This window comes from Excalfactoria chinensis, chromosome 5, assembly GCF_039878825.1.
Source record: "Excalfactoria chinensis isolate bCotChi1 chromosome 5, bCotChi1.hap2, whole genome shotgun sequence".
NCBI classification, from domain to species: Eukaryota; Metazoa; Chordata; class Aves; order Galliformes; family Phasianidae; genus Excalfactoria; species Excalfactoria chinensis.
This window is the reverse complement of record NC_092829.1, coordinates 55,887,665-56,007,028: the sequence shown is the minus strand read 5'-3', so window position 1 is coordinate 56,007,028 and position 119,364 is coordinate 55,887,665. Positions and strand designations below refer to the sequence as shown.

Here is a 119,364-nt window from a genome sequence, read left to right as displayed (position 1 = left end):
TAGCTTTTGGCAAGGAAAAAAAGTGTTCAAGGCAAGTATTCAGATTGTACAAAAACAGACAGGAATCTGTTTCTCTAAGCACACAAAGGTTACTCAGCAGGAATAGTTTTGTTCCCACTGTTTCTCTGCTATTGTATACTTTGTTGTGTGCAGCTGCTGTAATTATATTTAAACCTCTCTGTGTTATGTATGCTAATGTAATTTTCTGTACTGTGTTTGAATCATCCATAATTCACTTCTGCTTTTCTAAGGGAAAGCCTTATGCCTATGGGGCCAGAACATAAAGTTGGTTTCCCAATATGACAGATGAGTGCCCAGCCCAGTAGATTAGGGTAAGTTCTCTTATCCTTGACCCTGTCACCAACAAGTCTACAAAGTGAAACCATTTGAAGATCAAGAGGTTCCCTGGGGTAGGAGAAATTCATAAGCAATAGCTCTACCTCACCATTTCAGGTGATCTGGCATTTGTCCTTTATCAGGCTGATATCTCGATACCGAGCAACTGTAAGAGATTCTTTGCACTTTTGTCTCAAAGCTTGCTGAGGAACAGAGATGGACAAGTCCACTGATGGAATCTCTTGGCCTTGCTCTAGCTGTATGTGCTTGCTGCCTAAGGCCAGCCACGCTGCTGCTGCTCTCCCCCTGCAGAGAGCATCAGACCATCAGAACAGTGTGCAATGGGATCCTGCTGGGTCCTGGTGGTGGCTATCCCTGCTTTATGCAATTCTTGCTTCTCTGCTATCTTTCCTATTGCCTGCTTTCCCTTGCCCATCACCCTAATTTATAATAGTATGCAGCCTCCCCTTCCCCATCTCCCTAATTGATAAGGATCTGCAATAAACTAGTCAGACTGACATTTGAACCACTGTTTCTTAATCTCATGTCAGGTATACATATATCAAAGAACCTCTTCTGTCTCCTATATATTGAAGTGAGATGGCAACTCAACTACGTCATAGTAATTTTATTCTTTGTTTTGACCACAATAAGAAAAATCACATTCTTTTTCTTTTTCCTTTTGAGAGCTGGAAGATTCTCAGGAAGTTTCTTTCTAAAAGCCTCACCTTCAAATGATTAACATCTGTTTATGAAAATCAATGTTAGATTGAATAGATATGGCTGCTGTATCATGTCTGAGATCAAACAAAGCCAGCAGGTGACTATGAATCTCTAAATCCTAAAACAGACAAAAAACACTGCATTGTGTCACCTAAGTGAGAGCTTTGCATACCTTCATAGCAGAACTCTGTTGAGTCTGCCAGCAGAGGTATTCCATGGGATGCTGCAGTGCTATTCCAGCAATTACATGCTGTCATATCACTGTGAAAGAAAGAGACAAAGCAGGAATGCTTCTTGAAAGAACGTTCAACAATGAAGCAAAAGAAGAACACGCTCCTTCACATTAAACCCAATCAAAATATCATGTACAGGATCCTAGCTGCAGATAACTAAACACAGCAAATTGAATGATCATATTATGACAGATTTCATCCATGGATACCATGCAGCAAGAAGCATCCTGAAACCAAGGAGCAGCGTGTAAGATCAGCCTCGCTGAGAGAAATGATTGATTGCAAGCAAAGAAGGAAAACATAAAACTAAATAGCTTTTCTGGGGACCGCACTCTTCTCTGTGCTTTTTAAACCTGCAAAAAAGCCCCTGGGAATTTAAGATGCTAATTTCAAAGAAATGAAAATTATTTCTAACATGCCATTATAAAATGCAGTTCCATTCGCTCTGCCTCTAATGCCTAAAGACTTTCTCAGTTCTGTTTGTTTTCTGGTTGATTCTCCTCATCTAAGAAAGAGATACACTGCTATCTGAAAATGAATGCTTTTGATGGGCTTATTTCACTTTTTCAATTACATTATTACTGCAATAGAAGTCTTGAGCCAGTAAGTTTAATGCAAGCTCTCTCTAATGACAGACAAACTAAGCATTTAAGGATTAGGTCCGAAGAATTACATCATCAGTAACTTCAAACGTGAACATTTATTCATTGTGAATAGGACTAAGGCTTCCAAATTAACTGCGCTGGGTGGGAATAAAGTGTCAGGAAAAGATGTAAAATATCAGATGCTTGCAGACTAAGAGACAAGATCAGAGGTGATATAAACTGGTTGGTTGCTGCTCCACAGGGATAACACCAAACAATAGAAGCTGAGAGCATCTAAGCCTTGAATCACAAATCTCTTTCAGAGAGCAGGAAACCTACTTTGCTAGGCAGGAAAGGAGATTGTGCAGGAAAAGCAGAAGGCCAACCATGGAAGCTGCAGAAATCCTATACTGCTTCTACACCCTTATTTCCTTCTCAAGGGAAAATGTTATGTCTGAGATATTCTGAGTTGGCTGGGAAGAGAACAGTGAACAAAACCTGAGCATATGAGGATAGGCTGATTAAAGAAGGAATGAAAGAATGAGGGGGTATCAGGAGCAGGTGGAAAGAGAAGGGATACAGATGTGGGTAAGAGGAGACAGGTAGTACCCAAGGGATGGGGAGAACAGAGGTAGGGAATAAGAGACTCTGGGAAGTTTAGTTACAAGCCAGAGGAATATGTATTGAAAAATAAAATAAAAGATAATTGAAAAAACAAACAAACAAACAACTTTCACTGAGAAAAAGCCCTGTACAAGTGATGCAGCAGTACATCTTGAAGAATTATGATTCAGATTGCACATAATTTTCACTCTGCATAGATGTGACATAAAAAGAAGAAGAAAATGAGAGCTGCAAAGGGTGAAAGAAAGGGGAAGGGAGGGATCTTGTTTTCTGGGGGCGTAATGTTTTCTATTTACAGAGGAAAACATTCTCATTCTGAACAATTAAGGAAAATCAATAACATGTACTCATTAACAAGAATACTTCAGTATAACCCTTGTATATGGTACCATACTATTTGATGGGGAATTACAAATTGGATGTTAGCTTAGCTCTTTTATAGACGGACACTTTGTATACAAGTAAGAAAATACATTTCTTTTAAAGTAACACAGTTATTGCGGGCCTGTACACGACTTCAGCTTGGATTCGTGCTTTTCCAGAGTTACCCATCTAGAGTTTGCATATTTGTCTTGCTTTGTGATTTGTTTTGCCTGTTATTTTCCTTCTCCCTATCCATCTGTTGTATGCATATACTTAATGATCCCCAACTATTGATGAGTATATGTGGCATGTAAGAATCATCAAGGGCAGTCTGGAAGTGAAGTTACTATAGGGCAGAGCTGACTAGGCAGCATCAAAGCTGTGAATTCATCTTTGTGAATTAGCACAAGTGAAAAAATGAGCACGGGAATAGATTTTTTTTCTTTCTTTTGTTTTGTTTTCACTCGGAATCCACTAAATTGTATGTGAACTGGTTCAGGTTTTAGGGTAACCTACATAGGTATGAGCTGGAAGAGAATGATGACCTAAGAGAACTTAGTAGGACTGAAGAACTAAACTCTCATTAGGTTACTCTGCCAGGAGTTAAATGCAACACTATTACAGAGCATAACGCTAAAGAAATTGCGAATCCACTACCTCCTTGCAACTCCTGCTGGTTACTTTGCTTTTTGAAACAGCAAAATGGGGCTCCAGCCAAGCCATTTGTTTGGATTTGGCACAGATTTATTTACGCCCCACTGATCCAACTGATTCCACTGGCAAATTGATAGTAGCTTGAAACATATCATGGGGGAATTATTTGTTGCACACAGCTGAGTTCTGCTGGCCAGGTTCACAACAGGTGTAATAAACCTGAGGAAAATCTATCACATTTTCCATATAACTCATGCAGGACCCTATTTCCTGATGTACCCCCTTACTGCTAGCTGGGTAACTTCTGAGATGCTCGGTATAAAAACATAGAGCAATGCCCCCGCTGTTCACGATTTTATCACTCACACTGCAATTGATAGATGATCACTGAACTGTTTATATGAAATATAATGATCAGTAGCGACAAAGGGAACTGTTCGGGAATAGCAGTGGATTACACTGCATGTCTTAGCACTGACTGAGGCCACTTTTTCGTTCCAATTAAAATCTGTGGTGAAACGGTCAGTGTTAGGAATCCACACAGGGAAAATATTAAATCTCATCTCTCAAGTGGTGATTTCATTCAGTGTACCACATAATCATGCAAGGCAGCATTGCTATGTTCCAGAGTTCCTTATGAGAGAAAAGCAATAGAAAGTATAGCAGCATTTTGTGCCCCAGCACATCTGGCTTTCAGACAGAGGCTATATGCTGCTGTGATACATAATGATGAAAACTATTCTCTAATTCAATGGATAACAGTGGTGTGTAGAATCACGTGGTCCAACAAGAGTTGTTCTAATAAATACGGGTCTATGGGCCACAAGGAAGGAACTTCGAAATTATATTAGAGAATTAAAAATGAAGGAGGCAATATATGAGAAGAAAAAGATCCCTCCTTGGTAAAGCTTTCCCCTGTGAATCTGAGATCTTCTAATACATGTAAGCAACCTTTTTCGTGTCCCTTATAACACCTTTCTATCATGCCAATCCTCCCATCACCAGTCACCACAGACAGCCACAAGGAAGAAAATGAATATGTTGATGGGAAATACATGAAATGAGCTTCTTAAAACATTAGAGAAATGCTCTTGAAGCAGCATGGTGTGCTGACTCTATTGAAGGCTGAATAAGTTTCAGGAAAGAACTGTAAAAGTTGTTGGTCTTTGGAATAGGCAGTTCTCTTGTATGAATTTAAACATGAATCTTGGAGCATTTAGATAGAAAAACGTTGTTATCCATTAGCATTTCTAAAGGGCTATGGTGTGAAATACTGAATGATAAGTGGTCAGAAGTAACTTTCAAAAATAGTATGGCTGTTCTTATGTGCAAAGAGTAAGAGAAATGCTCTGCTTGTTTCAGTGTTCATTTAAGTATAACAGGGAGAATGTGAGGAGGATATCAATTTCACAAGCAAGGATGAAGGAATGCAGCTTAATAACATCCTCACCTTGTGAAAATACAAAGAAAATGAAGGGAAGAGCTGCTTCAGACTGTGGCTAATGATCGATAGCGTAGCAATTACTTACTGGTTTTAAAACTATCGTTCTGTTTCAGTACTCAGGATTTCAGACTCAGAAAAATTAAATCCCATCAGAAATCACAGGCATACTACTACAAGTCCAATTTCTTAAGAAACTCAAGAATTTTAACAGTGTATCACATCCTGTTCTGAGCTCCTCAATTCAAGAAAGACAAGGAGAGTGCCCAGCAGAGAGCCACAGAGACGATGAGGGGCCTAGAGTACTCTAATTACAAAGAAAAGCTGAGCTCAGGGACTGTTAGCCTGGAGAAGACTAAGAGGGGATCTCGGCAATGTTTATTACTTGCTAAATTGTGAGAGCCAATTGGATGAGACCAGTCTCTTCAATGGTACTTCAAAACAGGACTAGGGGCAATGGGAACACAGGAATCACAGAATCACAGAATTATAGGGGTTGGAAGGGACCTCTATAGATCATCGAGTCCAACCCCCCTGCCAAAGCAGGCTCCCTATACCACGTCGCACAGGTAGGCGTCCAGGCGTGTCTTGAATATCTCCAGAGAAGGAGACTCCACCACCTCCCTGGGCAGCCTGTTCCAGTGCTCCGTCACCCTCACCGTAAAGAAGTTCTTGCGCACATTCGTGCGGAACTTCCTATGCTGGAGTTTCAGCCCGTTGCCCCTAGTCCTGTCCCCACGCACTACTGAAAAGAGACCAGCCTCGCCACTATAGCTCCCACACCCCAGGTATTTATAAACCTGGATCAAGTCCCCTCTCAGCCTTCTTTTCTCAAGGCTAAACAGACCCAGTTCCCTAAGTCTCTCCTCGTAGGGGAGATGGTCCAGGCCCTTCACCATCTTTGTGGCCCTCCGCTGGACTCTTTCCAAGAGATCCCTGTCTTTTTTGTACTGGGGAGCCCAGAACTGGACACAGTATTCCAGATGAGGCCTCACCAGGGCAGAGAAGAGGGGGAGGATCACCTCCCTTGACCTGCTGGCTATGCTCTTTTTAATGCACCCCAGAATGCCATTGGCCTTTTTGGCTACAAGGGCACACTGCTGGCTCATGGCCAACCTGTCATCCACCAGGACGCCCAGGTCCCAGGAAGGTCTGTGCAGACATGAGGAAATACTTCTTAGCTTTAAAGGTGACAGAGCACTGGAACCAGCTGCCTGGAGAGCTTGTGGACTCTCCCTTTTTGGAGATATTAAAAACCCACCTGGATACTTTCTTACTCTAGGGAATCTGCTTTAGTGTTGGAGCTGGACTAGACTATCTTCAGAGGTCCCACGCAATCCCTACCGTTCTATTACTCTGTTATTCTGTGTAACTGAAGCCCATTCAATTAATTTAACATGGTTTTAGTGAATGTCAAGCAAAAATGGCGCATCACTTGTGATGTTTTATACTAGTTCAGTTCTCAATCACACTCAGTTTAAATCAGCAAAACATACTATTTTTCTGAGATGCTAAATATTTGAAGTACCAGAGTTTAAGTACCAGATCACACGTGTAGCACTTTCAGTCCTTAACTCTACAATACAGAGGGCTATCAATAAACATTTGCATGTTTATGTGTTAAGGCTGATGAGACAGTGGCTTTTTGTCCAAATGTTTTCCATTGATTCAGATAAAGTAAATGAGTACTATGAAAAGAGAAAAGTACTCTTCAGAGCCTTTTGGACAGCAAGGCTGAATTACAAGTTGGGAAGCAATATACCTAGGGCAGCAGGGTCATCCTAAGGATAAATCCAGAGTTTTCAAGCATTTGGCATACTATCAACACTCAAAAAGATCTAACTTAAAGAGAATCATCCCAAAGTATGTATTTGTTGCTCATTAATAGGAGAGGTAATTAGATTAACAATCAGGGAAAATCTTCACAAATAGGATAGTAAAACTCAAGGATTTCAGAAATGACCCGATCAGTGATAACTGGATAAGTAACTCCCAGATTATCTCCTTGCCTCTTTTCATGTTTAAACAGAAGTATGAAGCAGTAGAACTAATAAGAACAAGAAATCACAAATGAGACTCAAATTGAGTACCTGCACAGTTATTCAATTTCTTTTACACTTTAGATGTCCTACTTGAAGCCAGAGGTAAACAGCATAAGAAATTAAACTGTTGGCCCTGGTAGGCTTCTTTAAGCCAGACTCGGTAGAGTAGTGTCTTATATTTTGCGGGCTTTCCTCTGTTCCACTGAGATGCAAAATATGCTCTGCAGCATATATTTATGAAATACTGACTTTCAGATACATTTTTCTACTTCACTTGGTCTCTTTGCTTTCTGCCAAATCCTTCCAATTGCATCTGATGTGGCTGAAGGTGCCTGTGTGTTTCCACTCCTGCTGCTCCCAGATGCTTATCAGGTTCACGGAGTGCACATAACTAATCTATGTGCTCAGCATGCGCTGTGGCTGGGAAGGACTGGAAGGACTGTGTGGGGCACCCCCCTCACAACCCTCCAGTAGGGTTCCCCTGGATGGGGAGATAAGCACTGCATTTTTTCCAACAGGATTTGGTGTGAGGACCTGCTAGAGCCTGGGGGAAGGCTGAAAACATTTCATTATCTGGTTACTGTATCTTCACAGTTTTTCCTTGCAGCTGTGAGAGATAAGTACAAAACAAATTGGAAAGGGAGCAGCAAACAAGAACTATAAGCTCACTGCTCAGTTTTATTAGGATTAATAACTAGTCTGTATTAAGCCATTCCAGATCAAGGTTGATATCATACTACTGTTTAATTTCCTTCTTACAAGAAACAGCCCCATCCAGCCTGACTTACTGTTGCTACATCCATCAGGGTACAGGCCAGCACAAACATCAACATCCAACCAGCAGCACCTCTAAACATCCAGCTGGGTTGTGAGACAGCATCAGCCAGTGCCCAGCCCTAAGAATCTGGGAAAACCTGAGTGTTTGGGCAGGGCAGAAGCAACTCAGTCACCTTCCTTTCTGTCTGTAACCATCACAGTTTTCCCTACCACAGACAGCCCTACACACCCTCATTTTGCTTTTTTCCCTCTCCTATCTTTTCTGTCTCCACAGAAAACTACATTTTGCTTTCTTCTCTGGCCTGTCTTCACTCATTTCTGCATATAACTGTTTTTGTTTGTTTTTTTTTTTTTTTCCTGCAGCCCTGGAACTAGACCACCACTAGGAAACAGGCCATTGCAGCTTCTATTATATGCTCTTGAAGGGGAAGAAAATGGGAACGCTGGCAAAGAACAGGAAACTGCTACGATGCATGCAGTTGTAAAGGATGGAAATCATCAGCCAAGGGATTGGAGATAGACCATGGAGCGCTCTTAAGGAGACAGGCTAAAAAGAGAATCCACAGCTTGATCATTTGATGTCAGAGAAGCCCACATCAGAAGATGCTTCCATTGTTTGAGTTGTTTTTAGGGAGCCACGTGTGTGCGCTACGTGGATGAAAGCTTGGAAAACTTGCTATAAGTCTATCAATTATGCAGAATTGAGCAATAATTTATAACAGCAAATGTAAAACAATTGCTTAAAACTCAAGCTTTGGATACAGTTGTTACTCACAGAGAATTTTATAAACAAAAAAGCACGTTAATTCAGTACAGTCCATAGGATTAGACACTCGTATCATTATTTCTATTATTCTCACCAGCTTAGTAGCTATGAATAACTTGCACAAAATAAGTTGTGCTTCATTATCTTGCCTTATTAATAAACATATTAAAGTATTTCCACTTTTCTAGAAATCCTTACAAAGCTGCTCATCTCTTCATACAATATCGAAAATCTTTACAATAAAGTATGTAACCAAGGAGAACTAAAAGTACACATATACAGGAGAAGAAAGTCATTAAAAGCTGTGTTCAAAAGTTTGTTTGACTACACTTTATCTCATACAAAACTGCGTTTTGTTCTGTTGAATCATAGAGTCATAGAATGGCCTGGGTTGAAAAGGACCAGAGATCATCTAGGTTCAACCCTCCTGCCATGTGCAGGGTTACCAACCACCAGACCAGGCTGCCAAGAGCCACATCCAGCCTGGCCTTCAATGCCTCCAGGGATGGGGCATCCACAGCCTCCTTGGGCAACCTGTTTTGGTGTGTCACCACCCTCTGAGTGAAAAACTTCCTCCTAACATCCAACCTAAACCTCCCCTGTCTCAATTTAAAACCATTTTCCCTTGTCCTATCACTATCCACCCTCATAAACAGCCATTGCCCCTCCTGTTTATACGCTCCCTTCAAGTACTGGAAGGCCACAATGAGGTCTCCCCTTTTTTAATGCAGCCCAGAACAGTTGGCCTTCCGGGCTGCAAGCACGCACTGCTGGTTCATGTCCAGCTTTTCAGCCCCCGTTACCTCCACATCCTTCACTGCTGGGCTGCTCTCAAGGACATCTTCCCCCAGTTCATATATATACCTGGGATTGCCCCAACCCAAGTGTAGCACCATGCATGTGGCCTTACTGAATCTCCTTAAGTCTTCATGGCCCCACTTCTCCAGCCTGTCCAGATCTCTCTGGATGGCTTCTCTTCCTTCCAGTGTATCAACTGCACTGCTCAGCTTGATGTCATCTGTAAACTTGCTGAGGGTGCACTCGATGCCATTATCTGTCACTGACGAAGATGCTGAAGAGCACCAGTCCCAAGACTGGCCCCTGATGAACATCATTTGTGACTGGCCTCCACCCTGACACTGAACCATTGATCACAGCCCTTCAGCTGCATCCAGCCAACCAACTCTTAATCCACCAAATAGTCCACCCTTCATCTCCATACCTCTCTAATCCTCTAGAGAAGGATGTGGTGAGAGACCATGTCAAAGGCTTTGCAGAAGTCCTGGTAGATGACATCTACTGCCCTACCCCATCCACCAAAGCCATCACTCCATCATATAAGGTCACCAGATCAGTCAGGCAAGATTTGCCTCTTCTGGCTGTCTTGAATCACCTCTTTGTCTCATATGTGCCTTAGCATAGCTTTTAGGAAGACCTGCTCCGTGATCTTCCCAGGCACACAGGCGAGGCTTATTTTCCTTTCTCCCTTTCTTAGGAATAGGAATAATACTTCACTTATTCCAGTCACCAGGGACTTCACCAGACAGCCATGGTTTTTCAAATACGATGGAGAGCAACTCTGCAACCACACCAGCCACCTGTTTCAGAACCCCAGGATGGATTTTATGCAGCCCCATGGACTACATTCAATTACATGAGGAAGGCTCAGACTCTTTCCACTGTTACAGGGACCACTCTCCACACCCTCACACAGAGGCTCATGGACCTGGCAGACATGGGAAGCCTGTGAAGACTGAGGCAAAGTGCTCACTGAGTACTTCAGCTTTTTCTATGTCTGAGGAAGCCAGCTCCCTGCTATCTTTCATCAGAGGGAAACACTCTCCTTGTAGTTCTATAGTACATTTATAAATCCATCCTGCTTTACTGTCTAAACTGATTAATGCACACTGAACTGAACTGAGTTTCCAAATGATTTTGCTAAAGCTACTTAGCTCTCTGCAACAGTCCAGTGCTCTGCTTTCATACACCAGCCTTATTTATTCAAAAAGAAGGAAAAAAAAAAAGTGCATATATAATTTGACTTCATTTTAGCCATGGCATAATGAACAGATACAAAATAAATAAGAAAAGTATCATGAGGCGTCAGCCTATCTAATTACACAGGAGAAATCACTACTACCACAGGAGGGCACTAAACTCTGAGAAACTATGGAACAAGAAGAGAGAAAATGGATGAGAAAGAACACTGGTATTCATTAAAATGGTGCAGCTTCTTATCTTAATGCTGTTATTTAAGGGCCCGAAATGATGAAATAGCCTCACTCATCCCTACTGCATTCAATATTATTCTTAATACTATTATTTTTGAGAACATAACTATCAGTGCAGAACCCATATGAATTAAATACTATCTTCACTCATACTATTTAGGAGCAGTTCAGCAAAACCAGTGGAATTGTATTCATTGAGAATTGACAAGTGTGAAGAATCATGCCTCAGATGTAGTTAATGAGTAGACTTCTTAGACATTAAGGTAACTTTATAACGTCTCCAGTAGCATGAGAGATGGGTTCCCTCTACTCCTCAGTAAATTGCAATATAGCTTTCCTCTTGTGGTGTCCTTGGGTTATTTTAAAGAGTTTCATGTTATTTGTAAACTGGGGAATCTAATTATTGGAGTGCAACTGCAAAATTGCACATTAAAATATGTATTTTTATGTGGAAATGGGGTAGAGGCTTCTGTTAAGATGACAGCACACAGGTTTCTGTTAAGATTACCTTGACCACCCACAGCTCTTTTGAAACTTGTCTCTATAGTTAGAAGAATACAAGCATATAATTGTAATTATAGAGTCAATAGCCAAAGAGTAACTAAGAAAAGACTCACCAACTCTGAGGCTTTCAATCAAGATGGATACTCACCAATACTGAGGCTCACCACAAAAACTCCACACTAGAGCAATCTCCAGAGAGAAATGCTACTTTAGTGGTGGTCAGCCCCTAAACGGGAACTAGGAGAGATGAAGTCAAGCTCCACCCCTCCAGGAGCACAGCTGAATTATCTTCACCTGTGCTCCCACAGCTGACTTGTTGCTTGCCTCAGATGGTTAATCAGAGGTTCAGGCTGTGATCAACAGTTACACTGCCCTAGACAGTTGCACAGTGGGCACAGAGTGAGTGCTGTGTCACACTTCCCTCCTCCTGGAGCAGTCAGTACCCAGCTGAGATGTGGCTGGGCTTAGCTGGGACCACACCCATGTCGTTTCCTTGCACTGGGGTAGAGCAAAAAAAAGTTAATTTTAGCACTACTGTTGCGCAGTAGTGGGAGCTCAAGCCAAAAAAAAAAGGCAGACCACAGTATGCAAAAGCATCTGTTTGTTTAGGTATCAGAGGTACCATTCTTACCTGCACCACCTACTACATACAGCTGACAAAAAAATGCAGTAGCAACATACTTTTGCATACCATGTACAACTTCCTTTGAGAACAGCTAACATTCTGCCATCTCATACCAGAGCTGCTGACAGCATCCTCTTATCATTACCATTTCCTGATGTTTTTTTGGGCTGCCCGGCAAGATGCAAATAGAACCATGCCGTCCTCTTGTCCAAATTCAAATGTCTGTTCCTTCCGTAAGCACATTTCCTGGGCTCCTGGAGTGCGTGGCATTCGTGCAGCACCCTTAAAAGCTGTACAAGAAGAGAGTCAAATGTCAAACAGGCAGACTGAAAAGCAGAGATAGTTGAGGAAGGCTGAACTAAGTCTTCAGAAAGCTAAAAGCTCCCATGGGTTTTTCTCTGACCAGTGCCTTTCTTTACTGTGCCAACTGTAATAAGAGAGTGCATTAACAGGAGAGTTCATGGTGCTTCTTCCAGTAGGTCACAGAGACTGGGAAGGAGACACCCTGCTTTCCTTTTCTACTGTATGCATTTCAAACTCACACTTGCTTATTTCATCTGTTCCAAAATTTATGCTCGCAGTCTGACGTGAAAACTCACTCAAACTCTAAACATCAATAAAACTTTTCTAAGCAAATCAATACGATGTACAATACACGTATTTTTTCAGCAGCAGAAAGTTGCTACACCCTCTGTGATTGTGATGGTGATGCTGCCATGCACAGTGTATGGAATCCTGAAAGCATGTGCAATCTGGGTCTCACGGTGGTAAAACCAAAAGCTGTATGTATTATATTCATTCCCGGTGGGTAGAAAAGAGTCAACAAAAGTTTGCAAAGCATCTAACTGATATGCAGAAAGAGCTCTATTTTCCATACGATTTAAGACTTGAGGCCATACATTCTAATATGCTTTGGTGTCAAAAACTGAGTCAGTCCTCTCACAGGACATTCAAAAGCAAGGAGCCCAGAGTGTGAGCTGTGTTTCTGAGCAGGCCATGGAGTACCTTTCTGAGACGCTGGGAGCAGAGATACCTTTAAAACCTGGTTCTCCTGTGCCCACAGCTCTCTGCATTTCTGAAAATACGAAGGCTTCTAAACCAGTTCCATGCTTTTGAAAAAGCCTTTACAAGGGCTAAGTGTAAGATTCTGTAAGGGCTGCAAATCATCTGCTCTCATTTAACATAGATAGTTAAGGATTACGTTTTGCTGCTGAGTATTTTAAGTGTAACCACTGCCAGTGATTTCTGCTGATGCTCACTAACGTACGCAGTCTTCTAGTATTTTTACTTTTTGTTTTATATATACACCATTAGAAACACTGTTTGAACTCCAGACAACCAAGCATTCCTGTATTTTTTTGTTCTTCCCAGTTGATGTTAAAGGACTAAAATCATCATGAATAGTGTGGTTCCCCATTTCTTTATTTTGGCAGTACCTATTGCTTGCAATGAGTCAGAGAACTGAAAAGCCAGAGGAAGATAAAAAAAGGGTCAGTCAGCTAAACAGTTTGTCCTCACTCATTGCATATATAGCTTTATGATCATCAGTGGAAACACAGGGAGAGAGAGAAAAGCATTGTGCCTTCTGAAGGAAGAACGATCCTGCATCACTTATGCATGGTCTGAAACCAAGTAAGACAATGGCTCTTTAAACTCAGAATAGACAAGAAACCTAAATGCTGGGTATTGCGTGTACCTCCTGCGTGCCTGACACAGACACAAGGTCTTCCATAGCTCAGATGTCTGTCCCTGACATGAGCTACTGTGTAGTTAACACAAATTTGGTGCTCCCAGAAACCATGCACTTGTCCAATTACAGAGACCTGCAAAGCATCCCTGGAGCACTCACAAAGGCTTGGATACTGACAGCTTCACTGCTGCACGTGCTGGGTGGAGTGTGCCATTAACAGGCACAAACCAGCAATAGCCACCAACAGACTTGTTTGCTAAACACAGCGTTCTAATTTCATCTGCTGTGGGGCATAACAGCATTTCTCCTGTACTTAAAGTTTCAATAAAATTAAAGCCTTGGAAAATACAGTCTTTGAGTTGAACATTGTGAGTTGTCCAAATGCTCCTGGCAGCACCCCTTTGTGGTGTGCTTTGTACCCACACTCTGCATAGAATCATAGAACGGCCTGGGTTGAAAAGGACCACAATGATCATCCAGTATGCTTAGTGCAGGGTTGCCAACCAGCAGACCAGGCTGCCCAGAGCCACATCCAGCCTGGCCTTCAATGCCTCCAGGGATGGGGCATCCACAGCCTCCTTTGGGCAACCTGTTCCAGTGCATCACCAACCCGAGTGAAAAAATTCCTCCTAACATCACAACTAATCACCCCTGTCTCAGTTTAAAACCATTCCCCCTTATTCTATCACTATCCACCCTCATAAACAGGTGTTCCCCCTCCTGTTTATATGCTCCCTTCAACTACTGGAAGACCGCAATGGGGTCTCCCCAGAGCCTTCTCCAAGCTAAACAAGCCCAGTTCTCTCAACCTTTATCATAGGAGAGATGCTGTCCAGGTCCCTGAGGATGTATTCTTTTCCTTCAATCTTGAGATCAAAAGCCAAACCGAGCATCACAGACATTGGAGAGCCACCAGATGTATTTTTAGGCCTTGCTCCCATCTAAAAATATACTTAAGTAATACATTTCAGCAATGTCACAAAGGCCTAACACTGTACGGAGAGCAGAGCACAGACAGCTGTCGTAACTGAGTGGTTTGACTTGCCTAACTTGATGAGCTTTGCAATTAAGAAATCCTGCCCTGAAACTGCTTGCCAATTGCTCAAGGAACACAGCTCTGCACTGGTTTGTTGCACAACAAAACTGTTACCCAAGTCAGGTAAATCTTTTTGTACAGAAAACTAATCTGAAGGAAGGCCTCAAGATCTGCCCTGGAGTGAAACAAATGCACTGCGCCAACAGAAAGCACACCTGATGACTGAAGAGATGAGAAAATGGAGGTGATACCCTGAGGGATGCAGGTGGGAGTTGGCGGGGGGAGGAGGAGGTATCTCTGTACCCAAATGATACAGAAAAGCCTTCTCACAACCCACGTTGTGAGTTTTTTAGTCGTGTCTTTATTCTTCCTGAAAAAAATAAAATAAAAAACAAAAAGGAAAAAAGACAAACCAAAAACAGCACTGCCAATGGATACTCTGCCCGGGCACCGCCCCAGCCAAAATGTCCGCCCTCTGAGTGCAGTCCCGCGTCGGGCCGCCACAGCGGGAGGAGCAGCCTCCCACCGCTACCATAGCGGCCGTGGGAGGGAAGAAAGGCGAAAGGAAGCGGCGGTACTAAAGCGAGCTCCCCAGGGGGAGCCCAGGCTTTCCCCGCTCCGCCCCGCGGCACTGCGCATGCATCACCACCCCTGACTCACCCCGTTGGGCTGCGGGAGGCGGACGAGCTGGGTGCGGGGCGAGGGAGGCGGTGGGGACTGCCACCATGAACCGCCTGGGCAAGAAAGCGAACGAGACGCTGATTGAGATGGCCCTGTCGGCCGACGGTAGGCGAGGGGCCTCGTGGAGGGGCTGGGGCTGATCAGAGGCGCGGCGGCGGTACCGGCACCGTGAGGGGCCCGAGAGAGGAGGGGGCTTCGGTACGGTGCCGTTGCGGCCCCACCGCCGCTCCTCCGTCAGCCGGCACGGGGTGTGTGGGCTGAAGCGCTCGGAGGGGATGTGAGGATGTGGGTGTCGGCTGCGCCCTGGGCGGGGGTTGGGTGTGAGATGGTACTCTGCCGTGAAAAGTATGGTGGGAGCCAGAAGTAAAGACCCCCTTGGCACGGAACAACCACCACCCCGTGTGTTGTTGCTCGGTCTTGGGAGCTGTTTCTTCCTCACAGTCTCCATGACATCACTTCTTTTTGGGCAAGCATGTTTTGAACGCCTCCAATAACAGTGTGGTTTCCAAAACCCTCGACAGAGTTGTTTCAGAAAGCAGTGCCTGTGGGTGCTATCCAACAGGAGCTGCGGGCACCCAGGGGCAGCCAAGTGGGAGCTCCCCATTTGCCATCTCTGGCATTACGGCATGCAGGGCGCTTCCCAAGCTCTAAGGGGAGCCCTGAGTCACGGCCCAGCCTGCTGACCACCAGCATGGAGCTGGGATTGCTGTGGGCTGCTACTCTGAGCCAGCCTGCTTTCAATGAGCTGGAGACGGGAACGTGTTTAGTCAATATGTGGTAACCACGCAGGGAGTGATGCTGGAAGCCAGGTATGTAAACTTAGTTCCACAGTGCTCTGTTTTCCCACGAGTGCTGTGTGTTGGGCTTTTTTTTTTTTTAAGTCTTAAACCTCGAACTTAAAAAGTTGGGAGGGGTTTCAGTGGGTGAGGATGATATAGCAGCAGTACATTGGCACATAACTGTGCACAGTCATGCACCAAGTTGATTCACTTTTTAGTCAAGCGCTTTGCTAAAACAAATGAAGAACTTAATATGGGCTAAAGGGAGTGGACTTTTAGAAGCTTGCTAATGTCTTATTTAAGAAAAAAAAAAAAAAGAAAATTCTGGATTTACAGTAAATCTTTTCTGCCCTACCAGCTGTGGTCTGCAAAAGTTAGCAATATGCATCTGTTACCACTGAGACTAATCCAAGATCTAATCGTATGCTTTGTACTCCTAAGGTAACCTCCTAAAGAGGCTTCCAGCCACAGAGGTCAGATGTGCCATCACATAGTACTGTCTGTGTGGGAGTTAATAAGAAAAAGGCAGAAGGAGAAGGAAATGCTGCATTTTTGCCTTAAAGACACGTTCATATCTCAATGGTACACATATATTTAATTCTGGTTTGCTATTACATTTCATTCAAGTTTTCTTGAATGCTGAAAAGCAAGTTATGTGAGTGAAAAGCTACCTACCAGCAGCAGGAAGTTGAGCGTGCACTCTGTGTTTGGAGCTCGTGTGCTGAACCTTCTTCTGCAGAGGAAGTTATCTCGCTTCCTGATGAATGAGACCAGTGTGAGGTAATGACTTCCCGCTTTGAAGTGTGTCATTTTTTGCTTTTCATTCAAGATGTGTGTCATCTACCTGAATATTAAAGGAAAAAAAAAGTGAACTTGTAAAATTCCGATGTAAGTATCAAAAGAAGAAGACATGGTATGTTGTTAGGAATGTTTCTTTGTGCTGTCTTTCAGCATTATATTTTCTGCTTAAGTTTGCAATGCTATGGCTTCTATGGACCTTCTGGAAGCTGGCAGTGGGCTCTGGACTGTGTTTTGAGATGCAGGTGAATGCAGCTTAAGTGCATGGAACGCATAAGGAGAGCCTAAATCCAACTTGTGCTCTGCAAGGCAGAAAGAGGTTATTCACATTCCCCTTTGGTAGTAAGGAACTGGACTGATACCATGGCTCATCTTTCTAAGAGGTACCTGACTGCTCTGTTGTACTAGTCCCCAAAGTAAGGCAGAAATACACCAGGAGAGGCTGATGGTGTGACTTCCAAACAGCACTTGCCCTGACTGATAATAACGTGTTGCTGTTCAGGGCCAGTTACTGCTGTTGTTTAAGAGAGTGTTACTTACTTAATTGAAATTAATTCGTACTCATGGTATAAAATGAAAATACAGGTCTGTGTTCAAAACTGCAGCTGTCTATAATTACTGAGGGAATAATAATTTTTGATCTGTTTGTAGGAACTCTTGAGTGGATTATCACCCACAGGACTAAAGTGGAGGGTTAACCAACACAAAAACTCTCTTAAAGTATAGAAATCAAAGCTCCAGTGCATTCAGGCATAATTCAGCATAGAAGAGGCAAGTGAGAAGACATGCCATTAGCTTCATCAAGCAATATATAGTTCCTGAATGGTATTTCTTTACTGGCAGAAATATCACTGCCAGGCACAGTTTAAATACATGTTGGGTATCCAACAGGTGAGCTCTGTTTAAACAGGAAACTCCTAGTTTTGTGATAAACTTTTTCTGCAGCTCAGTGGCTGGCAAAGTGGAGCGGTGCCATAGGAAGGGCGAAGCGCTCTCACCTGCCTTATTTATCCCTTGGCAGTTATTGGGATGTTCTGGACACTCTTCTGAGGGATGGCAAATACAGCTGAATTCAGTGAAGTGCAGGAGAATTGACCTGTTTCTCCTATCTCTGATGAATGCTGTTTAGCTTCCATGCAGCTTCACTTATAAGTAGAATGCTGAGTTACTTTGCTTTCCAAGCAGTTTGTCTGATGCTAGCCGGTGCCTATTAAGAATTGAAAGCTGAACTAAAATGTGGGCTTTTGCTGTTTGTAATTTGAAAAAGTTCAGTAGTAATACTTTATTGATAATAGTATCAAAAACTAGAAGGGCACCTTAACATCTCCATGCAAGTGATCAGTAATTACTAGGACACAAAGGAAAAAGGATAAGATGCAACAATTGTGCTGAAAATGCACTTTTAAAGTTACTGCTGGCAGACAGTAAAAAATATTTCTTTATGTGTAGTGTCTAGTTAATGAGTTAATACAGGTAAGAACAGCAAGTCCCCTACCATAAATGTATAGTTTAAAAAGTATGGGTACTGTCATCTGGTGTGCAACTGTTGCTGTGTTTTCCTTACATTATGTGGCAAGGTGGTGATGCAGTGATAAGATAGTCTGCTATTTTTTTATTGTTACTTAGGGGCTGAACTGAGGAGCCAGGTGGTTGTCAGGATGTACTTGGCTGTTTAGCAGCACCAGTATTTTGGATTAGCTTTTGACATGTGGAGATTCAAGAAAGGGTCTTTGTGACCTCCTGACTGGGATGCCTCTTGCGGTCATAATACAGTAAGAGGTTTTGAGATGTTAGCTAAAGCAAGCTGAACGAGTCGGGAGTTGTTTGTGAAGATGAATTCTTGGAATGGTGGGGTTGACTCTAGGTTGGGCCATAGTTACTTGGGATTATACTGTAGGCATGTTTGTATCTTCTTGATGAACCTCCTGCAAGAACTTTGGGCTGCTAGATGTGCATTGTTGGTTGCTGTAGCTTGGTGCCTGCCAAGTGAAGGTGTGCTGGCAGCTGAGTTGGCTGCAGCTGCTGAGATGGCCCAAGGTAAGGCAGGCTGTGTGAATCAGCGTGGAGATACATGCCCTGCACAGCTGTGGTGGTGTGTTGTAAGCAGTAATTACCTTTCTTAATGTAACCTAATGCAATTCTTAATTTACCCATCTGAGCAGGGTGAGGGATATGACATCAACATCTATGTTCAAGTATATTTCTCATGAAGAGCTGAGAAAAGAGCTCAACTCCGTACCAAAGTCAATTCAATATTGTGGTAATCCAGTGAAGGATTTCTGAATCTATTTATATGTGTTCAGAATACACCCAAGGGTGAACTTGGATCACTTATACTGCACTGGGATAGAACAGGAACACTGTAGGGCTGCCTTCAGACTGTCTCTCTTCAGCCCCTGCTTTGTCAGTAGTTTATGCTACCAGAGAATTTTATTTTAATTGGAACTGATGTGCAAGGAATGAGGAAAGGAATTTCCTTAGATCCCATTTGCATAGTTGTAATCTGGTGTTCTCAACAAATCACGTAGCTTATTGGGTTATGGGATTTCGATTCTCTTTGGCGAGGGGGGGAGTAAATACAGCAGTGTGATACAGTTCTGTACATTATGGAAAAAGAAACAATTATGAATAGATGAGCATCTATTGAGAGTATCTTAGGGTAAGGTACTGTTTTATAACCTGAAATTTCCTGTGATCCCGTGTCTCACTTAGCAGGCTCCCAAAGGTAAATGTGAAATCAGAGGCCTTCAGCAAGACAGCAGAATGCCAGCAAGCATTGAGGGTAGGGCTCGTGGTTCACATGGCTGGTCTTTAATTTTCTACACCCATCCAAAATTAGAAAAGGCCCCGTGGTTTGTTATTCAGAGGGGTTTTCTTAAGTATCAGGTCGGAGTTTGGAGAGTCTCTTTTTGCCCATTTACAATGTACTGGAAATATACCACGCTGACAAGTAATGATAAGCAGATGTATTTCACAGACCATCAAAAAGTTGGATGTCTGTGCTATTCTGGTCCTGCTAATCAGCTGGTTTCTACATCAGAAACCATAAGTGATGGGAGCTGTGGTCTTCCACCCTGCTTATTTTCATGATTGGTAGGGGATGTTTCTGTGGGTCTTCTGTATGACTTCCATGTCTACTGTATCTTGTTTGAGTGATCTGAATAGAAAGCATTGTGTTGCAAACTCATACCCTATTGTGTTTGTATGCTAATTAATAAGCTTTAATGAGCTTCTAAAAGTCCACTCCCTTTAGCCCATATTAAGTTCTCTATCTGTTTTAGCATGGTGCTTGATTTAATAAGAGAAAGCAAAGCAAAATTCTCAGTGGTGCATGTCATTGAAGTATGACCAGAAGGGTATTGAAGCAGAGTATGGGGACACGAAGGAAGTAAGAATTACAGGTGAAACTCGGTGTACATCTGAAATTAAGTATGGCAAGCAGCTGAGGAATATGGTCAGTGGACAGAAAATGGATGATGTAGTTGTTCACAGTGCTTTTTACCTTCTTAGTAAAGGTACAAGTCAGATACGTTCCTTGTGGTTTTTGCTGCTCCTCTCCCTTCTCTGATTTTCCCTGCTGTTTTCTCATACAGTCTGTAGATTTCTCATGCTAGGGTGTAATGTGTGTCTGTGGAATGAATAGTACTTGGGGACCTTTGCTGCTTATGAGAACTGCTGCAGAGGCTGAAATAAGTCAGAGATTGTGTTGCTGCCATATTACATTTCAGTGCAATCCATGAATGAATATCCGTGAGATTTTAAATGGGCCTGTAGGAAAGCAAGCCCGTACTTAACACTTTTTAAGTGCTTGTAATTCTCTTGAGCTGCCATAGCACAGTTGCCCGTTCTTCCTCTGTACTGGAGTGCGATCAGCATGCACCTGGCATTTCCATATATGTGCATAGCTATTGCTTGAGCTGCTTGTCTGCTTCTGCAGTCAGTGCTGATGAAAAATGGCCTTTGGCGTATAAATAGTCTAAATGCAAACAAACACTGCCATAGTCCTTCACAAGCTGCCAGGTCAAATGCAGGCTGCTCTTCTACCACCCTGCTCTTTTGAGGCTTATTTGCCATCTTGGTCCTTCTTGCTTACACACCTAAATCTTACACATGTAAAAATACCTCACTGTATCCAGCTTCTTTGGTCTGGGCTTTCCTCTTTTTTAATTGCATTTGAAACCTGTTAATTGGTTGACACGTGCCATTCTGCAGAATGATGGTACCTGGGAGGTATAAATGCCGTGTTCTGCGCTCCCAGCACATTTAATGCAGTGTGGTAGTAGTTATTGCCTTAACCACATACAAATGTCATTCAAGTTCTGTGTTACAACACTATGCTTGTGGTTTTCACTAAAAACAGATGTATGCAAGTCTAATATATTAAGCTTGGTGCTTTCTAATCAAGATGGGAGGTCCTAATGGGTTTTAGAAAAGGAAGGCAGGTAGGAGTAAACTCTGAGTTCTAATTGAGAATACCCATTTATTATACTAGGTTAGCACTACAGACTGAATTTCCTCCAAACTACTAGATTTTGTTAATTAGATTTTTCTCCTGTATTTTTGTCTATTAAAAATACTCGGTGTTTTTTTTCTTTTACTACCTATGTGTTGATAAACACCTGTTCTGCGGAATTTCCCATTTAATAATTAATCACATCATGGCTGTGAAGTAAATAACAATTGAAGGTGGTTTGTGTTTGTTTGTTTTATAAGGGAATCAAAAAGTTCTTTTCCTATATACCTAGTATATTATCTTGGATTTGTAGGTGAATTAACTGCTTAGGAATAGCTTTAAATTTTCAGGAGCAGCTCTTGAGTGTGTATAAACCACTTCAAGCATAACCTTGAGATGGAATCTTTGGTTCAGGAGTGCAGCTGTTGCTCTTCAGATGATACCAGGTGAAGTAATTAACGCTTATTGAACTTGCTGGTGAGCTAGCAATCTGGGTAGGTCCCAGTTTCCCTATGCAATGTTATCCAGCTTGTTAATCTGGCTGTGCCATGGCTCCTTCCAGGGAGCCCAGGGGGCTGAGGTGCAGCAAGTCTTGCTTTATTGCAGGGCAGGGATGTGGCTTGTGTGAACTGGGAGCGGTTGGTCAATATACTTGGAAGCTCACTTGAGTAATTTTAAAGCCGTGTTTTTCTGAGATATGGAAGCACATAAAATAGTCATTGTGTGGAATGAGTGACCTTATTCTGGAGCAGTATTTCTTCAGTATTCATTTTTGTTAGTGACTCATTGCTGAATCAGGCTTCCTGAGTAGAAATCTGTCAGAATAGGTCCCAACTGGCAAGTTGAACAGTGATTGCATGCTGATCTTTTGGGAGCACAGTACACAATACTGTAAATCATGTATTGATTTAGCAATGAGTAGTCATGTTCTTAAACTGATTCTTCCCCTCAGAAAGACAGGTTGTTGAATAATGGAGGAGTTCACTGAGATGGTATCTATAAGACGTCAGGAATAAAATTTTCTGTGACTCCTTGGTAAGGGTGAATATTAGGAACTGTGTTCATAGCACAGAGTAGCTGCCTCATTTAAGTTTGTTAGTTTTAGTTCACCTGGAGCATCAAGACTTAGGAGCGTGCATAGGTGTGAACTGAGGTGTCAAGACGTTTGCAGAACGGAGCGATGGGTCTCAAAGTCCCTTTTACCTGCTAGTTTTTGCCGAGTAAGAAAGTTGCTATTCACATGTCTAGAACTGGGTTCTGCTTCACCCTGGGATCACCCAGCTCCATTTTGGTGCTCATCCTTGGGCACTGCTGAGCTGTGCTGCTTGACTTGTCTCACCTATCAAGTGGCCACAGGAGGCCGTGATCTCTAATAGTGCCATTACTTGTTTTGTGACAACACTGAAGAAACTGACTTGCATTATGAGATTTTTATAGGTTAACTTCTCAAAACAAACAATTTGGTTTGCACTGTGTTGTTTTCTTGCAAGTTATTTTAATTCTTGACTACGCTGCTAATACAGATTAATGAGTATTTTTCCACTTCCTGCCATATTGTTGTATGAAGGGTAGGTCAGTCATCCATGTGGCTTTCCGTCCATTTATCTCATTTTCAATGTCTCTATGTATTGCTTCCTTCTGTAAACTGCAGCTAGTGTAGTGTCTTTCAGAATCTGTAATCTTGGTAGTGCTTAGGACATCAAGGGTTTTTGGTCCTTCAACATGAAATGCGTAGATAAGTTTTGAAGGACAACTTGCTGAGCATTTTAAAGGTCTCCATTTAACCAAATGGGTTCAAAAGTGGAATTGCAGTACTTTCATTTCCTTATCTTAAAACACCAGTTTTGCCATTTAGGAAAAAAAGGAAATGATTTGGGCACTGTAAGCAAATTTAGACTATTGTAGAATAACTTGCCAGTTCAGTGCACAAGAAGACATTCTTTGTGCTTGCTATGGAAATAAACAGTACTTCTACTAAGTCAGTCTTATTTGTGGGGTAAGCTACGTAACTTCTGACAGGCTGTATCAGTCACATTTATGTTCTGCAGTCTTCAGTCCTGGATGTTAATTTCTGTGAACTGTTTTGGATTACTGTTGTTTGTCTAGGTCTGTAATTGAAACAGAAGTGAACTGTAATTCTTCAGGATGACCCATTGGAAGTTTATAAGTAGATTGCCTTGCAGTTGGGTACGGTTTAGGACAGTGTATGTTAATGATAGTGGAAATTAAAATTACAGGTCATGGAAAACTTGTTCTTTTCCAGTAATGCACAGCTCCCAGGGCATGTGTTTAAGACATTAGAAATAGCTGTGCATGGAGCTGTAAGGCTATTGGAGACCATTCTTTTAGGCCTATGAATGGTTTCATACCTTCTTATAGTAGTGTTGAAGAACAAAGTGGTTCCCTTACAGATGATGGTTTCATCAGTGTATCATTGCATTCCAGTTTAGATATAAGAACGCAATTTCTTGAAGTGTTTTCAAGATATTTTCCTGGCTAGTGGAAACTACTCTTGTCCTCTGTGCCGCTGGTATGGGAAAGCAAAAGCTCAGTTTATGTTGCTGAATGAAGGGAGTAAAAGATGAATGCTGAGGGTTCAGGAGAAGCCTGCTCTGTGCCTTCTGCCTAGTCTGTTGTTCCTACTGCAGGCTCATCTTTTTAGTTATTGAGGCTTATTAAAGCTGTTAGAAGTGGATTTGACTTGAGACTTTTGGTTTTAACTGAAGCATTTTTTCCTTTTAAAGATGACGATGCAGTTCTCACCAAGTTCAAGCCGTTGTGGTCAGAAGGTATCATACGAACCAGCATTATGCCTTCCTCCCTTCTGTGTATGTCCTCTATTGTTACTCTCATTATTTCATTATTCTTTATTGCTGTAGTTTTTAATTCTAGAAATTCTTTATAAAGAACTGACCAGGCATCTCCATTCATGGTATCTGATGCGGTTCTGGGTTGTGGCTTCTTTACACTTAGGTGACGTGGACATGCATTTTCTTGTCTTGCTGCTTAGGAACTTGCTTATGTGTTTGTCAAGGAGCGAACATTTAATAATGTAGTATTTATCAGCTACTTTAGGTTCTGCGTTCTCTTTCTGCCTTTTTGTGTGCTGCAACAGCCTTAACTCAGTTTTATTTCTCTGGATTAGGAATACTAAGAGGATTTCTTCTCACAATTTGTGTAAGTTATTAGCTGAGCTAATAACCAAATAAAAGCATTAAATAGCATTAAATAGCATTAAAAACTCTTAATTGCGCTTATTTCTTGGATTAAGTTTTCCCATCAACAGAATTCATAATCCAGAAAAAACAACCATCTAGGCTGTTGTAGGCTATGGAGTTGGTTCAAGTCATCTCAGCAGCGCAGGTCACTGCTCCACGGCTGAGGTGCCTGGCTGCTTCTGCCATGAAGAGCTGTGTGATGTTGGGGCTTTTTGCTTCTGGGTATGATTCCTTCAACCAAAGTTGCAGTAGCCAACTGCTTCCCAGTGTGATGGGCAAAGCAGGCAGTGGGGTGATGTTGGTACTCCCCTTCTTTTTGGCTGTCCTATGCAGTGACCTGGCTGGCTTGTGCTGAGAGCCAGTCCTGTATCATGGTAGATCCTCTCTCCAGGAACATTCTTGCAGAAAATGTATCTAAAAGAAATTATTCAGAATGTTTTGATAGTTGCTGCTTTTAGTAAAGACTTCTAGGTGCTTCTGATGTTTTTTTTTCCCATTTTTGTGCTGCTTGTTTCTCTTGTTTGAATGTCTGTGTGGCTGGGGAGGTGACTTGGGTTCTGTTCTGTTCTGAAGCTGTTGCGTTAAATGTTTTCTGTTGTTGGTGTTCTGTCTTAGGGTGTAGCATTTATAATGTAATTGGGTGGGAAAAGTGAACTTAAGTTAGTTACTTCCAAGTAACACACAAACTTTTTATAAATGACCTGACACCAATTTTTGGTTCTTATATGATAGAATCATTGAACTATTAAGGTTGGAAAAGACCAATAAGATCCCCAAGTCCAACACCAGCCTACCCTACCATGCCTACTGACCACGTCCCTCAGTGCCACATCTCCACAGCTCTGGAACAGCCCCAGGGATGGTGGCTCACCCACCTCCCTGGGCAGCTGTGCCACTACATCACTGCTCTTTCTGAGAAGAAATTGTTCCTGCAACAGTTTCTTATATTGAAGTATTTTTGGGTTTCTGTATCATAATCTACCATTGCCCAGTTTCTCCTCACAGCGATTAAAACTGAGGAAGACCATTGTTTGTAATCAAGCTTAGATAGAGCTTGAGAGCATCTGACTGGACAGGCTCATAAAAAGAAAAAAGAGGAAAAATGTTAGGTTTATGTTGTTGGTATGAGTTAAACTAACTGTAGTTGTTGGAAAGTGCACCAGTCTAAGCTGTGATGCTCTGTCTTGCCTGAGCTATACCCACTGATGCTTCCTTACTGTCTTGACAGAGGGAGGAGCGTGATAATTCCCCTGCTGCAATGAAGAGGCTCTGGGTTGTGATGAGCTGTATACAAAGCTGTTTACCCTTTTTCATTGGTGCTGGAGTTATTTAGATATCTGATCTAAGACGCTGGTCTGTCTGCCTGATAAGCAGGGACAAGGTTGTTTGCACAATCTTAGAGCAAAAGCCCACCTTAAGGGCTCAGAATTGCTCTCCTGAGGAATCTGCTGACAGAGCAGGTTCAGATCCACAGATCCAGCCAATCTCTTACAGTGATTTAAAAGTATTCAGTGTAATTTCCCTCATTGTGTTAATATTTAAGTGGTAATCTCCTTGGCAGACCAACTGTATTTGTGGGAAAGTCAACTTAAGATAATATTCTTGATTCTGCTATCCTATCTCCGTTATGTGGGCTTCTGTAATTGTGATGCTATATGCCATCAATCCCAATTTAATAGTTAACACACAACCACCAGAATAATTGAACTTTGATTACCAAAGCAGCAAAGGTCTGGGCGTTGGACCCTCATTAGATGGTAATTTATAGGACATTTGAGGCAAGGCATAATTTTATCTTCTCAAATACAAGATGCTGATGGGTTTTGTTTGTCACTGTTAGCAATGTTTGTGTGACTACAAGTTAGTACATGCTGAATGTGATGTCTCATGGTGTTTTCTCCCTTCAAAGAACCCTTTGTGTAGATTTCATGTAGCTAAATGGTTTTTCTAGATGTTGCTTTTGCCTCCTCATAGTTCCGTGCCTTCTGGTTTTACTTCACTTTCAAATACAAAGTTATTTTTAAAGGCCTGCACTTATACAGCTCTCTCAACATTCTTTAGGGGAAGAAAGCAACGGACCTTTATGTGAAACCATTTCAACTTCAGGATCTGAGGTCCCAATTGGCTCTGAGGTAAGGTACAGCACAGACAGAATTAACATACTGCTAGTAGACTGAGAGAGAAACAGTGTCGTGAAAGAGAAAATGACTTTTGATGAAGAACACTGCTATTAGATTCTCATATGTATATCTTTAGCCATGCAAATGTTTTTTTCTTCCTATAGTGTTTTGAAGGAGCAAAGCTATGAAAGTAATGCTGCTACTCACTGAGGAACTTCACAACACAATAGCTGTAACAGTAGTGAAAAATGGTTTGGGGCTTTACAGCGCTTTCAGTATCGGTCTTCAAAGAAGAATCACATGGTTGCTTCAGTGTTAATGGGAAAAACATCATACTCCTCCACAAAGGCAATATTTGGTTTTATGCTGTGTCACACTACTATGGAATCAACGTACTCTTCCAATCCTATGCTTTAGGTATTTTTAACAGCTCTTTATGAGAAAGCCAAAAGGAGGCGAGTTGTAAGAATACAAGGGAGAGCCCTTGCAAGATGTGCATACTGAAACGCATCACTCACCATTTACTCACTTGTCTCAGTGCCTCAACACTTAATACAGTGTACACAGTAAATAAATAGAGGTACATGGATGCTGTTCAGTTAAGAAAGAAATGAAAAAGAATTTTGAAGTATTTCCTGAAATGGATGTTTTAATTTCTGTTGTCTAATTTCTTATTTGTTATGGTACGTTTAGATAAGAATAGCAGTAGCTACTTTGCTGAACTACAGTCTTAAGTTGCCTATTAGCCCTTATCAGAAATGATATCGTGAAATTGAGAACTGGCAAAGTGTATTTCTACTACGTTTCCAAAGTACCTTTCCTCATCTGCCTTCTGGAGGTAAATTTAAAGCTGACCCTGTGAAGGCAGAGCACCATGTCCTTATTAGATTACACAGATTTGTTTTGCCAGCACATGCACCATATCACTCACGTCTTATGAATCTACCTTGTTTCATCTGTTATTACATTCACTCTGCTTCCTCCCCATCTATCGTATGAGTCCCATAGTAAACATCATCTCCAGGAAAAATGTTGTTGAACAGACATAGCGAATACTTCACTGAACCCAGGCAGACATGATCTCAAATTACAGTGTATGAATCATTGCATCCTGATAGGCAGCAGAGTCTGAAGCTGTTTCCAAGCTCCTTTTGAGTGCCTGCATTTAGATGAAGACGGCCCATTTCACCAAGACCCGAAAGAACTCATTTTCATGTGGGAAAGTGCAGGAGACATGGGAGAAAGGTTGTGTGATGGATTTAATGTTTGGGGATGTGGGATTTGGACTTATTTTGGTGTGTTCTAATGTTACAGAAAAGGAGGCTTTCATCTTCAGCTTTTTCTTGTCTGGGAGGCAGCCTGCTTGTGAAAAACATACCTGGCTTTCCTTGAAGATATTCTGCATGGTTGATTCATGCTGTATTTTCTCTTTTTTTCCCCTCCTACGTATATGTGTTCCTTACCTAGTAATTCTTCTTCATTTGTTCTTATGAATCGTGAAGAAATGTCATACTAACATGTCCATAGTTGACTTACTTTCTCTAACAGGGACGGGTTATTTGGCTATGGGTTGTTTTTTCAGGCCACCTGGTCATCTGACACTTGTTACATTTAAATCAATACTTTGTATCCTATGCTCTACTTTGTATCCTTTAACACAGTCATTCATCAGATTTTTGCTTTCTATACATAAACTTGGCATAAAGTTACAAAGTTGTTTCTAATCTTCTTGCCCAGTGCTGCAATCAGCCATGACAGCCTTAGTTTGTAATGATTAATGTCCTTTATATCCAGGTGAAGTTTTCCCATGAATCGATTCCAACAGTAACATAGCCTTCATTTTATCTATTATTTTTTTTCACATAATACCAATTCTTTATCCTGATATGTCTTCACAGCTTCAGATTCTTCTTTATAAACTTTCCCTCATTTCTTTGCTAGCTTGCCTTTGTCATCCTTAATGCATCCCTGTAGCAGTTGAGTAGGGCCATCAATCCTGGCATGTGAGAAAACCTACTGTCTCTCTTTCTGCAAAGACCCGTTTGAACTCTGCTCAGCCTGCTCTGTTGTTTTGGCAGCCACTATGTTTTAAACAGAAATGGAATTCATTCATAAAAAGATTAGCAGAAGAGAGTTACATGAATTTCCATCAGGTCACAATTACAGTGTGCTTGTAATGTCTTTTTTTTTTCTCTTCCCCTCCAAACTAAGGATAATGTCATACTTCTACTTAGCAGCAGTAGAACTAAGGTCTCCTGAGGAGATGAACTCAGATGAAGTCTAGAACTAAAAAAACAATCAAATCTGCAGTCAGCAATGCTTGTTGTTCTTCCTTATGCTTTTACATTTGTGCTCTAATCTACTACTACTTTTCTAGCCCCCTCCCTCATCTGCTTCTTATTAGTCTTCTTATTTCTTATCTTGGTTCCCAGGGCCAAAAGAAACAAAGGGCACTTAAAGTTCGATGGACTTGGATATTAGAAACTTTACAGCATGAATCATTTCTAGATGCTTTGCCATGGGTGGAGGCAAGGAGATCTTTTCAGCAGATAGCAGACAGAAAGAGGGGAAAAAATGGACATGTTAGGAATGTCTTCAGATAGGTGCTGCAAAGGAATCTGTTTCCAGTTATGTCTTTCTGAAATCAATTCACAGGCAGCCACTCCCACTAGGGATAGACAACTGTCCTAATTCAGTCTTGAAGTAGAATCTACTAAATTAGCCTTTACAGAGTTCCTGTTTCAAGAAATATATGAATGAGTCTGAAAGGTTTCAGGCAAATGGGAAAATGAATGAAATAAAAACTGAGAATGTTTTCCCTCTACTTAATGCTTGTGCGGTGAGAGAAGAAAAAATATACCATGAGTCCATTCTGTTTGATAGCATGTTTTGTAGGAGATGAAAACACCAACTCATTTCTAGTTTATTTACGTATGTAAGAAGGATATATGGAGGAATATGTTAGACTTAGGAAGAAAGATTTTCAAGTATGAAGGACAAGGTGAGCACTGCTACCTCCAGTGTCAAAGTGTTAGATTTTGGCTTTTATTTGAAGGAGTTGGGTTATTTGAGTGTTTCTGAAAGTGCTATTTAGTGCTTGTTCTGGAGATGATACTCTATAAAGATAAAAGCCCTGCTGTGCAGTACTCGGACTTCAGCATGTAGTGGAAAAAGTGGTTTCTCTCTACAGGAATTTGAAGGTACAAAAAAAGGTAAGCTGACTATCAGCAACTCTGAAACATCTAGCTCCCATGACTTATTAATTTCAGACAGTTGTACCGAGAGTGAAATAAGTTCCCCAGATTAGTAGGAAAGTAGTTCACCAAATGTCTAGGGGTGTACAAAGGACTAGACTTTGCCTGGTGTGTGCTCTCATTTCACAGCATACTCTTTTCACTAGATATATTTGAGCTCTAACTTTGAGTAAAGCTGTGTGAGCAGCTCTTCAAGGATGGTTAAAGCCCATGTTGACATCTTATCATGGCTGAGAAGGCAAGCTGTGAGTGGAAGCAGGACAGAAAGGAGAGGTGGAAGAAGAGCTGATGGATGGCTTCTGCCATGGGTGTGGGCAAGTAGGAGCCTCAGGACATCAGTGACGGGCAAGGCTGTGTGCCTCCACTGGTCTCCAGTTTGTACAGTACATGGTTGATATTTGTAGGACGTAGCTGAAGAAAACTTTCCAATTAAGTATCTCAGTGTGCATTGCTCCATAAATCATAGGATCGATATGGTTGCATGAAACCTCAAAGATCATCTGGTCCAACCCATCCCCACCGTGCCTACTAACCATGTTCCTCAGTGCCACATCTCCATGTTTCTTGAAAACCTGTAGGGGTGGTTTCTCCACCAGGATACTGCTGTCTTTCTTGACTACCTGGGCATACTAGTGGCTCACGTTCAGCTGGGTTTTTCCAGTAGCATCAGTAACATGAGGGTTAGATTTGTAAATCCTGTTCAGACTGTCTTAAGATAGAAGAACAACAGAACCATTGTTTTGGCACTGCTTCTCATGTGAACTTTTTTGCTTAGATGAGCAAATGCTTAGGGATGGTATCATTAATAAAGAATGGAAAAAGGTGTATTCACATTAGTTCAACGTGAACAGGATCAAAAGTAGTGTTTGTTTCACAGAATGACATGAATAGACCCTGTGTTGTTTCTCTCAAGTAAAGTTTTAGTTGAAAATAAAAATGAAGAAGTCGGTGAACGTGTAATCTCTGTAGGCTAGGGACCCAGTTACCTGGGGAAGTAGAGTTTTGCTTCAGCTTTGTCTATCTGAACTGAAATTCAACCATCACTCAGAATAACTCTCTAGTGACTTAAACCAGAAGCTACGCTGTTTCTCCTCAAATAGGTTTTTTCTTTTTGAAGCATCCTTTGCATCACTGCTAACAATGTTATGTTTTTCCCATGATGCCCCTGGCAGGGTCTAAACAGCACTGAGACTACTTTACTCATCCCCGATCATCAAGTGGTAAGCAGTAAGCAACATTCATGCTTCTTTGCATGAATTCGTGTGACGTCTTCTGTTACCATATGCTGAAAAGTCCCTCACTAAAAAATTTTCCAGTTTCGAGGAAGCCATCCTTGCAGAAAATGGCTTTCCTTAGCATGTAAAAATGGATGTGGCTTTTGAGTCTATTGGCCTCACGACCACATCATGTGATGGCTTAATTGACGAATTCAAGGTAATCGAAAGGGTTCAAATGGTGGGAAAATTGTCAAAATTGAGAACTGCTGGTGAAGAAAACTGGAAAGTTTGCTTTTTATTTGTTATTCTTTTGGGTTGATGGGATGTAGGGCATTCTGACTATGGTGTGATTAACTTGGGATCCCTTTTTATCATAACATGCAGGATTCTGAATCAGCATGATACTTTAACATGTTTTAATTACTACACGTTGGTAGTAATTAATAATGTTAGAAAACAATCTCCGTCATTTTACGGAGGGGGGAAAAAGCATAAAAACTCGTTCAACGTAAGAAGAAGTACATGCTGAAGTGTATTCAAATTGCTTGCTTACATGGGGCTCTGGTGTCTTCCATTAACACATACGCTCTGTTAGCATACTTTTTAGTTTTCTTTGTTCTGTTCCTGCTCAGTAGTTTCTTTCATCCAGAGAGGGTTTTTTTTCCTGCACATTCAACTTTGTAGCGTGAACATCCTGAGTGTCTTAAATTGCTTTGAAATGCATGTTTTCAAGCTTTTGTGTGTTTGGAATTGAAACACGAGTGTTGAGAAAGATGCAGAAGTAGCTCCCACAGGGATGTGGGGCTTCTCTTTGTTTCTTACGATGGCAAAGGTTATAGCTTCTGATGCAGCTTTGTGCTTTGCATGAAGCATAACTGGAAATGGGGCTGCAGAGAGTTGTAAATGCACTCTCTGGAAGTGGGTAAGTGCTTCAGTTACCCAGGTTGCTCAAAGAAAGAATACTGAAGTGAACCTCATGCAAAGTGGTCTCTGGTGTAACAGTGGCTGAGTTTAGTGTGCATGAACTATGGAGGAGTTCGCTTTTTCCTCGCACTGTGTATTTGCAATTGTTGTGTAAATGCATTTACATTGGCTTCTTGCTTTTCAAAATTGCATTTCATTGAGTGATTACATTTGACTCAGCAGAACTCCAGTCAGCACATCACCTGTCAATGTGTCTCGTTCCATGAAGATGGGAAGTACACACACATTGCATTCAAATTTGCAATCAGGGAGAGGGTGTTCATTCTGTTTTTAAGCTGCTGGGTTTTTCTTGCTCTTTCACATCTGGAGGTTTTTCTTGCACCGTGGTTCATTTTTCAACCCCTTATTTTGTTGGGTTTTTTATGTTCTGTTGTGGTGTTGTTTGGTTGCTTCTCTGCAATGGATTGTTACTGTATAAGTAGATTAATTGCTTTATAATGTAGTCATTCTGGTTTGTTGCTGTGTGTACAATAACTGATTGGTGCATGACTATCTGAAGTACACAGTAGACAAATATTTGGTTTATAAACTGTCTTGCAAGCAAATAAAATGAAATACTGCATTTTTTTCCTTGTGATCTCAGGAAGTTTTCCTACCTGATGATGTAGGACTGTGGTTATGCAATTCTTAGATGTGCTGATGGGGATGCTGTTACTGATGCAATTTAGCATTACTCATAGCTAGGGATTCTTCATTGTAGTATAACTGCTGTAGATAATATTGAGATTCTGCATCTTGGATTAGTGCTCGTTACCACTTAATTACTGAAATGACAGCTCTAAATGGTCTTTGAGATACACAGACTAGAAGGCAATGAAGGACACTGACCTCTGAACCTCCAAGTAAGTCCCAGTGCTGCAGAGAGGGACTTTGTGACACGTGAAGCTCTGGAGGGAGGAAGAGCTGTTTTTGGGAGCTGTATTACATAGCACGGGCCTCTGAGGAAGCTCAAGTTTTCTGTTTTACTCTGAAAAGCATTGCTCTAGGCAGTTTTTCTGTTTGTCAAGTCCAGACATGGAGAGGGCTGAAACACTGAGTAGCAAGGTGTGTTTGGAGGAAACTTCATTACATAATAGAAAGTTGTCCCTAGCAGCATGTAACAACTTGACTTTGTTGTTTTGTGAGTAACCAGAAATAGAAATCCCTCTGAATCAAGAGAAAATAAACAGGACTGAATCATCTGTGCCTGGTATAACGGCACCTGAAGAATAGACTTGCTTTTCCGCTGCTGTAATGGAGCACTGAGGAAATGCAGACTGCATTAAGGAATGCTGGATGCCTGTCCAGGTGAGTCAGGCTAAGGAAACGTTTACTACAGCTTTGTGTCAGTCAGCTTCAGCCCAGAGCTGTTTCTCTGAGGCACTTTATTAAGGCTCCCAGTGGTTGCCAGCACTTCCAGCCGCCTGCTCTCCCCTGCTCTTAGTGGTGACCGTCTTGTTTGCTTTGGACGTGGCAGAGTGTATCTGAACCCCTGTGGGAGGAGGCGGCCTGACCTGCTCCTGGAGTGCTTGGAGAGTGGTTAGCATGTGAGGAAGTTTGAAGGGAGCTCAGTTTAGAGTACGACCGCCAGCTGGCATTTACACCCTTCATCTAAATCTGTTGGGGCAGGAGTCATTGTGCTATTTGACAGCTTCACTTTGTGTTGAGCTGAGATTTGTTTAAGTAAGGTTGTGTGCTCTGACCCCAGGCAGGTGTCTAGGCAAGCTAACAATCACAAGATCAAGCATGATGATTGGTATAGTTCATATGTGCCCGGTTAGATGAAAATTTAGCCAGGATGTTAATGTGTTCAGCTCATCTGCCTGGATTCTATTAAGTCATTTCACTTTTAGAGAGATGGTGAGGCTGGGAAAATTGAGAAATGACTTCAGGATAATGAGTAGTCCTTGTAAATCTGCTTTATTCATCTTCTGGAAGCACTGGTGCATGCTGAACACTGTCACATTGCTTCGTGGAGTTGTGCGGTGACTTGGGTTAGAGACGAGCACTGGAGGTCTCCTCCTTAAGGCCAGACTATCTTCAGATATGGATAAGGTTAGAACCATAGAATGGCTTGGGTTGGAACAGACTATAAAGGTATGTAGCTCCAACCCCCAGCCATGGTTGCTCAGTCAGTCAAGCTGTGGATCCAACAGATGGAGATGATGCAGTCTGTTTGGGCAACCTGTTGGACCCGTTTCTGCTCAGCCACTCCCTCAAATCCAGCAGGAATTATCCTTGTTGCAACCTGTGGCTTTCAGCATACTTTCACCATGGCTTGTCTCCATGTCCTCTGTAATCCCTCACTGGGTATCATTTAGTTATTTAGAAGCTTCTGTTTGCAGTCTGTCAGTATTGTGCTGGGAAGTTTTAATTTGGTTACTTGTATTACAGGAGAAGCCCATCCAAGACCATCTGCTATGATGCGAGGTATAATTTAATAACTGTGGCTTATCCATGATGAGTTATTTCGAATGCAGTTCTAAGATCTGTGAAGAAGTAAAATGTAATCGATAGCTTTGTACAGTTCACAAACACAGCCGATGCAAGTGATCACCATTTTAGGCCCATAAGCGCACATTTAGGTGCAGAACAGCATGAATATGCAAGACCCATCTTGTTCTTCCTGAGAAATTCAAATGTAGCACATTGGGAAGGAATAATGTATGGGTTTTGTGAGTACACCTGTCATTATTCGTGATGAATAAATTTATGCACAGGAGAGAGCTGAGAAGTGTTCTTTGCAAAGTGGATCCACGAGTGACTATTGCATCTTCTTAAACTGCTGCTTGAGACTGTTAGTGACTGAGCAGGATCTTGACACCTCATGGAGAACAAGCAGACTTGGATGGCACTGAAGATAAAATAGTACTTCAGTTGTGTGGAATGATCTAGTTGTAACTATGCTACACAAAGAATTTTGGACACTCATTTGGCAAGAGTTTTTTTTGAAGTTGTCATTATATTTGTGTATATGATACCACTCTCTGAAGTTGTAGAGTGCAATGAGATCTCCCCTGAGCCTCCTCCAGGCTGAACAATCCCAGCTCCCTCAGCTGCTCCTCATAAGACTCGTGCTCCAGACCCCTCACTGGTTTCATTGCCCTTCTCTGAACACACTCCAAGGCCTCCATGCTTTTCTCGTAGTGAGGAACCCAAAACTGAACACCTCCTTCTGGCCACGCTATTTCTAATGCAGGCCAGGATGCCATTGGCCTTCTTAGCCACCTGGGCACACTGTCAGCTTGTGTTCAGCTGAGCACTGACCAACACCCCCAGGTCCCTTTCCTCTTTACAGTCATCCAGCCACTCAGCCTCAAGCCTATAGCACTGCATGGGGCTATTGTGGCCAAAGTGCAGGACCCAGCACTTGGCCTTGTTGAGCTTCATCTCATTCACCTCAGGCCAGCAATCCAGCTTATCTAGAGCCCTCTAAAGGGCCTCCTTACCCTCAGACAGATTGATACCACACCTTTTTAGACTGGTGGTTGAGGTATCCTGGTTCTTAGGTTAATTCCTGAGATTAGATGTTGCTAGAGTGCAGCTCAGGGTTCAGCTAACTGTAACACTGAATAATTACAGTACTGTTAATACTGTGTAGATTTCAGTGTGGTTTTATGTATTAATCAGGTTAACACTTAACAGTTGCAAATTATGCAGGTTGTTTGTTTTGTTTTGTTTTTTTACAAACAGAAGTGTAAGAGCTGAACAAAAGAGAGAATCCTGTTCCCTTCCTCTTGTTGGACTCCATGATTATTGATTCAGATGTCTGAATTTTATCTGATTGCGTGCTATGTTTGCAAGCACCAATGTAGGTGGTGAAGGGGCATAAAGATGTACAGCATGATGGAAACACAGGGATTGCATTTATTTTTCAAACTTGAGCATATTTGAATGTAATCATGTTTCCTGAAATACGTGGGCACTATGCTCATAGCCTTTTCAGCTCTGGGATGACGTGGCTGCTATTTTCCTTTTACATTTCAGCTGACCCTACATAACATGTGTAATGGTACCATACACGCTCCATTCATTACCTAGTGTTTGTTTCTGATTTCATGTTGTCATCTTTGCATTACATTCAAAGGAGCCTTTCTGCTGTTCTTCTAAACTACACCGAAGTATCCAAATAATGGTAATTAGTGTTCTCAGAGCTGATTGAAAACCCAGGTTTATTATCAGAATGCCAGGACACTTTTCCCTTTAATAAAAAGCACAGTCATGCTGTTTGTGGATGGTCATTGCTTTTGCTGATATTTTTTGGCTTTGTTAAGCACTGCTCACTGACACCAAGAGTGGGGTGCTGCTGGAAGCATCTCCCTTTGGGACTCAGAGAGGGATGGCACGCTAACTAACTACTTGTCGGTTATTCCAGCAGAGTGGAAGGAGATATAATCTGTTCCTGAAGCGACGACTGAGGGTAAAACAGTGATGAATGCTATTGCAAGTGCCTTGGATGGCTGCAGTAATAACATGCTTCACTGTGTGGTGTCTTCTGTTAACTGGGAGTAAGGTTCACCATTGCAAATATTTTGTGCTTTTGCAGAGCCTTTTTTCACATGCATCTCTGTACGGGATAAGGAGAGAGATGTATCCCTCTGAGTTACTCTGTTTTGTTCCTGCTCTACTAAAATGAAAACCCACCTAGGTTCTGTCTAACTGCATGCCAATGTCTCAATTTGGTCATTAAATAAAAATAACCAAAGCAAACCAATTTCCTTAGCAAGGAATTAAATTTAGACCTGAGTTTATCTACTATAGAGAACTCCTTGCCATATGAACCGGGAGTCCTTTAGGCAATTTGGTAGACCTGGATGTTGATGCAGTAGTAAATAATATTACCTAATATTAACTTTGATAATGGGAGGAGGTAATTGTCTTACTTTTATGAACATGAATTGTTCTAGCCTATTAGTGGATAAGATCAATTGTATTGTATATGCTGATAAATGAAAACATGAGCCTCAATAGTACAATCAGTATTAATTTCCCTCTTGTATTAATGTGTTTTCCTTATTTTTATATGTATACATGTTTGGGTTTTTTTAGCCTTTTTCTTCAGGGAAGTAAATATACAATTTTGAGATACTACCACTGATGATAATATTCGTGTGCCAGTTTGTACATGATCATTCCTGAGACATACTTCTCTGTGGTGACTGGCCTTAGTGACTCTTGTTGCATAGGAAGGGATGTATGAGTTTTACTCCTTGCTGCCTGCTTCAAGTTGATGAGCTGTGTCCTCCAATGCTTTGGTGCGGAGTGGTGTTCCTACTAACTGCAGAAAAACTCTTACTGCTTGTCCTGATCATTTGTGACACATTCTAAAAAGCGTGTAAGAAGAAATGATAGCATTGTTCACAGGCACTGCTACACTAGCATGTATTATATTTAATCTTTATATACCAGTTGTTTACACCTGATGTTTGTGGTGATAGTCAGTTAATGTGCAAATGATTGCAGCTGCATATAAGCCTTGTTAAAACTTGCCTTCAGCTATGAAGAAACTGAAAAACCGTGGCAGCTTTAAGGAAACTGCTCTGCCTTCTGTTATTTTAGAGCATCAGAAATACTTGATTCTTAATCATGTGCCCATATCTTCCGCAGATCGATAAAAGGCATGAAAGCAAAGATTCAATATTCTTCAGGGATGGTGTCAGGAGGATTGATTTTGTTCTCTCCTATGTGGATGATCTTAATAAAGAATGGGAAAAGAAGTTGGTAAGTTTGCTTTTTTGTGGTCTCATCAATTATCTATAGTAACCTGAATATCAATTGCTAAGCCTTTCAAATCACCGCGCTCAGCTGGAACTGAACTTTGTAAAAAGATCTCTTAAATGTGTAAAATGCCATTCCATGTACAGAAATCTGTGTAATGTTGTGTGCTAAGAATCAATCGTATTGGATTTTGTGGGACTTCATTTACTGAATTGATCACTTAACTGTTTGAGTCGTTCAATATATTATACAGTCAGTTTAATGCCAAATGACTTTTGCTTTCTTCTTTTAATAATCTTAGAAGTAGGTGAGGCCTTACTGAGCCTATATCTGTATAGTGTTAATGAAGGAATTTTCTTCTAAATAAGGTATTATCCAAGTTACTTGTAGCAAGAATGTATATTCTTTTATATAAATGGGTAGTGTTTTGATTTGTCATCCTTATCTTCATTTAGCAGAAAGAGAGCTAGGTTAGAATCCATGCAAGAATCAATGCAATTCTCCTTTTAAGGCTTGTTTAGGACTTTTTTGTTACCCAACAAGTGCAGCATCTCCTCTCTGAGCTTTTGCTTAGATTTGATTTGCCCTCTATATGTATGTTCTCACTGTTCTAGTAAAATACTCAATGTGACTTTGGTACGGAACCTCCTATGGAACAAAGTACGCTATAACTGGAACAAGCAAGCAGGGGCTCCCTCTAAAATGTCAACTGGCGATCATCCTTGGGCTTCCCAGCAAGATCTAATCACCTGAATGGCAGTATTTCCTGTGGCACTGTAGGTTCTTATAAAGGCATTCTTTATCAAACCTACCTTGCTTCTTTGTCAGGCCATAATCCTAGCTAGATTCCTTTCTCTACCATAAAGTAAAATGCATCTTTAAAAGAATGAAGAGAAGACCAGTCAGCATATAAAGGGGAAATATATATCAGTGTAAAATAAGTGAAATCAACCCTTAAAACAAACCTTCTCCATTAGTCATGTTCAAATAGCATGAGGGAAGAAGTGAGGACTCTATGGGTAATGCCTAAAGCTGGAAGGAAAATGAACCAGTTGCTCAGTCTAGTTACTCATTCTTGTTGCAGCATTTTCTTTCTTATTGCTCGTTAGCAGGTGGCAGGAATCTTAGCCAATGTGTCATTATTTACTGAAGGATTCACATGGAAAGGAAGAAAACCAAACACATGAAAACTAGCAGCTAGTGTTACAGTTCCTCTTTGAGGTAAAGATGCATTTGATAGGAAGAAGCCTCTGTCTTGTGAAATTGCAGAACAACATCAAGCTTTGTGGGATTTCATTCTGTTTGTCTCTTGCCACAAGAGTTGGCAACTCCTTAAAAGAAGGCCTGTGGTTTGTATCTGTGCAGGTCAGCTATGCACATGTCCCTGGTAGGGCATATCAGCTTTCACATGGTCCTTGGGAATCTGTGGAGAAAATAAATGTACCCTAGGGAGGTTGTGATGCGGAGGGACTTGGCTTCTTCTCCCAGGCAACAAACAGGACCTGAGGAAATGGCTGCAAGTTGTACCAGAAGAGGTTTAGATTGGACATAAGAAGGAACTTTTTCTCTCAGAGAGTGGTCAGGCACTGGAATGGCTGCTCGGGAAGGTGGTGGAGTCACCATCCCTGGCAGTGTTCAAGAAGCATCTGGATGAGGAGGTAGGAGATCTGGTTTAGTGGTTTGCTGTAGGTGTGGTAAAGGGGGGACAGTTGGACTGGATGATCTTGTAGGTCCTTTCCAACCTTGTGATTCTATGATTCTATATTTATGTCCAGCAAAGACCTTTATACAATGAACATGCCATTAAAAGAATGCAGACTTTTGTTCTCAGGTGTACTGTGCTGTCATTGTTTAAATATTGATGTAGCACAGGTTGTGGAATTTGGTTGAGATTCTGTGCTGGCAATGGCACACTTTCTCTTACTGCAGCAAAGCGATGCATCAGAATGCAACAGCTAAGAATACAAGTGTTCATCAGAAGGGTCTGAAACAGAACCTTTTGTCAGAACTGTTTTTCTCTTTCCTTGTCTCAAGGAAACAGCTTTATTCTGCATTTCTAAGAGGGGGGTGAATTATTCCTTTGTGTGTTTCAACATGGCCCTGGTACAGATGCAAGTTCATCTTCCCCCTTAGTTTCCTGCAGAACAAACACCATTGCATCTCTGGTGTTTTCAGAAACTGTCCAGCTTGAAATCTATTTTGAATTTGCCTTAAAGCATCTAACAGAGTCAGAAGTATTTTTATCAATATATGCAGTGTATGGGAATGTGGGAAAAATAAGTAACATTCCAAAAACTCATCTAACCAATGATTCATGTAGGAATCACGTAGGCATGATGGTTATTTGTAAGGTTGGTGCTCCCTGCCTGACAGAAAGGGAAAAGTGAAGAGAGTGAGGGAGGCAAGGGTTTGATTAAGGAACATGTTGGAAAACTTAATGGTTTTATTCTACTGTCGACAAGGAACAGATCTGTAATAAATTTTTCTATGCACCTTGGGTAGCTAATCATACAGTGCTGCATCTGCATTGGGTATTTTAGTGCAGTTGGACTTTGGCTCTTGCCTTGTTAATCTTATCAGGACAGTTTGTTGAGCTCAGGCATGTACGAGGTCAGATTACCTGCCCAAGCCCATGGGCTAGCCACTGCAGTGCTTGGAGAGGTGCGTGCTAGGTAGCTCTCTACCCTATGTGGGCCACAGTTGTCTCAGAAAATAGGGTTTCTGTCTTTTACGGGTGAGACATTTAAGAACTGTGCTTAAACCAAATGTGAGGAAGGGGATTGGCCCGCCATCACTGTCAGTCCCACAGGGCTGTTTGTATCCGTCTGGAATAGCAGGGCAGGATTTGTGGAAGCCCAAATGTGTGCCCCAAAAGTGAAACTTTATATGGCTAAGGTAGTGAACATGAGATTGTTATATGTATATATTAAAACACACACACACAAAAAAACATGGCACTGAGACAAGGGCACTTTTAGTCCAGTTTAAGCCTCTGCTAACAATAAGAGGAAATAGAGTGTTTGGCTAGAAAGGAGGGGAATGTTTTGTTTTGTTTGTTTTTCCAACTGATTGATTTCCTTTGAAAGATGGTTGTTTCAGGTGGCTGGGGAGTACATTCACAAGTGTTTCAGGGAAGGTGGCACATGAGAAGAGAGCAAGGTGGTAAAATTCCTATCAAGGCATTTCAATTTATCCTACTTAGTCTACAGTAAGAGAAGGAAAGTCAGACAGGGCTGTGTCCTTTAGCTCTGCCAGTGATTAAGCTGCACAGATTAAGGAGGAGCTGAGTGAGAGCATCTCTGGTGGCAGAGGCCCTGAGCTGGCTCACTTGGATCTCCTCTAGGGTTTGCCAAGGAAAGAACACAGGCAGTGTGCTTTGTTGGGGGAAAATGACATCCAGAACAGTGCATCTCTTTGGATATGAAGCTCACCCTATTTGCTAAGTTATCTATTGTCTAATTTAATGACTAAATATATTTGGCAAAGTGAGAGGTTAGAGATAAGGTAGAGCCTTGCGAGTAACATATTAAATGTATCAACGCGTATTAGCATACATCTGAGAGCTGTTCTTCTGTCTGCTTTCACAGATGAGAGTACTTTATGCAAACTCAAATGTAAATAGGGCAGCCTACTCCTCACAGAAACAGTAACACAGAATTGTCTGGAAACTGTGTAGGCTTTTTTTTCCCCTTCATCATGTGTGTGTTTAAAATCATCACGTAAGGCTGCGGTAGAGAACTCATGACCCATCATTGCAAGTTTTAGCAAGAAATCAACTGGTTGTCCATCTGGTGCTTTCTAATGAGGCCAGGGCTCGATATTTAGTGTAGCTTGTGGTTATTCTGGCACTTCTTCAGGAGATTTTATGCAATTAAAGGGAAATTAATTCAGTCTCTCCATAGGAGCATAAACTGCGAAGAAGGAGAGGAGGAAAAATGTTCTTGCCTGAAGACACTGCCTCCAATTACTGGCAAAAGTACAGGGCTCAAGCAGGATACCTCCATGCCTGTCTCATACTGCCACAGGCACGGCTACTTATCTCTGCCTGAAGTCCATGCTGACTTGACACAGGCAAAGCAGATCTGGGCTCCCACACAATGATTTAGTAGTCTTATCTAGCTGTATAGCTAAGCTGTTTTATGAAACATGTGGAATTGTCTGCAGTTTGTACCTGAACATTTACATCAGGCAGGGTTATTAAACTGGGGACACTGTAAACATTAACAGATAATGTTAACCCTAACCTGAATGCTTCCAAAATTTTCCTTATTATCTAGTTTTTCCACTTGCACCAACTCAGAAATGCTCAAGACTTGGCTTGCTTGGCCTCTTAACAGGACAGCACGGCGTACAAGCCTGTTCCTAGCCAGTGGGTTAGGAGTCATTGTGAGGCCAGCAAATAAAACGTGTTTATTTCTCTTCAGGAAAGAAGAAAAGAATTTGAGAGCAATCTGCAGAAGGCCGGTTTGGAACTAGAAACAGAAGACAAGAAGGTAGGAGAAGGAGAAAAAGCAACTTGAGAAAAGCTAGTATTAAACAAATAGACCTGCAGATAAGTACTTAGCATGTAGCACTTCATTGCCTTGTTATGTCTAGCTATATTTGTCAAGTGGAATTATTTTTTCCAGGCATGTTCCTAAGGATTGTGCAAAGAAAGTCATTATGTTTCAGGAAGAAGTGATTGTTTTTGAATTCATAACAAAAAGAAATCGGTTCCAAACTAGCTTAAAACCACGTGTAGGGGAAGTTAGGCTCACAGCTAGATGTAATCTCACCAGTTAGCAACATAGCTGGGACACAGTGAATAGATTAACATCTGCTCACTGGGAGTGGCAGTTTCAATGAGGACAGACTGCAGGACGTTAGATCGGTGTCACTGTTTGGGTTTTAAGTTTGAAAAGCAAAAGATGCTGATTCTACAGTCAGTATGTTTTTAGATTTTTCTTTCTGCCAAGAGACGGAGTGAGGCAAAATAACCTGTGATGAAATCCAGGCTCTACGGCCTTGGATGGAGATAGATGGAGCAATATGTTATATTATCCGATGGCTGCTTTCTTCTATGTGCACATATGTGATGTGCTGCAAGGACACATGTAACACCTCACAATGAGATTATTCCTTATCATAGCTGCAGGGCTGTAATGGATGTTGCAGCTCTTGATAGTGTTGATCTGCTTTGCTGTATAAGAAGGGAGCTGCAGGGGAGCTGGACTGCCAAGTGGGAGCGCTGCACAGTGAACCCTCACATTTCCAATGCCCTCAGCATGCAGTGAGCGTGATTGGGGCTCGCAGTGCAAGGTGAATGTAGTCTGAAAAGCATTTAGTGGTGCTAAGATTATCTGCAGTAACAGTCAGCCATTCACATAACCTATTCAATGCTTAAAACTTAAAAGTCTGAAAAAAAGGAAGCTTTTGAAACTGTAAAAAGAAATAAGCAGCCTGTAACAACTGCGCTGATAAATCTTGCAGTCAAACGCAGTAATTCTGATGTCAGCTTTAACTTCTGTGGGACAGGAATCTGAAGATGGCAAAATTTACTTTGTGAAGATTCATGCCCCGTGGGAGGTTCTGATCACATATGCGGAAGTGCTGAACATTAAAGTTCCCATCAAGGAAAATGACATTCCCTCAATGGTGGAGAACCCCCTGGACTGCATGCTTACGCCATTCAGGCTGCCTGAGAAAGTGATGCACCCAGAGCCGGATTATTTCACTGCACCATTCAGCAAGGACAAGCAGGAGCTGTACCTCATTAACGATGAAAACACTTTCTTCTCGCCGTCTATGAGAAACAGAATAGTACGTATGCGACTTCTGCCCACTGTCATTTACATGTTAATTTACACTCACTGTAGGAATATATGTTCACGGAAGGAGAATGGAACCTGTTGTGCATGTGGATAAATACGAGGAAGGCTACATGTCTGCACAGCTTTCTTAGAATGCTGAATTAATGTATTTAAGGGTGGCTCTCCTGTACTTCTTCAGGCAGGTCATGCAGGGAAGGGCCTTCCAAAGAACTACTTTTTCCTTCACATGTTACTCTTGCAGATTACACACAATGCACATCCATTAGAATTCTGTTAAGTGGCCTTAAATAAGCAGGAAAGGACTGAAATTCATGTCTTTGAATCTCAGGTTAATTATATACTTACACGTTGTCCGTATGGAACAGAAGAAGGGAAGAAGAAGTTTGGGATTAAAAGACTGCTGAATAATGGCACCTATTCAGCTGCTTACCCTCTCCACGATGTAAGTATTTTAGCATTCCGTTCTCTCAAGTATTTGTCAATGTTTTTATCTTTCACCTACTGTGACATTGCTGTTTGCAGCAGAAATGAGAATGTGCCCAGACCCTTTCAGTTAGTCCCAGTAATTGATTCTGTTTTGCAGTACATAAGAAATACCTGCCAGTCTTATTGCTGGCCTTGTATGTTTTGAGAGGTTTCTTCCCACTGATGAGTTTCTGGGGTCTACTTTAAAAAGTCAGTCACGTAATTTCTAGGAAATTTATTCCATAGTATATTCCTGTAATATTTATGATACAGATTATGTGGTAATATGTTAGAAAGAGAAATGTAAGTTTATAGGGAGGCGGTGTAGCTGATGAGACTCTAGGCTGTACTGCTGCCAGAAAGTACCTCCTACTGTTGGCAGCACCAAAAAACAGTAAGGAGCAGTGCAGTGAATATCTTTTTTATACGTGATGAACGTTAATAATTAGTGTCAGAACTTCATTTTGCATATCTTTTCAACTTCAATAAACCGCAGCACTGAGTACATGCCAGTGCAATGACAAGGGGCAGTGTAATGGCAGGGGGCAGCTCTGACTTAGATTCTTTGGCTATACAGTTCTCAGAGAAATGCTTTCAGCTGTGGGATTTATAATGAGAGGCTGCTTCTGAGCTACAGAGGAAAGGATTTAAGTTGGGAGTTAAATGGTGTTTAGAATATGCATATATGAAGAAGTTTGTACTTAAAGTGCTGAAGGAGAACGTGGTTGAGTGAATAGCAAGTTATTTTAATTGCCCATTAAGACATGTGTGTCATTATTAATGCTCACTTCTTTCAATTTAGTGTTTGAGTCTGTCGATGAGCTGTTTTGCCTTTCCTCTAATTTGCTCACAGTGCCAGTACTGGAAAAAGGCAAGTGATCCAAACTGTGACAACGAGAGATACACGCTGTACATGGAGTGGGCCCGTTTCTTGCGGTTCTACAAAGAGCAGCCTTTGGATCTCATCAGGTAAAATACTGTCTCCTTGATATTGCAGTGAAAGCCAGTCAAATATGATATGCTTAAAAGATTTGTATCTTTTCTTGCTGGGATATTTTTTATTGGATGAAGACCTGGTGAGAATCAGACAGAGAATCAGAGGGCCTTGAGTCCTTGGAGAACATAGTACACATTTTAACTAGCAACTGGGAAAATGTTGTTCTGCAAATAAAGCCTTATCCAGTCTAGCCAGCACTCCTGGGATTGATAGATGTGAACGCATGTAAAGAATATCTTTCATTTCATAATCAGTATCTGCCACAGTTCTTAAAGAATGATTGGATATTTTCAAAATGTTGATGAAATCATTTTCTGCAGCTTGAGTCATTACTCAGTGTTAAACCTGAAGTTAAGCTAACCTTACCCAAGATTTCTTTTTTTCAGCTCATATCAGCTTAAGAACGACTTCATTACTGAATTCATGGGTTGCGGCTGCCCTTCTGCTACACAACCAGTTCTATTTTTGTGTTAACTACCTTTACATTCCAACTGTGTGATCAGAACCATTGTGCCCATTCATGTGCCTCTATAGAGAATTTAAAAGTATATATGTTCATTTACATTATCCTCTGGGGAAGAGAATAATTGAAGCTGGAGCTCTTGGGGAAGGATGCAGGAGTGGGGAAAGGGGTTCAAAAGAGGCTGTGTGTTTTATTCATTCCAATTGTTTCATTGATTTGTTGGGTTTTTTGTTTGTTTTTGTACACAGGAAGTACTATGGTGAAAAGATTGGAATCTATTTTGCCTGGCTAGGATTTTACACTGAGATGCTATTCCTTGCTGCAGTCGTTGGAGTAATCTGTTTTCTTTATGGCTTGTTTACAATGGATGAAAATATGAGCAGGTGAGTATAATGTTAAAGATCTCCTGAGCTTGCAATGGTAAAAGCTAAGTAAAGCGAGACCATTGTTCATGTAGAAAGACAGGTAACGAGCTTTTAAACTCAGCAATTTTGTTTTTCACCTACCTACATTGACTTAAATGGTGGTGAACAGTCAAAGGAAAACTGGTAACTGTTAGAACCATAGAATGGCCAGAGTTAAAATAATCATCTAGTTTCAACCCCCTGCTATGTGCAGGGTCTCCAACCAGCAAACCAGGCTGCCCAGAGCCACATCCAGTCTGGCCTTGAATGCCTCCAGGGATGGAGCATCCACAGCCTCCTTGGGCAACCTGTGCCAGTGTGTCACCACCCACTATGAAAAGGTGCCTTTGAGATGCTCAGCAAAAGGTGCAGGTCTCCAGCTACACTGGGATGAGACAGCAGCTCCTACAGAAAGCACACCAAAATCTAAGCAAAAGCAAGCCCTTCTGCCTCTTCCAGGAGCTGGAAACATGAAACTCAACTTGTAGGTGAAAAGCAGTATTTTATTGCCATTTGGCAACGGCTTCTAATATCAGAGTACCTACAATACATAAGGGCTAAAGAATACCACTGACATGTCTCAAAACTGTTTGTTTCAAGTGTATATCATTGCATTACGCTTTTGTATTTTAATCTGTCTCATGGAGTATCTGTTGACCTTTTTATGTAGGTCATCGTTTTTGTTGACTGCTAGAGGCACGGGCGCAGTACAGGTCAGCAGTGTTCTGCCATCAGAGATGACTTGATTATGTCAGAAACCAGAGTTTTCTTTCTAAACAAACTTACTGGTTTCTTCAAGGATCCCAAGTTTTACTGTATTCAGGATCTGGGGTGAGGCAGAAAAGAGGGGGTTGAGCTTTAGTTTTTCTAAGGAGTCTTTGATAAAACGTTAAGTTTAAACTGCAAAAGACAGCAAATCAGAACTCGGGAACTAGCTTTTTGCCTACGTTTATCTCTACACAAAATACAATTGCTGTCATCTGTTCTATTTCTGTCACTGTGAGACTTGCACTACGTTACGTTCCGAATTCACTGGGGAATAGTGCTATATATGTTCAGTTTTCTCTGGAGAGGAGAGGTATTCACAGGATTATAAAAATCACTCACTCGCTTGTTAAATTTAAGTAGCAAATCATACTGTAGATGGCACATTGAATTCATACTTCTTCTTTTGGAAAAGCTGTTGTGGATATCTTACTAACCTGAGACAAAAACATGTGGCTTGTATCTCACGTTAGAGCAGTTCAGTACAGCTCCTTTCAGACTTTTGTTTTATCCCTATTAAAAAACAGAAGGCCCAAGCCAGGGGAATAGCTAGTTTACCTCCCTGTAGCAGCAGCTTTTTCTTGGCTTGCCCTTGGCTTCTCTGTTAAGCTGCAGATGTTGAGCTTTGAACAAAAGAAGCTTCCAACATCTTTGCTTTTGAGGAAATACAGTTCATGTAGCAGCTCTTCAGATGCTATAAAAACATATACTGTACAATGTTTCTGTTCTCAGCAAAGAGATCTGTGATCCTGCAATTGGAGGAGAGATCATCATGTGTCCTCTTTGTGACCGAGAGTGTGAATACTGGAGACTAAACACCACCTGTCAGTCCTCAGAGGTCAGTACCTGCTTCTTCAGCCCTTTCTCATGTTTGTTCACACTGAAAACTGGCTTGTTACTGAATGTCTTCTCTGTATTCTGTCGCAGTATTCCCATTTGTTTGACAACGTGGCAACTCTTTTTTTTGCCATTTTCATGGGCATATGGGGTGAGTATCTTTGCTAATAAGTTTGAGGTCAAGCAGTAGAGAAATCTTGAACAAACTGCTGAGAGAGGTGTGAAGAAAGGGGGTAGATGTCTCTAGTATCCTGCCTCCAGTGCAAAAGTGATTATTAACAGCATTGTTAGGATGAAAATCACTTGGGTTCTGTTCCAATGAAGTTTATAGATTACAGTGAGGTTTAGATGATGTGGAAATAGATGCATTTTCTGAGTCTGCCTGTAAGCAATAACTGAAACCAGCTCAGACTAAGATTAGATCATTTTGCACATAAGTCCTTTTCCTGAAGTCTGTACATCCTTACAGACGCAGGATATCAAGGTTGTTATTTCTCATTCCCTAAATTCCATGTCTGCTGGGCGGAACACTATATGAGCTATAACTAAGTCTTCAATTTGGTTACAAATCTTCCATTAACAGACACAGATCTGTGCTCTAATGCATTTGTAATCGAAGGGTCTAGATTTCTCAAAAAAATGATTTTAAATGAGGTGATTTTGTATCGCTGTTCTCCTAAACTTGCTGTGGTTTTAAGCTCTAGCCTTTGAGTAACATAGATTACTCATACAGGAGATACCAGGGAAAGACTTTAGAACTGCAAAAGATAAGCCTTTCTGTGGCTGTATAAGCTATGAAGTCTCTCTACCTCAAATAAGAGCAATCAGATGACCAAAGGTTTACATTTTAAATTAGTTTACAGAAGGCTTTTAAAACATTATATGATAATATAATTTTATAGCTGTTAACATATGAAAGGAGTTCCTTCTAATCTCTCTCTCTCTCTATATATATATAATGTTATTAAACAACAAACTTAAAGCTAAGCTCCCTTTTCACCACACAAAGCATCGGATGTCCCCTACCTCTAGAATAACCATCATATCAAATAACCATCCAAAAGCAACAAAAGTCCTTGAATGTAATCTTTGTAAACAGCTCTGCTTACTTGTAACAGTCGTTCACGTGTTACATGGTTATACACAAGCAATTAATTGAATTATCACAAGGGGTTTTTTTTTGCTAATTCTGTATTATTATTTGTATGTGAGAAGGAATGATAGCTGTAATTGAGCATGGCTGTTCTAAGCATGCCAATAGCCATTTCCTGTCTTGGCATTTCTCATTTCATCCTCTTAGTTAAATTAACTAATAAATGTACTTAATCTGTGTTTAAGTCTTAGCTTTGAAATTCAAAAGGTAGCCAATAAAAATAGATGAGTCATATTGTGAGAGAAAATAGCAGCCTGGAGGACAGGAGCCAGTACAGAAACAAGCTTAATTGGTTCAGAAGGTTGTTCACTTCCCTGTTTTAACACATTCAACAGTCACGCTTTTCTTGGAGTTCTGGAAGAGGAGGCAAGCAAGGTTGAAATACGAGTGGGATTTGGTTGATTTTGAAGAGGAACAGCAACAACTCCAGCTGAGGCCAGAGTATGAGGCCAAATGTACACAAAAGAAGAAGAATCCTGTAACTCAGGTAACATACAGACTGGGTGGACATAAATGCACATTCAGTTGTATGCTGCAAGATAGTTTGATAGTGTGTGAGTTCTGTGTCTAATCACTAGGTCAAGATCCATGCAACACTGTGCAGCTGTAATTATACAAAGGTAAAGTAGATGGGTAGCCAGAGGTTATATAGAAAAGACTCATGGTTGAAATGATCATCAGTGTTAAGGCTTACTGTAGAAACTCCACACAGGAGCAATCTCCAGAAAGAGACGCTCCCTTAGTGGTGGTCAGCCCTTAAATGAGATCTAGGAAAGGTGGAGTCAAGCTCCACCCCTTCCAGGAGCACAACTGAATTACCTTCACCTGTGCTCCCACAACTGACCCATCACTTGCTTCATATGGTTAATCAGAGGTTCAGGCTGTGATCAACAGTTTCCTATACAGACATGTATGGATTGTATGTTTCCCATACAGACACGCATGTTTTCACCTAAAGACAGACTGGTGCGACCAGCTGTGGTTTTGCCTCAGATATAGGAACACATTGCTGGGGAACACGAGATAAAAGTTGCTGAAGACCACGCTATGAAATCTAATAGAAATATAATTAACCATGCTTTTTGACTATGCTGAATAGTCTGAATACCTACTAGAAGTTAATCATCTTCATTTACATTTAATTTAGGTAGGAATTATTTCACACATTTAAGGCTTAGATAGTAGCATTCCAGTACAACATCCATCACCTTAATTTGAAGTGTATTTAAATAAGTCTTCCTTATTCTGGAATTGTGTATAAATAACTTACTTTCCCTAGTTATGAGTACAATAAGGTAACAGTCTTCAGAATAAAACAACAGAACTTAGCCAGAACTTGGGAGACATCATTGTTACGTCAACAGTAGCCTTGTTTTTCAGGTGTGTTTTCATTGTTATTAGGAAATACACACGCTAAATCTATTTCTTGTGAGGTTTTTCTGTCTCTCCTTTCCCCTCCACACACTCAGCATTAACATTCTTGCTGTCACACCAGCACCTTGCATACTGCATTCATACAGAGACCTTTGAAGACAGGAGCTATGACTTTGAGCCTAGTTCTGTCAAGGTATTGCTTTCTGCATGCTCAGGAAAAGAGTTTGAAGCAAATGATAATTTTTGCCAAGCTAGTTAAGCTCTTTGCAAACAGGTGCCTATGTGTTGTAGTAGGCACTACATGTAACTATGTGCTACTTTGCCTGCTTGTATACACTTCAGTTCAAAACCTCCACTTTCTTCCATAGCTGTGCAGTAGCAAAAACCAGGGAACAACTGTGGTTCTGCTGCCATGGAAAGAGAGAGGAGATCAGAAGTAGTTCATGGCTCTGGTGTGCTCTGAGGTCCTGTGCTGTGTGAGGGAAGTAGTGGCCTGGCTTGTGGGGAGCGTTTATCTACAGTGTGGATCAGAACCTGTGGTCTGGTGAAACAAAGCACCTGCAGCCGTCATATATGGCACGGGTTAATGTAGCTGTCTGAGGGAAAAGGCTGTTCTCTCTACATCCATGCAGCATTCATAAGTCAGGCAACTTATTTGGAATTCATTCAAGAGAGAGAAATTGGACCTTGATATGATTTTATCTGTGACCAAGATACTGCACTGTCTGCGCTTTATAACTATGCATTAAAATTTGCCATAAAAATTCAATGACTGCATAATCCTTTATTTTATGACACATAAATTTATTACCTTGGTGGATTTTCAGATGCTTTTGTGCGTCTGGGCTTAGCAGTGATCCTTATCAATTCCCAGTTACAGCAAACCGAGCAGGTAGGCCACACTGTAGTATAATTTCACTATATTAGATTATGTGCAATACTGAGCAGTGGCTTCAAATTAATTCTGCAGACTGGGTAAGATGATATAGATACAGGTCACTGAGCTTCTTGCATCTCAAGGCTAGCTTTGCTTCAGCTACAAAACCATTTCTTCATCATTCCTGGCCATGATGCCAAGTACTATGTGCGCTGAAATAGAAATTAGCCAACTTCAGGCTTTAATCAACACCTCATTTGCTATTAAAATAGCATTGGCATCATCCTCACAGTGCTAAACAATTTAACTAGAACATAAGTGAAGTCTGCTTTTACTGATTATAGCAGAATCATTATTTACATAAATAATGAAGCCTTTCAGTCATTGCACCACATTATTGCCAGTATTTTGCTCCCAGGTAGAAAACGGCTAAAGTCTCCTAGAACGTGAGACATTCGTTCCCTTGTACAGAATATAGATGTTATTTATGAATAGGTATAAAAATGTTACGAGCCTATGTAAAGTCACCAGATCATAGAATCACAGAATGGCTTGTGTTGGAAGGGACCCCAAGGGTCATCGATAGATATCACCCTGATATCAATTGTTGTATCTTTTCTGGTTTTATAGTTCCATTAATAGATCCTCTGTTACCATTAAAGAACTCGTAATCATTGGAGATGGGAGTATTGATAACGGTGCTGGTTGGCTCAGTATATAGTCACTGATGGTGTGCTTAATATTGTGCTGGCCTGTAGTGACCAGGGTTTCTTTGTCCAAGAGCAGTAGAAATATGCCACAGTGGCCTGGCCTGAAGATGTTATCAAGTTCAGATTGCTTGCTACTAAATTGTTTTCCATTGGCATTCATTTCTAAATGAGCATTTCTTAATACATGCAATGTGGTATTTTAGGAATTAGAATTGGTTGAGAAAGAGAGACCTTTACACCAACATGGAAAGCTGTTCTTGTGCTATGTGGGAATACTCTTTTGGGTAAGATCTATCTGCCTGATGCTGCGGCAGAGATGGGCAACTAATGAATGTAGCCATTTCTTCAATTCCAGAATTGAAGGAGTGGGGGAAAATGCTTTCTGGCTGTGTGGAAAAACATGGTACATCCAAGTCAGTGATTGGATTGGGATATCTTGACATCAATTCCCTAAAATTCAGTCCAGTTCTGAACTCAACACTCTACGACAGCTCACCTAGCATTACTATAATGGTTCTGTCTTCTTCCTGCAATGGAGATGGCTGGTCTTTTTCCTTCAATTACTGGTTGATGTTTTGCAAAGGTTTAACCATTATTTCCAGGTACCATCTTCACTCTTAGAATTGCTATGGCCACTTCTATCCTGATGTTTTTTATTGTTATTTTTCTGCACATCCACAATCCTATCCTGTCTACTCCTTTAGAGAGAGAGTGGTTCTGAGCAGTTTGCCTCGGATGTGGTTACTTTCACACAGCTGTTGAGTGCTCTGTTTGCTGCTTGAAGTTACAATAAGATGATAGGTTTGTGAACTGTGCTGTGCTTGCTTGACTGTTTCAGGAAATGGAGCCTTATTTGCCTCTAACAAGCCAGGCTGTGCGGTTCTGCATCTCAGGAACTACAGTGTTGTTCTGGGTGAGCATCTCTTTTTGAATCATCATGTTAACATCTATCACAGCTGCAGATCACCACTAATTATAGTATTAACAAGTACTAGTGTGGTAGCTCGGTACCTGTTACTGTCCTGCTGATTTCCTGCTGTCATGCAAAATGCATTTCAATTCAGAGTGCAAATAGACTGGAAATCCATCAATAGCTAGTAATTTGAAGAGATCATACAGCGTAAGAGGCAACTTCTCTGACTTACATGCTACACTGAAAAAATTGTGCAGCAAAGGTACATAAACTAAGTATTATTATTCAGTACTGCAAAGTATAGAAATATCTGTAGAGTGAATTTCAGGGTGGGCAATATAATCTAACTTGTCTTACCCATTTCCATTCCTGAATCTGTATCCTTCTGCACAATTCAACTTGTCTTTTGTTAACAAAGTAATTTGAGTGGCCTTAATGTATCCAGTATAACAAATTATTTGTGTACTTGTACTTTGTATTTCGGTGCTGCTGAACTCATAAAGAATTGATGTATAAAGCATGATGCTGACCTCATTTCAAAAGGTGCACGTGTTATAGCTATACTGAGCTGTGTGTCTGATATTCTCTCCTTTCCTTAGGTGTCTCTGATCATAGCTAGCATGATAGCTGTGATCGTCTATCGCCTTGCAGTTTATGCTGCCTTCGCAAGCCTCATGGAAAACACTCAGAGTCTGCAGCCCATCAGTGGATTACTGACCCCTCAGCTGGCAACTTCAGTCACAGCCTCTTGCCTCAATTTTGTCATCATCATGATACTGAATTTCATATATGAGAAAATAGCTATCTGGATCACCGATATGGGTAAGCAGCGTAAATGAAGACAGAACTTAGAAGGAATGGCTGGAGGTAGAAGCAATCTAAAATAGAGCTAAACATTTTCCCTGCATTTCAGTAGTCATTGAAAGCTCCTTTCTCATAGTGCTGCGTTTGCATGTACTAAAACTAGCCTGACAGAGTCAGTCACAGTTCTGAACGTAATTAGAATAGTTAAAAATCATTATGCATTGATTTTTTAGGAAGCCTAAAATTATTAGGTGATTGTAATTCGTACAGCTGTCATAAAAGCAGTTGGGTGATGAGTTTTGCATTTTGAGGTTTTACAAATAGAAACAAGAACTGGAAGGTGTATGGTACAGAAGCTTAATGGCATGTTGCCTTCGTTTTGATTAATTCTATGAGTTCTTGTGTCAGATGTGCGTTGAATACCTCACTTGACTAAATTAGACCAAGAAAAGACAGAACAAGCAATAAATGTCGGTTTTTCTTTCTCAAAAGTCATGAACTACGATCACGAAGGCTCAGTTATGTTATTTTGCTGCTTAGAAGTGTGGGGCATTAATTTCTTAAGAGCCAGCAGTGCCTGTGGTTGTCAGTTAAGAGAGAAAGGGAATTCATTTACTTCTGTGGGACTGCTGCCCTCCCATGGCAGCCCTATGAAATGCAGCTAGCATAGGCTTAGCAGTGTGGTTTAGCATCTGTTCTAGCTCCCTGCACTCCTATATTCTTCAAAAAGTGCTGAGCCAAATCTTACTTTTGGATAAACGTTGTATCCCTGAAAGTACTCAGATGTGAAATGACTTTAGCGTAGGGCTGATGAGGTCAACATATTTTCCACATCCTGAAGAGGAACTTGAATTTTTGTGGTAAAAAAAGAAGGTAAAGGTGATGAAAATGTGATTATGGAGATAGGCAAACTTTAAGCAAAGGCTTAGTGATGTCAATTGCCACAAAGATCAGGTTGGAAAAGACCTTCGAAGTCATCAAGTCCAGCCATTAGCCCCTGCTCTGGAGTTCTATCACTGCACCATGTCCGTTAGTGCTCCATGTCCACACATCTTTGAAGTACTTCCAAAGATGGGGACTCTCCCACTTCCCCACACAGCCTGTATCCTACCCCATTCTTCCTCACTCTGAATTTCTCATTTGAGAGACACTGGGCCTGTCCGATTTCAGCTGATGTCAATTTAAGCTGCGTGTATGCAGAACATTGCAAAAATAGCACTGCAGCAAAGCAAAAATGTTGCTTACTCTGCCCATTGTCAACATTAGAATTATCGTACTCCAGAAGACTCCAGAAGACATTAGTTGCTGGTTGAGATGTGCTATTTCTAAGATAAGAGATTTGGAGGTAAAACAAACAATATTAGATACTACGAAGAAGGCTATAAACATTTCAAGAATGAATTCCATTTGCTTGCCTACTTAGAACAGTGCCTTGTAAATTAAGAGCAGGGTGCCTCAGAACAGGAGCTCCAACTGCTGAAGTGAATTTGGAGGGTATTTTTGATTTTGTGTTCATTTCCTTTGGGATGGAAGGGCATTGTGGGCAATGAGTATTTATGGAAACTGAATCCTCTCAAGAGAATGAAGGAAAATCAAGTTACTGTTTTCTCATTTCACAGAGATTCCCAGAACTCACATGGAATATGAGAACAGGCTCACGATGAAAATGTTTCTGTTCCAGTTTGTCAACTACTACTCATCCTGCTTCTATGTGGCCTTCTTCAAAGGAAAATTTGTGGGTTACCCAGGTGCATACACGTACATGTTTAATCGCTGGCGAAATGAAGAGGTAGGATTTCTTGATAAAGGTGGAATTGATTATAAAGTAATTAAACTCTTCATCCCTTTTGGTCTTTGGAGTTAGAAATATCCAGCTGCAAGTCTGGTCTGCAGTGAGAGGAACCTCGGGTTGGAGGATTCCAAGTACTTTTCCTGTTGTTGGTAGTCAGGGAAAACCTGGCAGTGGAAAGTTGTGACTCTCAGCCATACGGGTGAGAAATCTGAGTGCTATTCCTGGCCCCACTTCTCCTGAAATATCAGTGGATCTCACTGTATGTTTTAAAAGTAAACCTCTACATTGAGGAAAGCTAAGAGAAATGGAAATGGCTGCTGGTTTTTGTGTGTCCCTGTTAACTTATAGCTGGATTTTCAAAGAAATTATCTAGTAAGAGGCACCTCTGTAAGGCCTTGCTTCTTTCATGCATCATTGCTAATTATGCTGTCTGTATGGAGATGAAACACGGTGTTTAATGAAGAGTTACGTGGAACTCAATAGTAAAGGAAGATCTGCAGGCAAAGTACAAAGAAATAATACAGTGTGGTTAGTGATAGAGCATCTCTTAATGCAACTTGACTACTAATCTCTTAAGAAGGCCACAAGAAAGAGCTGAAATATTGAAGATAGTGTTCTTAGCAAACAACAGAGACTGAATACTGGCAGTTATTTAAATGTCTGCAATGTGGGGAAATGAACATAAAAATGCAGATGCTTGCTAGGTCAGGGTTGGCCTGGTGCTCAGAGCTGCTCAGGCACCATAGATTCCCCTGGCTGGGGCAATGGGGCTCCTGCTGCACCCAGATCCTGCTGCTCCCTCCTCACAGTGGCCAGTCTGAAGCACCTCTGAGTGACTCTTTCTTTCATTATGATCGTTATGTTTGAGCACGTGCTTTATCAAGCACGCTGAGCATTTAATGCCTTTCTAGAATAGCCTTGCTGAAAACTGTATCTTAGCTGGCAGGCCAGGTGAGAATTAATTATCATCCTAAGAGATTTTAAGATCTTTTCTTCTCTCCTTTCTTTAATTTATGCAACGGTAGAATGTATTTTACCTGGGTAATGTCCATTATTCATGTCCGTTAATCCCCCAATCTGTCTCTGTCAGTGTGATCCTGCAGGCTGCTTGATTGAATTGACGACACAGCTCACCATAGTCATGGCTGGCAAACAGATCTGGGGAAATATCCAAGAGGCCATTGTACCGTAAGTTCTCTTACACTGATTCCTGTGTTGTAAGGAAAGGAGTGGTAGCAAACGTTGGCATGTGATGAAGCTAAGTACAGTGTGTGCAAATTAACTGCATAGGAATCAGTTTGGGATTTTTTGCTTCTCTTTGTGAAAGGTATGTTTGTAAAAGCACGTTGAAACAAGGGGCTCGCTTAGAGAAAGGAATGCTTAGTCTGCTTTTCTCATTCTGAACTTTTCCTTTCTAAATGCAGCTGGATTTGTAACTGGTGGGGACGCCGCAAAGCCAGAAGTAATCCAGAGAACTTGTATAGTCGCTGGGAGCAGGACCATGATCTGCAGACGTTTGGAGCTCTGGGCCTTTTCTATGAATATCTGGAAATGGGTAAGTTTTAACAGTACAGATTTGGAATGAGGATAAGGAACTTTGCACTGACCCAAGAAGACTGTATCTCAACTTATTGCACCACTTTAATCTAGTAAACAGGAAAGGGTTCTTAGGTCTAAAGGATTAAATAGGTAAGCCCAATTCTAAATAAATGAAAAGGTGCATCTTTGAATGGGAGGGATACCATAGAAACAGTAAACATTGTTTCCCTCATTCAAAAGCTGAGCATTTTTCTCATTGCAACCAGCTGTCTCAATCCGTATCCCATTCTTGTTTCCAAGCTGATGTCAGTGGAAATTCAAAGCGGTGGATCTGCTGTGAGGGTGTGTGCTGCAGATGTGAGATCTGTGAACCAGATCAGAGGGAATCCATTTCGTTTTAGGTGTGCACTGAACCCAGCGCACCGGCAGGGGGAGCACGAGTAACAAAGAGTTTTTCCAGAGGTTCTGCAAACAGGATGTGCATATGAAATTTGTTTACAAAATCTGGGCGTGTTGGTGCATTGGGATTTATTGCTATCTGCTGCTTCAACCAGACAAGAGGTTCAGTTTCATTTCTTGTCTTTAAAATAAAGCGGCAGTATCGGATCTGCAATGAGGACTGTCACGTTTGGCAAGAGATGTTTCATTTTAGTGATGGAGAAGTACAGCCCAATGGAAGTTTGCTGTCTGTCTGCAGGTGGCATGTTACACTTTCCTAGGGACAGATTTTGACAGTTTTCTGTCTTTTGCTTGCAGTCATTCAGTTTGGATTCATTACTCTCTTTGTGGCATCCTTTCCCCTGGCTCCTCTTCTTGCTCTGATGAATAATATCCTGGAGATTCGAGTAGACTCCTGGAAGTTAACCACTCAGTACAGAAGACCCGTGGCTGCAAAAGCACATAGCATAGGAGTGTGGCAAGAAATCCTGAATGGAATGGCCATCTTGTCTGTTGTCACTAATGTAAGTAAGCTAACCGTGCCAAACCAACCCTTCTGCTCTTTTATGGGCTCAGAATGTGCAGATTTAAAAGCCAACTAATGCTTTATCTCTTTCATTGACACCATTCACTTTACCACATTATCCTATGGAGATATGGCCCATCTGAGTCTTCTGTGTTGTCCACGTGCTGATATGTGGAGCTCTCAATCCATATTTCGTTGGACTGTAGTCTTTCCTTCACACATCTTCTTATTCTGTCATTTTGAAATTGCAGAAGCCAGTCTGAGCCTTAGCGTGGTGGCTGAGTACTTTTTATACACTGAAAACACAATGGTATATCAGTATTTCATATTAGGTATAATGTAAAGCAGGCTGCTGATCAAGAATTGCTTCTTTTTAATGCAGAATACTCAGCAGTATCTGAGTATCTGACTACTCGCAGCTATTGCCAAGATAGTAAGATACTTGAGCATTTCAAGTATCTCAGGTTTATAGACAAAGTGTGCCAGAATTCACAGTTGACTTCTTAAATACAGCTGGAGAGAAAGGCTCTCCTTTTTTTCATCAAATAACTTGGCTGGTTTCCTCACTGAATTCACATTCAGCCTTATTCACATGAATTCAGACCTGCATTTCCATTTTCATCAAGTGTGGTCATCGCTGTTAGAGGATGCTATTGCTTTGGGGTGGGAAGCTACCAGGAATCTGTCCTGTATTGCATACAGTAGATGATATTTCTTAAATGAGAAGAAAGGGAAGAATGATTTTTGAAGTCAGAGTGCTCCTCCAGAGAAAAGGATTGTCTGCCTCTTAAAAGAGCTGTTCGAATGATTTGTTCACCAAGTGTTTTAAATCAGCTGGTCCTTACAGCAGAGGATAAAGGCAGGATCTTTTCCAAGATGATTGTGCTTACCCCTATTTAGTGGACTCTGGATTATGTAACCTTATGCAGTACCAGAAACCCTTTATGGGATCCCCTCACAAATTTTCTTGCTTAGTTTCTTTTCCCTATTTTGTTTTCAGGCTTTTATTGTTGCCTTCACATCGGATATGATTCCTCGTTTAGTTTATTACTACGCTTATTCTGAAAGCGAAGACTCACCGATGTCTGGATACATAAACAATAGTTTGTCAGTGTTTGAAATCTCAGATTTTCCTGAGAGAAACAAGCCTAAGCAGAACCCAGAAGGTTTTGAACAATGCAGGTTGGTGTTGGTATGATAATAAATGTTTTGTGCCTTTGTATAGAACATAAAAAAGCCAGGATGGTTTTTATGTTATGTAGCTTGCTAGAAATTCTGAAATGTATGTCCCTAAAGTTGCAACTTTGGCCAATATTTTTTAAAGGATTCCGGGCCTTGGTGACCATGGATGTACAATAAAGGAGCAGTTTAGACTTCAAAGGTGGAAATGAGATATGGCCTTTAAAGTGAAAGTATTAGAGGCTTCTAGAAGAACAAGAGAAGTTTAGAGAAGTCCTTGGTAAAAGAGTAGCGTTTATATTTGTTTTAGTGAAGGAAAAAAAAAAAAAGCAAAAATCAAGCTGGAGCTTTGTGATGCTTTTGCTTTAAAGCCCCAGGTATCCGTCCTACTTATACATGTGAGTGCAGAACACCTGATCGAGAATGTGTTTCCATTAAGCCCCGCATCTGTTCAGTACACAATCTGTCAACATCTGTTGCATTCACTCTATATTTGTCAGTTATTGCCTGGTAAGTTCTATCATTCCCGTATTATTTGATTATTGCCTGGAAGAGAAAAGTAAGCTGTATCTAAAATTCCTCTTCTCACACATCCTCGTTTATAAGCTGGTGCTGCGAGTGGGAATGTTTAAACAAACATAAGATTGAAACAAATTGCAAGGCAACCTTTTCCTGCGAAAGGAAACAGAGCGTTTAAATCAAGATGAAAAGGTTCCTTAAGTGACAGATGTATGTGCTTGTAAGCGTCACTGAGCTTGTAGTCTGTCTCAGGCTGAATGTGACATTTCACCTTCACATTTGTCTATTCAACAGGTACAGAGACTATCGGTACCCTCCAGATCATGAGAAGAAATATTTACACACAATGCAGTTTTGGCACATTCTTGCTGCAAAGCTGGCATTTATAATTATTATGGAGGTACGTTCCCTGTGTTTATTCCCCACTGATGTTAGCATCTGATATATTTTCTAGGTAGTTCCTGATGTTACAGAAAAACAGAATTGTTGAGAGTATAAAGTGGCCTTTTCCCTAAGTAATACCAGATACCCATGTCCTAAATGGGTACTCCAAGTCTAGCTTGTAACCTCAGGAAGTTAAATTGCAGAGTACCAACAGTGAAAACAACTGATGAGGAGACTGCAAGGATTGATCTGTATTCAAAACCCTGGAAGTGTTTTGTGTTGATGTGTATTGGTTAAAAAATAGCTAAGTCAGTAACTTGGATAACTCGCACTGCAGCGTTAAGTCTGTGTTTCCTACTGTGTTCTGTTGAAGAACAAAAGGAGAAGTGGTTTATTTTATGTCACACTTCTACCTTCAGATCATTTCCTCTGGCTTCCTTATTTTTATTTATCTATTTACTTTGCAGCACGTTGTATTCATCGTCAAATTCTTTGTAGCATGGATGATTCCTGATGTACCTGCAGATGTTAAAGCCAAGATAAAACGTGAAAAGTACTTGACACAGAAAATCCTACATGAGTATGAACTTGAAAAACTGAAGGAGAGACTATGCCATGGTGATAAACGAGCTACAGAAAAGGAGTTCATTGCCACAGAAGGGAGGATGGAGTTATCCAGAGCAATGTAGCTGAAGAAACAACTATGTGGGATTCGGCTCATTTTAGCTTCTTTATTTGCTCAGTATGCATCATCTTGAAGGCTGTAGGACAGCTTCAACCCTTTGCTTTCGGTCCAAAGATTTTAGACTTTTCTTTGAGAGTCATACTGAGCATTTTAGGTTTAGTGGAAACTATTTAAAGACATGACTTTGGCACCGTTCTCTATGTATGCATCACTTCAAATAATTAATGTAATCTTACAATCCTATAATTTGGATCCCCAGTACAAGGAATGTTAGCGAAAAGGACTCACAAGGTATCATACACTCATTATCACCGAGCCCTTACCCTGTATCCCAGCTGAATGAGGAAGATATCCCAGAGGACTTCTGCTGTGCAAATGCCGAGCATTACCTTACGATGTGAAGCACTGAAAGCAGAAAGCACTGCTGATAGAAGAGCTGGGTTAGGTTTTGGGGCGTTTTTCTATCTACTGTGTCTTCTGAAATGTTTCTTCTTAGCTTATAACGTCTGTACTCTTTTTAGAAGGAATAGGTTTTTAAAGATTGATACCAGTTTAATTCCGTTTGGAATTATTTTAAGGCACAGAATTCAGTTAATACATACTAATGAAGGAAGAATACCCACTGTAATTTATTTTCATTAAGTTACACCTGCCATAGAGTTTGCTCTTTAAATGCACATACTGTGGAATCATTGAATTAATTTCCTAAAGAATGTATATGATTTGGAGAGATAACAGCTAATTTATTTCTCCATTGTAAAACTTGCCATTGGAAGAATGCACTTGACGTAAGTTTTAGGCCAAGTTGCTCCTTTGGTTGGATTCTTCCCATCTTTGCCAATTGAGGCCTTAAAATCATACTGTGTGCTGTGGAGTGTGACTTCAGAGCACAGCAGGTTAGGAGTTGGACTGCCACGTTAATTGATCAAACCATGTGCTTGTATAGAGAGTAGGATTCACATTCAGATGATTTTAGGAATGCCAACTACTCCATGTTTACATTGTTACAGTCCTTATACATAGGAGCCTTTCTATTATCATGTTTTCTTTTTAATCTTCAAGAAGGTATTTCTTTTGTTCTGTCACGGGGCCTTTCTGGTTATAGAGTGTGTAAGTAGATAAGTAACTACTTGTGTAAAGTAGCTACCAGCTGTTTACAGATGTGCCCTTGTTTTATATTTTTAAGCAGTTATGCATTTTTTTAATGATTTTGGTGTATATTTAAAACATATCGACACTTGCACACTTAGTGCCTTGTTTATCTGCATTTGGCAAAAGATGTGAAAACAATGTGGAAATGAGCGTTTCCAAAGTGTGCTTGCAGGCATCATGATACTGTGAACCTGCACACGTAAGTGTAGTGTTAGCCACGCAATGCCTGCCTCAGCACGCTTGTCTTTGTTAGTGCTATGCAAACCATTCATGCCCAACTGTCCATACCCAGACTGCTTGGATCAGCTGGCACCAGGCTATTTTGTTCTCTCATGTGCAAGTACACTGGCTGGAGAGATGAGAGATTTTAACATATTTGCACTTTGAAAGTTATACTTCCCTGCAAGTATACAAAAAAAATTAGTCTATTTCAATGCCATATCAGCCAATAATGTACTGTTTACAAGATCCACAACCTATGCTTTCCAGCTTTTGTTTCAACAGACGAAGCCAATTTTTGACTAATAACCTTAAAGTTGTAACAGAGTTCTAAGATCAGTGGCTTGGGTGGAACTGTAATTACTAGCAAAAGTTCTAACACGGAAGTGCCTACCTCGAGCAAACACGGTTTGGCTGTCAGTCAAGGAGTTGCAGCAGGTGTACATTTCTCTCCATTTCTGTAAGTGATTCAGCTTATTCTGTCAGTTCGCTTAGCAGATCAAGCATATTGGCAGTTCACGATGAACTGACCGTGTTCTTACCTATTCAGATAGGTTTGACATAATGGATTTACTGCAGGAATGCGTATGTATGAATAAGCTAGCTCTGCTGCTTAATGTGTAAGCCAAAGAAAAATATCAGTCACCATAATTATGTATGTGACACCAGAACTTTTATACTGCAAGCACTTTGTGCCGCTTCTTACATCTGTACTGTTAATTAAGCTGCTTAATTTAGATTTCATGGTTCTTTTTTCTCCTGTTAGCAAAGCAAACCATTGCTTCAAATAGTGAAGCGATGAGATGCAAAGTGATACTTTAGCGCAAAACATGCACATCTGACTGAAGCTGGAAAAAAAAGTGGAAAATTCAGCTTTGGACTCCTGCATATGGAAGTTTCTTTAGGCCCTATAATAAATAAAGTGTCCTAATTTGCCGCACTTGAAATGTTGTCAACAAAATAGCTGTCTTTTGTGAATGATTCTTGCATTAATGTCACAAAGAAATCCGGTGCCTGTTTGTGTAACAGTTTGCCTTTGCTTGTCATTCAGCGGTGTTTCAGCAAGAGATCACTGGCACACTTAGAAGGATTACGATGATCCAAGAACGTGCTTCATGAAGTGCTCTTGAAAAGTGGTATAACCAGCAAAATTGGCCAATTTGAGGATGTACTTATAGTTAAGAGGCTGGGGTTTGATATGTTCAAAATAAGCATCTAAAAGTGTCCTTTGACCAAAGGGAAGTTACCTCCACATTGGAACCACAGCAGGTAAAGCTACAGCAGATTGCTTCATTAGAATGAGCAAAAAATAACATTGACTTTTCAAGTGTCATACAATCAGGGATTATCATGTTTCCAGTTGAAATCTACTATTTAATATATTAGATTGATATGAGCTGAGCAAATGACTGCAAAATGAATGCTACTATAAAACACTATGCTGTTGTTTTTTCTATAAGATGTTATTGGTTTTCATTATTTTATGTAATAATATCAGTTGGAGAAAATGGGAAAGAGTGAAAATCCATGGACTTCTGTACCGTTGTGTGTGTACTGCTTGTCCTGAATCATACTGTCATGTAATCAGAGTGGCATTTCTGTCTGCTATATATGTTGCTGGTCTATATGATACACTAATGTTGGGACAGTTTTTTAAATGTTGCATCTTGCTAACTTATATATATATATACACCTTTAATAACCCGGCAAATAAAGCAATGTTTATTTTTAATACGCTGTCAACTTGTTTGTGAAGACACCAAGAATTCTTCAGGTTAAATGCCCAGAGAGCCTCATCACAGAGAAAAATATATGTACAGATTTATGGAGCTCAGCGTGTGGGATATTTGGGTGCTGCATACAGATTTCCTACAGTAGTCATTTCAGTAATCAGAGTGAGAAACTCAGTAAGAAAAGCTACATCTGTTCACCATCTGAAATGATGACCGCAGTGGGTAATTCTGTTACCTTACATTTCCTTAAGAAGCTGCTTAGCAAGGGAATCGTGCGCTAAATTCTACACATATTGTAAGCAATGCACATCAACTGTGATAGAATGAGGATATGTATGTGTGGACCAACCTGTGGTTTGGCAGAGTCCGGATAAAGAGACATCTAATGCAACCCAACCAAAGGGCTTACTTAGATGTGAAATGCTTCCTTCCCCTAACAGATGGGAAAAAGGAAAGGAAAATGATATGTGGGCATTACTGTATTGATGCTTCAAATAATCAAGAAATTATTTGGCAATTAATTTGTAATGTCACGGAGCCACAGCTACCGTTTCTTGTCTGTTTGCCCATATGCCCAGGGTCATCACTTTGCAGCACAGCAGAGTCCTTGAGAGGGAAAGCTACATTAAATCTTGTTCTGGTTTTAAATAATTCTTTCTCTCTTCTCCACACTTACATCATTTCAGATGCAGCCCAGGAAGTATTTTTTACATAAGCATGTGTACTGAGAAATGTGCTGGGAGATGAGTAGGATGTGAAGTTCAGCCTCCATGTCAATTTTTGGAAGGCACATATGCACATTCCCTTACAACCAGTGACTGTGCTTTCTGTCACAAATGAGTCAATCTAAAACATTTAGTACGTGTCTGACTCCTTGTAATCCCTCTTTAACTCCCCAGCAAAACAGCGCTGTTAAGCAGTCAGAAGCACGTTTTTGTGTTCAAGTGCTGGCTGCCTGAGCCTTTTTGTCTGGTGGCCTGAAGGCCCGCAGCTATTACTTAGCAACACTGCCTGGTAGATCTACAGTCACTGCCAGAAATGAATAGAAACCCCAGGAAATCTGTGGTCAAATGTTGCATATCTATCTAGCCTAAATAGGAATAAAAATAGAGATATAAACTCAGCTGGCTTTCCAAGATACTGTGTAACTTAATCAGAACCATTCGTAATAGGTGGTAAAAAAAGATATGAAACTACTCTTTTTAGAATGATCCTTCTTTCCCTGGTATCAGGCTCTGATCTGATTGCATACAGTCCAAAGGCTGTAAAATATCATGGAGTTGATTGAAATAGGAACTATTCAAGGAACTATGCCTTTAGTTTCTTACTGCTGTAAATAAGATGCTAGTGCCTTACAAGCGGGAAGCACTCACAGCTTTCCCCTTTCATAAAGGATTGCTTCTGTGCCATGACAGCTTTCTTGACTTCCTCAGAAGTGGCAGCACTACTAAATACCACATCCCAGGCGCCAGGTAACACTTCCACTCACTTGCTAGCAGAGCCTTCCTTACATGTTATTACAGTCAGAAAGATCAGTGCAATGGAAAGGCAATACAGGAGTGGAACGGCAGAAAGACAAGCAAGAAAGGAATGCTCACCCATCTCCAAGGACCCAGGCTCACAGGGGAAAATCTCCATAAGGGAGGAATATCCAGAAAGAAATCCTTCCTCAGTGACAGTCAGCCTTTCAATGGGGTCTAAGAGAGGTGCAGCCAGGCTCCACCCCTTCTGCTCACACTCAGCTGAATTGCCTTCACCTGTGCTCCCAGGGCTCACTGGGTCCTTTGCCCACGTGCTCAGTTAGTGGTTCAGGCCACAGTTCCCATACACATGGGCTTCTCATTCTCAAGCAGAGTAGGCTGCAGGGTGACATCATTGCAGCCTTCCAGTACCTAAAGGGAGCCTATAAACAGGAGGGGAGCCAACTCTTTGAAAGTGTAGATAATAGAAGGACAAGGAGAAATGCTTTTAAGCAGAAAGAGGGAAGATATATATATATATATCATATAATTATATAAACAGTAGATTGGAAATTTTCTGTTGGTTTTCATGCTTTTGATCAGATTTGTCAGTAAAATATCAAGCACCTAAAAAATACACCAAAAATCTCCTCTCAAAACTGGCAATAGTAATCCAACCAACTGCAGGATGTTCATGTTAGCTGCAGTGCAGAGAGCAGACTGCTGTCAGGTAAAGTGGGCACATCATGCTTTATGTTTCTGCATTTGGACAGGAAACAGAGTCAGATTTAATGGAGCTGCAGATGCCCTCTTGGACACTGCTCACAGGACTCCTGTCCATAGAGCTTGCCTCTCCATCTGGGCAATGGCTAACTGCTGAGAGGTGTGCCAGTTGTTCAGACATCTCCAGACAACACAAATGTTTGTTCCATCTGCTTGATTTCCATCCACAGCTCTCCAGCCCTCTCCCTCTTCCTGGGTGTAACTGCAGCAGGATAAGTGGAGCCCTCCTCTCATTTTCTTAGGAATGAACCCACCAAGCTTGGATTCTCCACTCTGATTAGTTTTGCCTCCCTTTATTTCCTGTAACATTTGTGCAGGATGACTTGCTTCTTTTTGAGAGCGTGGATCCACTGCCAGAAAACCCATTTGAGTGGGTGGATGTTTTCTGAGGATGGCAGCACGCAGCCTAAATGCCAGCATCAATCCTTTCTTCTGCTCCTTGTCTGGGGGGATTTTTGAGAACAGGTTGCTCTCAGACTGGCTTCCTCTTTATGTAACGGCACAATTTGGAGGTCAGAAGCTGAAGACATTTATACATCTGTAGGTATGGTAAAGGAAGGATGGTTGGACTAGATGATCTTGTAGGTCCTTTCCAACCTTGTGATTCTTTGATTCTACGATCCACTATAACTCCATCCTCCCACAGTGTTAGAGATGAAACCCTCCCTGCCATAGAGCCAGCAGCAAAACCCCATCTGTTTTCTGAGATGGGATAACACCATATACTGACATCAATGCTTGTATTCTAAAGAGCACAAATTCAGGGGAACTCTGAGGATCATCAGAATGACTTGGGGTGATAGAACTGTTGATCACCAGCCCCGAATATTCTGTGATTTGGAATGAAGTAAAGCAGCCAATGAGCAGAGCTAGCAGAAAAACCAAACCCTTGTTAAATATTATGCTTTCAAAACTGGATTTTTTAAGGTTCACAACCGGCCTCTTCACCAAGATACGTTCATTTATTTCTCTTATTGCTTTTGTATTCACCTGTACTATTAAAAATGCCAGTGACCTGAGGTGCATATTTTGAACCCCCCATTTTTGGCAAGTGAAATCATTCCTTTGGTTTTCTTTCCTGATTGGTTACCCAAATTAAAAGAAAAATAAAATAGGGCTTTCATGAAACAGAGGTCTTTCAGTTTCAATACTGTCAGCACATAGAAGCTTTAAATCACACAAAGATTTCTAAATAGGCAATTAAATACGCTTTGGGGAAAGGTTTAAAATACTAAGAACGCAAGTTTTTATATATTTTATATATTTTATTATATTTTGTTATCATCAAAGATGAGAAGTTTTGTGGTTCTTGACATCCTCACTCTCCCACCTTGTTATGCCAGACTGAGTCACCAGTTACAGAACTTGAGCTGCACGTGTTCATTTTCCTCAGACCTCTTTCCTGATACACAAATAGCAATGAATTTCTGAGCCTAATTTATCTTAAAGTAGCAAATAGCAAGAAAAGTGATATTTAAGCATTAAGCGTATTGGAGTTGGACCTAAATGTCTGGCAATGTGATCAACTGTTTGCAGTTATTTTAGTTTTGAAGATGATCTCTTTCTATTTGTGTCCCTCTAATCCTTGAGGGAAAAAGAGGCTGATAAAAAGCTTGGAGAAAAGGTTGATTCAGCTGTCCCATACACTGGCCATCACGCTTCTACTGATAACAAACATTTATGCATACACAAGAACCACTGGATCTGTAACTTATCCATCACCCTACTACAGGGAAATGGACTAGAGACAAAGATGAGGCACTGAGAATTTAGGGGGAAAAAAGGGGGATATCTATGTGAAATAGAAACAGCTTTTACCACCCCAGGAAAGTTCTAGTTCTGGTCTGTTTTCAGGCTGACAACCTGTCAGTGGTGTGGGAAAGCAGTTACAGAATGTGCATCATTATAGATATTTCTTACAAAAAGGCTGGAACTCATGAGAAATTCCTACTGTATTTAAAATCCTATTCCTCGAGAGGGACTTTCAGTAGAGAAACTTGAGTAGTTTTGTTATACTGTCTGACCACTCCTGTACTCCATCCAGGCTTATATGAAGGGAAACCTGCTCTCTTCCCCCCCCCCCCCCCCCCCGTTCATGTTTCCCCATTTCCTCCAGGCTGCATGATTAGACATCCATTCTTTTAGTAAAAAAGAATGAACATGGATCATTTTGAGATCTATTAAAAGTGCCGTAGTGCACGGAGCAGCTTCTGAAAGACAAGCAATCAATTCACAAAGCCTTTTGGAAAACGTGATACAAGACATGAGTGAAGGAAAGATGTCCATACAGACCATGATGGCATGTGCTGCATGAAGCCCTTAGGTGTAATGTTAACCAGATGCAAAATTACCTCTCAGTGATTTACGACGTGCGCTGGTGATGAAGCACGCACCATTCTGAGAATGATTAATATTCTTGTCATAAACGGAAAAGAAGTTGACAGCTTGCCAAGAAAATTAGCCTGTGAGAGCAGGGCGGATTGATCCATCACCAGCTATGCAGTAACACGAGCTGGATTCGACTTTATTATTACATATAAAAATACCTCCAGGGAAAGGTGTTTCCATGAGCCACGGGGCCTCCCAGTGGAAGAGAATTTGGAAGTGAAGATGTTACCAATGCAACGCATTTTTGGAGACTATTTGCTTTCCAGAAACTCGGGTTGGTAATGTGGTTATTCCAGAACTTGGGATTGTTGTATTATTATTCCTAATAGGAAGTCAAAACACCGTGAACCACGTCAATCCAAAGACCACAGAAGGCAGCCATTGCAATGATTATGATGTGCTCAGCCCTTTGGAATGCATAAGACTTCATGAAAGAAAGGAATATGTACCAACATATAAGCATGTGAATCAACTGGAAGTTTTAGACCCATTTTTACTGGATGTATGCATAACTCCTAAATAAGTAATTGACTAAAGAAGAAAACCACCACCTTCCAACACAAACAAAAATCACCGACTATCCCAGCCAACACACTCAATTCTAGTTTAGGAAGCTGAATCTGCAACAGAGAAGCCATAAGTACACCAACCTTAGTCTAAAATCTAAAGCTAAACATGATTTTTGGCATCAAGGTTGAAGATGCTGAGGAAGAATGGGGAGGGAGAAGGACTCAGCTACTGACTTTCTAGCCCCTTTAAATTGCATCTTCAGAAAGACAGACGTATTGGATCAAGTCTCCAGTTTAGCACGATAAAGGGAAAAAAAAAGTCATCTGTGCAGAAAACTCAGAGCACGATTCAGACGACTGTAAGAGAACTTACTTTTTGTTCTGGAAACAGCCCTGGTGATTTTACAGGAGTTTTATATGTAAAGTAAGACCTGCAGTTTGGAACTGGAGGAAAATATTGAGTGAGAGAGAACAAGAAAATAAACAGCTAAATTTAACAAGTTACGTGTTGCAGAAATTAATTACCTAGCTGCAGCCCCTTGGGTGTGATTTTAGGACACCTGGCAAACAGCACAGAACTGTGCTTATATTCTTCCATATTTATACACATTTCAGTTGTGGTTTTTGCCTGACTGTGATGTAATGTATATTTTTCATTAATAAAGCAGGCTTATTATCTAAGAAATACATACCTCTCAGCAGGCCTTCAGAATGACAATAGTGAGAGAACTGAAGGCCTAGCATCACTTCTCCTGACAAGCTGTAGAAGGTGTGATTCTGTGTATGAGGATTTGTTAGCTAAAGATAGATTGCTGGTAAAATGCGATGTGCACACATTAAGGTTAGTTCCATCCAGAAAGCCAAATCCCAACTTCCTTTCTTGTTACTCTGCAGGGACATGCCTCCTGCTGAGTTAGGGAGGAATGCAGCCCAAGCAGAAAACATCGACAGTTGTCTTTTTCCTCCTTTAAATTATTATTTTCTCATGTATTGAGAAGTTTAAGTAGCATTAGAACAGAATAAGGAGCACTAAGATCTGTCTATGCTCTTATATTTGTCTTTAGCAAACAGAGCAGCATTCACGGCTCATACAATGCAGCATGCTGAGATAGCACTAATGGTGAAACTGATCACTTCTCCTGGTGTGAGAAAAGAAGCCATTTAAAATCTCCCCATTGAAGAGTGGCTTTAAGGTTCAAAAGGAGGCAACCAGAAAGTCTTTGCCACACGAATAGCCAGAAAGTTTCTCAGCTACAGAGCATGAGTTGTAAAAGGGTCCAGAAGCACAATGCTCATTTCAGTTTGTGTTCACAAAGCCTGCTCCTGCCAGAGCAATGCTACTTTAATACAACTGTCAAAGTTAATATCATCTTACAGCACCATGCAATAGACTTGGAATCACAGCTTACTCTAGTGGAATCAAGTAGCTAATCTACTAGATATGACAACATATTTATAACAAAAGAGAAGAAATAAGAAAAGATGCATTTACACCAAAACACCAGATTATAAAATGAAATGCACACAGAGCTTAAGCTCGAAGATATTCCTTCTGACATTCAGAAAAGGGCTCTTAATTGAGGAGTTGATATTTTAGTTACATTTAGAGCTCACAGATGTCTGATGCCTTGGCAACAAGCTGGCTATGTGATACCCTTAATCTTCCCCACACTCCACAGAACACAACGTAATTAACATGGATCTTGTTAGCAGTGCCCTAAAATAAAGCAGAGGTTTTCCTGTTGTCTTGAAAAATGCATTGTTCTAAGACTTTCTAGGGAGAAGGAAAAACTTATGCCCTCAGCAAAGCAGTAGGAAGACCTTCCCTACACACGTCACCTCTGAAGATACTGGTTTTCCTTTCTATCTTGTGGTAAGAAGAGGAATATTAACTTTTATGCCACCAAAACCATGAACGTACCGCCCAAGGAAAATGTTGATTACTTAACTTATTACGTACTTATTGAATCAAAAAGGAGAGATCTTAATGGTTTATACAAAGCAAAGAACCTGTTTCTCAAAAGTTAAAGAGGCTCTAAGGATAACTACCACCCACAATTGTAGCAATTGGACAGAACAATACTATAGGAAAGGTGTTACAACAAAGGTGCAATGACAGAAAGACTGACACAACAACGGGGGACTATAAAGGAATGGAAGAAGATTGTCCATCTGCACCAGGAGATTCAAGGTTCACAGGAGAAAACTTCCCCAAGAAGGGATCTGCAGGAAGAAATCCATCCCCACTAGCAGTCAGCCCTTAAAAGAGGTCTAAGAGAGGTGCAGCCAGGCTCCACACCTTCTAGTCACACAGCTGAATTGCTTTCACCTGTGCTTCCAGGGCTGGCCAGGACTTTTCCCCATATGCTCCATCAGTGGTTCAGGCCATGATTCAATAGTTTTCATACAGTAATGACTTCTGAGATCAACAAAAACAACAATAATCAGAGCTGTTTGTTTTTTTCAGTCTAGCTTTCTAATCTGTGTGTAATCTGGCTTTACCGAAGACAAGTAAATGGTGGCAGGATCCACCCCTTCCCAGACCTTATTTAAGTGTTGGCATTGGAAGCAAGGGCCTTTCTTGTTGGAGATCCCTATCTCTCTGAGGTATTCCAAAGGTAAACAGCTTTTTTTCTCCCTTTTATTTTTCCATCTGTGGCTTCTGTACTTGGGCTTATTTGTTGCTACCAAGGATTTTGCCACCCTGATATTATTGTGGTGCTTTCCATTCCTTTATAGCAGTACAGAACCCTAATAAGATCTTTTTTTTTCCTATCTTGGATCTGGATTGCAGGTAATTTTCTGTGGTTGACCCCACAGAAATGAAAGTAAGGAAATTTGATGGTATTCAATCTGGAATTCACGTGATAGTCATCAGCTAGCTGGAAATTGTAACTTAAACAGGAGTAACATACAGGAGAAGGCACAAGGATCACCAACATCTTCCCCCAAGACTCTACCAACCTCAAACATTGACTGAACACGCAGGCTTCCTTCCTGTTTACTTTTGATTCGGCTATAAAAGCTATTTCAATACCTTTATACATAAAAAGGCTGTGTAATAGCAGTAGGAAGTAGACAAGTGTCCTTAAATCGCTGGAACCTATTCTGGCAGAGCATAGTGGTGAAGATGAAATGTATTGGCTGTTTCTATCACCAAAGAATTATGCTTTGTATGTATAGATTACGAATTACAGTTTTACACGTGAATTTCTCTGTAGAGAAGCTGCATTAAATGCAACAGATACTCCATGAGTTCCTCCCACGCAACATTTTATGTACTGTTATTTAATTATGTCTGTTAATAGTCCAATATTTGACCTAAAGGAGAAGCATCCTCTATCTTTTGTATTAAAATAAATAACAAAAAGGGAGGCATGGAAAAATGAAGTGACAAATTCAGTCAGCAATATCAATCCCAGACTCAACACAGTGATCCAAGAGTCTGCCCACAAACCCATGTGTCAGTTCACTGCTAAGGTAAGCACGGCTATTTTTCAAATACATACGCTGAGCTGTCTTCTGTTTGTTTGTTTTTCTTAAGCTACCAATGGTTTCCTGCACAAACGGTGCATGTGAAGTTACTTTTCTTTTTACATAGCTGTTCTATTAAATGAATACCTGCAGTGCTGCGCAAACCTGTGATCTGAATCGATAGCAACTCCTCTCAGTACTTCTCTTTATACTCTTTAAAGTAATTTTAAGAGACATGTCAGCAGAAAGGAGAGGATTACTGCAACCTCAGAAAAGATGTTTCTGGTTTTCTAATTCTAATTCTAATTCACTATCATAAATTCTTCAACTGATATGTTTTGTATCAAGGCTTTCCAAGCAGACCTGATTACCTAAGAAGCAAACTCCTGTGTAAAAGCCTCCTTGCGTTGTTAAACCAACCAATGGTGTATATCGTGGGACAATAAAGCGATAGATCGATGTTGTAAAAGAAGGTTCCCATCATATTAATAAAAAATAACATGCTTCAGTCCTTGGCTAAGATTCATTGTGGGTAATTGCATCCCACTCACCAAGTGTTACATGGCTTGTCTGTGTTCTAAGAGAATTGTTACTCCGTTTCACCCTCGGAGGTAGGTGCATTTCTGTCTGTGTAGTGTGACAGATGGCTAGATTTCCTCAGGGGTCCTCTGCATTTAACTCATGGAGAAGTATAGGAATGGAAAGGAGCAGATGTTCCTATATTATCTGGCAAAAAGATAAGCACCCAGATCTATTTTCAAGATAAACACTTCTGTACTGTTGAATTCTATACTGTTGAATAGATACAAATATGCACCATAAATAAAGATTTTTATTGTACCAATGCAGTTGCTTTGGCAGTCTAAAAGACATTTGCTATTGGCTGAATTTCTTTTAGAGGGTTGTTCTGTTTGTTTGGAGTTGCTAATATTACAAAAGAATTGGGTTTTAAAGAGGAAATTCTCTATGTAGAACAACTGGAAAATGTCTTGTCATGGTGTGGTCATATAAGCTAACTTCTAACCGCCTGGTGCTTTGTTTTCACTTGAAACGTGGTGTGCTATTAGAAAACAGAAAATATCACTTGCCATGTGCTAGTGGTTCTCACCACTTGGGGGCGGAAGCACCAACCTCACTGCAACAGTGAAAACTGCACTTGCAGCACCGGAGACAAATACACCCTGGATCATCTGAAAACCTGATCCTGCCTTGAGAAATAAAACCGGGAACTCCTTATTCCTTATTAGCAAAAAAGGAACGTTTTCAGATATTTTTATGGGGTTCCATTTGCTTGATTTGTAAATGATTTGTTAAATGATTTTTTATCTTTTCAGACAGCAGCAGCAAGTTTCCAATCACTGGGCTGTGTAACAAGTCATCAGGGTATGTATCACCTATATTAGTGCGGAGATTTCCAGGACAAGTGCTTCCAATTCAGCCTGGAACTAGCAAGTGCCCCATAATAGTAGTGTGGGTCTTCTGTATGTAAGTATGTTATTAGGTTTTCTATTTGCCCCTATGATCTTGGCCCAAAGTTCCATGTTTCTATTTCTAAGAAGGAGAAGAGTCCTCATGAATGAGCAATTTCTGTCCACATACATACGTGCTCTAGTATGTTTCAGATCAAGCCCTAATTCTTTGGAGCACATAGAAAAATTATTACTTATATTTGCAGTTTTGTAATGAAAACCTCCTTCCTGGTAGCCTGACAAGCAAGGTCATTATTTCAGCTTTACTTTGGGATGTTACAGTTTTATGTTCCCCCCACCAAAAAAAGCAACATTTATTTGAAAGGGACATCAACTTCCATTAGGTTCAATAAACAACTACCACAAATAGAAGAAAAGAGTTGCATCATAATTTTAAAGGCATATTTCTGCTATCCTCAGTCTAAAGTGGTATTACTGGTATACATTTAATGGAATAACTAAGATTTTAAACTCAGAACTTTTTCCCAAAGGAGGTATCATGTTTTTAAGAACAGTATTTTGTCACATTTTGGTGCACAAGGAAAACAAAAATTATTAGAAGTAATATGTGAGATTGTATGATTTAAAGAAACACACAGAATTATAGACTGGCACAGGTTGGAAGGGACCTTATGAATATTCATTTGCAACCTCTGTGGACCCAGTTGCCAACCACTAGATCTGCTAGAATTTCTTTTAAAAATGGATCATGAAATGCATATGCATTTGTAACCTCTGAGTGCATGACACCTAGGAAAGAGCAAATCCATTTGTCAGTGTACTAGCAGCAAAGGCAAGGTCAAAAAATGAACTGCAGTTCACACTTGGTGAGTTTACAAATGACACCAATTTGGCAGGCGGTGTTCCATCTGCCTGGAGGAAAGAAGGTGGTTGAGTCACTGTTCAAAGAGGTGTTCAAGAAACTTCTAGATCTTGTACTAGGGGACATGGTTTCACAGAATCACAGAATGACCCGGGTTGGAAGGGACCTCAAGGATCATGAAGCTCCAAGCCCCCTACCTGGCAGGGCCACCATACTTCCATATTTACTAGTTCAGGTTGCCTAAGGCCCCATCCAACATGGCCTTGAACACCTCCAGGGACTGGGCATCCATAGCCTCCCTGGGCAGCTTGTTCCAGGACCTCACCACTCTCCTAGTAAAGAAGGTTTACTGGTGAAGTATTGGTGGTTGGTGAATGTTTGGACTGGATGACCTTGAAGGTCCTTCCTAACCTTGGTGACTCTGTGGCTCTTTCAATGATGTTTTACCTGAGGGTGTAGTTTGCTTTAACAGTGCTAAATCTTAGGCAAGATAAATGTAAGCTGCCGTGTTGATTTTGTAGTCCTCAAAATGGATGATGCTGTATTTAGACCCAATGCAGAGGTTTGCTGTGGGAAAATTTGAGAATAAGATGTAAAGCAAATATGAAAAACTGAGTGAATTCACTTATTAAAGTAGCTCAGTCAAAAACCTGTAAAAAATGGATTATTTACAGAAATCTCCCTCCGATGTTCTTAGAGATTTTTCAGAACTGTGTTTTTCACTGGATGGCTTCTGACAGGTTCTCTTTGCTTCTGACCGATAAGTGGACACTTAGTGGTGATGCCCATGCTAAAATCTTCTGCATCACATTCCATTTCACCTGCTACTGATGCCAACTCATGATTATTTCAGCTGAGCTGGAATTAAGCTTTTTGTGAGAAGAGAATGTGGACAAGTATTCATTATAGAAATAAGTACTGATAACTATACTGATAACATTACTGTTATATATTAGTTTCCTATCTGTTTCCTTTAAAAATGTCTTACTCTGCTTAAATTAAAACATTAATACATAATGCTTTAAGAGCTGACAAGTCTGTGCATCGTTTATAACACTGCTGACATTTGCTTTCTACTATTCCTGTCAATTCTCAATCTGAAACAGTAAGAGCTGAGTTTGGTCAGGATGTAGCTCAAGAGTATCAGCATATTACATGTATATACATTTCTAAATGCTCAGATCAGCAGCCTATTCACAATAGTTTTTCATTGCCCATAATAGCAAACTACTGTGGGATATTTTACACAATTAATGAGAACTTATTCTCCTCTTGGAAGACGCTCAGGAATGTCTTATCTAGCCCTTAAATCCATGCTCACGTTGCATCAGAAATTATTTCTCTTTCCAAAATCAGATACTGTTTACTTAACAAAGGCTGTGATTTTGATATAAATTCCTACATTGAGCCATAAAAACATTGTCGCTTCTGAGCTTCCTAAATGAAATCAGGGCCAGAGCTTCTTGCTTGCAGCGTGTAAATAAACAGAACACCCTTGCCCTGCAGACTTCACAGTCTCAAATTCTGGAGGAAAAAAAAAAACAACAAAAAAACAAAAAAAGGAAGGCTTTCTCTGTGGAAATCAATCTAATTTCTTCTCTACTAAACATTTATGTCACCCCCTTTACGTACAAATGTTTCCTCTGAGCATTCGCAGTGGCACACTGGGAAGATTTGCTTATATAATTGCCTAGGCTTGCATATACAGGAAAAAATCCTTTCAGCAGTGCAACGGGAATGATGATTCTGTATGGAACCATATGCTGAAAACCATGTTCAATACATGCTGTAACACAGGAATCAGTATTGTGTTGTGATGCAATTAGCAATGTTTTAATTACGTGTAGCTTTATTTGCTATTTTACTACTTCAAGGACCTTTTACATCTTTTAAGAGAAATACTGAAAGTCTGCTGATCAGTCTAATGACAGTCTAATGCTGAATAGGAATTACAGCATTGAAATAATTAGCTTTTCTTTTATAAACGCATTCTGTTGCTGTAAAACTTCACTAACCCAACACCAGAGGGCAACATCGGAAACGAATGCTTATATAAATCCAAAGAGCAGTTGCTTTAGGGATACTGTGGCTATAACATACATTTTCACCAGGAAGCCAAACTTTACTGGCTAAGCAAGTAAAGGAGAATAATAATTTTAGAAGAAATTCTTTAGAACGCAAGTTTCTGTTTGTTTTTGTAATTGACAAATCTACAGGAGCTTTAAAATTAGCTTTTTTCTTAAGAGAAATAAAATGTTTTGTATGTATAATTTACTGCCAAATGAGAGAAGTCAGAAAATTGCAGTTAGATCCTGGAAAGGAAAGTAACTGTGTTATCAGAAGGTGCCAAGCTCGTTCCTGTACCATATATGCTGCCAAAGGGGTCTGAATGTTACATGGGCCTGTTACAATACACGAATGCAAAGGGCACGAAAGATACTAAGCGCTCGAAAAGAAAACGATTGCTAATACGATATGAAATAAGCCGCGCAAGTCCATAGGCAGCAAGAGATAAATGCACCTTCAGAATATTTACAGCAAGAGCGGTACTACTTGCAGCCAATGCCCCGTTTCCCTGGCGGTGCGGCTGACTGCAAGCAGGCCCTGTCCTTTTCCCCCCACGACTGGCTCTCCCAGTGGCGCAGCAAGGCTCCGCAGAGTGCCTGCCCAGGGCACGCCCCGGGCCCCGCAACGCTGCTCGCTGCGGGTCGGGCTCTGTCCGCGGTGCTGAAAGAGGCGCAGCGGGCTGAGGTGCCGCTCGCCGCCGCCGCCCTGGGGCGCGACCTGCGCTCGTGGGCGGGTGGCAGCAGCGCGGAGGGGACCGGCGCTCCTCGCCCTCCGACCGATTTAGCTTCGGGGTGCTCCGGGTGCGCTGCTCTCTGCCTACCGGGGCGAATTGCACCCCTCCCCCTCCGTTCTACAGCCGGGGAAACCTCCGGCACCAAACCACGATTCTTCTGCAACGCTCCCGCGGGGGCTCCTCCGTCCCCTCCCAGCCGGGCATGGCACACTCCGAGCCCGCCATCGCTGAAGCTTGCAGGGACGAGAAGACTTTCTGACCGTACCTCGCAGCTCCGCGCTGCCGGGAAAGTCGGGGGCTGCCTGCAGCGCTCAGCCTCCCTCTCTCTGCCGCACACAGGCGCGCTCCCTCGCCCTCTTCCCCCCCCCCCGCCCCCCCTCCCCGGCTCTGCACGCCGTCTCTTCCCCTCTCAAACACGCGCGCACGCTTTCTCTCACTCTCCCTTTACTCGGAGCTGCACTGATACCATTTAATGATGGGGAAAAGTTAAAGGATTAAACCAATATGAACCATCGTTACTCGTAGCAGTGCCCTATCCAGAGCAGAGCAGAACCGAGCGAGCATCACTGCAGGAATGGAGTCGGTAAAACAAAGGATTTTGACCCCTGGCAAGGAGGGATTGAAGAATTTTGCCGGAAAATCTCTTGGTCAACTCTACAGGTAAGACTAAAATATATTAGAGAACTCTATTTCCTAGAAACAATTGAAAGCTTTCATTAACCGTGAGCTGCTGATCGAGGTGGAATAGGTGTGCTTTGGGGAGCTTAGTGGTGGAGGGGCTGGGAGCTGTTTATATATCGCTGGTATAATCTGGGTAATGGAAACTAGTGCTGGAGCTTCTCAATATGGCACCCTTGTAACTTCTCTATCTGATTCGTAGATGCTGCCAGTAAATATGTAGCCAAGGATTACCCCATCTTTCTCACACAAAAACAGGATCCCGTCTAGAAACCATAATCAGCAGAGAGCAGCTCCCCTTGTCTTTGTTTTTTATTAATTTTGGTACTCGCTCACAAGACCTTTATCGCTGCTTTCACCAATAATTAAATTAATAATAATAATAATAATATTTCCGAGATTTGATTAGTCTTAGCCCTTGTGTAATTCGTCGTCAGAGGAAGATAAACAAGGATGTGTATAAATAATTGATGTCCAAATGATTTTTTTTTCTAATTCTGAAGCTGAAACGTATGGAGGGATGTGTTTAATTATTTATCCGCCTGCACTGAGAAGCATCCACCAATATACGACTGCAACTGCTAAACTCATAGGCATGCCAGCATGTTTCTGTGCATACCAATTTCTACCATCTTCAAGCTCTGTATAGACAGAAAACAGACACAAATCCACGCATATCTAAAAACGGTATGTACTAAAGTTGACACATCGTGCCCCATCCAATCTAGTGACTTTAGTGACCTCTAGGACGTTTGAGAATAGCCTGTGAAATTCCAATGTATTTTGGACCTTCTCCTCTGCCAACATTTATCCCAGCGTTGTTTCAAATTACGGATTAAAGCTAACTGCGGATTTATCTGCCTACTGTAGGTCACGTAAAAGCCTTTTTTTCCATGCCTATGCGGCAGTATTGGGCACAAGCACAAGGCTCTTCCACAGCATGAATCACAACTTCTGCTGCCATTTTCAGGGAAGGGGAGCTATTACTGATGCGATAAGACAAAAGTGCATTTTTCATTTTAGTGAGAAGAGCACAGTTTTGAAAAGCAAAACAGCAGAACCAAAGCCAACAGCAACGTAGTAAATACCCTGCATCTTATCATTATGTCATACTAAATTGTGAGGAAAAGTACAAAGGAGTAATTGAGAATCCAGAGTAACTGATTAAATACGTCGTTATAGGAAATAAACTTTTTTTTTTTTTTCCCTAAGAGATTCCACAAAGCATAAATGAAACGACCGTCTCTACTGCTTTTTGTATTTTCGTACAGTGAGTAATGGAGAAAGCATTTGTATTATCCAGCAAAACTCCGTTTGAAGTCTCCCATTAATAAACGAACCTTTTTCTTTCTTTCTTTCTCTTTTTTCCCTCCAAAGCGTAAGATTGAACTATTTTAGTTCCGATTCTAGGAAATACTTTTCACGTCCCTCATATGTTAATGTCTTCCGGAAGATAATCCCGTTTAGTGGAAAAACACCTCGTGCATCTTTTTATTCGCACAAACGAATTTTTAACATAAAAACGAGGTATTTTCTTGTATTCGCCATTTAAGACAGTTTCTTACAATGCAGAATTAAAGCACGGAAATATTTCACCCGGCAAATAAAAATCGTTAGGATTTCAACCGAGTAACCGTGGGATAAAGCCTCCCCATTTGCTTCAAAGCACAGGCAACAATCTGAGCCTGATTCTACTAATTGTTAGCACCCCATTAGCCGGATGAGTTAACCTCAAAGAGCGGCTCCTCTGATAAGAATGTCTGAGGTGAGAAGACACTCGTAAGGAGGGGGTTAGGGCAGTGGCAGGAGAGAGCCCAGTGTCGGGAAATGGAGCACTCGGTCCTCGAGAGAACGGAACTAGGATGAAAGCGGTTAGTATTCCTGTCTTTTCAGTATCTCACTTGCTGCAAGAGAAGATTGAGAGGTTGACCATGGAGGTTGACCATACATCCGCTATCTTTTCTTATCCACTTTCACCAAAAAGATAGAATCTGCAAAGTAATCTTTCACTGATTGCGATGTTGGGATTTTTTTCTGGGGGTGGGGGGAGGGTGGTATTTTATTTATTTATTTTTAAGAGGAGAGGGAGGGGCATTATTCGGTATTTTTCTGTTGATTCGACATCATAGCTTGTAATGGTCAGCACCCTCCAAATTCCTGCACATTGATTTCTCGGAGATGATGGGACTCCCGTGTAAAACCAAGGGAAGTGCGAACGGTGAGATCGAGCTCAGAGCTGAGTTAGGAAGGTTAAACCTGCCCCGCTCGCAACGTGTAGCTGAGCAGATGCGATCTTTAGCAAAGACTCCTCTGGAGACGTCAGTTCTCCAAAGACAGTCATGTTTTTTTTTTTCCCACTGCATGTGACAGCCATTTTGCAAATCGAAAATAAGTAGCAATACCGCCGCCCCACCCTTTCTGTTACTCTTTCTATTGTTCTCAAACCAGAAGCAAAATGCAGACTGAGCTCGTTCCCCTTGGTGTTTCTAGTACGGCAGAGGGGGAATAAAACCTTCTCCAGATCACTGTTCTAGTTTCCGTGCTCTACCTCTTGGGCTACCCAACATGGCGCCTCTGCAGTGGCTACAGATGATGTCTTCTTAATGCGTCCTACATATTTAAGCAGAAGCCTTTAATGATAGATGAGCAGTTCTCAGCTTGAGCTCCTCCCTGGGTTTCTGCAGAGGGCTGTCGCGGGGCGGAAGGGAGCTGGGGATGACTAACCGTGACTCCCACAGGTCACAGCTGAAGAACAGCTGAAGGTGAACGGAAAACAAGGAGTAAACACCCAAAGCAAGCCGAAGCAAGGGGCGGGGGGAGCTGTGAATTTAAGTCTTCAGCTACCCGAGTTGGCTGTGCATTCAGGCAGCGGGGCGGCAGGGCTTGACTTTCCCTTCTTGTGTCGGTCAGAGTCCTAGAGAAGAGGCAGAAGCCCGGGGACACCATCGAGCTGACGGAAGATGGGAAGCCCATGGAAATGCCCGAGAAGAAAGCCCCGTTTTGCGACTGTACCTGCTTCGGGCTGCCCCGGAGGTACATCATTGCCATCATGAGTGGACTGGGATTCTGCATTTCCTTCGGGATCCGATGTAACTTGGGAGTGGCCATCGTGGACATGGTCAATAACAGCACCATACACCGAGGAGGAAAAATTATTAAAGAGGTGGGAACCCTTCCCTCGTAACTCCCATGCCCTCTCGGTGCAGTTCCCAGCCTCAGACCCGGCACCTCAGCGCAGGCAGCCGGGCTCTGCTGGCTCGGCGGCGCTCACCCTCTGCAAGGATGCTCCCGTGCCGCCCCTCGGCTTTGCCCGCCGCCCTTGATCGCCCGGAACCTTAGCTGGGGAAAGAGAAATCATTTCTGCCAATTATTTCTGTTTTTCAATTGTAGCTCCCAGCGCAAAGCTTTTTGGGGCACGAATGAGCGGGCAGATATGTTTTCCTTTTGTGCACCACGTAGGAAAACACAGATATCTCGTAAAACAAACACAGGGAAAGGAAGACGTCTAATAAACGGCCGGAGGAGGGTGAAAGGGAAATGGGGAGGTTATGCAGGAATGTTTGATAAAACAGGATGGAAGAATTTGAGTTGAAAAGGCGTTAAATGCCGTGTTAAATCGGCTTAGAGCGTAGTGGGCGAGAGGCGGCGTGACAGCTAGACGAGTAAAGCACCCCTCGCAGGCCGGGAGCGGCCGGGGGGTCCGCACGATTCTGCTGCTCTTCCATGCATGGGGCGGCCGGCATGGGTGCGGTGAGGAGCCAGTACCAAGGGGAGGCAGCAGGAGACCCTCATCCCGGCTGCCGAGTGCCACTGCCAGCCTCAGTCCCCCCCCCCTCGACCGGCGCGGTGAAGCTCTTAACGGGAACATTCTTTAACCTGGCACGATTACAGCCTTCCTCTTCTCTTTTTCTCCTTCTCTCCCGGTCCCTTGCTTTGGAAGAAAGCGAAGTTTAACTGGGATCCCGAGACAGTCGGCATGATCCACGGCTCGTTTTTCTGGGGCTACATAATCACCCAGATCCCCGGAGGGTATATCTCGTCCCGACTGGCAGCCAACAGGTAACGACGGCCTAAGTATCCCCAGGTTCATGCACGGGGGCGGGCGGGCGGCTCCTGCCTCGGAGCTCAGCTCCGCGCTCCCGGCACGGAGCAGCTCCACAAACCACCCGGCCCGGCTGTAGGAGCTCTAAAGAAGTAGGAAACCTGGAGAAGTGGCTGTTTCCGCGCTCCCTCCCGAACTGCCTGCTCGTTTCGGGAAGAATCTCGGCGTTTGTTTCTTTTCTCGTTATTTTCTCGTTAAAATTAGCTCGGGGAGGTTGTGACAGCGCTGTTCTAAAGACCCGCATTCAGAGGCAAGTTCAAAGATTCATTATCTCCTCAAAGCCTGAGAGATATTCCTTTTCCCCCGAGGCAGTGTTATTATTATTATTTTTCTTTTTTTTCTTGTGAAAAAGGAAACCATCGGCAGGAATTTTCCATTAACGCAAACGAACTTAGAATGGTCGAAAACCACGTTTCAATTAGACTTACACAATGAAAAGAAAGTGCAGATGGTGCGGGGACTTAAGGACTGGTTTCTATGGTGTCTGGCCATTTTTCAAGCACCCAGGGTGCGATTCTACCTGTTAATTAGATCCGCAGAGTATTCAAGACACATGATGCTTTCACATCCATACTTAATGCCACAGACTCATCGGTCGGCAAAACAGCAAAGGTCCTAGTGCCAGCCTTCAAAACCATAGCAAATTAAGTGTAAATGGATACTAAAATCAACAATATATACCTTTATCTCTTCTCAGAAGTGTGCAACATCAAAGGTAGGCAGGGACTGATGGAGACACTCTAGAAAAGCTAAAGAAAGCTGGTTTGTATTTATTTGAGAATAAGGAGAGCTATGGCAAAAATACTCTCTCTGAGGTGAACACCTTTTAGAGAGATATCTACAATGAAAAGAAAAAACACTTACTTATGGACAGATTCTTATTAACTGAGATAATCATCCCTTGGTAAACAAACCCAAAATGCAGTGTATATATTGAAGTGGGATGTGCATCGTCTGTCAGCTTACAGGTACCAGCTTTCTGTTAATAGCTCAGAAATCTAAAAAGGCTATTTCAAAGGACAGCTGCCTAAAAGGTTCCTTCTTTGAGCTTTTTTTGCATCTTTGCAGAGTCTATAGCTTTTCAGTATCAATGGGAAGTCTTACCTGAGTTAAGACTGACAAATCTGACTCAGAGAAATAAAAGCCTGTCCTTATTTGCCCTGGTAATGTCAGTAATTTGAATTAACACCTATTTCAAGTCCTGCATCTACAAAGATTCACAAGACAAAAGCATGCACTCCCAAGAAAACCCAATAGTTTACACATGCTACCTGACCTAGGTCAATCAATTTTTCCTTCCTCTTTATGGATATTTACACTCACATCAGTAAATGCAGGCCAGTTCAAATTGCTAACCTGGACATATTTTAACTCAACAGTTTTTCTTACATTCATAATCTGTTATGAGCACCATGGAAGCTTCTGAAACAACAACAGAAGGGAAATGACCACATAAATCGCAGATTAAAGGAACTAGCTGCTAGTAGTAGCAAACAGTAAAACACAGATGATGTCTGTGACTGTTCTTTAGTTTGCAGATAAAAGATGGCTTAGAACAGAGACATGGATTGCTAGATGTAGTGGCTGGAACAACAACGCATCAAGGAGTCCAAACCCCATGTTAGTTCCTGAATGCTACAGATTTTGACATCTGCATATTCACCTTGAAATGAAGGAGACAGCTGTAGGGTCACATGATACTCAAAGTAAGGCACAAAGCTTGAAGTCTATGCCTTTTCCAAGAAACCCCACATCAGAAGTAGTCAGGGACCCCAAAGCACCATTAGAATATAAGCTATAAAGTTCTGTTGCTTTGCTTATTCTTCAGACTCAGCCACTCTATGCAAACTATGGTGGATGAGAGCCAAGATTATTTTCTTTTTAATTATTTAAGCATCACTGCTATTTGTGATATCAACAGTTTCCTTTGCATTCAGAGCAAGCTTGAATTTATACAGAACATATAACTTCAGGTATCCTCCACATAAAAAATAAAGCCTTTACTACAGCATCACCAGATTCAAGACAAGCTATGAGAAACAGTCCTTAGTTGAAGAAAAATCCAGGTTTTTCAAGAAAGAAAGTAATTTATTCCCTGAGAATGAAAGAGATAATTATTGTTTCAAGATGACAGTGTGAATGAAAAACTGATTCCCAAGCATCAAGAATCCCAAGGATGGAAATTGGGAAGAGGGTTAAGGTGTGCTTTGTGAGCTTTAGTTGTTGACAAGGAGTAGCAAAGTACACAGGACCAAGTTTGCTTGACACTAAGATTCAGTCTAGCAACCAATTAAAGAGATTGGGTTGATACAACATGAAAGTGTCACTAAGACATAATACATGAAAGAAATTACCCTCCTGTGGTATCAAGTAAACCTTTCCACACACAGTGCACTCATTTCAAGCTGGGCTGAACTCCTTTAATTTGATTTCACCCTTATTTTTAAGTGCTTACTGACAATCAAGAATTAGCAACAACAAGCTCTGAACCCTCTAATATATATATATTCTTACTCCAATGGAGCCTGTACATGGCTAGCATTTTACTGAGATTCTTTGCTAACCATAGCACTCAAGGCTCCTGCTGCACAGATATTCTGTTCTGCTTTGAGCTATTGCTCTTATCATGCATAGATTCCCACTACTTCTGACACATCATATATAGTGATTTACACACATATAGTGATCTGCAGATTCTTAAGTAGTAAATGGAATTTCTTAGAGATTTGCTCTTGATAGCTTTGGTCTCTATTAGATGGTGACTCAAACACCTCTCTGGGCAGCCCATTCCAGTGCCTGACCTCTCTTCTGGAGAATAAACTTTCCCTAATATCCAAGCTGAACCTCCTCAGCACAACTTGAGGCCATTCCTTCTAGTTTTATCACTAATTATATGGAAAAAGATACTAAATAAACCCAGGCCAGTGCACCTGTCAACCTTTTATTTACTTCCATAGAAAGAAGGAACATTCAGCACATTGTAAGAAACATCATTTTTCAAAAGACATGGACTGGGGCTTCAGGTGAACCCTCCTTTGCAATTAGTCAAGCTTTAAACTTACATCTCTTCAGTCATGTGTGGAAATACAGGATTCCCTTTTGCTACAAAGCTAGAGAACTCTTCTCGCAGAGGAGGACTGGAACAAAACTAGTGTGCAACCAATCACAGTAGGCTGAAGGAACAAAGAAGTACAACATGGAGTCCTGTATGTAGGTTTTATTTCACCAATATCTTTTCTCAAGGTCCACCAGCAATGAATCTTGCCATCAAGGAAGCATTGCACAATGATTGCATAGAGTACTGAGATGTGCTCTGAACCCCTAGAGGAAATATTTTGTCACAAAGCACCCAAGTTTGTATCTAATCTAGGTTGTTTCTCCTAGATGAATGTATGTACAGCCTTAAACTACAATACTCTTCTCCCTACATTGCTCTACAATGGGAGTCAAACTGTTTCTGCAGAGATGTAAATATCCTCATCAAGAACAAAAAACAGCTATGATTCAGAGCTTTTGAGACTGTAGAGCCAAAAACAGGTGTACAAGTTGGTTACATTGCACTCTGGTTAGTAATATCAAACCTTTCTATCAAAAGAACAAATAAAAAGTGATAACCTATTTTGAGATTATTGGGGATTCAGTGCTATATTTTCCACTAAAGTCACTGTGTATTTGCAGTAGTTTGAACAGGGTTTCTGTGAGAAGGACCTGAGTTACTTTTGCTGTGTTTATAGGTATTTTTTCCTTGAAAAAGTCCAAGCCAAACATGTAAACTCAACTCTTATGCACTAATACAACACACCCACGCTAGGCAATTAGCGGATATTTTACTCATAGTGTCAGTTAATGCCATTTAATAGCACAAGTCTCATGTTAATGCTTTTAAACTACAGGTTTGAATGTGAGCATGACAATGGCTCTCACCAGAGACAGAATCGTTATGCAATTACTATGTCATGAATAGAAACATTAGGAAAGCTGGCAATCTTCTAAACACACCAAGTCTTAATTTCTACCTAGGTCACTGAAATATCTTTAGCTGGGGTTAATCAGACTTTGCCTTTTCTGAAGGAAGTTTAACAAAGGAGTAATTCTCAGTGGCTGATATAACCTCTTATTAGAGAGAAGAAAAAGAAATTGGTGCTTTGGTAGTCTTCAGATTTAATGTGTATATTTGGTTTAAATGGAACATGGCAATCAAGATGTTTAAATGTTTTAAAACAGTTCTAGGGATGTAATATTATAAGAAGCTCAGAACTGAAATCTAATTATATACCCTTTTGTGGCATTTTAACAACCATAGTGAACAGAGATTGGATGTTCTGAAGCTTTGAGAGGTGTGTCAATATAGCCTGGAAATTGGAGCAGTTTTTCTTGCCCTTGAGATTCCCCAGGATGATCAATGCTGTTAAACTAAGCAAGTGTGTTAGGAGGCACTTAAAACCTTAGGTGTATTTTATCTCTCCCACAGCATGCTTTTCTCTGCCCTTATACTGTATAAGATACCATGTTACTAGGATCTTTGCCCAAGTCAAATGCAGTGTGATGGAGCCCCTTTGTGTGTTTTTCACAACCAAATGCTTGCAGTTGAACTAGTAATACCAGTCACACTGGTAGATTATGAAGAGATTAATATGCAACTAGTGTTCGAGGACATACCTACTGCTATGATAGTGCTGGGCAGTCCTTAGACAAGACCTACTGTTATACTCACATTTCATCAGCCATTTTAGAAATATGCAGAAACACTGATTAGCTCATTAGTAAAAAATGGATCAGGAAAAGCAGTGATATAACAAAGATCACTTGGTAAAGTTTTCTGTTCCAATTAATACATATTAGGCTCAAATGCTAAGTAACATCAGGAAGTGGGAAAGCTCTGGAAAGCTGTGATGCTGAGTGAGATTTTAAGCTATTCTATCTGATCCTCTTGGAAGGAAGTCAGTGTAATCCTGGGGTATGTGTTTTTTTGTATTCAGGATGGTCAGTGTATTTAGGTCAATGGAAATTACTGCAGATTATTGCAAGTAATTTGGCTAAGAGTATTAATATGAGTCTTTAAAAAAATCAGAAGTGTGTTACAGGAGAGTCGCAAAACTAGTTAAAAGATAGAATATCATGACATAAAGTGAAATAATAGCAAGAAATTTGTATTTAGTGTATCGGTATATCAAACAATACTTGGAAATAATTTGATTATAAAATACGCAAGTAGCTCTACTAAAAAAACATCAGATATAAATGTGTGCTTTAAGAAGATGTAAAGATAGAAAAATATAACAAGAATCAGTAAGAAGCAGCCAGATTAATGAGAGTATAAAAAGCATAAACATTGAAAGTAACCAGTTATATTTTAACTTCTGATAAACCCTTTAAAATATAATTTAAGGACACACCTGAAATCTGCAATAAAACCATTGTCCACACTAAACTAAATTACGTTGTGGCAATATTTCCTCACTGATTTTCAAAGTAACAGGTTAAACATATACTTACTGTTATTCAGGAATGATTCGCTGAAATTAATGGTTCATTGTTAGATTATACATGCTCAGGAATTAATTCCCCAGTGTGCAGTCACATATTTAGAATATAAATGCAGTCTTTGACTGCAGATACCAAATATTGTTTCAAAATAGATCTGTAATAACCACAGACTTTTTGGTAAAACAATGCTGATTATTTTAACTCATTTGTATGTACTTGAACAATTAGAACTCTTTTACACAAAGACCTAATGAAAGCAGAATAGAATGACAGCTTTTATTAAAAAAGATATAATGAATTACCTTATAATTCCATGCTAATGACTTATATTTCCTATTATCTGTTAAACCACAAATTCACTATTCACATTAAGGATCATCAGTACAGAACTTCACTAAATTTCTCTACAACTCAATTATCTCTCATCTCTGTTGAGCTCTTCATCATTGTCACATTCCAATCTGAATGAAAATACATAAAATCAGACTCTCTTTAAATTCTTGTTTTCCAAGCGCCATTCATCTTGATATTAAGGGCTAAAACCTTGTACCCAGCACATAATCCAGTAGGATTATTTTCATGAATACACCGGGTGATATTTCAGACGTCTGCATGTCAGAGCATTTCATCTCAGTCCCAACCATTTTCACCGAGTGTCATTAACGTGTCACTGAAATCATAATATCTTTCTCCTTAACTGAGTCTTCATGACAACAAACATAAAACATAGGAAGTGAAATAGAAAGCAACCACACACCTTTACATTCTGCCATAGGTAGATATAATACCTTGTGGTTTTTTGGTGCATAACCTTGGAATGGTGAGATTGGAGCCAAATTCTGAACTTACAAAGACACGAGATGACCTTGCACTGGAGGAGATAACCTTAACCTTGTTCAGTTGTACTTGCCAACTCCAGCTTTCAGATTCAATTCAAAATACTGCAGATTTAACTGGACTGCAGTCCCAGGCACTGGCGTTGGTGTCTATTTCCAGCCTATTTTGCACACCAAAACTGCCTCCCCCCCCAAAAAAAAAACCATACAAAAAACCAAAATAAGATGTTTTTGTTACCCTACTGCATTGCAGAGTCTTTTAAGCACCAGTTACTGCAAGTAGGGGACTGGAGAACCATCCTTGGGTGGCTGGTACTGCTGCTCCCTCTGCCATATGGCTCAGGGTCTTTCCATTTTTCTGTCATGAATGATGGAGCATTTATCACAATATAATGATGCAACAAGGGATTTGGATGGGAGTTTTGGTTGATAAAAGGGGGGCTCAGATGTGTGACAAAAATTAATAATGTATCCAAGCCCTTATTATGCTAGATTAGATGACGGGAGGTCAGCTTTTACATATTAATGTTTCATGAAAGGCTTGTAATAGGATTTAGCATGAAAGGCACACAGACACATCCCCCTCCTCCCTTCTACACATATGAATGAAAATAACTTGTCTCTATCACAGTATTAAAAAGACTGATAGAGCTGCTGTACTATGGCTTCAGGCCACAGATTGTTATTGGATAGGATTGGTTTTTAGGCAATTCTCTTCATGTAGTATGTTCAGCCAAAGACTGGCACTTGGGAATAAGTAAATGTAGTTGATTCTGTCTGTTCGCTAGGCACCTGAGTTCACTGACCACTCTAATACTCAAGGCATAATTCCAGCTTTATTAGGCCTATGCCATTTTATGCAAACTAAGGACCTGATTCAGAAAAAAAACCACTATATTCTGTCTGTCACTCATAGAGCCATGAATTGTCATGGTGGGCTTTTAAGGTGAATATGTCCACAGTAGTAAGGTCAACAGACTAGGCAGAAATGAGCCAGTGCTAGAGATAAACCACAACGACGATATAATGTTGAAAAACATCTCCCCACAGGGCATTCATTTTCACTTATGAAAGTTCATATCAAATAAGTAAACTGAAGTAGAAAATACCCCAATGAGGATAATCAGCATGACTACAAAGTGAAAAGATAACTAGAGTAGGAGGAATATTACCAGGATTATTTAGGTTATTTAGGTTACAGAAAGATGAGCAAGTGACATGGCAGGTATGCACCGAATAAACATAAGTAATGTAAGTATTCCAGGTTGTCTACTCACAGTTTGCAGTCAGAAAGGTCAACACTGAAGTGTGGGGAAACAGCTGGAAAAAAAACAAACAAACAAATGTCACAATATAATATTGAAGAAAAATAATTTTCCAGAAGTTAGTACAAGCATACTTTACATTGACATAAGAGAGATGCAAGCAAATCATCATTAACAGTGTTAGAAATTTGCTTGGAAGCTCTATATGTATCATAAACATTATAGGCCAAACTATTGTTTTCTTATTTTTGCTGAGAAGAACCTGTAGTAGTCCAGTGAGAGTAACACAAGTCCACAAAAGGCAGATTTTTTAATAATTATTTGGATATAGAAGATAATATCATTCACATATGTCAGTACTGCCAAGTAACTTCTCTTCTAGCTCTCTCCTAGGTCTTGAACCTCCAGGATCCCTGCTGAATGTACTATATTCCTCATGGCCTTTCAAAGAGGAAAATCTAGTCCTCTCTGAAACAGCATAGTTAATGCCAGGCACTTTTCCCAACAAGTATCCACAATCACTTCTTCCTGCTTTGCTATTTCAACCTTATTCAGTGTCAACACCGGATTTCACGCTAAAAAAATGCAATTTAGGCTGGCTGCATAGAAATATTAATGTCGCTGTCATTTTGCTCTGAAAGAACCCACATTTAACCCAAGCGGTGCAGATATAGTTATCTATAGCACATGATATATCAGGAAACACTCCACCAAGCAGTGCAGATATAGCCGCCTCTGAGCTTATCCATTGCCAGATCCATAAAATATTTTTGAAGTAAGAACATGAAGGATTTATTTTATAACTTATTATGCATATCTAAATTGAGAGGTATTTATGAATCACAGTCCAAGACCTGGAACTCAGTGAGACAATTTAAATGAGATGGTTTGAAACATGATCTAGCACATCACATATTTAAAAAGCAAGCCAACCTAAAACTAATGAGCTAGAAGGAATGTGTATGAATTGTATCTAGACATATATGGGTATAATGAGCTGTAAAACAGAACTACAGGTTTGGGAGATTCCCCAGCTGAATTCAAACAGAAGAGAGAAAAGGCTAATTGCATAATCAAATGAATGATGAACAGAAAGATGGGGTGGAAAGGACCCAGCCTGCTTAGTGATGCAAAAGAAAGAAGACAAGATTGTTACTGGGGGTAAAGTGCAGACATTAGAACTGCTAAAATAAGACAGCATGAGTGCAAGATATCTATCAGATGTAGAAAGTAACAAGCTGGAAAGGCTTCCAAAGTAAGTAGGGCACATGCTAATTACCTATGAGTTGGAACTTCATCTGCTTATGAAAGGATGATGTAATCCACTTGCTGGTAAAAGCATTGATCAGTATTTAATGACCCAGGAGGCTTTTACATCCAGCATCAGTTACCACGATGCTGTAATCAGATGCCAAACTCTTCAAAAAAAAACCAAACCAAACATCCTGTATAAAATATATATCTGAAGAGCAAATGGATCTTCATGAGAAGTATTTGGGGACTTGGTTTGACTTCTACGTGTCAGTTGGTAATAATGGAACTCAGTGAAGGAGAAGGTCAATGGGACTTCCTATTCCTGACAGACACTGACTTAATCTATATGTGGCATTTCTCTCTGGCACTTAATCCAGTCAGACCTTGCTTGGGAATACTTTAGGATTTACTCATCTTCAAAACACGCAGATCAAGCTAGAACAAATATGAATCTTCAGAATGTTCTATACCCAAGTCTTAGAAGACCCTCACCACATATAACGCAGGTGGAAGAGACACCTTTTAAAAAGGGAATGTTAAGTAGCAGCTAACAACCTGAAATGCACAGTGATGGAACGTACTGTGAACTCAAAAAATGAAGATAAAAATAAATGTCATTGCTAGCAACATCTGCAGAAGAAACGATCCTGATAAATGTCTGCATGCTTACAGACATTCCAGCCAGCTCTTGTATTAATTGCTTAAACATTTCACTAATAAAAACAAGCAAAAAAGAGTTTTAATCCAATATCCAGCCTTGTAGCTTCCCCCAGGCAAGAAATTGTTTCAACTGTGAAAAAAATAAAAGCAGCATAATCAACTCTAGGTTGCTTTGCTGGCCCTTTATAGGAGGTTTCTCAAAGATAAATGATAGTCAGTGATGTCAAAGAAGATCAATTTTAGCAACCCTGAGCAGATAGAATAATCTGAAAAACTCACTTCATGTGAAACACCTACAGTTGCCAGAGCTGCTCCTGCTCTGGACTTCTCCCAGACAAGCATAGGTTCTTAAATGTTCTTTCTTGACAATCAAGACCTAGTTTCTTTTAATATATGCTAAGTTTTTTTTCCTATCAATATAATAAATTTTCTGCAAGGAAAGAAATGGCAGTAATATTTTAGGCTACACTGGGAAAGCTTTTCAATAAATGTTCACATTTTCATTCATCTTTAATTTATACCCTAAGACCAGGAAAAATGTTCTGTTTGCGGCTAAATACTGAATTTTGTATTTTATATGATATGTTCAATACAATTAATTTACCAAACTGAAGTTCGCATAAAGAGATGAGTATTAATTGAGAAGTTGAGAGGTTTTGTGTCACAAAAATCAGTGAGGGCTTTATTTTTCTTAGGTTCCTCTTTTCAACCAGAGCTACTAATTAAGTTTACTGCAGCAGTATGGAATGTTGCATTTCTTCAAGCTTCCCCAAGAAATCATGACCATTAAAAAAAAGAAATTCCTTATTCCATAGAGAGTCTTTAGGGGAACATTGACTTCTTGGAAGTGAAAAATCCTCAGTTAGAGCTCTTTATGGTTTTTCTAGCAAGGTCACTGGAAATTTGTTTAGTTTTTTGTCTAATCATAGAACCACCAAGGTTGGAAAAGGCCCACAGGATCACCCAGTCCAACCATCCACCCATCACCAATCATTCTCAAAGGGAAAACTGATGTGACACCTTCTATGCATTCATAGCTCCCAGTTTCATTCCATTCAAGTGCACATCATCTTGTTTTGTGGTCTTAGGTGATCAGCATTTACTATTCTTTAATTAATCTTGATTTTAACAACATGACACTCATGACTCATTCACACTGCATATATTTAAGCATCTTAAAGCTCTTCTTGAAATAAATAGCTAAAATTACTATTTCAAACATACAGAGCTGTTTTTCTTCTTTCAAGAATGAACTTCAGTTAAGATACTCCATATGCTTTACATTTGACATATTAGTTTCCCTAAGAGTTTATTTTTAAAGAAAGTAGACCACAATTATCTGAGATTAAGGAGACACAGATAACTGTAAATCTTCAATGACATTAAAGAATGACATCAATGAAATGCACTGGATTCTGACTGCTGGGGAATTGAGTCATACTGTGCATGGTTCTAGGTTTATGGAGTCACTGGAGCAATTTTCACCCCCAGTCCTTTGCGGGAAAGGATGCTTCCAACCAGGATTCCTTACTTTCAGATATCATACGCGTAACCCAATATGTCACCCATCTGGTGTTCAGCATTTAGCAGGCATCTGTATTCCCACTGTTCTCAGTTCAGTTTATAAGATGACACTTCTTTCAACCAAGTAACCTAATCTATAATGCACTTCCATGCAGAACGCTAATGTAATATGAATTGCATGAAAAAAGCAGATGTGAATAGTGAGACTTCACAGAGATTAGAAATCCAGAGGTGAAAATAAGTGCATTTCCTTCTCTCTAGTTTTTCCCCAAAGAGGAAAATGAGCCAGCTGGCTTGAAAAGAAAAAAAGATCAGTTCTTCACTCAACTTCATTCTATTCTAAGCACTTCTCCTGACTTGTCAGAGTCATTTCCTTCCTCTGTTCCCATCCCAAATGTCTCTTAAATATGATTTTGCTGTTATTACTACTTGTGTTACTGAAGGACAATGTCTCAGTTCACAACAACCTCCGTGTAATGCTTTTGTCAGTAAAACACTGAGGTTCAATATTAGATCCTGTCTTTTGGGACTGAGTCTATTGAGTCAAGAAATGGAAACAGATAAGCAAAGCACAGATTCTAGTCACTTCTGTGGGCTAGGATTTACATTTTTTACCTTCTCCCTGACATTCTACTACCACATTTATTAATTTGTCCTCTGTGTATGGTTAAATTCTTCTATATATTTAAACTACTTGCTGTTTTGGGGTCAGAAAGAAATTTTCCCTCCCATCTAGGGACTGCTGAAGGGATATCACAACAGTTCAGTTCCCTCCTAATGCCAAGGCAGAGAAAAATGGCATAGTCATTGGCCTGCCCCATCTCTGTAGCTTGCTGCAGTTTTTCCCAGATTTTACCTTAAATCTACTGAAGTTCTTTATTTATGCTACGGAATTTAGATCTGTTCTGTGGTTTTTAGAACATGCCCAGCATGAAACCAATGTTAATGGACACATCTGAATGAAAATTCAACAGCACAGCTAATTGCTATTTGTAGGCTGGTCTCAACAAAATAGGGAGCCAGATCCTGCTGTAAGAAATGTTGAACTCTGGTGGTACATGATGGTATAATGTATATGTAATCTGTCTGGCCTTTTTCATCAGACTTAGGCAGGTGAATGAGTAGTGAGGATGAGGATAATTCTGTGATTCTGTGATTCTGTGATAAATGTAAACAAACTGTAAAATCAGTAGCTTAGGAAATGTATCAAAGTGATAAGAACTGAAATACAGCAATTTAGGGGCTCAGTGCATGGGAGAGTAAAATTCTTTAGAAATACATTCTTATTTGCTAGAAATCATTATAAATATAGTTAACTGAGATACTTGAAACAATATGGAAATCCATACCAATAAGCAGAAACATATCCCAATACTTTGTTAGGTAGGATTTAGTTATGGGGGGGAATAAATGTAACAAGGGAAAAGACTGATGTTATGAGTGTGCACTGTGAAAAGCAAAGAAATACAAGCCAAATGAGAGAATATGCATTTGCCACTGACTGGGAGTTACAGAGGAAACAAGATCTGCACAGTAGATATGCACTAAAACTGTAGTTTCTAATTCTTCTCTTGAATACAAATTAAAGAGATTCCTGACAAAGATTTTGATAAAGCAAGGCTCTGAGAGAGAACTGACACTCAACATCATTGAGTATTTCTATTATACAATCCTCAGTGTAACAGAATGTTCTCTAGTACCTGTGTGCCTAAATACAGGCAAGACTTTTTGTCTGGAAGATGCTCGCCTCAGATCATTCTCTGAATTGCCATTTACGTTATTTTCTGGAAGGAACAGATTCAAGGAAACAGCTCCTCTTCAGTGAGCACGAGAACAAAGAAATTCTGGGAAATACAGCTTTCAACTGTGGCAAACAGAAGCAGATTCCAGATACAGAAGTGAAACACTAGACTAAATTTCCTAGAATAAACACATAACAATTTTGAAGATCTTGTCCTTATAAAGAAAACAATCTTTATGTTCTATCTTAACATGATTTCGCCAGAAAGAGTGACTTAGAAAGGGTCACACTGGTTAATGCTAGGTAAGAATCTGCTCTAGCAAGTCTATGCGCTGACACAAAGCTACAAAAGAACTAACATATACAAAAACCAACAATAATAAGCAAAGTCAGGCCAAACCTGCTGACACAAACCCATACATCAGTCAGTCCCAGCAAATGCACTGCTCACGGTGACAAACAAAGGGAGAAAGAAGCTGCACATAGAGATAGGTTGTGTCTGCCACAAGCTGCAGAGCACAGGGAACACAGAGAGAGGAGCAGGTCTGAAGCTGTTTAATGGAACTTCCTCTAAGTGCCAAGCAGTATTTCTCTGTATGGCTGCCATTTCTTACTTGTACAACTCTTACAAGTGGAATATACTCAACTTGCTATTTAAGTGTTTGCATCAGGCTGTAGTTTTAAACAGATACCACAAAATATCACCTTGAATATCAAGGTGAGTTTCCCTCTAGAGCCTTCACAACTTCTTCCTTCATCTAAAATGCATTTTACACTAACTTACGGCATAGCACCTATTTCTGAAGAACATATACCAAAGTTAAAGGGCTTTGTCAAATCAGTTCCACATCAGATACCAGGATGCCCCGGGTTAACATTTATCCAGGATTTTTCTTAGCATTATATGGCTTTGTGTAAAGCAAATGGGCACTTGAAGTGAATTTTTAAGAACATTCATTTCATGCATGTACTTCTTAATGTTACTTCTTAAAGTACTTGAAATAACACAATTGTCAGGGTCAAAATTTTTAAGTACATATTAAATGAAAGTAGAAGCTAATTATATCTAGCAGTTCATATATTCCTTACATAGATCTCATCCATTTAAACTTATCTGTATTGGTATTGTAAATATCTGTGGAATAAATCTTCACAACATCACTGAAATTATTTCATCTATTTGTTTTTTTCCTCCCCACCCTTGCAGAGTGTTTGGTGCTGCTATACTGCTGACATCCTCCCTCAACATGTTGATACCATCTGCAGCCAGGGTGCATTACGGGTGCGTCATCTTTGTCAGGATCCTGCAGGGCCTTGTAGAGGTATGGAAAAATGACAATAATGGCAAATGATTGTTAGCATTTAACCTGCAATCATCTCGCTTTAAGAGGAAAAAAAGCTTTAAATTTACTCCTTTTTTAGTATGATGTTAGAGTTACAGCAACTTAGTTTTCCTATACCTATAAAATTACACAGCAATGTTTCCCCTTGCTGAGAAGCCAGCAAGAACTAACACTGAAGTTGTATTGAAACCCCATTCAGCATAGGCCTTGCACTGCTGTTATTCCCCATAGTTATCTGCTATCCAGTATTGCAAACTAAATCTGCAATAACAAATGAAGATGCTCACATTGACCTCTCCTAGCTTTTCTGATCATATTCTTGATGAAATGAATTTGAGTTCTACAGTGATTAAAGAGGGGGAAATAATGAGCTTGCCTTCTAAATTTGTTATAAATGTAAATTTGTTGTAAATGTAAGGAAGCTCAAGCAGTACTGTTTGAAGAAGGAACACGACACATCATAGCAGTCTTAAAAATCAAGACGTAAGATGCAGCGATTTCCTTGTAGCTTTCCTATTGCGAGTTAAAGGGTGGTTTTGAAGAATGACAAAACATAACTCATTTTATATCAAGCAAAAAACACCACCTGCTTCTTTAAGGTCTGAAAAAGGTTAATTAAAAGATAGTGACTAACTTTTGACATCATATTTTTAAACTCTTACTGATCTTATCTGTTTTAGAGCAATGAAAAACTCGATATGCTAAATTATATTTGCAATGTTGGAGGGCCTTAAAAAAGCATGTTAGAAGGCTACAAAACTATGAGTTGCAGAATGGAGCCCAGCATTAAAAAGACTCTTTAAGAGTCTGTATTTTTGTCCCTCCTTTGATTCTGATACTTGAGCATTTGGATTCTCTTTAATTCTTCACTATTCTGCCCCAGGAACTGGGCAGCAGAGCAAAAAAGAATAACTATGTTTTATATCTTTACCATTAGTCCCATGAAATGAACCAGGAGTGATGAACAAAATGCAACGCAACTTTAATAGAAACTGAAGTTTACCTATGGCTGTGCTCAGACTGTGCTATAGAAATGTAAAGTGTTCTCAGCACTTTGGTTGTCAGTGTTAAAACAAAAACATCATGCAAAAAGAAAACAATGAGCTGCCTGATTGATGAACATCAGCTAACTTCTGGCATATCCATTTCCCAGGGGGTCACCTACCCTGCCTGCCACGGTATTTGGAGCAAGTGGGCCCCCCCATTAGAAAGAAGTAGGTTAGCAACCACTTCCTTTTGTGGTAAGCAACTTTCCTTTTTTGTCTCTCTTTCATTTGTAATCTAGAAGTACTTAATTTCCTCACTTTTTCCATCCATATACATCTTGTTTTGTAGGTTCCTATGCAGGAGCTGTTATTGCAATGCCTTTAGCTGGGATTCTAGTGCAATATACAGGGTGGTCTTCGGTGTTCTATGTGTATGGTATGAACTTCTCATCTCACTCCAGTATTGCATGACCTTACTCTACCTCATGTAGAGATGTAAAAGTTACCATGAAGAGACCCCCCCAAAAAAGGCATGTCTCCATAATGTAAAAAAACAAACAAAAAACAGTCTTGAGAAACAGAACTGAATTTAAAGGAGAGCAACATTATCAAACAAGACTGGAAAAAAATAATCCCTTCCAGTAGTAGTGCAGCCTGCTACAGAAATCTATAGAAACCCAGATTCTCAGAGGTAACATCACTCTTATAGAACTGTAACTTAAGAGTACACTCCTCTACCCACAGTAGTTCTGCTACATTAAGTTACACCAATAGGAAAAAGAAATGGCCCAAGGGTGTTCAACCTGCACTGTAAATTGATGTGAACTAAGGGGAAATGTCATAAAAATTATTAAACTACTCAGGGGGTACGTGACTCTGTTGAAAAGAGTATCACAGTCTTGTCCTTTGAAGGTAAAAAGATGATGCAGTGCAGTAATCAAACAATAGTAGCTTAGAATAGACCGTTGTTTACGTGTAACATCAAATGGGAGCTGTTTCATTGCATAGTATAAGCCAATGCCAGAACATAAATGATATTCACATGCAGTGAAGTGACTCTGGAAGTGAAAGAAGTCTTCATGGTGGTAAAGCTCTGCATGCATTTTACACACACCTCTCTTGCAGGATTTGACTCTGTTAGAATGACTTGGTAGAGAAGCAGTAATAACATTTGCCACTTAAATTTCTTACAATTATCCACAGATTTCCTTTTTTCCTGCTACTTTACTGTACATTTCTTTTGAAAGCCTTTTTCTCCATTCCAAAGGGAGCTTTGGTATAGTGTGGTACATGTTTTGGCTTTTGGTTTCATATGAGAGTCCCGCAAAGCATCCTACGATCACAGATGAAGAAAGGCGATACATAGAAGAAAGCATCGGAGAGAGTGCCAACCTACTAGGTGCAATGGAAGTAAGAATATTCATACACTTATGTCCTATAAGATAGGAACAACAACAAAAAAAACCCCTAAACAAACAAAACCAAGATGAATCAAGACAAAAGTAGCAGCATGTTGGATATTTTAAGACAGAAAACAATTGAATATTTCTTGGAATTCCTGCCTGGCCCTTCTCTTCTCCACAATATATTTATTAAAAGAGCTAAGGCTAGAATTACATTTGGAATTGAAAGCTTATTGAGACTTCCATGCTACCTTGAGTTCAAGTGATTTCCTTTCCTTCCTAATTTATCCCTTCTGAACTGTTTCCATCTTCGTAAAAAATAAACTAGAGGAAAAGCACCACATTAAGGAACTCAAAACATCAGAAAAAGCAAATCCTGTCTACTCTGTATTTGCTTTTCAATAAGAACTACCAGTTGAAACAGAACATTCGAATAGACTCAAAGAACATTCCCCATTACAGCAGTAATGCTGGAAACATACTATTAAGCCTCAGGAATTTCCTCTGAGCAAAAAAACTTGAACTTAAATTAGACAGGGAATTAGAAATATGGGCAGTATTTTCAGATGTCAACTATATATTAGAAGAGGGTTCTCAAGATGTTCTTAAGTATAATTAGATAAACAATGGCATTAATAATGGCATATCCAGTCTATCCAGTGGGCTGGACTTATATGAAGAAAATTCAGTATTCGAGCAATTTTCAGACAGTCACTGGGATCTGGATCCTGTACTTGGATCAAAACAGATGGACAGAACCCTGAGCTCACAGAGAGGTGTTGTCACTCAGCAGGGCTGCAGTTCTGCCCATCTGTCATCTTTTTCCATTATACAATTCATTTTTAAAAATGCCATAAAACAAAGAGAAATGTAGTGACCAAACAGCTTCACAGCTGAGAAACTAAAGTCATATTTTAGAGATTGAGTTCTAGATGCTAAAATACATGATTAAAATAAATAAGGCTGAAAATGTGTACTTGCAGTGTAAAAGTGATGCCTTAGATACAGATTTCTTTTAAAGAAACATACTTCTGGGCATTGCGTATTCATGCTTACATTATAGATCTAACAGCATCTGTAACTGACTATTGTGGTACAGAAAAGGATCACTGAGTTTTCCCACTTGATATTAAATTTTAAGTATCCAAACGTGGATGCACGTACTTCAGGGCAATTAAAGTAATAGGAATTCAAGTACATAGAACTGTGTATATATTAACTTGCTAGAGAATAGGAAAAAGGTAGGAATAGAAAAGGGAGAATTGATCCTTGCTATTGATCAGAATATTAACTTTATCACCTTTTTGTTTCAGAAATACAAAACTCCATGGAGGAAGTTTTTTACATCTATGCCTGTCTATGCAATAATTGTTGCAAACTTCTGTAGAAGCTGGACTTTCTACTTGTTACTTATTAGTCAGCCTGCTTACTTTGAAGAAGTGTTTGGATTTGAAATAAGCAAGGTATGTAAGAATAAGCTAAACCTTTCATCTTCACTAAGCAAGAATAAGAGTTACATTCGTAGAATTTATAGGCAGAAGGAAACAAATGTTCTGCATTTTCATGTAGTTGTTCTTTGTAGGTTTCAGATCTTGTCTTTTATGGCTACGAGGCCATTTACCAGCACCTACGTGTGAAATAATAGCAATGGCAAAGGGTCTGGAGCATCTCCCATAGGACAAAAAGCCTGTCTCTGTTCAGCATAAAGAAGACTGAGAGGAAATCTGATCAATGCTTATAAACATTGGAAGTGTGAGAGGCAATTAGACAAGACCAGAATATTATCATATATATGTAGTGATAGTACAAGGAGCAGTGGCCAACAACTGGAACACAGGAAGTTCCACACTAATACACACAAGAACTTCTGCATTCTGCCTTCTTTACCTTCTATGGAGATACTCAAAACCTGACTGGACACCTACCTGTACTACCTGCTGTAGGGAACCTTTTTTATCAGGGAATTAGAACTTGAGTTCCCTGCTAACCAATCACCTTCGTACACCTCCCTTTAGTGTGGGGAGAACGGCATCCTTTCTTTTACTTTGGAATAGAAACAGTTAACAGGAAAACACGACACCTAGGATACAACATTCCACTTAACTCATATGAATTTACAGTCAGCCTCTTAAAGGGGCACAATCAAACAAAGGAAGGATATCAGAAGGATAAGTAAGCTTTTTACTGATACAGATCTCCCCCTTCTTAAAGGGATAAGGACTCATGCATTTCAGGTGTTCTCATCCTTTTGATATTCTAGGAGGTACTGAACCACACTAAACAAGATGAAAGGACAGCAATGACAGCAGACAATCAAGGTCCTAGGCTGCAGTAAGGATCTGTTCAAATGTTACAACCACAAACAGAAATGGAGGAAAGAGGCTGCTTACCCTCAGGATGCCTCAGATAGACAGGAATCTCCAGCAACAAACTCTCACCCCCCACTGCCACTCTTAAAAGAGTTCTGGGAAGGGGTGGATCCTGGTTCCATCCCTCCCAGTCACTCAGGTACAGTGCAAACAGCTAAGCACCCCCTGGGCTGTCCTCACCTTCCCACTAGGTTCTCAATCACTGCTTCAAGGCATGACTTGCATTTCTACTACATGTGGTAATTATTGTGTTCTGAGTAGCTATCAAAGTGTTGCAGGAATGCTGGGGGGGCTGCTAAAATTACGTAAAGCCAGCCTGCATTTAAAGATGGGCTTCAGAATTAAAATTAATTTCTCAAAATCTGACCCCCTGAGCTAACTAAGCCTGTGAGCCCAATATAACATAACAACAAGAAGCCACCTTTAACAAAAAAAAGGGTTAGAATGATAACAGCCCAATCTTCAAAGACTGGAACTGGATCAAACTGGTGTGTCGCTTTGAAGACCGTTTTCTATATATTGCACTACACAAAAAGATTAAAGTGAAAGCATAAATGATTCATGATAGCTCCATCAGGATGGGAAATAATGTACTTGGAATTTCAGTCCAATTTCATTATGCATTTGTGTAGCACGTTAATAGGTGAAGCAAAAAACCCATTTGTTTGGGTACTTGAGTCTTCAGGCCAGCCCACTTACTCTTCAGAATTGCATACAGTGGAATTTTAAATATAGCTATAGCTATTTTAAGGAGCTTTACTGCACCTGGAACATTTTCTGCCATGCATTCAATAAGAATGGTCACATCACATAGAATTAATATGGTCACTTTATTCCGTAAGATTTTTTTCTTGGAGTATATTTAAAGAAACATGGAGCCCTATAAACAATAGCAGAAAAAATAGTGTTCATCTCTTCATCTGCTGTATAGAGATGCTTGTAAAAGATTTGTTATCACTTACGCAGATACACCCCACAGCAGTCATTGCAATACCAGGGCTGCCACATAGTTAATAGCTAGCTAGTTGGCAGCTACCAGCATGAAACTACTACAGCTTAACTGAAATGAAACACGCTATTTCACAAACTCAGTGAAAGCAGAGAAAAAACTTATTTTCTCTCCAATCCCATGGAATGCATCTGTTCTGCACACTGATGTAATTCATTTCACCATCAGGACAGGCTGATCCACTGTTGAAAAAGAAAATATACAAAAGACTCAGCCTTGCACGCTGTATAGTTAGAACATACAAGGGTATAGTTGTAGTATAGAATAAATAGATAGCCAGCAGGTATCTGCTGAACCACAGTGCTGAGGCTTTCAGTCAAGAGTGATGCTCACCAACATTAAGGCACAGCACAAGAGCAACATCCAGAAAGAGATGCTGCCTTAGTGGTGGTCAGTCCTTAAATGGGATCTAGGAGAGGTGGAGTCAATTACCTTCTCCTGTGCTGTCACTGCTGTCTTGTTGCTTGCCTCAGATGGTTAATCAGAGGTTCAGACTGTGATCAACAGTTTCCCTTACACACACATTTTGAGATATAGACAATAATCAGAATTCACCAGCAGAACAAAATGCCACCCATCTAGAAGGAAGCTATCTGCCAGGCAGGTACAGGAAATAGCAGGTGGCAGTGGAGTCATGCTCAGAGATACCCAGTACTGCTTTGAAGGAACGATCTACAAATATATTACAGTTTGGGACAGTCATCACAAATTTAGTTTCCTAATATGCAGAGTATTTTGCGTATCACATAAAGATATTTAGCATCTTGTCTTTCGCTATAAGCAGATTTGCTCAGAGTGTTCCTGTGCCCAGATGGAACTTGCAGCATATCTCTTCTGAGAAGCCAAAGGAAATTGGGCATTATACGTGTGAGGGTGATCCAGAAGGAATCTATTTGCAAACCTCACACATCTGGATGTGTTAGCTTTGCTGGGCAGTGCTGTGCCTTGCCCTTCGCCAACAGAAATGCAGCAATTTGCTTAGACACATTTGATCGCGATTTTTATGAAAAGGAAAGGCTATAAAGTCAGGGGAAAAAAGCTAGTGGCTTGAATCTAAACAATGAGAACAATGTATAGGTGTGAAGTGTCAAGGCACTGGTTGTTCTTAAAAATCTGCCTGCCTTTTGGGAAACACAATGCAAACTTATGATTGTCAGTTTTACTCATTTAATAAACCAAGGTTAATAAATTCTTCATTTGAAAACATCTGAAATCAAAGAGCAACAGTGTCTGAATGGTTCTGAAGATGAAAAATGTCAGTTTTCTTGCCATTCAGGCTCGGTTATTTCTCATCATTATTTTAGGTGGGTATCTTATCTGCTGTGCCACATTTAGTGATGACAATTATTGTTCCTATTGGGGGACAAATTGCGGACTTCTTAAGAAGCAAACAGATTCTTTCCACCACCACTGTGAGAAAGATAATGAACTGTGGAGGTAAGGCTTCCTACCTCATCAGAAAAGTTTATTGTACAGACAAACTAGGCACAAAGTGTACTGCATACGTTAAACCAATTGCATGGTTTTACGCACATACAACGTAATAGTTCGGTTCTTTGTTGTGTTGTAGATGTGGTTAATAAATTAAAATAAACACATTTGTTCCTATGTACAATTTCAAAAGACATCATTCATAGTTCGAAAAGCATTTAGACTATTACAGGAGCAGGTGAGCTCTTTTGGGTTAATCTGCTTACAAGTAGCTTCTAAGTGAGATACTCATGTATCTGAGCCCTCTGCGCTAAGACAGCCCAGATTCCAGACCTAATCTCTCAGAGGCTAAACTTATGGAAATGAATCGTGGCAATGACGAGAGCTGAGAGTTTGAGTTTAAAGGTGGCAGGAAGTAATGATAAACAGGCAAACAATAAAGTATAGATTATTGGATATAAGCGAGAACATGCGCTTTTTTGGGAGGAAAGAAATGACAGATTCTATTTCATTCCAGGGTAGTGTCTTGCATCTGTCTCTTATGAAATATAACCACATACTAAAGTCTGTGACACAGGAGAGGGTGCTAAATCTGATGCCTGTTTTTTTTCCCCAAGGTTTTGGTATGGAAGCAACTCTTCTTCTTGTGGTGGGATATTCTCACAGTAAAGGAGTGGCTATTTCATTCCTAGTTCTTGCTGTAGGCTTTAGCGGGTTCGCCATATCTGGTAAGATTATATTGCTGCTGTTAATACGTTCTTTTATCTTAAGAGACAGAACATTTCACTTGGTTCGTATTCACTGACAATAATTTAAAGTAAATCTCCGCATTCCAAATATTATTTGCCATCGCTACAAACTACAATCAATATCATGTCTTTTACATTGTGCTTTCTGTTGTTGTTGCTGTTGAAGCAATCGATCTGTTTCATATGCAGTGCAGCAAATGAATTATTTTTTTTTTCCACAAGGTCGCCACAGGATTTTCTCAAAATTAAGCATATAGCGCAAATGGACTGACATTATGCACAAATACCTAACTATATGCCTTTGCTTGGATATTGACCTTTTACTATTTTTTCCTCTGGGCATCATTCAATTCTTTTTCATAAAACATGAAAAGTGTCTTATTTTCTAAGAGCTATCCACGTATAACCACCTGCCTTTTCCCTTTTTGTTATCTTTTGATATCCAATGGACTAGCTTCACTGCTTTCACTTACTGAAGTGCGTATCCTGGGGACAACCACTTCAGTCACTGTACACAGAACCAAGTCTTTCAAGATGTTTTATATCATTACCATAGACATTTGAACAAGATTGAGATATTGATAATGCAAGAAAATAATCAAAGATTGTAAGCATGATTATAAATCATTTATAGACAGACTCTTTTTACTCCTCTTATTCTGCCACGCAGAAACAGTAGGGAACTCCCCTCTGCTAGTTGGTGTGAAAGAAAAAAGTGGGCAGTAGTAAATGGAAGTGGCACAGGCTAGAAGAAGAAACGTGTTACCGACAATTTGAAAAGCTCATCAGTGACCATCTGAAAATACAGACTTAATCTAAATATCTTCTGGTTTATCTAAACAGTTACTACTGGGCTATTTTTTAGAACTTCGGTTTGGGGAAGAAAAATATATTTGGTATAATTTTAATATTTTTATTATTTTTTAAAGAAAATGAGCAACCGTAAGAGTGTTTAAGAACTGTAAGCCTTTTAGAGAAAAATAATTGTAAATAAAAAGCCAAAATACACCTTAGTAACACTGTCGAGTGAATTACTTTACACTACTTTGAAGAATCGTAGTACTGCTGTGGTTATGGTACAAATGTTTGTTGACATTTGCATTGCAGGATTCAATGTCAACCATTTAGACATTGCCCCAAGGTATGCCAGCATATTAATGGGGATTTCTAATGGAGTCGGGACCTTGTCTGGAATGGTATGCCCTATAATTGTTGGAGCAATGACAAAGAACAAGGTAAGTGGCAATGCAGTTTTCAGATCTTCCAGTTTAATATAATTCGTTCCACAAAAAAGATCTTCTCATTACACAGCTTACCCAGCATATGTGTTACTGACTGAGAGCTCTAGGAGACAGCACCCAGGAACCAGCAAATCTGAAGCATGCGGCACTCACTATACGCTCACAATGCCAATGCTTTTGTATGCTAATGAATTTTCAACAATTTTATGTATTTCATTTCAATAATTTCAGTGAATTTTCAATTATTTTCAAAGGAAGACGTACGTAATTAATTGGAAATCGGATATGTAAATGTTTTAGTTTTGCCATCGTAGCCTCGACCACTAGTTTAAATGTTTCAGCTCAGGAGAGTTAGATAAGTGTATGTACCGGTCTGATTTAGCAAATTTCTTCCTTACAGACACGTGAAGAGTGGCAGTATGTCTTCCTCATTGCTGCTTTAGTTCATTACGGAGGTGTTATATTCTATGGCATATTTGCTTCAGGAGAGAAACAACCCTGGGCAGACCCTGAGCAGACGAGTGAAGAGAAATGTGGCTTCATTCACGAAGATGAACTAGCTGAAGAGACAGGGGACATTACTCAGAATTATGTAAATTACGGTACCACCAAGTCGTATGGTGCTACAACCCAGGTCAATGGTGGCTGGCCTAATGGCTGGGAGAAAAAAGAGGAATTTGTACAACAGGATGTACAAGACTCATACAACTACAAGGAAGGAGATTATTCATAACAAACCTAAATATTGGGTATATTTTGTAGTGCTTGTGATTAAATTCATTGTGATTGTTTGCACACAGAAATAAAATGTGGTATAAACGTAAACACATATCAAACAGGAAGGTCTTACTGTAAAAAAGAAAATCCATTAAAGTGCAATCTGTATGAGTTGTGACGTCATCACTTTCATTAGGTTATATTTGTTCAATAAACATTAGAGTTTTAAGGGTTTACTGGTCAAAACTATAGGGGCGATTAGATACTTGCAGTATACAAGAGCTAAAACTCTTTAAGTACAGAGTAAAGCACAACTAAGCAACCAAGCTGGCACATCTAATGCTCTTCTCGGAAAGCCAAAACTACTTGATCATTAAAAATGCACTTAAATATTTGTTACACTGTATTGAAAGAGATTGTGTTAAATACACGTGTTTACTCAGTGCAATGTAGGAATTGTTTGTTTAGTCTAAGACAAGAACTTTCCTAAAGGAGAAAAGTTGAGTCCTAGGCATTTACAGGGGATTGATCCAGTTCCTTTAATGGTAATTGTATCAAGCCTAAAAGAACGTATAGGGCATATTTTATGTTTATTGTGATTACATGCTGCAGGCTACTCTGTGATGAATAATGGAATTATTTAGGAGTTTTATACTGAATGTTTGGGCACAAATTCTTATTTCTATTCTGCACGGATTCTTATGAAACGATAGGCCTTGTCATGTTCTTCCCTGCGTTTATCAACTGATAGAAAAAAAATGTAATGTCAAGTCTGACTATTCATGCAGACTGTCAAATCTCTATCAAAAAATTAGCTTTATTACTCTTTTCTTTGCAGAATATTCCAAGTTTGTACCCATGTCTTTAAAGAGAAAAAATAACACAGTATAAACCAGAAAAAGATATAGTCTTATAAAAAAATTCCAAAGAGAAGCCCTATGAAAAAGGATGTATTTGTTTTTCAGAATATTTTGAAACCAATAGAAGTAACAGAGAATAATTTAACCCTTATGCTTCCCTTAATAGCATTCATATTTTTACACGCCGTGCCACAGTTATATACATAGATATAAGTTTATTGAAAATACTGTAATTATAGAAAATGTTCCTATTTTAGAAATCCCTGAAATTAAAAAAAAAAAAAAAAGAAAAAACAACAAAAAACTGTATTTGTCTTTCAATTAAACCTATTAATAATGGAAACTGAATATAAACTCACAATAAACCAAAGTGGCAAATAACTAGTGTTGTGTTGAAAGAAGCCAACAAGCATCACGCTTGTCTTTTCAGCATAACTCAACAGTGACTGCAACATTAGTGTACCAAGCAATAAGTGCAATGCATTACAAAGTGCATAATCTTCTAGTCTATTAACCTTCATTCAGCTTGTTGTATATATTTGAGGTTGTTGGGATTAAACCAAACTGAATCAAACTGAAGTTAGCAACACCAGACCACTTCTTAATACTCTAAAACGACAACAACGATCCATTTCCTAATTCAATCAAATGATAATTATTGTATGTAACAATCCATTCCGGATTCTTGGTCTGTTCATTGTATTGTGCTAGTGATTGGAAACCCTGCTACCGCAATATACAACTTGAGGATTGTTTCTTCTCCTTTTCTTTCCCTCCCTTCCTCCCTTCCTTTCTATCTCTTTCCTTCTCTTTCTTTCTCCTTCTTTCTTCTTTCCTTCTCTTCTTCCTATTTCCACCTAACCTCCCTCCCTCCCTTTCCTTCTTTCTCTCTCTCTCTCTCTCTTTCTTTCTTTCCTTCTTTCTCTCTCTCTCTCTTTCTCTCTTTCTTTCTCTCTCTCATTTTTCTTTTTATGCAAATCATACCTTAACCTTAAGAAAAAAATATTTTGCTTTGTGCCTCAAAGTGATGTAAAATGTGACCATAGCTTCTGCTGCGTTTAATGAAAAAGATGTGGACTCTGTCACTTTTGTTGCTGCAAAAAGTGTTAATAAAATGCTCTATTTATCCTTTTATATAAAAAGGAGTGTTGTAGTTTCTTGTGATTATTTTTTTTTTCTTTTTAGATGCTTTATTATATAGATGGCTCATGTTCTGCACACTACAAAACAATTCCAGCTATCAACACGGAGATGATATCTGAGTCTCAGCTCTCACAGACTGCTGCCCTTGGAATTTGACTCTCACTCCTGCAGCAAAACTCCTTAACTGAAACATAATACTTTCTTTTCATCTTACGAGAATCAGTGAAATTCAAAAAATCCTACATTAAAAACGTCTTCTTCCAGCAGTAGTCCCTGATCAGCAATTCTCTTGAATCCAGTAGAAGAAGCTGGAAGCATCAAAGTGAACAAAAGGCCACAGAGAGCAGCTAGAACAGAAACGGGCCCCTGCGCTTCTCATCAGTAGGCTACTAGCCATGAGATGCTGAGTCAGGGACTCACCAGGTTCCTGCTCATTGTGTTGATGAACTAGAGGGATGTTGTCATGGAAACATCCTACAAGGTCCAGAAATGGCATAAACAGGGGCTGTAAATGTACTGCTGTTTTTCTTAAACCAAGAGGACAGCTCAGAAAATGAAAACTAATTAGGAAAATTAAAACGATTAATCTTAATTCTCAGACTGATTTTACAGATTCTCTATCTTATGGAATTAGTCCAATAATTTCCTTTCATTAAGCACAGGTGATCTTTTTTCCTCATTAGCTTGACACCTTTTAATTACTTGAAATAAAGGGAAGACTTTAATCCAAGCATTATACACTGCCCTGTTGCTGTGCACTGTTGCACAGTAACTCAACAACTGCTTTACTTGATGTAAGGGAAACTGCTGATCACAGCCTGAACCTCTGATTAACCATCTAAGGCAAGTGACAAGTCAGCTGCAGGAGCACAGGTGAAGGTAATTCAGCTGTGCTTCTGGAAGGAGGGGAGCTTGACTCCACCTCTCCTAAATCCCATTTAAGGGCTGACCACCACTAAGGGAGCATCTCTTTCTGGAGATTGCCTGTGTGGGGTTTTTGTGGTGAGTTTCAACATTGTTGAGCATTCATCGCAATTAAAAGCTTCAGCATTGGGTGGAGGGGTCTTTTCTTAGATACTCTCTGGCTATACGTTTATTCAATAGTTACAGCTATGCACTTATATTATTCCAAATATACACTTGATAGAACAGAAAAGTGGAGGAAAAGTATTAATTAGAATGCTCAGAAAATTGTTTCTAAGAATGAGGATGTTGTTTGGCAATGTGAACTTAGAGTGCTTTCATAAGAATTATAATGTCATAGCTATGTAGCTAATTGGCTTTTCTGTTTTCTGAAAGCACACTGTTTATTTTCTTTTTCCCTTTATCTCAAATGTGCAACCACTCTTAAAGCTCTCCATGTTCTCTTTCTAGTTCTCTTTCTAGCTGCCTGCTTCAGCTTTGTCTTTATTTCCTCTTTAAAATAGAATATGGAAGGGAAGTGTGCCAGATTTTAAGGTGGTTTTTTTTTTTTTGTTTGTTTCATGGGCTCCTATGCATCAAAAAATACAGGAAGCAATCATCAGAAGCATTACTGAGAAAGAAGGAAGGAAAATAGAGAAGATAACTGGTTCCTTGCCAAGGCTGTTTAAGTGAAGACAAGCAGTAACAGCTGGATTCATTTTATGGGAAGAGGAGAATTGAGGAGGCATGACCCTTCATCTTGACTCCTACATTTATTTCTTAGTAAATATGCTTATGCTTCTCCCTTACTGCTTCCTAGTTATAGACAGTATGGCTAAACTATACCTCTTCAGTCTCTTCTGAACTGTGCTCTTGCTGCCCAGATCCTTCTCCTCTGCTCTCAGGTTCAAATACTAGCTGTATAGGTGCACTGCACTGGTATGATGCAGTGTTTTTCTTTTGGCACTCTCTCAGTCAAATCCCCAGCTGTGATTCAGGATTCACAGTCACTTGATTGTCTTGTTCTATAAGCTATTTCTGTTCTGTTCCCTACCTGATATCCTGTACTCGTGCTCTCTCACTATGCTGAATAAAAGCAAAGCACTTTTTACTGAGTTTTATTTATTGACCAATTATTTTCTAAGTGAAGAAGAGGGCAGAACCCAGGCTCATTAGAGAGATCATTAGAAAATTTGAGTTTAGATGGAGTTAGAATTTACTTATGCTTATACTTATAAATGTCTATCTTTGTATCCTCAAACAATGTCATATAGCATTACTACTGAATATTAAAATGTCTGTATTCATGTTGGTAGAACCCCTCTGTTAAAGTATATTCTTTCTTGCAGAGATAAAGCTATCTTAAAATGCACTTCGCTTTCAGAAGTGATGATGAAATTCAATTCACACAGTTCTGTAAGAACACTTTACTGTGGGGAAAAAGAATTCCTCAAGGTAAAGGTTGAATTGCAGTGACAAAAGAATATCTGCAAATTTGAATGAAGACCTCTTTCAGCACAAAGCTAAGCATAGGAATGAATGTGGAAGTCAGGGTAAATGTCACAGTTCAAAACTGTGCTGTTAGAAAGATAACATCACAGTCTTTGTTGCTGCCTCTGAAAGATAAAATTCTCTGTTCCTTTTAGGATAAGCTGTGAAGGCTGGTCTAGATTAACTATTTAGTAGCAACTTCTTTTGCCCATTTTTATGAACATCTGCATTTATTTGCTTGAATAATTCTTGTTGCATTTATATCAGTGTATATCCTATCTAATCAATGTGTTTGATTTTTTTTTTTTGTTGTTCTAGATTTGCTTAGCGCTCTTTCACCCTTTGTAGCACAAAAGCATAGCAAAGAATGAAATGTGTGTGTTCAAATGTACAACTCATGAAGCCTATGTAATACGTTATATATTTAGGTCAAGTGCTTTAACAGGATCTTCAGTATTTGATAGCTGTTGTTACAAAATGATTGTTGAGAAATGTGTATTTGGTAAGGATTTTAAAACTAGAAACACATAATCCTTACAATTTTTGCTTTAGATAAAGTTGGATTCTCTCATTCTTTCAAATGCTATGGGTAAGGAATAAGAAAACAACACAGAATGTTTTTGAGCAGCACTCAAATCTGTCAGGCTCTTGTCTGTAAGAAACTAAGAGCACAAGAGTACATTTATTTCTCTGTAAGAGAAGCAATAAGAAAGGTAATTGTGGTATTGAACGTTAACACAAATATCAGGAAATAAACTTCATGGTAAGCTTTTAGAAAGCTGCCAAATTTCCTAGCTTTTGTTTATGACAGTTGTGAGTAGAAGAAGCAGAAGATGAAGCCACAGAATCACAGACAGGTTGAGGTTAGAAGGAACCTCTGGAAATCATCAAGTCTGACCTGCTTTCTTCAAGCAGGATCACCTAGAGCACATTGCCCAGGCTCTCATCTAAGCAGGTTTTGAATACCTCCAGAGAAGGAGAATCCACAGCTTCTGTGGTTGGACTTGATGATCTTCAAGGTCTTTTCCAACCTGGGTAATTCTATGATTCTCTGGGCAGCTTGTTCCAGTGCTCTGTAACATTCACAATGAAGAAATTATTTCTCAGTTGCAGATGGAACTTCCTGTGGTTCACTTTGAGCCCATTGCCGCTTGTACTACTGTCAGGCAACAGAGAACAGACTGGCCCCACTCTAGGTGTATTCCTACCTATCTGGATAAGTCCATGCTATCCAGTATCCAAGGTATGATTAGAATTTTGCCTAAGCTGATCACCATCTTCTGGCAAGACCCTATCCTAATACTGTTTTGAAAACACATTAGGACTATGAGAGCACTTACAGGCCTTAAAAGCACTGAGCAAGCCTCCTCTGGGATCCTGGCCAGTACATCCATCCATGACCCAGCAGCTCCTGTGCTCAAGCCTGAACTTCCTTCTCTCTAGTTTGTCTCATAAGTAGGATCTAGATCTCTGCTGTGTTCTTGGCTCTATTTCTACCTCTGCTTCACCTCCTGAGAGCAGTTCCTGAGGGAGCTCCCTTATCCAGCAACAGCTATGTTTCACCTGTCACAGTGTTTTTAAGGGACTGAATCAAGTTGTCATCATTGAAATTACTGCAGGCTTTCTTAGCTGCGTACGGGAAGCTGCTGTTACTGCTCCATGTTCTCCTGTTAGAGATGATCAGCTTTGTTTGTACTGTAAGTAGCTTTTTCAGTACCAACATATCTTTACACTACTATTGTCTGGGCATCATTGCACAAGGGCATGGGGTCTGTTCACAAATGTATGCAAGCAAGTGATGCTCTTGATCTTTTCACTATCCAGGGTCAGCAGCTAAAAGCAATGATTTCCTGCAAAGCTGGCGATTGAGGCATTATAAAGAGGAATGCTACCTTGTACTACTGACAACGAGTTGATGACGAGGTGTTGCTTCTACCCTGAGGTTCAAATGGCAGGTTCTGCGCACAGGGAATAGTGAATGAGTTGAGCATTTGACAAAGGCAAACAGTACAGCTGTTTTTGGCTCAGCAAGATTGTGCTTCACAGTAAGTAGTACAGATTTGTTCACATGCGCTCTGAGTGTGACGCTATGGGCTTTCATAGTTTATATGTGCAGATTTGTTTCCTGTACCAGTTTTCTTTCAGAAGGTACAGAGATTACACATTACATTAGCAGCGTAACAAAATGACTGGCTAATAAAATCATGTATATATAATATATAGAAATTTGGAGTACTAATAAGAGAGAAATCTTTACATACAGAATGATTTCATCTTTCTACTGCTGTGATCAAAATCCTAATATGCTCTTATCACATTAAAATAGCACTAAGTTTTTTTCTCACAGCTTCTATAATCTAAAATAAGCAAGGATGTAAACATCAAGAAAAAAAATATCATATATAAGAAGTTCAGTTAGTTGTTGAAGTATGAGAGCTTGTGGGAACTTCAGAACAACCACTTAACTTTTTCAGGGCTGTAAAACTGACCTGAAAATAGATCTGTGGGGATATTAGCAGGAATCTCTTTGTGTTTTACCTCTTATCTTGTACCACTGCTACATTTTAGCAGTCACAAAGGTAGGCAAATGGATTACTTTTTCCTCTCAATGCAGGAAATTGGTCCTTGGTCTTTATTTCATTCTTAAGGTGATATAGTTAAGGTCTGTGACATTTCTAGAGGCATGAGTGGCCTAAAAGCATTCCTCAGTTTCAGGGATGTCCTTGAATTCAGAATGCACTCCTTCAGAGCATCTATAATTGTTCCCTATTGAAAAAGAAATATGAAGAAGAGTTTCCCTGAAGAATGGAACTTCCTTCAGTCATTCCAAGCAGTTGCAGTCTTCCTGTGAGAGTTTTCAAGCTTGCTGTGCTTAGCCTTACCACTCCCACAGTAAAAATGATATTTATCAGGAAATGTTGGACAGAGTAGAGTAGGGTAGGCTAAAAAAGTTCAGATGGAAGGCACAGTGCAAGGATATTCTTGTTCTATTTCCTGGCTACTTCAGTACTAAACAAATATTACGGGATGTTATCAATGGCATTATCTGAATGCCTCTTGGACACTGACAGGCATGCTTTGCTAGGTAGCCAGTTTTGGTGCTTGACTTATCTATGCCACACAGATGAATATCATATGTACTGTAAAAATGTATTTAGGTTCACAAACTAATGTTCAGAAAATGAAAGTGGATGGCTAGATATGCAAGGATCAAGAAAAAGGCAAAAAAAATTCACTTCTTTTGAAAAATATTGTGATACAAGCCATATCTAGAAGATTCCTGATGCATTCATGATGCTCATTCTTATTTCTCTCTACAGTGCAGTAGCACCTGGAATGTTCAGCAAGTCCAAGGCCACTATAATACAAAGAACAGATGTCAAGAAAAGCAAAATCAAGATTGGAAGGAGAAAATGTACCACATAAGAAAGCATTCCAAGGATAAATGATAGCATTGTTAAAATTGGAAGGCTGCCATTTAATTAGAGTTTGTCTTGTATAATCAATTGAATGTGTCAACACAGTATAATTGCCATAGTTGGTCATGAACTACATGAATTTAAGAAGAGGTTATGATAATCATCTTCAAGGTAAGTACCAGAGCAAGCAAGGGAATTGATTGCAGCTTTAATCTGGAGATTCATAGAATTATTTTCTTATTTCTAGATGTCTTTTTGCAATTAAAGTTGTATCAGATGCTGACACAAACCTCAACTTTTTTCTCTGCTGTGTTTTTCCATGTAGTTATATCTGCCTACAAGATCAATAAAGCACAAACATTTTACCCTGAATACACAAAGCAACAAATTAAATTGTATTTTTGGAACGTTGCTTGGCTTGTCTGCATACACAAGCTTTACACAAAGTCCATCACAAGTTGAATCCCAGTCATCTACTCTGCTTTAAGAAGCCTGAAGGTAATGGTCCATAGATTTTTCTCAGTGGTGTACAATAGGATGGGACTATAAAGAATAGGACAGGACAGGCCCATGAATGGTGCTTCTTGAGTCAGTACTCTACACTGAATGAACACGTACATCCCAATTACTGTTGACATAAGCCACTCAATGATAAAAACATAGATAATCACTGAGTTATAAAATCAGAGCTGATTCACATGTGTCGATACATATCCTTCAAAAACATTTGTTTTAAGCAATCCGAAACCTAGATACACTAAAAATTAAATGTGTTAAGTATTTTAAACAAAAATTGTGTACTGGAAGATATTTTAGTGATTTTGTTCCTATCCTTATGTCTCAATCATACGTAGCCAATTAAAACCTGATCTCTTTTTTTCTTGTTCAGATATGGTCTGGGTCATGCTGAGAAGCTCAAGATTTGACTTTTTCATAAATCAATACACCTTTCTTGTCAAATAAAACAATCACTTTTGTGTACTGAACACATTCAACAGAGACAGAAATGAAGATGTAGGAAAGCAGAATTATCTCTTTGGGCCTATTATTTCACAGGACAATATATGTGTGTTTTCTTTGTGCTACAGAAAACAAAGGAAATGCATTCAAAAGGGCATTTTCTAATTCATTTATTTCCTTTTCTTTGAATATCTTTGTTAACCTAGAAACTTATGCAATGACAGCTTTACTGTAACCATCATTTATCTTTTATATTTCTAGTTGTAATTACTTGCTGTTCAGTTTAGAGTAAAATCCTCTGGGCTGTGAGGAGTTTGTCATTGCACGTTCATTTGATGTAAGAAGATACAAAAAGTGCTCAGCAGAAAACATGCAAGCTGAAGTAATTGCTGTGAACTTGGAACACAGGTGATATCTATCAAATGTCCTGAACAGGTAACAATCAGTGTTTATTCCTTAACTGATGCTTTAATGCTCAGAACGTGAAGCTTTGTGTAACTGGGACTTCATGTCTATCAAAATAACTGTATCTGCTCATCATGGAGGCAATGTAATTTGAGACCAGGAGGATAAACTACTTTGTCTTCTCAGGATTTCACAGGAAGAGCAGATCAGTTCCAGAGCAGCTCCTGACTATGGCTGCTGATACAGCTGCTCAGACGTAAGCCTCATGTATCCTAGGCAGCTGTTCAGGCTCTTCAATTGCTGAACTTTCTGAAATCTCCTGATCACTTAACATTAAGTATAGAACCTTTGAAGCAAAGAGAAGTTACCTCCTTACAGAAAGGAAGAGAACTAGGAAAGGGAAGGTCCCTGATCATGCTGTGTGCTGGCACAGTCATATCCCCCAAGCAGACGATGTCCCACATGCTCTGGGGCTAGTACCAGTTAGGCAAGGTATCTTAACACACCTGCATTTCTACCACCAGAGAAGGCAGCACCACACAAGCACAATTCCTTATAATAACAAATGGCACATAACCTAGAGGCATTATGTCATCAGAAAAAAGCTCAGACTAACAGTTGAACCTGGAGTTACTGCTTGGAAAAGCTTATTTTCTTTTTGATATTTATTCCTCTAATCTTGTGAATCTATCACTATCAGTTATGTTACAAAAATGAAGTAGTGAGTCATCATCTGTAAGCTGATTAACAGCAACATCTTGGCAGTATGACTTAATCATTCTCTGTCAGATAGCTATTTCTCTTCTCATTCCTTTCAATTCAAGCAACACTGACTTTCTTTTTCTGCAATGAAATCACTAATTCATGTCATTCCTCCTAGAAGAACTGCATAAAATAATCTAAAAGGCATTCAGGAAAAGGGAAGTGTGAGAAGCAATGAGACAGATGAGAGTCCTCCAGACGAATGAAAGCGAATTAAAGCTCACCATTAACATGCAGTGCAAAACAAATGTTATGTTATACATTCAAAGACTTTTGGGAAACCTCCATTGCTTCCAAAATAAGAGAACTGGATAACTTTTGTTAGGAGGTAATTTTCTTTTAAAACAATTTTTTTATATGGGATGTATTAGAGCTTATGTGGACAAAATGTGTTTATGGAGTGGCTTGAAACCTGACATCCTGCTATGTGTGATTTTGCTTCTGTTACCTGAATAAACAGTGCAGGATCCGTTGGGACTCTGTGTCATCCGTAGTGAAACAGTGTATATCTCCCAAGGAAAAATGCTAGAGTCAGTCTTTTCCTTTGGTGTGCATGGCCATTAATTTAATTTGCGATGATTAGCAAATGATATATGCAGATTAATTATTGATCTGCTTTGGGGCGCTAATTAGGACAAGTTTTCAGTTCATCTCTGAAGCACTCTTTATCTTGTATGCAATAAGAATAAAACCAAACTCGATTTGTCCTCTGTTGTTCTTGTGATTAACTGAACGTATGAAAATAAATCAGCATTATGTTCCTAATAGGTCATTTGCAAATGAACGCTTCAGTTTGCAGATGCTGTTCTCCACATATACGTGCAAAAACAAACAGAATTGTCACTAACAGTGCTGATGGGAGGCTGAAACTTGTGGCAAATTTAGCTGCATGCTAATATTTGATTTGCAGCGGATAAAATTATTCAAAATGAAATCATAGCAAAAGTGAAATAGTTGGCATTTTATATAGCGGCCCTTGATGATGTGGCTATATGCTGACAATATCTGACTCTTCCTTTCTCCCCTTCCCCTTGATCAGCCTATGATATGCCATGTACTGCTGCAGCTCCACTGGCAGCTCCCCCTGTGCCTGGGCTGGGCCAGCTGTGCATCCCAATCCATCATCTGCAGGCTGTATTCCCAGTTAGGAGACATCAGAATTAAATTGTCTAAGGGCATCACAAGTCATCTCCTTTTCCAGATTTATTCTGAAACAATGCATTAAAGCATTTTTCTCAAGACCTCTGTGTTTGTTACATGAGTAATGTATACAATTAGCAGCTATCAGATCTGTGTTTTACTTTTTATCTTCCTTGTTCAACATTATCACCCTATTTAAATCCTGTTTTGGAGTCAAAATGATTAATTTCCTTATCTGTTTTTCAATAGTACTCATCACTGCCCTGTCTCAGTGCTTCAGGCGCTGATTCACATTTCTTCAAGCACCTACGCTAAGAAGAGAGCACTGATTGTATACATAGATAGAGAGCAAGGTACAAAAAAAATGAAGGTGATAACCAATTTAGGAAACTGATATGATTGGCAATAAACAAAACTAATAGGTTTACAGTACAGTCTCCTGTGTCCATTGCAGTTATAAATGCACTAACGCTACCAGATCCCTATACTGTTTGCCGAACTAGCTCTCACATGTCCAGGGTTTCTGGTAAGGAATCAAAGAAGAGAAGAGACCTGGTTCTGTACCAGGTAAGAGTTATTGATTCTGAATACCACTCATAATATTGAAATGGGATTTGGCACAGGTACGAGACTCTTTACCAGTCAACAGGAAAAGTGTAACCAAAATGGCGGAGTCCAAAAACTCAGATACAAGTAATTTAAATCATATTGCTGTTGCCTCTGCTTCCTTTTTCTCAGTTAGTTCCCCCCTAGTAAGCGGTAGTTCAATGGCCATCAAAGAAAAGAAAGACAGCTCACTCCTTCAGTAGTATTCAGTATTTCACCAACCAGATACCAACTGCATCCCTGTATTTAAGATAGCTTAGTGAGATGGGAGCAAAGGCAGCTTCATTGGAATAGCACAAATCTGTATCTGCATTCAAAGCTTTTGTGGGGCTGTTAGAGCAGCCATAAGAGACTGCATCACCCACAGAATCTTTTACCACAGCTAACTAAAATTGCACAGGGAGTCTGTCTTGGTGCATGAAGGTGATGTGTGGGCATTTGACGGCAACGATGAGGAGCATTTTTTACTAAATTTCAGTGGACAAATATGACAAATTTAAGGGCTACCCTGAAGCTGGAAGCTGTGCTTTCAGGTATTTCACAGTTTAAATGTATTACACTATTAAACACTGCTTCAATTTTGCAAGAAGTTTTCAATTTCCAAATGATTTCCTTCTTGCCGTGGGAAATAGCTTTCATTATTTTCTTCATGCAGATTGCAGAAATGGACCGAAATGGGCTGGCTGTTGGCATCGACAAAGCAAAAGGCTTGCAAGGAGAGTCATTCAGCTTTTTTTAGTGCAGCTCTCCTATCTTTGGATGACTCGAGAGGGGTTGGCAAGAATAAGAACGATCCTAATACTGTTGAAATTTTTAAGGACTTCAGTAGGTGCATTTTTCATGAGCCAACACATATTGAAGAAAATCCAGGCAAAACTCCAAGATACAAATCAGCTTGAGACTGAAAATGAATGTAACTAAACTAGTAAGCTCTTTTACAAAGGAATTCTGTCCTCAAATATCTTGGTTGTTTTTCACAGCTATTTGCTCGAGGATCAAAAACTCTATGAGGATTAAAGCAGATGTGGAATGCAAACCTTCAGCAACCTATGAATCTTGTGCAGGAGTTCAGTCTAAAAAAGGCAACTCCACAAGGAGCCACTAGAGTATAAGAAATTTCACTTAAATTCATAAGAAATACGGGTTGTAAAATCCAAACAATGAAAAATGAATGGCTCTCAGCAAAGGGGGGGAACTGTACGTATCGTGCAGCTGACAAAGAACATTTTGGCACCCAAATTATGATAAAAATACCGAATAAGAGATAAACAGTAACTGATAGTAACACTTGTCAATCTCTAAGCTGCCAATTGTGGTGGTAAAGTATACATTCTGAAGACGTTGTCCTTTATTTATATGAAGAATGGAAGGCTGGAGGCAGGAGTCATGTCAGCATCTGGTAATTCTGAGCTGCCTCACCACGTTATAGTTATTAACATCAACTTTTCTAAACTGCTATTTTGAAAGAGAAAAAGCTAGCTATTAACTACACATCCAATATGTAAATAAATAAAAACCAAAAACATTGTGGCTATTAGATATATAGCACCAAAGAGCTGTCAGTGTGATGTACTGCAGTTCAAACTCTACACACACCATTTTATAT

The 119,364-nt window shown here is 40.2% G+C and overlaps 2 protein-coding genes and 1 long non-coding RNA gene across 8 annotated transcripts; 2 read left to right on the top strand and 1 right to left on the bottom strand.

Moving 5' to 3' along the window:
• Positions 1-537: 537 nt before the first annotated feature.
• Positions 538-11,481, bottom strand: LOC140253552 (uncharacterized). Its single transcript, XR_011903890.1, has 3 exons — positions 11,427-11,481; positions 1,232-1,320; positions 538-642 (listed from the first exon to the last, which is right to left on the bottom strand). It is a non-coding gene; the product is annotated as an uncharacterized lncRNA (long non-coding RNA).
• Positions 11,482-15,189: 3,708 nt separating this feature from the next.
• Positions 15,190-63,566, top strand: ANO5 (anoctamin 5). Of its 6 annotated transcripts, none has more exons than XM_072337453.1 (22): positions 15,222-15,415; positions 24,085-24,168; positions 26,620-26,690; positions 31,105-31,152; positions 37,720-37,833; positions 42,255-42,323; positions 43,345-43,629; positions 43,969-44,082; positions 44,959-45,074; positions 45,814-45,948; positions 47,467-47,572; positions 47,662-47,722; positions 49,060-49,211; positions 52,524-52,598; positions 53,198-53,420; positions 55,022-55,191; positions 56,285-56,382; positions 56,619-56,749; positions 57,490-57,695; positions 58,698-58,879; positions 59,690-59,795; positions 60,247-63,566. In XM_072337453.1, the coding sequence occupies exons 1-22, from the start codon at positions 15,355-15,357 to the stop codon at positions 60,466-60,468; spliced, it is 2,829 nt and encodes a 942-aa protein (XP_072193554.1). In that variant the 5' UTR covers positions 15,222-15,354; the 3' UTR covers positions 60,469-63,566. The 6 variants fall into 6 exon arrangements, with proteins under 6 accessions (XP_072193552.1, XP_072193554.1, XP_072193550.1 ...); XM_072337449.1 differs by having other exon boundaries at positions 15,238-15,415; positions 24,085-24,129; XM_072337451.1 differs by lacking the exon at positions 24,085-24,168 and having other exon boundaries at positions 15,190-15,415.
• A 13,706-nt stretch (positions 63,567-77,272) lies between these two features.
• On the top strand, positions 77,273-106,090 carry SLC17A6 (solute carrier family 17 member 6). The gene is made up of 12 exons (XM_072337024.1): positions 77,273-77,934; positions 80,863-81,115; positions 81,893-82,011; positions 96,029-96,143; positions 97,318-97,405; positions 97,500-97,586; positions 98,418-98,560; positions 99,867-100,016; positions 103,236-103,368; positions 103,980-104,090; positions 105,219-105,346; positions 105,753-106,090. Exons 1-12 carry the CDS (start codon positions 77,849-77,851, stop codon positions 106,083-106,085), a joined length of 1,746 nt encoding a protein of 581 aa, XP_072193125.1. The 5' UTR covers positions 77,273-77,848; the 3' UTR covers positions 106,086-106,090.
• The last annotated feature ends 13,274 nt before the right edge of the window (positions 106,091-119,364 follow it).

What these genes read in the sequence shown, in the direction of transcription:
- ANO5 (XM_072337453.1), top strand. Translation starts at nt 15,355, where the DNA reads ATGAACCGCCTGGGCAAGAAAGCGAACGAGACGCTGATTGAGATGGCC. An exon ending in GATGGCCCTGTCGGCCGACG is followed by an intron (nt 15,416 to 24,084) that starts GTAGGCGAGGGG and finishes TTCCTTTTAAAG; the next exon opens with ATGACGATGCAGTTCTCACC. An exon ending in CTATGAATATCTGGAAATGG is followed by an intron (nt 56,750 to 57,489) that starts GTAAGTTTTAAC and finishes TTTTGCTTGCAG; the next exon opens with TCATTCAGTTTGGATTCATT.
- SLC17A6 (XM_072337024.1), top strand. Translation starts at nt 77,849, where the DNA reads ATGGAGTCGGTAAAACAAAGGATTTTGACCCCTGGCAAGGAGGGATTG. An exon ending in GAGGAAAAATTATTAAAGAG is followed by an intron (nt 81,116 to 81,892) that starts GTGGGAACCCTT and finishes TTGCTTTGGAAG; the next exon opens with AAAGCGAAGTTTAACTGGGA. An exon ending in AAAGATAATGAACTGTGGAG is followed by an intron (nt 103,369 to 103,979) that starts GTAAGGCTTCCT and finishes TTTTTCCCCAAG; the next exon opens with GTTTTGGTATGGAAGCAACT.